Genomic DNA, 139,045 nt, shown 5'->3' on the forward strand with positions numbered 1-139,045 from the left:
CACACAACTTTTAACATCACTTGGTTCAATCATTATCTAACTATGAGGGAAGAGAAGCGGTGATACCTAGTTGAAACACTTTGACAATCGTAGGTATTAGGCGCTGTTCATTTCGCAGATATTTGAAATGATTTTCGGGAGGAAAATCCTTCGCTGGACTCGGAGTCGAAAGCCCTCTGGAAAGTGAGCATTGTTTCTTTCAGTAATCGATATTTCATCGTCAGTAAGGAGAGCGCTTCAATTTTCCAACATTATCTCTCTCGCAGAAGCGGTTAACTCATTAAATTCACTTATGATTGTGTTGCACCCACAGTTTCTGAGAAAACACTTTGAGTGAAATGATCCCTAAAGTATCGATGTATTGACTTGTTTACAAACTTTTCCAAATTGTATCGGTTTCTTGGTCATGATTGCTTCAAAGTACTTGAAATCTATTTTCTGGATCAACAACTAGACAATAGGCTCATACACTGCAATGACGTGTGCGTAAACGTGTTTCTTTTTAGAAGTTCTTCTTCATCATGTCAACGCTTTTTGATTTAGAAGGATTGTAGGAGAATGGGGACGTTGGATCAATTAGCTTCATTAGAGCATACCATGCAATCCTCTTACAATCAAACATACCAAGAAGAATTAGTGTGCCGAATGATAAGATATCCATGGATATTAATAGTCTCTTTATTAATCATGATGGTTATAATGTCTGCAGGTGTCATAGGAAACGTCCTAGTTTGTATCAGTATGTATACCTGTCGTTCATTACGAACAGCCAACAATGCTCTTCTTTTGAATCTAGCTGCAGCTGATCTATTCGCTTGCTTCCTTTTCACACCGTTACTCTTCACCCTGGTCATCCAATCCCTCGTTTCATATAAAGCGGTTATGCCGCGGTTTTTATGCATTTCTCAAGGTTGGTTGCGGTTCGTTTGCAGTTCAGTTCAGCAGATCACATTATCATCTATCAGTGCACAGCGGTATGCTGCTATAGCTCACCCATTAAAGCGGAAAGGAACTAAAGAAAGAGTCTTAGCTGCAGTGGTTATCTCATGGCTGATAAGTGCGTGCATTTCTATTGCAGCTATTCAATTGCAATCCTCACCTATTTATGAATTATGTCCTTGTAGCTTAGGCTTAGGCTCTGGAATACCGACCAACTTAGTCGACATGTACCTACTGGGCCCTCTTGGCATGATGTGCTTTCTTATAGTAATATTCTTTTATGCCATGATATTCCGAACAGTCCGGAAGCACGTAAAAGAGAAGGTCGGCTCGTCCTATGAACCAACCTCCTCGGTCACTACCGCCAATAAGCGAATACTACCATTGAAGTGCTGTCAGATGTGCGGATTTAGAGGAGGCCTGAAGACAAATGTTGTGGCACCTATTATTGATGACCATAACTCAACGGAATTACCTAAACACGATCTCCTCCAGGGAAGTAGTTCTCTAGAAGCTGCAGAGAGGCAACACACTAGTAATATGTCTATTCCAGAGGTAACAAGTGATGCATATTTACAACACATCGTGACTGATACTGAAAATATCCATAGTAACAATTCAATGCCTCAAGAATATCAAGAGTATGTAAACCATAGTCATGGGTCCTTTAACTTATTGGATCAGCAAGGATTGGAAAGATCTGACATTTTCTCTGGACCAGATGGGACTGAAGATATCGGGGAAACATACAGCAACTTTTTACCATCATTAGAGACTAAAGCAGGTGATGACAACTCTGACATGATCCCAGAAATAAACTCGACATACGACGTTTCAAATACCAATGAATTAAATAATGTCAGAGATTATGAACAGGGCATGCTTGATACCGAGGGTGGAGCTAAAGTAGAGATAGATACTGATAAACCATGTGAAATTCAATGCGAAAAGCTTGAGGATGCGCCTGTGTTGACTATGGGACAGCGCGAGACACAACTGGATGAGCTTTCACAGAGTGCAGTAGACAATACTGCTCGAGAGACAAACTCGAATGGCTTGGTCCAATGTGAAGATGTTCAAGACAATGTAGAGACTCATCACGTCCCTCACAGTGATTCTACTGGTAATGTTCCATCAGTTGATGGGGATAAGGTCTTGACCAAAGGAAACACAATATGGCTAGCTAGTGAAATACTACCTGGTACTTCCATTTCCGTCCAAGATGCTTCTACCGTGACAAAGGAATTATCAACAAAGATCTACGGAGATGTGTGTTTGATGAATCCTAAATCGCGCGAAAGGGGCCGACGAAAAATTGAGGCAAAGACCGCTAAACGAGCTTTATTCATTATAGCTGCATTCATCATCTGTTGGTTTCCAATGAGTATTATAACTTACCTTGAAATCAGTATGAATCTTCCCGTCGAGGTGAAGATTTTAGTTTTAACTTTATCCTTCTTGAGTGCTGTTATCAATCCCATCATTTATACATTCATTAACACGGCATACAGGAACGAGTTCAAAAGACTCCTTAAGAAAATATACCAGAGATAATCATCATTGGGAAGGATCGTTTGGATAAAGAATTTTGATCTGGATTTATGCCTCTAATTATTACATCCTTATTAGACTGAGCCCTGAAGCAACAAATCTCTCTGATTTATATACTGATTTATATACACGGCAGGATATTTATCATCAAAGAAGATGAAAATGAATATGTAGTACAGGTATAACGTTTGATTTTATGTATTCTTTTAACTTATGTAATTATTGACATGATGGAATTCAAGTAAATGGCTTTATATAATTTGTATAATGTGAATGCCATTCAATTGTTCTTTTTATTGTGTAAATTGTCACTAACATGACTTAAGTACCATCCAACATACCCATGGTGATGTATGCTGTTTATGAAAACAATGCAAATAACCCTCCTAAATTCTGTAAGCTTGTGTGAGTTGCTGGTTCGATAAATAAACAGAACTCAAGAAAGTGGGTGATTACGGGATGGTGAAATTCAGATTTGGTACAGAGAGAGAGAGATGATCAATGGAAAGGGGGAAGACAAATAGAAAAGAAGATGATCCGACCATCTTTTTTTCAATGTCCTTATTATCTCTTATTTCATCCTCCTCGTGAATCCGATGCCACTATACCCCCATCCATGACACTACGCCTGCACTACGCCACGAACATTACCTCACTAATTTCCATTTCTTTTTTTCCTTGCAGACTTTGTTGTCACAAATGAAGTTAATTTGACAAAGTACATGTCTTTAAAGGTTAATAATTGAGGCTAAGAGGGACACACATCGATCTTAATCTTGACTTAATCTTGACTTAAGCACACTGTAACTATGTCAGTGTCATATACTATCAGCGTTATCCCTGATATTTAAAAGTTAATTCTTCGTCCATTTTGATATTCATTGTGGAGAGACTTGAAAGACATTCACACAATTCAGATCCATTAGCGTCGTTTGATTATTCTTAATTATAGTTTTGTTTTACTGTAAGTTACATGGATGAATATTGTGTTGTAATAGAAAGATTAAAAGAGATATCTCAAACTGGTCAACAATGATCGATGTCTTTATTATCATGTGCTTTTTCTGTTCCAAGTCGATGACAACGATACTAACCCTTTCAATGCCGTCGGCAGTTTGAACAACCCAAAGTTAAGTATCTGTGTTTGAAACTGGAAAATCCTGTTTTTTTACGTTATTAGATAATTGACAAGATTCATCTCATTTAATGTTTGTCTGACGGATAATGTTTTGTATGTGGAAAAGGAAAAGGATTTCCTTTCACAACAATTTGAATATATTTTAATTAAAGTTCCAAAGCATACAACATAAAGTTGACAGTTGTTGTGGTGTTTCTTCTTACGGAGTATTATTTACGTAATGAAGTCATAACACTTGGTGGTAGCTTAAGAGTTCATCAAATTGCTTTTAAGATCAGTGAACATTAACTGCATTTTGGAAGGGATGAACTATTACACTATTAGCTAAATCTCTTAATAATACATAGCGATGGTTAAAACGGGAATGTGCGAATGAAATACGTTCTATAATGTGACAACATAACGCATAGGCATCCCATGTAACTATTTATTATTATTAGTAGTAGTAGTATTATTTATTCAGCAAAAACAAAGAAAATCATTGAATACAAAACAAGAGTACATTCGGAAAAGAGTCACATATGGATGCAGGGAAAATAAAAAGATTAACTAAATAACTGTAACCCGGAGGTCTTCTTTTCCAATCCATGTGACTTTACAGAAATGGTAAAAATAAAATGGTGAGGTATATTATGGAGCACTGTGAAATCAACAATAATAATCATTGACAAGCTAAAATTAAATATATTAAACAAAAACTTTAAAAAACTAGCCCCTCCCCCTTACAAAAAACCTAAAAATGTCGCTTTGAGTATGTATATAGCACCAGGAAAAAAAGAAGAAAAATGTGAATACATGCACTCACATCCGACATTTAACCTGGAGTTCTATACCTGAAGATGGCGCATTCATCATGTTCATTTGAGAGAAACGTGAAAGAGAATATGTCTCGACAATGAGGAGTAAAGATGTGTGTACTCTGCATTATAATGATTGATGTCTGAGAAAGAAGATTGGTTGGAATGACATAAGTATCTTGGACGGGATTACATCAGCGACTCTATGATCTCTACCACACTATCAGTAAGCCAGTGACATGGAAGGAAGGATTGTGAAAAGTAAATACTTATAGTAGGATGAATCTGAAAAAATATGTTACATTGAATTCCTATGTGTCATACGTTTCTTTTAAAATTGGTATTCTTAGCTGTTTGAGGTTTGTAAAATAATTCGAGTGTTCATCAAAATCTTATATGAAAAAGGCATACTAACAAGAAGTGGAATAGTACATAAAAGTATATTTCACAACAACTCGACTTGAATTCTAGCGTCAAATGTATAAACGTCATATGTTAGCATGGTTCACACGTTTGTGCCATAGGTCGTTACTGGACATCTTAATCCTGAAAAATAACCCCATATTTTAGAAAATGTCCTTCGCCAGAAATTCCATGAATAAATAAATATGTTTAAAACGGTATATTAATATACTGGTATTTTAACTTCTTCTTTTAGTTTCTCGATAAAGTGTATAGATCTGCATAAAAAGTTAATTTGAAAAGCAAATAAAAAATTAAATGCCACTTGATTTTCAACCAATTAGCATTAAGCAGTTAAGATTGACTTTTAGTTTTAGGAGTTCCGTTTAAAAGCTGCTTTTTATGGAATACCATGTGCTTTGTACAATTGTTTTGCTGTTGACAAGATGTATAGTTCAATCGCTACTAGGCCTATAGTTTTCGCGAGAGAAAAACACACATTCAAGCTTGGACTAAGTTTTGTGTTATTCATAATGTTATGGATGTGTTATGTGAGATCATACGTAATAATTATCAAACACAAACACCATTTTATCTATTTATTCGTCTTCTTTCATTACGGAATGTAATTTCAAATCTTTCCAAAATCCTTGGATATATCCAAACATCGCTTTTTAGATCTGGTGAAGGGTAAGGAATATAGACGCTCTGTTTCCAATTAGTTCCTCTGGGGAACAGGTGTTATGCTTACAGGGCAGACACATTCAATGGTTTTATTTCGTAGGCCTACATTCGTTTTTCTCTCTTTCTCCCTTCCTATTTTTCTCACCTTCCCCTCTCTTCCTCCCTTTCCTCCTTAGTTAGGGGTGTCTCAGTGCCCCCGGTGCTATGCCACTTGCGATAATGATGAGGAGGAATATAAGAAGATCATTGGCATTGTTGCATGCAAAACAATAAATTACAACCTCTCCCAACAAAGTAATTCCCATGTACACTGTGAAAAGGTTGGGCAATACTTTCCAACACTTTGCCCAACGTTGTGCCAATAGTCAACCCAACCATCTATTGGGTAATATTTTGCCCAGTGGTATTGGTAAACGTAAGTACCCTACTTCACACGTGCGTAATTGTTTTCTATCTTGACCAAAATGTGGGCAAAGATATGACCCTTCAACTGCCCGACTACGATAGCCCACTTGTTGGGAAAATATTGACCGAGCTTTAGGTCAAAATACGAAACAATTATGCACATGTGAAGTAGGGTACTTACGTTTACCAATACCACTGGATGGTTGGGTTGCCTATTAGCACAACGTTGGGCAAAGTGTTGGAAAAAAATATTGCCCAACCTTCACTAGACCTTTTACATTTTATATTCTGTTTCGTGATTCAGTTCAAGAGTTTGTATGAAGAGTTTAAGTGAAAATTCATTAATAATTCACCATTCAGATAGATAACGCAGCCGCCATTACAACCACTCACTGAACAGATTAATCTTTAAAAGCCGCTTGGCAATTAAGAAGAAAAAATATGGTGCGCGTCAGATATTGAGGGTGATAGGGATATGCTGGGAGGAAGAACAACGGACAGCGCATTATCAGATTAGTTTGAGATGTAAATAGTACCTCTGGCTCTATTAGTACAACTTTTTCTTCCCTTGCCATTCGTTGCTCATTTGAATCATTAATTGTCTAATTATACGATGTCATTACCATTAAATTTGTCGTAGACTTATGAGCTCCATGACGTAAAAGCGTGCACTTATTCACTTATAAATGGCCCTGGCTATGGGTTTTTACATTTGTTTGTTTTAGTTTATCTTTTAGTCAAAAGTGTGACTAATTGAAAAATTAATATTGTTTCTGTTATTGGTCACATTTACAACGCGTGTGAAAAATAAGGTCTGTATACTTATCAACATGGCCTGATGTCGTGAGAAAGGCTAAACTTTGCAGAGTTCCACACAGATCTGGTTCCACATAATCTATAATATAATAACCATATAATCTGACATTCCTATGTTCTAATATCTGTGTAGTGTTCTGATGTTCCTGTTTTCATTTATGAAGTTGAAATATTAGAGCTTCTGCAAAGTGTATCTACCAAATGGTTAGGTATCTGAATGAATCCCAACGTGTTTTTTCTACTTTGTAAACGTTAAGACATACGAGGCGCAGAAAATTTCGACATGACTATTCAGGCAAACGTCATCTCATATGGGCAACGATTTGTGTCTACTCGTATTAATAAGTTTCATATTTAGTATATTTTCAAATTTAAAACGCTTTCATCTTTTCAAAGAATTTGAAAAACGATGTTCAGGAGTCACCCCTTGGATCCCCTTCCTGAATAATTTTGGCCTGTACACTTGTTATTACACTTTAGTCAATACGTATGGCTGTATCAGAGACATGCATACCATCATAATGTCAAGAATTATATCTCGTTACGCCGATATCGGGCGTGAATATACCATTAAAGCTAATAACTGAACACTCTAGTTTGACCTTTCTAAGCCTATTTCTAGCTCTACATTAGTATAATTTTGCATATTTATTCCCATTCCTTTGTCTAGTATAGACGTACCCAATAAAGATGAAATGTAGAGATGATTTACTAATGTTACCTGATTATCATTAGGCATACAATTTTCGAAAATATTACAAAGAAACGTTCCTTTTAGCATGGACTTTACGTTTTATTCCAATCTGATTTCACTGTGTATTCATTTCTTATTTATTCGAGTTGTTGGAAATACCCCTGCGGTTACGAATAATAACGGAAGACTTGGGATTATACCGAGCGATGACTGTAAAGAGCATTGGTTATTAGATTTCAATGCAAGGGAGCCTTTACCGCGATAATAATGTATGTAGTATATAGGATAACGAGACACAGAGTAGTCCTCAAGTTGTCTTTCCCCCATAATAGTCTTGTTTTGTATATTCTTTGTAATTTTGTATACTAATCTTCTCTTCCTTTCTTCCAGTTCTTTTATCTATGTCATACTTCCATTTCTGTCTAATTTGCTTCTCCATCATTAATCTTTCCCATTTACATACTTTCATGTTTCCCTTCACTTTTCTCATTCTTCTTCTATGTGAGTTTACCTATCGATATTTCAAATCAAACATTGAATGGTTGATTCCCATAGCCATTAAGATCTCATTTATGACACATGTTATAGCACTGGATATTATTACAGAACCTAGGAATGCACTTTTCTCTATTCTTAGTCATTCTCCCAATCAATATAATTCCGTGTAATTGTAAAGTACTTAAGAGAATGAAAAATGAATTGCATCGAAGTCTGAATTAGCATGATAATTTTATTGTGATTTGTTCATGCTTGATTCTTGACAAAGCAACCAGTACTCAATTATGTAATTAAATGTCGATATGAAGTAGTTGTCATCGCAGTATTCACGTTTTTTGTCATATATATTTGGATGAAATTGCTTTTAGGCTTTGTATGTTCATTTATTGTATGAAATGTTCCTAAAATCCTTGGCCAAAATAGGGCAGGAAATCGTCGGCAGAATAATTCTGCACGATGAAAATGAACCTAACGTGATAGCTAATTTTGTCTTGGTTACGCACACTACATACACACCCACAAACACACGCGCGCAATAATGCACTAAAAAGTACCACATCAAAATAATATGATTGTCTAATTGATGTACTCATGTGTATAGTTTTATTGATCATAGCATCTGGTTTCCATGGTTTTATGAATTTTTGTTTGATCATAATATATAGGGCAACGAACGAATGATGAAGGGGAGGGGCAAACACAATAATATCAACTAGATGTACGTATATTTCATACATAAATCCTAGGAGCAAGAGCGAGTATTTCTGGCGAACCCAGTAAACAAATCTAATCTAAATTCAGATTAAAACTAAGTTTTTGTAAGTAAACTCAAACAAAAACCGAGATCTTTTCCTTTTTAAAATAAATGTTACGAGTGAAAAGTTACAGGATTGTTAATTGCTATGATGTTATAGAGTACCGAGACGAAAAGAGTAATGTCCAGTATGTGCTCAGATGCGCGGATCCAGGATTTCTCAGGGGGGGGGGGGGCAAATTTGAAATAAATTTGAAATTTAGTGTGCTGAAATTAGAAAATCGTGCCGGGCTAATATTTTGCTCAGTGGGGGGGGGGGGGGGGGGGTGTAGTGAGCACAACTTTTTTTTTTAGCCCTCAAAAATGAAAAATCGCACCCCCCCCCCTTGAGCGCCAGTTTTTACACGTTTTTTTTCTTCAGGGGGCCGCCCCCCTGAAGAAAAGGGGGCCCGCCCCCCTGGATCCGCCACTGTATGTGGTAGTAAGCCATGCATGTCAAGTTATATATATGTTAAACCAATAATACTGCTTGGAGGCGTAGCCTGGGTCCAGCCAGTAGGGGTAGGGGGACTGGTATCAATGTTTAATTACCCTTCTTCTCGGATGGCGGAAATGCGAGAGATCATTTCAGGAGATGGTGTTGGAGGGATGTCAATAATCTTTTTTCATTTTGCTTCTCCTTTCCCCTATCCATTCTCTATCTATATATGTTATCTCCCTCTTTCATTTTCGTCAATCAAAGGGTTGAGATACGTGCTCCTGTGCCCCTGTGAATACTTTGCCTACCATTCTTACCGGTCCCGAGACCGACAGCCTTCTATGTCGATCGTAGTCACGTGTGCTTCCTGAATAGTCATCTGAGGGCTCATGAGACTGACAAGATCATGGGCCAGCGGTCTACTGCCATGTTCATCACGTGATCACCGCATCATTGGTATCTCTCATTTTTATTTTCACTCTCCTTCTCACTCACCCTCTCTCCCTCTGTCTCTCTCTCCCTGTCTCTCTCTCTCTCTCTCTCTGTCTCTCTCTCTCTCTCTCTCTCTCTGTCTCTCTGTCTCTCTCTCCCCCCCCCCCTCTCTCTCTCTCTAATAATAATAATAGCAGCTCTCTGTGTGTTTGCAATCATATTGAAAGGTATTAAGAATGGTATCCCAAGCGATTGAGTAGATAACAAGCAAACACGACCACTCAATAGCTGGCGTTTTCTAAGCCGATGATTTATACATTATGCAATGTAAACATTACAACTAGTCCATGTCTCATGCCGAACCGTACCTCATCACCAATACTTAGCAAACAAAACATAATTAAGAGTGATAGATTAAAAGTGAAATTTAGGACGTGATTATCGTTTGATCTAAAGTGGGATACAGGAGGGCCGTAGTTCTATTTAAGACGAGGGTAACAGTGAAAAATAATTATCTTTTTTAACAAGGAAACCAATAAACGAAATGAAGGCACTATCCATCGGTACCTACATTGTTCGTGGCATTTAATAAGTTGAAAAAGAATTAAAAAACGAATTAAAAAAGAAAAGGGCATGCGTGTGCCTAATCTGATAATGCAAGGTACGTATCGGTGGGGAATGAGTTGCATATAAATATGTAGGCATACCGAATTCGACTCCTAAGCAACGCCCCTGGTTGGATATGTATGCATGTACACCCTTCCTTTCTTCTAGCAACGCCCCTGGTTGGATATGTATGCAGGTACACCCTTCCTTTCTTCTAGCAACGCACCTGGTTGGATATGTATGCAGGTACACCCTTCCTTTCTTCTAGCAACGCCCCTGGTTGGATATGTATGCAGGTAAACCCTTCCTTTCTTCTAGCAACGCCCCTGGTTGGATATGTATGCAGGTAAACACTTCCTTTCTTCTAGCAACGCCCCTGGTTGGATATGTATGCAGGTACACCCTTCCTTTCTTCTAGCAACGCCCCCGGTTGAGACTAGTAGACTGTTATGTATTTCATTTCATTTCATTTATTTATTTAAGCACGGATCCTACCTCAACCCGCGGACTGTTCTTCCGTATAGGGCCGTGCATATACATAAAACATACTATATCAAAATAACATATATACAACATAATTCAACATAATAATGATAACATAAATATATACAAAACAAATATAACATACGCTAAAAATATATATAAAATATTTAAAGGGGACGGGGATTACTCATTAAGGGCTCTTGATTCCATATACTTATTTAGATTACGTTTGAAATTTATAATTGATAACTCACGTTTGGTGAGATTGAGTTCCAGCATTTCGCACCGAAATAGCTGAAACTCTTTTTTTCAAAACATGTTTTTTAATTTAAGGAGTAAAAAATTGTTTATTGAATTTCCCATATTATAATTACATTTTTTTAGTTCAAATAAATCTAGCAAGTAATTAGGACAATTATGGTTAGCAATTTTATACATCATGTAAAGGGCATGTTTATCTCTTCTTCTTTTCTAAAAAATCAATCTTTAACTGCTGATAGAGGGAAATTATAGAATATCTGGCATCAACTTTTAATATAATTCGGAGTGCTCTATTCTGGAGGACCTGAAGCTTCTTAACAGATTTTTTCTTTATATTTCGCCAAACCACATCACAATAGTCAAGTTTACTTTGAAATATTGTTTTATAAAACATAAGTGCATATTCTGAGATATATAGTTCCTTATTCTTTTAAATAGGTACAGCTTTTTAATAATATCTTTTCTTAGAAAATTAACATATTCATCCCATTCGAGATTGTGGTCTGTATATATACCTCGGTATTTGCAATGATGTATCTGATTAAGTTTTACATCATTAATATAAATATTAATCGTTCGATTTTTAACTTTGGTTCTAGATCCAATTAACATGACATGTATGGTCTGTCCTATTGTATGGAGCAGAAACATGGACAATAAGCAAGGCCATGGAAAATAGAATAATATCTTTTGAAATGTGGATTTACAGAAGAATGATGAAAATGTCCTGGAAACGCATGAAAACCAACAAAGAGATATTGCACATGGCAGGGCATAAACCAATTGCACTGGTAGGATTAGTTAAGGAGATAAAAGTCAAAATACTTTGGTCATGTTAAAAGGCACCAAATCCTCTTAAAGGATGTATGGGAAGAAAGAGTGAAAGGAACTAGACTGGGAGGGAGAACTGGAGTAGACTAAAACTGCAAGAGTGCACCAGAATGGCAGAAGAGTGAAATGGAGAAATGTTGCAATCAACCTTCGAACCGGGAGAAGATACTTATTAAGTATCTTCTCCCGGTTAAATAGATAGATAAAAGAATTATATTGTAAACCATCTCGTCATTCTACTACAGCTCTCTCTCTCTCTCTCTCTCTCTCTCTCTCTCCCTCTCTCTCTTTCTCTCTCCTTCTCTTTCTTTCTCTCTATTTCTATTCCTCTCCCCCTCTCTCATTCTCCCTCTCCACATCTCTCTTTCTGTTTCCTTCTGTCTCCCTCTCTCGCGATCCAGTACATCATGAATAAATAATGATTATAACAATTGAAATAAAAATCCTTGAGAGTTCATTTGTTCACTCTGACGGATTCGATTTCAATTTTTCATCTTCAGATAATGAATTCAAAATTACAATTTTCAAACAAGCGCAACAAAATACATACAAACATATATATAACTTTATATCTTTATAACATTTCTGCTAACAAATCTGTTGTTGTTGTTGTTGTTGTTGTTGTTGTTGTTGTTTGGTATTATCGGCGTTTCATTATTTTTTAGAATATTTACGCCTTTCACTTTTTGTTAAAAACTATTTGTAAATGTTGTCAACACTTTTGTATGATTTTCGAGAGAAAAAAATCAGAATCCCAGTCGGCAAATTTCGCACAAAGGATGTAATATTATTAGTCTTTGACATTTTTTCTCGGTAAGCCTGAGCAAAGTAATTGAGGAAGTATTATATTTTATTTAAAAAAAAAACTTTCACTAGAATTCTTTTGGAAAGCAAATGGCAAACTGAAAAGATTATCTCTTTGTTTAATAAAATTGAATAGTGAAACAAATTTTTCTTCTTCTTTCATAATCTCTTCTGATATGATAACATATTCTTAGTAATAGCTTTAATTTGAATTTATTGAATAACATCGTCACAAGGTATAATGACATTTTGTTACATGTAACTAACAAAAAAAGTAATCATGGCAGTTCTTATTCTTTTTCTTTTCACCTGTACACAATTTTCACATTTTGTAAGAAATTTTGTAAGAAATGCATTATTGTGGATCAATTTTTTTACTAGTCATTAATAAAGCAGTCTTTTTAAAACCTTTAGATGGAGAAATTTTAAAAAGTTAACAATTTTAACACATCTTTATGGGAAATTGTAATATCTTACGATTTGGGGTAGTTTTTTATATAATTAATAATAATAGTAATAATAACAATAGTTTATTTATTCCAAAAAATTGCATCGCTTCCCGAGGCTGAATTGTACAATTTTTACAAAAGTATTTACATGATAAAAAAATCCACAACATAGAATCATTATAATACAAGTAAACAGTATGCAATTGTAAAGGATTCATGAGTATAATACCAAGGAACACAGTCATGTGAGTCAGTCTAACATTGAATCTGATAATGTTACAGACAGGGTATTTTACCGACATTGCTACCACTGGTGCATTGTATTTCGGTGAAGGCGTGAAGTCCTGTACCCAAGCATTCATTGTGGGACATGGCTGTCAACACATCGGAACATCGTAAGCAGAATATACACGTACATCTAAATCTGAAGTAGTGTCAGTAGAATGCCAGGCCTTTATTTAAATTAATGATTTATAAACACCATAGCAACCACTTTCGAAAAATTCGACCGACAGTTATATGGCAACTTCAATAGCACTGTGCGTCACGTATTGATAATGTTCGAACATGACAATGACGTCTCTTGAGTTGATTTTCGCAAATATATAGATGTGATCATCGTGTTCATAGCACTTACCTATCAATCAAGCTACCTGACCAAATATCGTTTATATATTATACATTCATTTAGTTTACACATCAGCTCACGCGATCAAATGAGTTAGTTCTAATCAACGGTACAAAATTGGCTTTTTCCATTAGCTTTGACAGCTTCAGTATACTAGGATTGGGTTATCTATCCGAGCAACAGGTTTTCTCTTTGAATTAATTGTATCCTTTAGAAACTCCCAGTATTTCTTTCTTTCTTTCTTTCTTTTTATTTTATTCAAATTAACATAATTTCATCTTTGCATTCGATCGGGGGAAAATATATATACGAAATGTACTCATTGAGCGAAATCAGCTGCATTACAAGATACTTAGAGGCATTATGGTAGAGCCAGAAGGGCGTTAACTCCGTGTAAAAACATATGAGTTAACGCCCTTCTGTCTCTCAGCAGACCTTAAAAGTCAACATTTAATTTGTAAGTTTTTAAAATGCAGTAGCTCATGGTTGATGATAATTACCAATGACGATACGTTTATACAATAAAGAACTAAAGAAACGGTATATACTTGATTATCTCTGTATCTCAATTTCAATTCAATAAACATTAAATTCCTTCTCACTCAAAATGAACACATGAAATATATATACTATGTTATGTACATGTAGGAAGGAGGCGAAATTCTTTAAAAACATGAGGCTTGTGGTGGGGTCGCAATAATAATAAAGAGAAAGAGGAGAAGTGAACAAAATTGTATACATATATAAATATATGTGAGTGTGTGCGTGTGTGCGTGTGTGGGTGTGTGTGTGTGCGTGTGCGCACGCGCGTGTGTGTGTATGTCTTAACATAAAGCTCGAATAAAAGACAGGAAAAAATCATCTTATAAAAAAGTATCGGAGCTGTATACAATACTGCTCTACTCAAAGTATGCACGCACTGTTTAACAAATTGCTAATTATGTAAACGTGGGTGTAATCGATGAGAATCTGATGGCGACGTTGTATAATTAAAGCTCTGTGGCTCATAACTTTAAACAGAATGACATGAAGGTGAATGTCGTTTATTTAAAGTGATCTAAACAGACAATGGAAAAAACGAAACGGTGAAATGATTTTGCCAACTATTTGGTCGTGTTTTTTTTGTTGATAACACAATGTTGACCCTTTAAAGGTTTGGCGAATATTTGGTGCAAGATCAGGAATACTTCCTGTGGCTGACAAATCATAGTTATAGGTTTAAAAGTTATAAATAGATAATTTCATATCATTGTTACTTTTTATTCCTAATTGCATCGGGCTCCTTCTCTTGTTAGCTATTTCTAAAGCTTAATTTTCTAAGATAATTGCCCTTTCTCTGATGTGTAAACCCTAAGCTAAAGTAGGAATATGTAAGTAAACGTGTGTATGTGAACCTTTACTTTTCTTACTTGCTGCCTACGATTTATAATTTAGAAAAAAAATAATATGATATTTGATATATTCCATGTCAACCAATTCTAGAATCAGTAAAAAGATCCTTCTTTTGGATGATTGTTGAAGAAAGCGAGCTAGCTAACTCACCCTTGGGGGGTAATAATGATGGAGTCAATTGGCATGCATGGCCGGCCGGCGCGCAATGAAACCATGACAATACTTTTACAAAACAAGGCATACCTATATCACAGAGATGTGGATTGAATAATGAAAATTGAATCGTTTCCAAAAAACAAAGAAGATGAGATCAAACGCAAGAAAAACGGTATGGGATGCCATCGGAAATATGGCAAGCTGAATAATGACTGTTCAAGAATGAAATTAACAATTTATAGGCCTAGAAAGAAGATATAAATATCTTGAAGAGAGCGCATCCTTTTTTCGCGTCCTTCCCAATTCATTCTACAAGAATAACAGCATCGTAGCCATATACAAGTGACTCTATCATGAGCTATTAGACAGGCATAGTTAATACGATCATAAAAGCAAAATCATCGTCGATACGAAAAGACCTGTTTCAAAATATATTCAAATATGGGTTTTACAGTACAATGGCAGGTGACCACCTGTTTAAAGGTCTAGTCTCATATTACGTACTTCTACTTTATGCATACTCTACTTATTACTTTGAAAAATAAAAGTGGTTTGAATGTGCTCAGTCTTTTCTTAATAACACTCTTGTAAAACAAAAGCAAAATACATGAGTTTGAGAAGAAAAAAAATCAAAGTCAAAACATTCCAAAGGGACATAAATTATGTTTACTATGGTAAAGAACAACTTTGCCTCGTCAATTTGCATTTCTATGTTTTCTGTGTGAGTTCCGTTGGATTAAGGTTAGGCAATTGAACATCTCCCATGCAACCTCCAGCTGTTTGTATCGGTTATCTTGATTTTAATTGATATTTAGTCAGAGCAAAGGTATGATAACTATAGTGGCTTTAATCAACAGGAAAGCAGCGGAAATGAGGATGATGCTGGATTGTAGAGCCATGAAGAGTCGTCAGGCACCACAACAACGTAAGCACCAGTGGAACTTTTTCCCTGTCTGATGAATTATGCACATGTAGTTTCCAGAACCAGAAACATTGTCTCGTTTACTATGGCAAGCATTGAGTGAGAAAGAGAGAGAGAGACTACCTCCCTCCCTTATTTCGAGTGATTATGCTTGGCCATCGGTCATTTCCCTGGGTATATCATGAATACGCTGTCAGGGAGAAGAGATTGGAATTTAGAAGAGAAATGTTGAAGATTTTTGTATCTCAATTTATAGAATAACTGTTAACTTTATCTAACATTAAAGGGATTGGGTATCTTTGACACGTTTGATTTTCAAGATATTCATGATTGGAATTCTAAATTTCAAAAACGGTTATTGTAACACTAAAGTCTATTGGAGAAAGTGAGTATGGTAAAACCGGTCAATCAAAATGTTTACTTTTTTAAAGCAATTCATGATCATTTTGAAGCGCAATTTTGTTAGGGCTTCAATATTTTGTTTTCTCTTATCCTCAAGCGAGGTTTTTATTTCCATAATTTCAATACATATTTACATTAACAACCCAATAATTGAGTGAAACATAACATAGGCTAAAAATTAAAGTATATTCAATAATTCTTCCAGCTTAGTATTGTTTTCTTTGCTAACATATTTATATCTTAAAAATAATCTTAACAACGACTTGAATTAAACAAAAAAAAGTATGGGCTTCAACATTACACCATATCACAGACAAGGCTGATAACACATAGGGCCATGCATCTCAGATTTGTAGAACTGGAAATTTAAACCGAAAAATGAACCGTCATAAAGCAATATTCATGGCGTACTTGCATACTCATGGATAATCGCTCACAAGTGTGTCGTTTTGGGAGACAAACTGGAGCGATCCGCAAATTGAATTTTTCTATTTTGGGTCGACTATAGAATTGATAGAATATCTTTATACAGTGATCTAATGAGAATGAATGTCCGTAAACTATAGTGAGATGAATTTCTTCTGATGTGATCTGATGAAGCTCATGAAATTGATATGTACCGAGTAAATGAAATAGAAATATTCAAGGATAAAAAGGAGCAGGGGGAGATAGAGCTTTGATAACTTGAAGGCTCAACAAGAATAAAGACATAATAATGAACACGTGAAATCGTAAATTGGATTGTAAACAGTGTAGAGCTGCATGGGAGAGGAAGGAGGTGATCTTTCTGTAATTGACAGGCCGTTCTAGGAAATACTGAAAAGAAGTGTAACACGATTCCTATTCAGACAGAAATGCTTGTAAGTGCTACTAAAAACCTGTCGGAGGGGATGCCATCTTGGTAATGTAAAAGAAAACTCACCAAGTTTGATCTTTTGAGGTTGTGGACGTAAGCTTTGTAGGGGAGCAGGTGACAAGATGTTGTTTATTCTCTTGAGTCTTGACAGTTATTCTCTTGACAGTAGGCATATAGTGTTCTGAATTGAATCTTGATTATGATAAATGACTTTCGCATATGGAAAAAGGGTTAGGCCTACGTCATGCTCAGTTAGTAAGATGCAGAAACGTATACCAGAACATGTCTTAAAAAGAAGGAAAAAATGATAAGGAAAAAAAAAGAAACATTTTTTTCTAATGTCCAATATTGCCTTATTTTCTTCGTAATGATAAGACCACCTTGGCAATCAACGGATAGTAATAATGATATTGAATAGGGGAAGTAAAAACTTTTACTTTAAAACATTTGGATAATGGTTGAAAAAAGAAGGGGAAACATGGCGCCTCTTAAGAAAAGTGAAAACTTTTTACTTCATCAAGAGTAATACGGCATTGTCAATACAAAAGACAAATTCCATTTGCATATCAATGAATACTTTAATCCATTCCGTGTAATCAGAGGCATTATTGCTATGTTAATGATTTGGCCAACTAAGCTATGAGATGATTGATGGTGTGTTTTATTTCAATGATTTCTCAACCAGGAGACGGAACGCTAAATGCCATTTAACTTAGCCTCCAAGGGCATAATTTCATGGAAATTAGAAGGAAATGTAGTATATCGATGGGACATGTTGATGGAGCAATTGGTAAACAATTTTTAATTGTGGTTAATTATATATTTCATTGGAAGAGAACGGAGATCATAATATATAACCATGGATGGAATTAAACGCGGTTTCAAAGAAGACGAATTGGGAGAAAAAATTTAGCACTGATGAGAAAATAATTTTCCCCTGCATCTGAGAAAATTGGAAAGATAAGAAGATAAATTTCAATACCTTTTCAGTTTAACCCTAAAGGCGAGCTCTCCTCCAAAAAACAATGTTACATTATTTTGTGTGGTGAGCTTTCGTCTCATAGAAATGACTACGTAAATCGTTCCATGAACTAGAGCTCACTACAAAAAGATAAAACACTCCCCAATCTTCTTGAACTTGCTTAATTCGTTTCTTTCTTTTGTTATAAACGGGAACACTAATATGTCCTGTCTTTTTCAACCTATCCTATTTCGTCAGATGACTGTGAATACTGCCTTAATTGGACGGGCCTGGGATCGACTTCGAAAGATTTGTACAGAAATATGGCGACACGCTAATCATCATCATCATCATTAGCCTAAGCACCATGATAATTATTGTTACTGCAAGGTAATTGTTACTGCAAGGTAATTGTTACTGCAAGGTAACCTAGCTATACTCGAAATTATGTAAACATTTGGCATCAGAAGATTTTTGTTGTAATCACATGAATGTATGTCAGAGGCTGGTTGAGTTATGCCTTAAATCTTTCATTGTTTATGACTAAGTTTCATTGATTTCTATGTTTCTGGTCCTCCGTTATTGTAATAATTAATTTGTACCGCGCTCGTCCCCTTATTTTTATCCTGCCACAAACGTATAGAAGACAAAGATCGAAAATAGAGCCTATATGTCATCGGGCAAGCATAAAAGTTTATTTAAGGTTAATAATGATAATAATATATTAATGCTCTCATGAAATGAGAGGGTACCTTAATTCTCTCCCAACATCCTACTGTCAGACTGCAAGATAAAAGTCAAGATCTTAATCTAATTAACAAATTAATCTGGTCTCATGTGGTTCTTTTGGGGATTGGAATAAAAGATAATATACTCCCAACATATTCTCTCAATACCATTAGACAATGATATTTTAATCATTACACTAAAGTTATGAAATATTAACTCCATGTTTTTCTACACATTTTCTACATCATTATTGGTTGCATAAAATGAAAGAGGAGGATCTAAGCTTTACAAAATTGTCATTTATTAATTATATTTGTGATTATGATCGCAGGGCCCTCAAGGAGAACAGTATGAATACTTATGAGGCTACGCTGGGTAAACAAGACATATTATTATTATTGTTATTATTATATTAAGTTATGATAACTGAACCAAAACATCGATAATTCCCGGTTTCGTTTTTTCTGGGTCGCAAATGCGGCGGTACGCTTACGAGGTGAGATCGCGTCGAGAGACTTAACCTGCGTGACGTCATTCTTGTAAAGCTCCAATTATTATAAACAAAGAAGCCAGGAAGAAGGTTGAAATTTGTGAGTTTACAATACATGTAGAATAGATCTATGTTTCTTTGCTGGGATCATTTATTATTTTAATCTTAATGTTACGTGTTATTATAAAATCCAAATCATGTTTAATTTGCTGTATTCTGTTTATTTAGAGGAATAAAGAGCTGGCAAACACTCGCCCGAAGCTAATTTGAATTAACCTCACTACAGTCCCGCATATCAGGATGTGTGTATTGTAGGGCTGTCAGTTTACCCAAACAAAACATCTGCAACTAAAAGTGCGAGCTCAAGCGCTGTTTGAAATAAGCTTGTGCCTCTGCAAAGCTATATTAGTTGGAACCTTAGAATTGGCTACAAGAGGGATTGTGTGATTTAGTGGGGAGTTTACATACATGTATTGTATAGGCTAGGCTATGTACTGGTATTTGTCATCGAGAATGATGTCAATTGACTAAAACCTGGCATGATGACAAAAATAACTAAACCATCATCATACTCTACTACCATCATGATGTGATTTACTTGACATTATTTCCCATTTTGGTCTTTGCTTTGCAGTTAAACCTCAGTTGATGCAACCATGTCTTCTACACCATTTCTGGTCATGATCAAAGCTAAGAATGGACGCAAGAAGTTAGAAGGTCTCACCATGAAATCTACCATCAGTCATCTACTCCAAAAAATATCAGAATTCACTGAGATTCCAAGCAAATCACAGAAACTACTCCATGGGTACCCTCCTAAACCATTAGATCTATCCAATGAAGGTCAAGAACTAGCCTCTCTTCCTTTTAAATCAGGAGATATGGTCATAGTAGAAGAGGATGAGACAAGTAATAAAACTGATATAAGTCAAGGTAGTGGTGAGGCAAAGGCCACGGTGACACGTCGTGTAGTACCATCAGATAACTCTTGCCTGTTTATGAGCATAGCATTGCTCATGGAAGGTGGCAATACTGACAGTTCACGTGCACAAGAACTTCGTAATCTCATCGTCAATGTCGTAAGCAGTAATCCAGAGCTGTACAATGAAGTCTTTCTTGCTAAATCCAACTTAGAGTACTGCCAGTGGATAAAGAATCCGGACTCTTGGGGTGGGGCAATAGAAATTTCAATCCTTAGTGAGTTTTATGAAACTGAAATTGCAGTTGTCGACACTCAAAGTGTGCGTATTGACAAATTTGGTGAGAATAATGGTTACAATCATCGGATTTACTTGATCTATGACAATGTTCACTATGATCCTTTGATCAAGGAGCTTGGTGGAGATGGTATGGAGACAGTGTTTAGAGTGGATGATGAGGAAGTACAATCACAAGTCTTACATCTTGCAACAGAGGCCCAGAAGAGCAGACAGTATACAGATCTCTCTGGTTTCACTCTACGCTGTCTTGTTTGTAATGATGGTCTCCGTGGACAAAGACAAGCTCAACAGCATGCTATGGCTACAGGACATTCTAACTTTGCAGAATATTGACTTCCTATAACTCACATATTTACCTGGTTTGTCAGTTTCACATTTGTATACAGTATGTTGTTTTCATGTTTCCCACCAATGTAAGGTGGTAAATACCTGCCTAAATAAAGCACCATCAGAATCAATTGTAAGGCATTTAGTGAAGACAGGTTTTACATGTATGTATTACAGTTTTACCCTTCTGTGTAGATACATACCGGGTATATATATATATTTAAAGCACACTTGTATGTCATTTGCCTACTTGCCTTTATAAGTATTATTTTATAATTGCAATGTTGTGTGTGAAACATGAATATTTGTATTTCAGGGAACTTTATATTGTCTTGCAAAAGTTTTTGTTTTTGTCTTGTACATTTGCTAAGTTTTTTGCCATGTTTACTTGACAATGTTGCATCAGGATTGTCTTGTTATAATTATTTACTTTAAAGTTGATCATGTGTGGGTATATAGAGGGCAGCACACAGACGTACGCGCAGGAGCGTAATACCCGTTGGCTCGGTGTTGTGTAGTGATCAGCAAGTTGCCTACATGTACTTCATGAACGACTAGATATACCCACGCATGAACATCTTAAATGAAGCACTTTCAGCATTGTAATATAAAGTCAATGAATTATGACAAAGTTGAAATCAATCACAAGGCTTCATAGGACAGGGCCCTCGTAAAAACATTAAATACAGAAATAATTTTTTCAACAAACTCTCCTGTTTTTAAATTTGCAATTTAATATATTTCATTGAGAACATAGATAGAATTTTGTGTCATTATAGTATGTTAACTTGTGATATTGATTGTTATTTGATCATTGCATATGGTGCAGATTACATGTGAATTTCATCAAATAATTTCATTTATTTTGAAACAATTAATATTGCATTATCCAACATATTTTGATCTTAAGGGTTGAATGCTGAATTTTCTGAAGTGCGCAAAATTGTACATACAAAGCACAATTTATGTGTGTTCATATAGAAATGAAGATTGGAGTTTATTATAAATTTATAATTATAATTGAAATATTGCATTAATTTAGGGCATCCCAGGTGTTTCTGGCTGAGCTGACAATGAATGAATTAAACTCCTCTTTTACATTCACTAATGAAATAAAGGCATATTCCAGTTTGTTATATCCTAAATCTCTGAGACAAGATATTAGAGATTGATTTTGATTAAATGTTAAATTGAGCTAAATTAACGTTGAATTGATTGTTTAATGTGGTTTGTCTTTAAAACGTATAGTTGCAGTAAATAAATGAATATAGGAAATACTATGCTTGACTTACCATTATGAGATATGTGAATTTGTTGACTAATATCAATATTAAGGGAGGGATGGAAAAAGAGAATTATATTGAAGGTAATAGAGGGAAAGATAATGATAATAGTAACATTTTTATATACAGTAGGTTTGCGGGTGCACCATGTGTGAGAGAGAGAGAGAGAGGTTTGAGGAGTCCTGAAAAGGACTCTGACTCGGTCATATTTCTTAGGGGATTGTAAGAAAGATAACAAACAGTCCTTTTCAGGACTCCTCAAACCTCTCTCTCTCTCTCTCTCTCACATGGTGCACCCGCAAACCTACTGTATATCTACATCACCATGCAAGCCGACACTTACAAGCAACATCTAACATTTTTATAGTGTTTAATATAACTTTTCTAAGCGCTTTACACTTGTACATGTGATTATTATAACCCCAGTAATTGGATGTAACTGCTTATCCACACATAATAGTACACGTTCCACTCCCTGGGGGCATTCTGGCCAGTCGCCATTTTACAAGCATACACATGCCACGAGAGAAGAAATGAATAACAAAATTATTAATGAAATTGATTTTGAGGGAGAGAAAAAAGATATTTTGAGTGAAAGGGGGAGATTAGTAACAGAAGGAAAGATTTAGAAAGAAATGGATAATGAGAGAAGTAAATGATGAAATAGAGAAAGAAAACATTAATAATGAGTGTAAAGATGAGATTGATAATGACAGAGTGAGTGAAATAAGATGAATCAGACACAGGGGTACAAAGAGAACATGGCAAATAACCACTGATTACATAGGGAAATATAATTCATTAACAACAAAAAATGAGACATTCACCAACTTGTGCAATGCTGAAATGTATTTATTAACCACCATTTCTAGGCTAGATAAATCTTGTGTCTGGGCCAGCAGACTTGTGTATATCATTAATCAACCTGTATGTCATAGAACAAAGAATCATCCCTTGGGAATCACAGCTAGAGAATAATTACCAAATTACTTTTTAATCTGAGATTGGTTTTCTTGAGATCATTACAACAGATGGCAGGAATCAATCATCTATGAAAACAATCCATTATCAGGAGTACGCTTGTATTTCTATATGAATCTGTTATAATAATCGCCAAAATGACACACATAATGACAAAATATAAAGAAATTCAAGAAAAAAATGTTAGGACAATCAAGACAACATTTTTCTGATTATAACAGCTTCAAAGCTCTTGAACTCTTGAAAGAAAACCTTAAGAATATAATTGCATGATAATGACAGGCAAAATGTTGAGTAGGTTGATGAAATACACAACAACAGTTGTATGTAATAAGTGCACTTCCAATAAATACATAACTAATGTGCATCATGTTTGTATAAAATATATAATTCACATGAATTCGTTATTAAAGCCCATTATATGCAAATTGCCATCTCTTACACCATACATCGCAGAGATACACTATCTCCTTATTAAATCACACACATGTTAACGTTGGGAGGTATGCAGATTCAAGAAAAATGACAAAGAGCAAAAAAAGACAATAGCATGGCTTTAAAGTCTTATCATATTATATAAAACTATGATTTAATAATATACATGTATGTACAACCTTAACAGATAAAGAAATGTTAGGAATCTAGGTATTCATTTGAAGAGCTCATACAAATAACATGAATCTTACAATCTTAACTCCATAAATCACACACTCCTTCAATCAAGTAGCCTTAGTCATGATAGTAGGTAATATCTCACGATTCATATTTAGAACTTTCCTCAAATATTACATGCAAGATATAAGAAAATATCATGAAATATATATTCCTAAATCGACTTTGATTACAAAGGTATTCTTAAAAAAACATCAATCAGTTACAGAAAAAGTCAGAAAGACATCTTGCTAATTCAAATACTTTTGATAATGCAATGTATAACAGATTACCAGAATGAAAGATAGTACTGGATATATCAATGAAAGACATATTTATAGCATTCATAAATTTGTACACATGACGTTGTATGAACTATTGATCCTGAATTGGATATTTTGTTCAAATGAGCTCTTTCTAAATCTTACTTGTGAAATCTAAGAGGAAATTCTATATTCTTTTATTTTTCATGGGTCTTGTTGAGGTTTTTCGAACTAAATAGCTCTCTCCTCATAATGTGTTTTTATGTACTTGATAGTCTTCTATGAAGTGACATAGTATTTACCCACAAGATGAACTTCCTTAAATCAGAGGCAACCTACACCCATGTAATAAAACCCTAGAGCTGTATACATGACTAAATATACTTAATAAGCACAGCTCAATAAGACATCAACCCTTTTCAAACTGAAGTGAGATTGAGTCAGTCTATGCACTAGGCTGTAGGGGTAGCTACCTTGAGCATACCCTTCTGAGAGCGATTGCTGAAGTTGTTATTACGGGTGCTCATGTACTTGTGTTCTCCAGCAGGGACTTGAATGAGAGCTCCTTCATACGAGGGTGGGGCATTGTTCAGAAGATTGTTCATCTCGTTCTTCTGCTGGACTGAGTCAGCACCACACACATTCTGGTTCTTACACCTGTATAGGATACATACAATGATCAATAGATAAAGTCAGCACCACATATATTCTTTTTCTGCACCTGTATATGATACATACAATTTTCAATATATATAACATGCAACTAACAGGATATCATGTGCCTTTTAAATTTGATGGCCCTTTCAGATATGATACAGTTAACACTTCAAAAACCTGTACAGCAAAATATTTCTGTATATTTTAACATACATTTCAGATTGCATGCATAGTGAAAATTGTGAAGCACAGCTATTTGTCATAACCCCCCCCCCCCCCCCCACCTCAAAAAAAATCTTTACCAGTAGGCACTTTGCTAAGGTAATTTTAGGAAGTGGTTTACACTGACATTTCTCAACGGGGTTTTGGGGTTCAAGATTTTGAGGAGATAATTCTTACCGATAATAACCAGAGCTAGCCATGTTGATAGCTAGATCTTCAGGAGTGATGTCAGGAGTTTCATCAAAGTAGATCCAATGAACTTTAGCGGCTGCAAACATGTTGTTAGCATCATTGAACGGAGTGGGATAGTTCTCCAAACTGTTGCTCATCTGTACAAAGTTACTGCGATCCGTTCCTGAGAAAGATACAAAATTACATGCATGTAAACCATTACTGAAATTAGAAAGCATTGTAAATGAATCATGCATTCGCTCCTGCACACTCATCAATTTTGAACTTCAATACTGGACACAACACTACAGTGACTTTATTAACTTAAGTCTTCAAATATTGATCATTACCTGATGTCTTGAGGTCATGCAGTTGTACTCTACAAATGCATATATTTGTAGAGATAAACCTTCAAATACACTTTTTAAATTAATTCTTACTATAGGCAACCCTGCTATAGTGACCACCTGTATAGAAAGACCCCCTGTCTATAAAGACCATCATTTTTGTTTCCCTTGAATATGGTTTCTCTTTGAAACTTGTACTAAAAGAAACCTGTACATGAAGACCACCTGTCTATAAAGACCACTTTCTTGTCTCCCTTGTCTGGTCTCTATACACAGGTTTCACTGTTTCTCATAGAAGACAATTCATATAAAATCTTGATTAACTAAATTATGTACTTTCTAAGCTCACCACTGAATCAATAACAAAAAAATCAATAAGTTGCCTTTCATGAACTACACATAATAGATTTTGCAATTAAAGGTTTACTTATAATAAAGTCACTAAAGTGAATTCAATTCAATTCAATTTCGGTTTTATTAATATCAACATATACAATGTACAATGCAGCAGTCCAGGGACCAATAATGCAATGTTTACATAAAATGTGCATAAAAACAGGAATGATCATACAAAATAATGTACATGATGAAAGATCTTCCTGCTTTTCATAATGACATCTATTGAATATCAAAAAATTACAAATTTATTGATATTCTTATGATTAGCTTTCAATATCAACATGTTTATATTGAAAGGTGATCATAATAGAAATGACATGTCCAACCCGAGGAAAAGAAAAGGCTGATTGGTGAAGATGATACCTACCTCCCTGGCCTTCACCAGCATCTCCTGTCTGCCCATCTCCGCCTGGGGCATTGTTGTTATGACGATTAGAACCTAAACAATAAACAACATGCAGAATAGTTAACACAACAGTCCTATCAAATTCATTGCTGCAAAATATGAAAAGTCTGATCATGGCTCCACAAAATATAAGGATATGTTATCAATTTATTTTATGTCTTTTCATACAATCGCTACCTATTTCCACAAAAAAAAGAAATGTGCCTCGATATACTCCTCCATATATGAGCACCTTATGTTACTTTGATGCCTAGAAAATGGAGGATATTCACTTGTCTTTTACTGTTTGCCCCAAAATGTCATATAATTTAACGGTGTCCTAATTAATTGTACATCGATTCCAGTACATTCCTTAGGATGATAGATTGAAGCTAGCTAGGTTGTGTAATAACTTACCAGTCCATTGGATGTGTACCATATCTTCAGGTGTGATCTCCAGTCTATTAGGCATGAAATCATACTCTACTGCAGGGTATGTCTGGACAATATTGCCTCTCTTTCCTCTCACATTCAAGTTGTAGATCTTGGCTGCTTGTACTTCTACAACGAGAACATATGGCAACAATACATTATTTAAGACTATTCACAAAGAATAGAAGGAATGAAAAACTATCTTATACAATATATACCTAGATGTCTATCTGTCATACAGAATGAGATATAACACAAAAGCCAAAGGTTTAAACGAGAGTATCTATACAATTTTCCATTGTGAGTGACTTTTTTTCAATTAATGGTAAATAAATTACAATCGTCCAGTATGATAATTACGTTTTTCATTAAAATGCATTACTCATAACGAGATAAGAAATGGAAAAGCACAATTCACTCTCAAATTTATATCAACTAATTAATATCAAAGAAATTTACCGCAAGTACTCAATATCATTTATTACACATATAAAAAGAAGAAAGATAATTTTTTGATTTGTAGTAATTTCCTACCATACAGCTACACATGTATGTATTATTTCTAAGTATAGAGACAAATAAACTCTGTCATATATATCTGATTTATTAATCAAGGTCCTTCCATGCAGCTCTACCACTAAGCTTGGAAAGTAAAGCCAGACTCTGAGAGACATTACCTGCAGCCTGAGGACGGGGCATGATCTTGATAGCATGTGATCTATCCTGAAAGGTTCTACCTGTCTGTGCTGTGTTGATAGCTAGACGTAGAGCTGTATGGTCAGCTCCAATGTCTACATATGGGTTCTGCTGCACCGGAGACTGGACATTGTTAGCACTGCAGGGATTACAAACAAGGAGAACAAAAATTATGACTTTGGACTGGATAGGAACTTTTTTTACATCAAATATGGCATTATATCTGAATAGTAATCTGATAAATGAACATTCATAATTCATGCATTAATATTGTAAATTTCTATACCGGTATATAATAAACTTATCAATCTCATTTCAGGGACAATTATGAAATCACATATTTCCTTTGATGACTCCTTCATTTCTCCTTACATGACATACATTAAAGGACAAGTCCACTCGAAAAATAACTTACTTACAATAAAAGTAGAAAAATCAGACAAACCGATCAAAAAAGGTTTGAGCTAAATCGGATAACTAATAAGAAAGTTATGAATTTTTGAAAAAGTATGTAAAACTATGGAACAATGAGAATCACAACACAAATTGACAAGATGGTTATCAGTTTGTGACGTCATGTCCTCACAACTTATCAATTGCTTTATATAATTTAATCACATTAATTTCCCTTTTTATCCCACAAAACTTGATTTCCCCATGCCTTTGCCCAGGTTATATGACTTGTATCATATTGCATGCATGACATTTCCCAAAAACTTTTATGAATTTTGAAGAATTGATACTATTTTCTGAATATTGTTTATTCATAATTATTGATTTTTATATAAATAGTTTATCAAAATTCAATTTTTCATGATTTAAGTGGACAAAAATCACTCTTTATTTGTGCATCCACACAAAAACACATGACTAACAATCTAACTTGGATGCTGGTGTGAAGAAATAAGATTCTTAGGGTGAAAATAGGAAATTTATATCATCAATATAAAGAAAATAATTAGTGGATAGTGAGGACCATACGTCACAGACTCATGAGTGAGTTGCCAATTTGTGTAGTGATTTTCAAAGTATTTCATGTCATTAAACATTCATAACTTTCTTATTAGTTATCTGAGTTTGCTCAAAATTTTTTTGATTGGTTTGTCTGATTTTGTTGGTTCTATTGAAAGAAATTTATTTTTAAAGTGGACTTGGGCTTTAAATCCTCTTCAAACTCAGGTCATGATTCAACATTTAATATACAAACAAAAATGCATGACAAGTCAGATTCTGAGAAACAAGTTTTAAATTGTGGTTCCTTCTTTCAATGTTCATCATGATAAGAGTAAAGTTTTATGGTATCTAAGTTTGGAATTCATAAAGATATTTTGAATTTGCAGAAGAAAGACAATTTCTTCTAAGTCAAAACAATATCACAAGAATATGAACATTTAGGCAGGAATCACAAACTGCCCTGAACACATTAAAACTATTTAAATTAAATCATATGACACATGGATATCATGAATTGATTAATTCCAATCAAACTAAAGTGTATCTGAGACTTCTTGTTTTTGTTTTGTCAAAAGAGCATTACTTACGTGTCTTGGTTCTGTGCAGAAGTAGTGTTCCATGGATCATAATCATCAGTAGAAATATTGTATCTATAAAAGATAACAAAGTAGAATGAAAATTATTAATCCAACTCATACTGTCATTATGCGATGAAGAGAAGGATAGATTAAAGCAATTAAAGGCATGACATGTGATACCTGCATACTCTTAATAAGTTGCTCTATGATCAAAATTCCATGCTAATTACATCCTGCATTCATATCTAGTATCAAACATGGGTCAAGTTACCCCCCCCCCCCCCTTGGCAAGAGCCCCCACCCCCCAAGAAAAAAATATAATAATAAGAGTTAAGCTTTGACTAAATTTCTTTGTTTTTACATTTTCCTTTATTCTGTCAGTTTAAAACAAAAATTCTTTGCCATCATTTTTCATTCTTTTGAACTGTCATGTTTGATAGTCCCATGCCTATAACATGAATGTTTGATAGTCCATGCAGACGATTCGTTGTACTGTTCTTGACTCTTAATCCTTTTTCTTCCTACGTCCTCTTCCTTACTTTATTTCTTTTTTTCTTCTTTTTTTCTTCTTTTTGGCTGGCGTTTTTTTTTTTGGGGGGGGCCCGCTCAAACCGCCCCCCCCCCCCTGGCTGTGCGCCTGATTCTTACCTCAGTCTCATAGCACATCTCATTGTATCTTGTGAAGGGAAGAATGGAAGAGTCATGGTATAACGGCTAGCTTCACCGCCCCTAGTGTTTCCATTATGATTAACTCTAGTCCATGGAGCTTGCTGACAATCAGGTGCTTTCAAAGCAACCAAACATTCTTCATCGTTTCCATTCCATGGTCGACCCCAGACATACTCCACTCCATTACCAGTGGCTTGTGTACAAGCTTGCTCAGTAGCAAGTGCTGTCATGAAGAAGGTAGAAAAAACATGCTCAATTATAGATACTGGTAACCATGAGAATGAAAATACAAGCAAAGCAGAATATGATCATTTATCAAAAGCTAATAGGCATACTATAAAATAAATGAAGTCATCAATTCAGAATAATCATGTTATTTGCCTTCACATGATTTATAATATCTTGCATTGGTATAAATAACTTTGGCACATTGCCATTTGCCATTTCTGTACATGACCTGTGTAAGCTATTAATGAATACAGAGTGTTTTGCAGACAAACTATCAGTGAAAGCATACATTAAAGATGACTGACTTACTAGGTGCCTTTTCTAAGTAGTTAGTGAATGCTAGCCACTCTCCATCATTAGCAGTACAATCAGCTTCATTGTTGTAACGTGATGCATGTTTGCGCTGGTTGTTGTTGTTGTCATAGTATTCTACACACTCATAGGCCTGCTTCACATTGAAGCTCTCAGCCTGGTAGTATCTAAGATATCAATGGACAATGAATAGAGTCTGAGTCAGATACTTCACTTCTTGGTTTAAATGGTAAATGAATGTCAGTTCCTACATCAATCAAGGAAAGACGCAACAGGGCTGCTATCACGTATAATATTTCAGGACATTTGAGAAGGTATGTATTGGATACCACGGTTGTCAAAGATGAAGAGGATAATAATTCTATTTTGTATCATATAAATTGATGAGGGAAATACACACTCCATCTACATACAAAATATTAGAGGGGAAAAACACATAACAAACATTTCATTGATCTATTATTTCTCACTTCAGTGTACAATGAATGAATAAGGTAATTCCATCTTGGTCCAGCAAGACTAGAGTAGGGTAGTGAAGGACACCTTATTATTATCCTCCAAATGAATCAGGTAAGCACTTCATCTCCATATCATATAACAGAAAAAACTGAACAGCCAGGACCTTCCATCATCAATGATAACCAATGAATAGATCTTTTATCGACATAAGACAAGGCAAGTGAACTTACTCGCATTGAGCTACATCTCCCACCAAGATGGCAGCATCTCTCCATTGGGTAGGGTGCCAGTAAGGGTAATAATCACGCTCCTCTGGGCACTCATATCCTCTCCTCTGTCCATTGGGGTTCTGACGAGTGAAGATAGCTGAGCTGTATCCTTGATTGTTATTCTTCAGTTTCTGGTCAGCAGTAAACAAACCTGCAACAAATAATCAAGTTCTTAGTAACTTTTTATTTTCACCATCATTAGGCATACCACTATTCCTTTCTTGTTTCTTCCATGCTCTATTTATTATCCTCAGAGTCATAATCATCAACATTGTTATCATCACTACCATATCATCATCAACATCGCCGCTGTTGTTTTAGTAATCATCATACAGTAATTATCATTGTCCCTAACTCTCTCCCCATCATTATCATTCATTACCTATTTCTCTAGGAGCCAGGCACTCAAATATGTATTGATTTCAAACCAGTAATTGACGCTGATAAATGGGTATTAAACAGGTATGTACTGGCACCAATTTTGTACTGGTATATGGACAAATTAATCTAAAAATAGAGTGAGGTATGAGTGGGCCATGTTCACACAGGTATCTATGACATTTTTATCATGAGTCAACTCCTCTTCCCTTTTTTCAACAATGTTATCTGGGATTTAATCACTTTCCTTCCTGACTAATTTCTGATTAACAAAGAACACCTTCCTTCCTCAACCATATCTCACGATTAAAGTAAAAATAACAAATAAAAATTTGCTGACCTATGAAAAGCAATGTTTGAATACAAGTAGTTGATATTTAACTAAATCAGGGGTAATAACATGATGGCAAGATTGACAGACATGAGTAATATACTATTGTTCTCCTTATCATTGTATTAATCTGCTCTGCCAGAGCCAATTTCCTAATTCCTTACCAGCATTTCTCTCTCTGATGTAGCATCCATCATACGCTTCCCATTGCTCCTGTAGGAAGCGGTTGGCTTGAACATTGTTGTTCTTTCTGTTTGCTGCTTGCTGTTGATTCTCATTTTCATTGTTCCTTGGCTGATGGTTCTGAGTATTGGTGTTCTCTCCATTCCTGATTGTATCATCATCTCCTATATTGGGATAATAAGATGTTACAATCATTATATTCTGAATATTCTTTTTGAGTAGGACATTATGACCGATCTATTCTCTCCATTCCTGATCGAATCATCATCTCCTATATTGGGATAATAAGATGTTACAATCATTATATTCTGAATATTCTTTTTGAGTAGGACATTATGACCGATCTATTCTCTCAATATCATTACCTTCTACCATGGGTGATGACTGAATCAGAACTACTCCTTGAGCCTCCTATGAGCTGCCGGTCGAATGGCTTTGATATTATCATTGTATAAGGTACTTGTGTTCTCCCCATTGCTGATAGTATCTTTATCTTCTGCAACATCCATAAACTACCAGTCTGGAAGACTAGGATATATGACAGTACTTCCTAATTATTACTTAAATCCCCCATTTTGTTTCTCTCTTTAACTTTCCATCTCATTTCATTTCACTTTTCATACCATGTCATTATCATAGCTTGTTTCAAATCAAAATGACCATAAATGGGAGGTCAAGATGATGAAAACTGTCACTGAGGGAGTTACTGATTCCAGGACCAATAGACTGAAATAATTATGACTAACCCTGTGCTGTATCTGCATCTGGTTGGCACATGTATTGGATGACGATATTACAGTTCAGTTTATGTGGATCTGTATCCTCTGATCCACCACATCCATGCTGATTGGTCCATTCTAATGTGTAGAAACTCTTCCCTGCATCATTCGCCATTGTCTCATAGTTTGCACTCGCAAAGTATTGCTGCAATGAGTAGGTAGATAATTAGTTGTCTTATGTTTCACTAAATTGAATGCATCAATTGTGTATGTCCTTTGTAAACTACACTAAAAGCAAGGGATAAAGTAGCAGATAATTTAAAAAATACTGGTAATTATTATTAACGAACAATAGTTTCAATTGCAACATCGGTCTAGTTTGCAAAGCTCCTTGAAATTTGAAACAATTTATGCTTTTGTCAATCCATGAAGACAACATAAACAGAGAAAGAGAGGGAGACACACACTTAAGAGAGAGAGAGAGAGAGCGTGAGAGAGAGAGAGAGAGAGCGAGAGAGAGAGAGAGAGAGAGAGAGAGAGAGAGAGAGAGAGAAAGGGAGACGGAAAGAAGGCAATAAAAAAAACCTCACAACCATGTTCATTGAACAATAACATGTAAATATAAACTAGATTTTATGACCTTAACACAAGCATACACACAAGTATGTATGTATGTAATTGCAAATAAAGTGGAGCTACTAAAAATAAAACGCAGTTATTTTGCTAAAAATAAGTACACAGAACTCACAAATTACAATAAAATTGAATAAACATGAAACAAAAACAAAAATAACAAATATTATTTGCCCATAAATATGTGTCTGCCCAAGCATAAACCACAAAACCTTCTCAACCTTAAACAAGGTGAGAGTTTGGTACTATAATTTAGATTTTTATTCTATTCAATAATATTAATAATATCCTGGTGTATAATAGCGCTATACATCTAAAATGTCTCCAAGTGATATATATTTTAATCTGCTCTAGTCAAAACCACATGAATAACTAATCTAATTCCAAGTACTTCAGGATTTCCTGGTGCCTCATACAAGAGCAGATGCAAGTTCAAATGTTCAATAATACATTGATGATTCATTATTGGTCATTTATTCTGAATTCTATTCATCAAAGTAAGTGACCATAAAAGGAAGCTTTAATGATTGATAAAACTATGGGGTAGCAGAGCACTGTAGCCAATATAATTCATATTTTCCTGTCACTAGATATTTTCCATTTCTTTTTAATATGCTTAACCATAGGTGAGGGAGACCTTCTCAGTCTGAACTAGCAAACTGTTAAAGAAAATTTCAGTGAAGTTTTGTCAGACTAAACAGAGTGGAAAATAACATGGAAGCTGAGAGGGATAAGACAAATAACTAGGATGGTCAAAAGATATGAAACCATTCACTGTAGCTATTAATCCTGGTTAGATATCACTATCTAGGTCGATAGCTATAATACCATTTAATTTTATCTGGTGAATAAATCATTTATAAATAAACGAAAGATACAGGCAAGTATGAAATTGATTCAAATCAAACCAGAATGAGATTGCATACAATGTAGAAGATAACATTGTGGGTAAATAATATTTCAGGGAAAAGGTAACAATACATTTGAAAAAAGAAGAAAAAAATATTAGTTAACAGTTAACACTTTCTTTTTTTCCTCCTTCTTCTTTCTGTTTTTCTGTGGTTGAATAGAGCAAGCAAAATGAATATAAGTACTGTGAATCATTGTCAAGATCATCACAGGAAAAACAAATTCATTTGTTAAAGTAGTGAGCAAAGATGATCTTGCAATCTTTGGAGACATTTTGCCTTCTACACTCTTTAGCATCAACTCGTAGAGATGAGAGGTTTATGGTAATCCTAATTACATGAATTGGTATATTATGTTCATTGTGAATACCATGGCATAGTTAAGAAATATATCATCCTGCTTAATGGTACATGTATTATTTAATCACAGCAGTGCCATTATAAATAAAAGTTTGCCAAAAGTTAATAGGATCTTTCAAGAAATTGTTCCAAGATCCTTGGTTGATCAGTTATCTGATCAGTACAAGGAAGTAAGTGAGGAGCTCTGAACCAATCAACACAAAAGATCTTTGTCCTCTTCGCCGGGCGGAGTGAGTCAAACATAATACCGCCATTGTCAACCTTTAAAACCCATTGACCTTTGCTTAATCACGCTCAACAGGAAATCTATAGGAATGGAATTGGGATTAAAGACCTTTCCTTTTTGTCTCCTTGTCTCTCTTCCTGCTTCTCAGCCCTAGATATCAAGGTTTGTTCTGTGTCCTGGTAACAGGGACTTGATGAGTCTCATCAAAGCTAAACTAATTAAGAAATCAAACCTTCTGTCAAATACACATGTATTACAGCACCCCCACCTCAATATTAACAATGTGCTTATACTTCCTGGTTCATGATGTAACAACTTCCTGAAGTTTCATCACATAGGTGTATCGGGCATTGACAAAAGTTATATAAATTGTTTAGTGGTATATATAAAACAAACTGTCACAAAAATGAAAAGTAAACATCATCCATTTCCTCCTTTCTCCATTATATAAAACAGAATGTGAATGCAAGACTTACCATTCTATACTGGTTTTGTTCTTGTGTATTTCCATTTGCATTTGTTTCACCAACATTGTATCCTCCTCTGTTGTTATTCTGAAGAAGAAAAAACCATCAGAATTAGTTTAACTACTTTTTTGTTTCATGAGAATCAAAATGAAAATCATTGAATGATTTATGAAATTATAATCCTTCATACAGAAATACAAAATGATATATACTATATGTATGATATAGATATTTCATCTACCTAGGATCGAGACAAAGGAAATGTCTATGTCGTTACCGGTAATCAAGAACAACAGCAACAAAATAAAAGATAACTGAGCTACAAACAAAGAAATGTCACATTTAAATGTTTAGTTTTTTTAAATTCCATCTGAATCCATAATCACTACTATCTTTCATCAATTCAGATTGTGGACACATAGTTGGCCTGTATCAATGGGGAATGATTTATTCAGCTAATGCTATCAATGAAAATTCTGAGTCTGACTAACAGACTAACGGTACTAATAATTCCATGACTCTATTCCCAGAGACAGACTTGATTTCTTTCTTGTAGTGTTTTACGATACACTAACCTATATAAATGGATTAAATAGATCAAGGGCATATCATCTGTTTGGAGCCAGAAATAATGCCCTTCTGGCTCGAAACAGATGATACATTCATATTAATGACTGACCTGTGAATCAAATGCTCTGTTAGCATTCTGTCTGTTGGCTGTATTTTCATTGAGTCTGTTATTAGAACCTCTAGGGTTATGAAGGTATACGTCTCCTTGTACCCTTAATACAAGGGCAAGCACAATGAGATAAGCTCCCCTTGGTATCATCATGATTGATCCTGTAAGATAAAAAAACAAAACAAGCATGTACAATGAATTTTAATGATGCATTGTTAAATCACAAATCCAAGATTCTATGGTAAAGTGAAATCATCAACAGTTCTGTCATAAAGCTCTTAAATCACAAGCTTTTTTTTTTTGGGGGGGGGGGGGGGTTGCTGTTGCTCCCCCTGGAAACACATGTGCAGCCACAGGCAAAATTTCACAGGACAAACAAGCATTTGGGTATGTACATGTACATGTTTATTTATGGGGTTTTAATGTACCTTTCATAGTTTGACACAAGGTAAGAAATAACACTTTCCCTCCATGCCCAAATACAATGTGATGGTTGCCAAAGTATTGTTACTTTCAAACTTCTTGGGGGATGAAAACCCCCACCCAAGTCGTTCCTTATCTCCTACACCTATATGCATCCATTATAATCTATGACACTTGGGATTCCTAGGTAAGGGGTGACAGTCGATTGCTCAATCACCATTACAAAGGGGTATATATGTATCATTCTGTTATATAAGGGATTTGGGCCTCATTAACATAAACAGAGACCAACACACTTGATTCATAATCATTGGTAGGCCTATGGGTGAGGTGGGGGGGGGGGGGGGGGGGGGGACATAATCTGTTACTTTCCTATATTTCCTGTCTCATTGATCTAGACAAGGTGAAATATGTTGATATAATGAATGATAGCCCGCATATCATCTTGATACCATAAAACAAGATGCTGGTAGGGGATTCTCTTTCTAAGAAAATTGCCAGAATCATAAATTCTGAAAAGCCTTGACACCTGAAAGCTTGCCCGACATAGCAACAGATAATGTATACAGACAGGATTCCAAGTATCGTAGTTCATTCATTGATAACAGGTTAATAACTCGTCACTAGGTCCACAGGAAAGATACATCCATCAATTTGAATATGTTGGTAAACCAGTCTATTAGGACAGGTGATCTTTAAAAACTGGCTTAAAGGGAAAATTAATGAAAAATTGAGACAGGAAGATATTTTTACTTTCTTTTGTTTTTATGATTAAAAACAAATTAGGTGAAGTCAAAGTATTTTTAATAAACTTTGTACCTGTGCATACACATGATAAACAAGATGAAAGATTTATTATTAGCTTTTGCATTTTGTTTGTTATCCACACTTATTGGTCACTTTTCTCTCCCCCCCCCCCCTCTCTCTCTCTCTCTCTCCCTCTCTCTCTCTCTCTCTCTCTCTCTCTCTCTCTCTCTCTCTCTCTCTCCAATAGCAGATATCTTGTACAATATAACTCTGAAACTAAATATTACCCATGCAGTCTCATTCCCGCAATGCTAAGATTCTGTGTGCACCTATGAATTGACAATCTTTACACATTTCAGAACAGGTTCTACTGTGAATGAGTGTGAAATACAATGATCAGCATCAGCATCAGCATCAGTATACGGAAGTGTGAGGTGATCCTGTTGAAACTTCCGGTCGTTTCATTGAGTGGTGCTTCGTTCAAAAATGAACCTGAACTATTTTTGCTTGCATGGCGGGTGGACGCACATATAAAATGTTATGGAAGCATTTGGTGCTGAGAGGACCAGTGCTTGTCCAATCTAATTTTGAAAGAAGTGAGTGAAGATGCGGAGATGACAGATGTAGGAAGACTATTCCAGGATTCTACTACTCTCTGACTGAAGCCGTTTCTCCTTAGGACTGCGTTGCTCCTTTGCTTATACAGCTTCTGGTGGTGTCCCCTTGTAGCTTCATGAGGTGCAGATGTGAAGAACAGATTCTTAATTTAAGTTACCGGTATAGATTATCACATCATCTTTTAATGCAAAGAACTCACCATTTGTATTACCCCCCTCCCCCTTCCCAAAAAAAAAAAATATATATATATATATAGGGTGTATACCGGTATATAATTTTAAACAAATCAATAAGTTAAATAATATTAAAAACCTTTAAGAATAATTTCACAAACTACATCTGTTGATGAATTACAGATCATATCAATGTAGACTATGCCCTTTTTAATGTATCTTTGTAATAATTGTAATTTTCTATTTTTATGATATTTTGCAAAGCATGTACTTGTATCATGTGTTTTCAATTTGATATTAATTCAACCATTCATGTAGTGATTTCTACAAAATGCATCATTTTATTTCTTGATTTAAGCATTTTGGTGAATATGAAATTAATGGTAATGCGATGGTGTATTAATAATATGCCATCCCCGCCTCTTTTTGTAAATACTTCCCTGCATTCGTCCACTTTTTACAGTCTGAACCAGTAAACTGCACACATTAAATTTTTAAAAATACGTGAGATGGTAAAAACCCTGAATCTCAAATAATATACTGCTAAACACTGCTGGTGGAGTAAAGTGAGTTGGACATATTATATAATATATAATTATTATCCTAACATATCATATAATATACAAATATTAGGGGTCTATATCAAACATAGCAAGACTAAGGCAGAGTAAGTCAAGACTCAGGTCACCCTACTGCTATTATCATAGCTTTGTCTATCAATTGTTGAAACCTATAACTCTTATTTTGTTATTTTATTATTTTTTTTCTCTTCGCTTGCCTCGAAGTTGTAATAGTCTATAACTTACAGAGCCGTAGTGGCTCAGGCTGAATCACTACACTAGTGTCCTGACTAAATCTAAACGTAAAATTCAATACAAGTCTAAAATAAAGTAGACCTACCTCTTCAAACTCTCAATAGATTAACATGATTAACAATGAACATTATGGTTATAAAACATTTCAAAAGCTGCAAATATTCATTTCAGAAAGCCCATATAAACCTTATTATAACTTCGGAGCACTCAATTCAACAGCTGCCAATCCAGATCCAGTGCAGTACACATACATGCATGTTGGTACGTGGGGCTAAGCTAATTATTAATTGGGTAAGAAATTCCACGACCGCAAGACACTTGCGATCATTAAAAGCCATAAAGTAACATATCAAATGTATCAAATATATCAAAGCAAGTTCGAAAATAAGTGTTTTACATACCTTATACTTCAACAGGTTGGTTCTTGGTTGACAGCTTGATGATTACTAGTATTTGTGTTTTGACAAGTATATAGGTCTATTTGGGATATATCACGACTGGAGTTGAAAAGTAGTTCCAGTAACAAAGTAGGCGGGGCTTAGAACACTTTTGAAGAATGGAATGGGGCTCTCTATCTAGAATAGTGTGCAACGAATCTTTGTTCACAAAAGTGGCCCACATCATGGATGACGTAATGTCACAGACTTTTCCTTATTTGGTTAGACAATGTTAATGCGTCATGCGAGGATTATAGGCTTAGGTAGGTGCATTGATTAATTTCTCTTCTTTGTGTGTTTCATAGGAGAAAAGTTTCTCTTTTTTAGGCCTCGGCCTTCCACTTTTTTTTCTTCATCTTTTACAACATCCGGCTTCCCTTTCCTTTTTTTGTTGAAAGGATGATGCGTAGATGTATATGATACTAACAAAACAAAAAAAATTAAGAGAAGAGGGGGGAGGGGGGAGATGACAAATCATAATGTTCAAATATAATTCCATAAGGCCCGTTGCAAATGCTATGAGGGGGGGGGGTGTTCAAAATTACAGCTAAAAAGTACAACTTTTACCGACACAGGAGCTGATTGTAGGGTGAGCAATGAGCAAGGATGGACTTTGACAGAGGGGCGGGCAGGAGGGTACAAGTAGAAAGAACTTAAAAATGAAGTTGAGTTCTGGTCATGCGATTGCATTGTGAAAGAAACGGTGTGGAATCGACCAGGTTGATCATCTAGCATATAAGAATTTGTGTGTATTGCAAGGTTCTGGAATCATCAAAATTATAAGAAATTTGGCCAAGTCTTGGTAAAGTTACAAACACTCTACACAGAAAGATGTATATGGGACTACACGTACACGTGGCGTAAAAATCCTACCCCCGAGTTTTACGATGTTACATGACATATTTAGAATATGAAGGCATTTGAAGAGCCATGTTTTTAAGGGAAAATGTGTTATCTGATGTTCTTCCACACTTGCATAATAAGAATGATAACGCTCGCAAATTATTGTTCACCTTTTCCCAGAACTCAACCTCCTCTTTAACTACATCTGTATAATAATGCTTTACCATTGCATCCAATACTATAAAGATATATTGGTTCGAAATATCGTATCAATTCAGACTTCAGTCTAGTAAAAGAAGAAGAAAGAAGAAGGAGAAAGAATTACATAATACTGTTAATACTTAGTAATGACTATTAAACATTGTTTATTTAGCGCATAAAACACATAGGCACAATATTGCATGTCTCTTTGCGCTTTGCAGAACAGAATGCAGAAGAAATGGTGCAGCACTGGGTTCATTACAAAAAAAAGACATTTTACAAAGTGCGAAATAGTGATATGTTTCAAATTACTTCTGATTTGTTTTGTATGTAAGTATAGGAGGCAGGTAAGTGAGAAAGAAAGAAACAAAGAAACAAGGAAGTTTAATATGTTCATAGCAGGGCTCTGTCGAGAATCAGGCACTCTGTGGTACTAAATGGGACTAACATAATAAATGAATAAATATGTGAATGATTGCTGAAATGGATGTTAACATCACAAAGAATTGACTTGCCTGAATGACAAAGGTCCTCTTTATTAGACTAACATGCAAGTATAAAATTTATGATGTGACAAAGTATAATTGGATTTGGCGAGTGTCTCTTGTCATGTACCTTGCACAAAGCTTCCAACATAGCATGTCACTTTTACATTTATAATTTTGTTATTTAGTACGTAGACTTATCGTATATATATATATATATATATATATATATATATATATATATATATTATATATAAACTTCGACGTTCTTTTAATACATGTATCTGTAAGTATAAATAATTTAAATTAACCATATAAATTAAAACTTGTAATTTTGATCCCATCCTCTCTCTCTCTCGCTCACTATCTGTCTCTCTCTTTCACTCTCTGTCTGTCTGTCTGTCTCCTCTGTCCTCTCTCTCTCTATTTCACTCTATCTTCTGCTCTGCCTGTCTCTCTCTTTCCCCCTTTATATCTTGTCATTGAAGATTTTTAGTATAAGAATTTTTTTACAAATATTTTCTGTGCTGTCCGATTCGTATTCATTTATTTTCAGATTAAAGCAAGGGCTGATGTAGACCCTATATTGTAAAGAAACATTTATAACATTAATATAAAATACATTCTGATGAGATAATACTAGTAATATTGGGTTCAAAACATCAGTGGGAAGCTATTATGCTATAGTTGTCCCAAGTTTTCAATTTATGGAAAGAAATTATGTAAATCATGCGCAAATCATTCCTTTGCGTTATTTTTCAAACTGAACATATTCGGAAATTCTGAGTAGAATATCGTTTGAATACGGAATTCTTATAGAACTACAGATCAAAAATATATTGAATAAAAACAATGGCAGAATACACCCCTGATCTCTCATGATAATGATAATAATAACAATAAAAAGAAGAAGAATACACGGTATACACCCATGATCGCTCATGATAATAATAATAACAATAATAATAATAATGATAATAATAACAATAATAATAATAGCAATATTTACAATAATAATAATAATACTGATAACAACGATAATGACCATGATAATCACAATGATAACAATAATGCTAATGATAATAATAATAATACTATCACTAATAATAAAATGATTATGATGATGATTAATTTGATGATTAAGATAGTAATGATAACCACTTTTACGTTGAAATCGTGAATCGCATGTTAGTTTTGAAGTATCTTGAAGTATACTCTGATAGAAATAGAATGAACCATTTAAAAGGACACATATTCTCCATCGTACGTAATGTAGATCTGTTATATATATAACCATGGATTTTACAAGTAAAATCCATGGTATATAACAAATAATTATACTTTCACTATGAATACATTGGAACGCGGAAATACCCAAAACCTCCAGAGCGTGGAACTTCCTTCTAGTCATAAAGCATCTCTTACTACATTATGTGATTCGGTTTTATAATTGTCAACGCCCCTTTAATACACAATATTGGGAAAGTATGAAACTATTGATTCGTTTAATGACCCTTTAATTATCATTATCGCTCGATTTTTACATGTTTAATTTGACTGGTATTCTAAAACAAGTCATCTTGCCGTTAAACAGGTTTTAGTTTGCTCTACAATAGAGAACTTTTTATTTTGGCGCGGAGGAAGATCAACTTTGTTGACGCAAAATCATTGTTTACATATTTGAGTGACAGGCGGGGCTTCAAGCGATTCGGTGTATTTGAGGGAATAGAATTGCATGACTTTGGGTATAACAACTGGTAGAATTTGGCAGACGTAGAAGTGAGCGGGCTCATTTACCGTCATTTGGAGGCAGAGCTCATGTTTTCCTATTAAAATATCAGTGTCAAAAAACAAAATGAAGATATTTGCAGCAGTGTTAGCGGTTATCGCAGTGGTAAATGCAGATATTTATATGCACAACCCAAGGTAAGTTGCTTAACATATTTAGTTTAGACTTGTGGCTTTACGTCTGTACTATCCGTGAGTAATTAGCGAGTGCGCATGTACTGTACCAAGTCATGTACATATTATATAAGGGACGTATACGGTAACATTACAAATATGATAATTCTGGTATGGGAGATGTGCATTACGGTCGACATTATGCACAATCAAAGTAGACATACGATGTAGAGTAACATAATAAAATGATGGCATTTTGCAATGATAGCTTGCCTCTATAATTATATGGTATAGTCCATGTAATTAGTTGTATATAAAGTTCTATACTTATATGTGTGTGTCAGTGTGTGCAATATACAGAATCCCAATATACCATTTCACAGAAGATATATGTGTGAGTTTTTTTTATAACCTCCAGTTGTTTTATATTTTTTATATAAGTGAATAATATATGTACAATTGACTTATAAATTAATTTAATGTACTTTAAGTTTACTTTCAATTGTTGCTTGTCGTACCAGTACTGTAATGGGTTTTTTTTTTTAAATTACGTTTATGTTTAAGCAATTAAACATTGAAAACATTTATTTATTTCATTCAATTGTATGTTTGAATTACACATTGGAGGAATGAAACAAAATTAGTAAAAAAAATATTAAAAAAGCCTCAAAGGTATAATTATGATATAGGAGGAAGCAGCTCATATTACAATGAGGCTTTAAAAAAAAATTTATTGCCCTTTGCGACCGACCCAATAATCTTAAAATCTATCGTCAGGTTTTTTTTTAAAACCGTTTTTTAGAAGAAGAAAAAAGTTTAATGAATCAAAAAATTAATGTAAAAAAAACATGTAAAAAAACAATAAAAACTGACAAATATCAGCCCAAAGAGGGAAAAAAAGGGGGGGGGGGAAATCAACCAACCGCCCCGGGCCAAAGGGCAATACAAAATATTTTTCTTTTGGGCCTAATTGAGTCTGATAGTTTATCTTTTATCAGCTCCTGGCCTGCATCAACTTTTGTTTTGCTGAGTAAAAAAGTCAAAAGCAAATTGGTGTCAATTTGATGTGTGGTGTAGTAATAAGTGCATTATAGCATATAAATGTATTAACATATATAATTCTATATATTTCTTTGTGTTGAGGCCGAGCATGTATCTTTCCATCTATTAATTATTGCCAACCTTGTATGTAGCTGTCATTTCATAGAGACAATTGTGTCTCCAGGGTAATGATTTTGAAGCTCCATATAAGTGTGGCACCATGTGCTGTTTGGCAAGTGCCCTTGCCCCCCCCCCCCCCTTTTATAGTGACTGATCCAAGATTTTTTGAATGAAAGAAAACTGAGGCAGCAGGGCCATTGTGCAAGGTGCTACTTAAAGGTTGACAGTGTGTCCAAATCTTCACCTTGTGATCTGTAGAAAGAAAGAGATGTCTGGAGGAAAATATTGAAGAATATCAGAACAATTTTTTTTCAAGATTTCATTCTATAGTTAAAGGGAATGATAAGGGGAAGGTAACTTGGTTGGCACGTGTATGTTGGGAGACATAATGATACATTCCCAAACTAATTGGTAGCTAAATGAAAACATGAGGTACCAGTAATGAATGTTCACCTACCTGCACAATGAATAAAGGACCACTGTTGTATACAGGATTGCATACTAATTGATCTTATATTGCACTGGCTGGCAACTAAATAATAGGTCAATTGTCTATCAACCAACAATATTCTGGCCAAACTTATACCATGCTTTTACAGAGAGGGTTGTTATTGTCTGCTTATTCAGCTGAATAAGTTTATGGGGGTCTCCAGTAACATTTATTGTAATAGTGATCTTACTGTATCATGTTGTATTAACTACTCAATGGTTCCACTACCCACCAACCAACCAAACTGCCCTGACACAAAGTCAGAAGAGGCCCAAGGTTCAGTTATTAAATTTCTTTAATTTGATTTTAAGTAATTCATTGGGTGATTTCGTTCAGCCAATGGGCAAATTATAAACCCCTTATAGGTACTGTATGATAATGATACAAACTTACAAATGGGCAAGATAATGCAGCTTATAACTTAAACAGTAAAATAATAATTGATAATTATAATATTTGATAATTTTACGTACTGAGGGGCAGGATTAACTAATAAATAATATTGATATTATTCTAATACTGAATGGTATGGGATCAATTCACGACAGGTTACATGCATGTGATTAACATTTAGCACTTCAAGGGTGGTTGAACTCAACCTATTATTATGCAAATGAATTTACCAGGAAATAGAATAACACAGGCTGAAGTGTCATCCTGTTTACCAATCCCTCTATACAGAATATAGAGGACCCAAATGTACTATCATTTCAGGTTGACTTTCTCTGGGAAATTAAAGTTGTGATTTGTTGTGAGTGATCATGTACAGTATGTTTATATTTCTATCAAATTGATTTGATACTTTCATTTTTGTTTGTTTCTACTGTAACTTTTTCATTCTGAAACAAAATGATATACCAATGAAATTACAGGGAAATACTTGAGTGGGCAAATATATAACAGAGATATGTGATCCCTGACGCATATCATAATTGGATTTGTGATGCAACTTTTGATAACATATGACATGAGATAAGAGTGACAAAGTACTTACTTGGAATTTCTGATTTATTTTATTTTAGGGGAAGCAACAACAGACTTGATGAAAATGGAAGAGAGAGAAATAATGGAAACAGGTGAGATGTTATTCTTGATCAAGTTGAAATATAATGAAGGTTACTCTATATATGAAATATTCTGTACAAATGTCCATTTGTCATTAGATGAACCGTGGAACTATTCCTGTATGTCTTTGCTTTCATTGTGTGAGATAATGAGACATTATATGACAGTCATTAAATTGTTGCACATATGCCAAAAAGGGCTATGTAGTCAGAATACACATGCTATATATACAGGTAATAATTTGTTATGGTATTATGATGGTACAATATTTCACAAAATTAATAAAAAAACAAAAATAGTTTTCATACAGTAGTAGATGTAATTCAGCTTTAGATGACATTTCAGTTTGTCATGACTAAGGAATACAAAAGCTTAGTTTTTGAAGTGTTTGAACGTGACTTTTTTTTCTAATTGTTAAATGGATGTAATGTTTTAAAGCAAATTTTTAGGAGAACACATTTTGACAGTTTATGCTTTTTACTTGTATTTTCACAGAATGTTTGACTCCCAGAACAACAATCGAGGAGGTTACAATGTGGGTAGTTTGTACTACACTGCTGGTTCAGTACTACCAATAGAATGGTGAGATGAGCCCTTAGCATCCTATCAAATGAAATAGTCTCACAACATTTCCTAATGTAGCAGTGTTAACCCTGTTTAATAATACTTAATTTTAGATGAACGAAATATACATCATTTTCCCCATTTTGGAATATACTGGTATAGATAAATATCTGCAGAGATACATAATCTTTTTATCCCCTGCATGGTGCATTCTTAACATATTAATTCTTTTTAAATGCCATGATGAAAGACACGAGTGATGTAGATTTATTAATGTTCCAAAATAACTGCAATGATCAAGCTACAGTAATGCCATTATTCCACTAGAAATTATTCCTCTCTACGACCTTAACCTTAGTAATAATAGTAAGTTAATCAGATAGATTGATGCCCAGGGATCGAGAGAGGCCATTTAATTGACCTGTCATTAATCACTTCCTGTCTCTACGTCTGGTGAGGCTGATCATATTCCTTAGCAACAGTTGTAATGTTTCACTATGAGGCACAGAATGACATCAGATGGTTTAGTCAAAAAATGGGTTTGGCGATCAAATCAAGTGATGAGTAATTAGCTAGGGTGTACATGGATATAGCTTCCACTAAACACTAAAAATGCCTGTACAAATAATGGCTTCTACTTAACATGTACATGCTACATAGAGTCATATATTCTTGGAATGTAATATGCTACATAAATATCAAATACAGTCAAACCTGTCTAAAGCAACCACCCAAGGGAAACACAAAAAGTGGTCTTTATAGACAGGTGGTCTTTGTAGACAGGTTCCTTTAGTACATGTTTCAAGGGAAACAAAACATGTGGTCTTTATAGACAGGTGGTCACTAAAGCAGGTTTGACCGTAGTAGTAGTAGTAGTAGTACAGTGTGTAGTAGTAATAGTAGTAGTAATAGGAGTAGTAATAGGAGTAGTAATAGTAGTAGTAATAGTAGTAGTAGTAGTAGTAGTAGTAGTAGTAGTAGTACAGCTTTCTTTTAATTAACATCCTTTGTGTTATGCACAGCCAGGCAGTAGGCCTACCGATAGGCCTATCTTCCAGACTTGCAACACATTATAGTTTCATTGGCAGCCACTTTGTGTTTTACAAGTGGACTTACATGTATTTCATTCACTAGTTTCATGTAATGCTACAATATACCTGTAACAATTGTGCTTCATATAAGTCTAATTAATGTATTGATTTTTGTTTATTAGGACTAACCAGCACAGCTGTGGAGATCCAAATGCCAATTGTGAGCTTGTTATGCAATACATGTGTGGAGAATGGGTCAGAGATGGAACTACTACCACGTGAGTTTGCTCTTCATGCTGCCAATCTTAGAGATTGAAAGAAATTTCAAATACAGAGCTCTACATACCGGTATTGCCAATTTGAAGGGGAAAAAATCAATTTCTTCTATGAAATGATGAACCATAATGGTGTTATATTAAGTTGTTGATACCTATCCCTAGTCTCCTTCCACAATTCTGATTTTAAATCCACTTTCAATGTTTATATACCCAGTAATAGCAACATTTTTTTTTTTTTGGGGGGGGGGGGTGGGTGATCATTTCTCATTAAACATGTAAGTGTAAGTCACCAAAAAAATTGGAAGTAAAAGAATAAGGCCTAAAAAAAAAATTGATGACTTGGCGTAACGGGTCACTGAAAATTAGGGTAGGTAGGGCGATTTTTTTTTTGTTTTTTTTTGTTTTTTTTGTTTTTTTGTTGTTGTTGCTTATATTTGCATACATGAAATTAGCCATTCATACACATACATACATACAGTGACGTAGATAGGTCCTCAGACCTTGGGGATGATCTGATGAGAGGGGTAGACCACAATATGTTCAAATAACTCCACGCACACACACACATATATATGGACACACACATATATGGACACACACACTGTGTGAGCAAAGTGAGCAAGAAATTGTTGAAATCTTGATCACCTTGGGACCTGGGGGATGCATACATACACCTGGCCCCCCCCCCTGCATACATACATGTACATGTACATACACCCTCATGCACATAAAATGCAAACATATGAACGCATTAATAGGTTTCCAACAGACCCCAGCCTGAGATATCTCAGACACTGTCTTCAACAGGATAAACAGGTGAATATTTAGGTTTAGAAGGGCTGTTCACAAATATTAGTATTTTCACAATGTATTGACTAGCATTTTTATAACTTGTCTAGAGGTTAACATGTTAACATTAATACATGTATCCAAAATCTTGAAGAAGGAGGGTTTAAAAAAAAGAGTAGCCAATTACAACTTGTGAAAATATTTACAATTGTGAATGGCTCTGTAATAACAAACAGTTAAAAAATGTCTCCAGTATTTAAGAATCCTTTATCAAAAAAAAAAAAAAAAAACGTAGGGTCGGCGATAAAAATAGGGTCGGGCGGGTTACGCCAAGTCATCAATTTTTTTTTTTAGGCCTAAGGTAACCACCACATCCACACTTTTACAAGCTGTTGTTTGTCTTTAGTAGTTGTGTTATTGAAACTGTGTGTTCAAAATTTCAATGAAGTCCAATGGATTTTCTGCTTGTTCTTGTATACTTGGTTTTATGCTAAAGTGATTGGTATTTGTTTTTGTTTTTTGTTGTTGTATAGAACCATCCCTGAGAACCCTAACCAGTGTTATAATTATGACTGTAACACAGACATCCGATATGGTATGAATGAGAACTTTGATAACTACCTCAATTGTAAGATTCGCCAACGTGAGGCCAACCTCTTTACAGCTGACCAGGTAAGTACCATTATTCCCTTTGTAGCTCTCTTCTTTGTATCCAACCAACCAGAAATAACAATCTGTGCTTTGTTGTATAAAGAGAAAAGCAACAATTGGCACCCGAAATGTGTTGCTTTCCAATTATATTTCACTATTATTCAATGATTAAATGTGTCCTGTATATCTGGCATGGATCAATGTTCTACTCATATACAGTTTAAGCACAGTATGACATGTACTTTGAGAGAAGCTATCATAGGTATTTAACTGTTTATTTTACGGAAGATGCATCTGTTTACAATGTGATTTTATGACAATTACTATTAAATTATTATCTTTATTACATATATGTTAGACATTGAGCACTATATAATCTTTTTGAGGGATAAGTGTTACATTAACAAAATGTATGTTATATGTTTGATAAAGTTTGATGGTGAAGGTTGAAAACTTGTACATTTACTTCCCTGTAAAGAAAGGATGCGTGAACTACATGTGCCCCCTGTGTTCTTTCTCTAGCTCACTTCAGTAGCATCCCACTAAAAGCATACTTTTGTGTTTCACAATATATAGAACCTTAACGGGGAGACTGCAAGGTATACCAGACAGAATCCACAAGGAACTAGGAGGGGGTATGAGTGTCCAGAAGAGAGGGATCATTACCCTTACTGGGGTCCTACCCCATGGATGGTAAGTGGTAGAAATAGCACTGGAGGGGTGTAAGTATTACCTACCTGGGGTGCTAGCCCTAGGGGTGCTAGTCCTAGGGGTGTTTCACAAAGACTAAGGTCGACTTTAAGTTGGACTTAACTATGGCAGGCCATTCATGCCACTGATTGCTCTCATAATATGAACGATCAAAAAATGTAATTTCTGTAGAATTGTGAACATGATTTGTACGTCCCTTGAGAGACCAATGCCAGTAAATGGTGAGAGCAAACAGTGGGATGAACGGCCTGCCATAGTTAAGTTCAACTCAAAGTTGATCATCTTAGTCTTTGTGAAAAACTCCCCAGGGATGGTAATTGGTAGAAGTGTATCAGTTATGCAGGTGTGGGGTATACATTGCCCCCACCCCCCCCCCCAAAAAAAAAAAAAAAAAAAAAAAAAAAAATCATGACAACTCTTTAAAGTAAAGATTTTTCCCAATTGTGAACTTGCTTAGATTCCTTTTCTCTTGTGCATTTCCTTCAAATATTTTTTGTTGGTCTTATAAAACTTCAATTTCACAAACTTCAATTACCCACAATCTTTACAGACTCAATTATAGCCACAATTATTGAATGCTACCTGTTAAGACTGACACCCCCCCCCCCCCCCCCCACCCGTCAGTTTAGCATAATATTATTTGTATATCTCAGGAACTGTAATTCAGACATTGTTTTTTAAGTTTATTGAATTAGATAAGAAGAGATCATTACTTTTACTGCTATCTTCTAGTGCTGACTTTTCATACTGTTGTTTTGTTTAAGATCAATAAATGATCTATTATCAGATTTTATTTGATAACATGTTTTTTGTATTCTCCCTTTGATGCATGAAGGACATTGCTGTTTTCACGAATGATGCAGAGCGATGCGAGTACTACCAAACTGAAAGTCAAAATGTGAAATCACGATGGGCTTGTGACCTTCCCTTCTCCTATTTACAAGAAAACAGGAATGCTAATCGTAACCGGCCAGTCATTCCTATCACTAAGGAGGCATGTGAGGTAAGATAGGGAGCAGGTAGACTCAAGGATACTCAAAGCAATCTCAATATATAAGCTCATACAATACACCTTTTCTTAGTAAATGACAGCCTGGTATGACTACAGCTATTTTTAAAAACAAAAGCCATGAAGTTAAGCATGTTATACCAGAATATCATTTCCCCTATTTAAAGAAAATAATTTATATTGGCATTTCTTTGTATTTATATTTGTCTTTCTCCATTATTAATTCCTCCCAGACTAAGGCAGTGAACAGGCCAGTTTCTTATTTAAACTAACTTATTGTAATAGCAGTAGATAGAAAGAAATGTAAATGAATCCAAACAATACTGTGCATTTGTAGCTTATCATGCAGTCACTCCGTCATTGTAACATAAAATGTAGATATTAGCTTACGGTGTACAATTAAATTCCTTCGCTCATGAACATCCAGTGTATACTTCCATTGTAGTGGTAATATCATTTTGTTTACTCATTCATTTTGTGCAGGCTGTAGAGATAGAGAATGCTGCTGGGGGTAATGCAACCTTTGGAGTCTGGAAGGAATATGCTTCATTTAACATGTCAGCTCCAGCATGCAGAGAAAACCATTGGAGTAGAGATAATCACCTTGGTAACGGAGTCAACGGACAGCCTAACACCTACAACTGGACTATCCCTGAAACTCTTAGTGAGAGTTGTGTTTTACGTATAAGGTAATTAATCCTTTATTATCATTACATAATACGGGTTACTCCAGTATATGATACATGCTATACCGGGTACTAGAATGTTGCTCTTTTATTTACACAGAGTATGCTGGTATGTTGTTCATTTTATACCAGTTTGTGGCAGTACCCTTTCGTCTTCATTTTTCACACTGAACTGAATATGTTTTTTTGTATTACCAAACTTATATAACTTTCTATGATATCATTGTAAAACTCATGTTGTTACACATCAAACTGATAAAGAAGGGTCTTTGTTGTATACCCAGGTATAACATTTCTACTGGTGAGTTTGATGGCTGGGATGGTTCCACTACAGCTGAACTAAATGCAGAGGGAAACCAAGAGAGCACACTTGATGTATATACAAGGTAGGTTGTAGACAATATTTAGTGGCTTTAGGGGTAAGTCATATTTCAATGAAATTACTTGTTGGCATTAATTCATAATCATTTATAGATTAAAGGATTATACATAAATGTTTCATTTGAAAAATGTAAACTTTAAATACATGTGTAAGATATAGTTAGCTTTTTCTGCCAGAAATATGTTTGAGCCAAGAGGATTCAGATCAAGATCAAGACAATATGCAATGTTTTATCTAACAATACAATCTTGTAACATGAATAAGAAACTATATTGTTGTCTTAGAACTCTTCAGTGGGACAGCTGTGCTGTCATAATAGCACAGCTGAGCAGGGTGATCCTTTGGAAATAATTCTGTCATTATATTATGTTTGTTATATTCTGTAAATAAATAATCAATCACTAAAACAACTACTCTGCAATGATTTTGTTGTAGATATGGTTTAACAGCAGAAGAAGCTGAGGATAGAGGCTATGTCTTTGAGAACAATCCTAACGTTGAGATGTTCACTGATGCTGCTAATGGAGATAACTTCAATCTACAACTTGCTATTAACACAGCTCAACTTGGTAGGACGTTTCAAGACAGGTAAGAACAAGATACATAGAAAAGGTTTTGTGTGCAGAATGAGATGCTTTGATAGCTTTATGAAATATGAAACTTTTACTGTTGTCATAAAGCTCATATTACATACTAGGCAGCATGTATTGTGTTTGTCATCCATCATTCCTGTGAGTTTTTATTGAAGGTACCAGTAATAATTGTATGGCATGTCACAAAATCAGCCCACAGTGTTAGACAGTAACATACCCATGTAGTAATAAAAGACAAAATGAAAAAATATTGAAATTATAATGACAGACTAAACTCTCTCTCTCTCTCACTCCCCCCCCCCCCTCCCCCGAAAAAAGAGAAATTTCATTAGTTATGATGACTGATTTTTTTTCTTCTTTCTTTCAAGGTGCATTATGTAAATATGCTGTAAAAAAGGCAAGACTGAAGGAGCTGTTTTTCAACCAGTTTAATGTACACTTACCATATACAATTCAATGATTCATTTTTATTTGAAAAGTTGTAAACCCCTCTTGAATCACAACCATGCCATTTTTTTTCTCCATTCAGGTCTCATACCTTTGCCATTCGTGCTAAGCCTGCAGAGGTCGCTGCTAACACTGTGTACAATCTCAACGTAAGAGGCAAACGAGGCAACATTGTTCAAGTCTTTCCCGGAGTGGAATATGATTTTGTTCCAAATAATTTGGAAATGATGCCTGGAGATTTCGTTCATCCACAGTAAGTAGCTAAAAGGGATTGTTTTCAGAATCACGAAAAAGTCAATTTAAATCCTGTTTAGCTTAATAGTACGACATACGTTCTCAAACTATTTTCTTGAAGAAAAGTGTGGAACTTCATTAATGACAATCATTTATATTTTCCAAGCTTTAATGCAAACTGTATGAATAAAAACAATGTTTCTCTCATAATGACACAGTAGTAATTAGGCATAATCTTCAGATATGATATTTCTCCTGCATCCTGGCTTCATGTATTTTCATTGCAGAGACCATATAATCTTAGAATTCTTCTTTTTCCTCCAATCTTCACTTTATGAATGATTTAATCCATCCTGTTTGACAATCTTTGATTTATTGTTTAGATGGACTGGATCCAATTCAAATACCATATAATCTCAGAATACTTCTTTCTCCTCCAATCTTTACTTTATGAATGTTTTAATCCATCCTGTTTGATGATCTATGGTTTGTTGTTTAGATGGACTGGATCCAATTCAAAGACCATATAATCTCAGAATTCTTCTTTCTCCTCCAATCTTTACTTTATGAATGATTTAATCCATCCTGTTGACAATCTTTGATTTGTTGTTTAGATGGACTGGATCCAATTCAAAGACCATATAATCTCAGAATTCTTCTTTCTCTTCCAATCTTTACTTTATGAATGATTTAATCCATCCCGTTGACAATCTTTGATTTGTTGTTTAGATGGACTGGATCCAATTCAAATCCAAACAATAATGATGGTCAAGGCCGTCAAGGGACTGACCGTAGCAACATTGCTTTGCTCAAAGAACAGAACTATGAGGAAGGTACAGGAGCCTACTATGAACCGTTTGGTGTGAGTGGGCAGTATGGTAACAGCTATCCTAAACATCTAGCAGATACATCATTTGTGGGATTAGCTGCTCAGACTCTCATAAACATGGCTGTTCTGCAACCAGGTAAGTCATCTGAAGATTTTTAATTTTAAGAAAGGTTAAATTGTAGAAATAGAACCTATAGTTTGGAAACTAGTCCTTCCTTTTTCTGATGTAACATTTTAAGGCCTAGTCTGTAGTTCAGTAAATCTATCAGTAGGTTATTTCAATTTAATGCAATTTGAAATCTCTTTTGATGTTGCTGTATTTATAGGTTTCAAGTCCTAACATAATTTGATGTATGTGTAACCGTGCAATCTCATAGTGGTTGACCCTTGACCCATATCAATTTGACCTTGCAGGTCAATTTCGAGGTGAGATGTCTGAGTTGGATGATGCTGGTACTTATTTTGATGCCAAGCCTCTCAAAGTCACAGAGACTGGGACGCACCACTACATGTGTACAAGGAATAATAACTTCTCCAACCGTAGCCAGAAGGGACGTATGAAGGTTGGTGTGGAGCAGACAGCTTATAGTGCTATTGGCTATACAGGAGGCAATGTGACTACTTCTCATAGGTGAGTTAGTCATGAAGCTATGTTGATTTGATTTGATTTGATTTGATTTGATTTATTTTCCACTCAAATATCCACAAATTAAATGACATATACAAACCATACAGTAATACAATATATAATAGAACAAATGAATTATACAAGTAACAAAATACTGACAAGTATGCTCGTAATCAAATAAGATTACAGAGTACATTTAAGTTTGAGAATACGACAAAATATTTTATATTGCTTGATTTAACTGAGAGGGGAAAAAAGGCAATCTCAGAATAGCTAGGCTTGTTGAGCGAGATTCCCAGTATAAATAAAATAATGGACCATCAACAACGTGCATCAAATTCTGCACATGTCCGCTCCCAGAGAGACCATGTTATCATTGAGCTACCAGTCATTCTTCATGCTATGTTCCATATCATCAAACTGAACGGTTTTCAATCAAAGTGGCATTGTTTGTATCATCATAACCTTTCTTTTTTGTAATGTGTAGTGAGCTGAACTTTGGTCGAGGTTCCCTGGATCATTTAGAAGACATCAAGGTTGTTGAATGGGATCCCCAGCAGGGTAAGTGGGAGATAGAGCGAGTTGATGGTTCACCAGATGATATCCCAGGAGATAAGATAGAGAGTAACTTTGTGACCATCTACCCCACCGGTCAAATCACCACCGCTGATGAGACCTTCACTCTTCGCCTCTTCCTCAACGGATCTACTTCAGATGTCGTTGAGCTCTTCCGTAGCGACCCAGAATCCTTTACAACTTGGGAGAAGGTTGAATTCAGCAGACAAGGCAATGCTCTAGCTGTAGAGACACAGAGTGGTGGGACTTATGTAGCTACAGGATCAAGTAATGCTGGCCAGATTGCTGGTATTGTCATAGGATGTATTGCAGCAGCAGTCTTGATCATTGGTGCTGTGGTCTACTTTAGAATGCACCCTGAGAAGCTTACTAATCTTACCAAGTCAGGTCCTGTTTAACATAAGAGCTATTATGACAGTCAAGGTGCATGCCTCATGCCTCAATGTTTGAAGACCAATGTTATATATCTGTTCAAATTGGTTCGCAGATTCTATTGCAAGTTATTTGCATTTGTGACACAACTTCTCAAAACCATTAATATGTTGCGAATTCAAAAAGATGGCTGGATTTTTCTGAATAAGTGTCATAGATTACTCCGAGTAATCCATGGTGTTACAGTGGGCTCCTTGGGAGTAACTACTTCATATATTACTGGAGAGTTGGAATGTCTATTTTCAGAAAATATACACATAATCAAAAAGTATAAGTTGTGCGAATTATTGGTGGTTATTATTGGAGTAAGTCACTTCAAGTAAATAGTTTAATAGACAAGCCTAGTCCTGACATCTAACAATAGAATGACACAAAAACTCTTTAAATGTTGCACACAAGCTGTTTATATTCTACTCATCTGTGTTTCTAGATAAACTTAATTTGTTCATCTTTCCATAAGTATTTCAACATGTACATGAGAACATTGTAAATATAAGATATATCTATAATTTTTACATAGAAATTCATAATTTCTTATGTCTAGTTGTCATCATGTCCTTATTACGTGTATTATAAAAAGCACTTTTTTCAATGTATATTGGTGTACTTAATATCTTTCATTGTAGTACAGAGTTCATACAGATGGGTTTCAGTCCTTTTGGAGAATATTGATTGGTGTTAGAGGAAGATTGGTCTCTAGTAGAAGGAATATGTTTTATACAATGTTTATAATTCTTTCATGAGACAATGTTTTCTTAGTCACTCAAACTGCGAATACTTTGCTTTCTTGTGATGTTTTGAGTTTTTCTTGATAAAGTGTGGTCCAGAAATCATTTGTGCTTGCAGGATTAAAAGTTGTATCTTTACCAAATATTCCAATGTCTTTCAAGTTAGTTACACCCTCCGACTCACTGGTACTTCTTGAAGAATGAGAGCTTTTTTAAAGAGAAAATATATTGAAGAAATATTTTATTTGTATGGTTATCTGATTCTGATTTCAATGTGCCTAATAATTATCTTACGATTGAACGAGTTTTGCAAGGTGTTGATTTCATTGCTTTTATCTAGATACCTTGCCTGCAAGTCTATTTCGTGTGTGATACTTATATTTATATCAACAAAAGTACTATTGTGATCTGATGAACATGGCATTAATTTCATAACTTACTTGTAGATAAGTGAGCAGAAGTAATCATGTTCTCGCTGTTGTATCGGTAATAGTTTGGTTTACAAATCTATCAAAATGATATGAAGGAATCGGACGAAGGGGATTTATTTTAAAAATACTAATGGGTAAAAAGAACCAACAAGTGAGCAATACTGCTGTCAAATATTTACAATGTGAGACTTGTGTGTTGATAAAGGTGAATACTTCATAGGATTAAAAAAAAGTAAACATCAGTTTGTGGTGCTGTTCCGTAAAGATCAGTCAAAAGGAAAATGAGTTGATCCTGCAATGGACAGTTTCCTGTATTTCCATTCCTTCTGCGCTCATGATGTTCTCACAGGCTTTAGATATGTCTGTTGGCATCTACTTTGAACAAGGCATAGTTTTTTTTTCTACATGATTCTCATCCGCTGGTCGGATAATGGGAGGAAAATGAATAAATGGTGTTATCATGTAATTGAAAAGAGAAAGAAAAATATGTTCTTAAAGATGAACTGAGAAGAAACAAAGCTCCAGTTTGGTGGTTGAAATCTAAGACAAATTCAGACTGATGATTTAACATTACTTGGCTACATTCACATGGTATATAATAGCTAACACTATGATAAATTGTAACTTCATTACATGTAACATTTCTCACCGACTGTTTATGTAGGTGGATTTTTTGCAATAAAGCCATTTATATTTTTGCACTTGACATGGGAGAATAGAAAAGGTGTAGACTTGTATTACTTGAACATTAAAATTCCAAGCTAGTTGTGCATGAAGAAAAATGAATAGTAAAATGATGGAGAGAGAGAGAGAGAGAGAGAGGTGGGGCGGACAGGGTAGTGAAAGAGAGAGAGAGAGAGAGAGAATGGGGGGGGGGGGACTAGTAGACTGATAGAAGGAGAGAATAGAGGGTGAATATAGAGAGAATGAGGAAGAGAGAGAGAAGGGGGGGGTTGGAAAAAAGAAAGGAGAAAGAAAAATACAAGAGAAAGAGAGGAATGGGGTCGGACGGGGTAGTGAAAGAGAACGGGGTATGAGACAGACCGACGGGATGTGAGAGATAGAGAGAGAAAGATAGAGACAGACAGATAAGGAAGGCGAGATGGCGGCGGACGGGGTAGTAAGAGATTGATAAATAGAAAAGAGAGCGAGAGAGACAGAGAGTGAAAGAGAGAGAGAGAGAAAGGAGAGAGAGATGCATGGGCAGACGGGGGTAGTGAAAGAGAGAATGATAGAGAAAGAAGGGGAGAGAGAAATGGGGCGGACAAGGGTAGTGAGAGATTTATAGAGAGAGAGAGTTCAACAACTGAAGTGATATTGGATATGGAGGGGATAAGAATAACAGGAGAAATACATAGTAAAGACGACATCGAAGATTAAGGAATTCCACGTTTTTTTCTTCATTTGTTGCAATCGTTTTTATTATCATCTTCATTGATATAATAATAGAATGTTGTCATTTGGCATGAATAACATTAACAATATAGATGAACACGTGCCTCACGGAAAAAAAAAGAGAAACTGACATTATGGGATCATCTCGAAAGATACGTTCTCGGAGCTCCCTCTGCAAAATGTATGCTCTTTCAATATTTATTTATTAGTCTCTTCACATTAATTTCCTCCCATCTACTTTGGAAGTCTTCCTCTCTCGTTTCTCTTGCTTCTATTCCTTCTCCCTATATCTCTTATTCTACTCTCCTCCCTACTCTCTCTCCTCACTTATCTCTCATCCCTCTCTCTCTCTCCCTTTCAGTCTCTCCCCCTCTCTCTTTCTCTCTCCCCCCCCCCTCTCTCTCTCTCTCTCTCTCTCTCTCTTTCTCTCTCTCTCTCTCTCTCTTTCTTTTCTCCCTCTCGATCCTCTTATTATCCCTATCTCTCTCGCTCTATCATTCTGTTATTCGTTGTTCGTCGTTTTTCATAAGCATAATCTCTCCACGCTCTTTGCCTGAGTGGACTATACTAGCAAATTTTCATGTAACAATATTTCTGTAGGCCTATAGTTTTCGGCGTTTAACGTACATGATGTCAAATTTTGAAACTCACATATCCCTGATTGGTCTTTTCTTATTTTCAGTTAGGTCGTTGCAGATCGATCTTTTCAATACCCAACTCAATGATCAATAATGTGGTAATAGAAACAATACTAGAAAGAAATCGATTTAAAAAGAGAGATAAGACGACAGTGAAGTGACAAGGAAAGGATTGTCATGGTAACGGCATTGTTGACATCGCACCCTTATTCAATGTATTCCCGGGGTAAGATTGTATTCAACGTGTGATCGGGTCAATGCCGATCGAAGACAGTCAAAGTTGGCTTGAAAGAATTCACCCTTTAACCACGATGTCATCTAGTCTTATTCCAAATACTCTGTTGTGTGTTTTCGTTGAAATGTAAATAAGTAGGGTCTTTATACTAGTCATGACATATCAGAGACACTGCAGTACTAAACCTGTGCAATTTCGCAGTGAATGTAGCTTCGATGATCTCCGGTAATGGTCTCGAAACAGTGCATTTTGTACAGAAGGAGCCGTTAATTCACTTTGTTTAACATATTCACGTGAAAGTGCTTCGTTGTTAAGAGTACAACCAATATGTAGAAGGTGTGTACAGTAAGCATACAAGCTGCAGTACGATCTCTCGTATTACCCATTCATTCATGGCAGAGAGTTGGCCAACAAGTGTGTAGTACGGTAAATAAAGACCTGCTACAACAAACTACACACATCTAGTATTGACAATGACAGGTCTAAGTATATGGTGTCAAGATTGCGAGCTCTTATTATCACGAGAAGACTAATTTGCACCTCATTACAACTGGACTATTTAATCCAACCAGTGTGTGAAAAGACTCTGAGTTAACAACTATATTCTGAGAACGATAAACCGTGAGAGTCTCATACACGGTAAGTATACTACAAACTTTATACAGTGAAATAGGCGTTTACTTATATTATATTACTCTGTATATTTTAATTTCAAGCATATCATAAAGACCATGCAAATGATATAATGTTACATTTAGACTGCATGGTTGGGAATTCTGTGAAATATATTGGCCCAATTCGACTTTATTCTCACACAGAGTAAAGATATTGATAATGTTTCAAGGGGTATTGATCACAGGAGGGGGATAATTTTGGATTTATCTGTATATTATTATGAAGCCAGAATATCCTTTTAAATGTGGCTGCGGTCCCCTCCCACCCAAGATTCGATGTGGCCTAATTGTTTTCTTTACTAATAATGTTCATTAATTACACATCAAAATACTGATTTGAATTAATCCAATGTTGATGATAACCTACATCTCATTAAATAAGAAGTTTGTTATTATGATGTTTCCAGATGTATAATATTGAATCTCTTATATTTTGAGACGAACGGTGTAAGCTTTCGGGTTGCTATTTTGTTTCTAACTCAACACAGTTTCATTCATTTACCATGCGAATTATTATTACCGAAATGAATACAGATACAATTCAAAAACGATATGTGTCGTTAATAGGAGTGTGAAAGGCTATCATGGGATTTTTAGAATGTACTTTTATGAACTCCTCTAGTTTATCTAGTCTATTCATGTTGAAATAAAAATGGTAAATTTCGATTGCAATATGTTTGTATTTCGATGAATACCGAGTGACGTTTTCAGCAGAAATAAAAACAATTATCTTATTGCGTCATACCGGGTCTTAAACCTCATCAATAATCTATGTGTATAGTTGGTGCATATAGGCTTTAATATGATAATTGGAGGTTACTAGCAAAGCAAAGAAAACCTGTTTTCATGCAAACTACATTGCATTATTGATTGAACATATATATCTGAGTACTGATTGAGAACAAAGGTATATAGATTATGTGGGATGTATAACCTTGTAGTTGTTTGTAAGCATTATTGGTTAAACATCATTCATGGCCTGGATGCCTTGTTTCAGCTATTCACATTCAGGTTCATTCAACCTCTCTCACATAACGGCTTTCTTACTCTCTAGAGCCCTTTAGTATGTGCACAGAATGTTTGTAGAATATATAGGGTATATTGGCACACACTGTATATATATATATTTGATTTGATTTGATTTGATTTGATATGGTTTATTGATTAAAAAACATTCAAATAGCAGCTAGAGGCTGAAACAAATTGAATTTACAAAATATACATTCAAAAGCATAACATATACATGTAAATGGCGATTCATAATAAATAATCAAGGATATGATCAAAGAAAAGAAGAGAAACAAGAGAAGAGATTGAAACGGATGACTAAAGGATAATTGAAGGAGAACGATCGCGTAGCAGAAGACAATAAGACAAATGTAACAGAAGATTAGAAAGGACTGGTAAGATAATAACAGAGAGAGGGGAGAGAGAGAGAGAGGGCATAGAGAAATGAGAAAGAGAAGCTGGCGAGGAGACTACACAATAAAAGGGACAATTAAAGAGTAGGACAGATAAATAGGCTGAAATGGAGAACTTGATATATAATCGGATAAAGTGTAATAAACTATAATACAAATATAATACCGTACAATGTAAATGCAGCATAATTTTTGAGACCAACTTAAACCGACTACAAAATTAAACAATGAATCCTAAAGCACAAACCGCAATGTCATTGATATATTCATTATAGATATTTAAATATAAAAAGCTTTACATAATTAGGCAAAACATGGGTAATACACATGTATTTGCTTCAAGATCCATATTAAGATACATAATTATTATTGAAAATAATATATATATTATTAACCTTACGCATATGGATATAATAAATGTCGGGCTTTTGAAGATATTATAATATTGTTGTATTACTTCACTTCAACAATCTATCCTTTTGCATATTTTCTTTAATTCACGTTTTCAAATGCACAGAATAAAGCTTTTTATTAATGAGTGCAGGATCTATGTCAATGCTTCGACACATCGACTTCCAATACACATGTTTTCCTCTTTCTTCCCAACCCGTGCATTTGACCTAGCAATTAATATTTTCAATGATGTTGAGTGTGATTTGTCTCCTAGGCCTACATCCTTTCATCAAGAGGCTTGCGCTTTGTGCCAAAAAGAAGCTTACAAATTCATTACAATGGAGAAATTATAAATGACGTACCCAGTAGCTTAGCCTCAACATAGAGTTGTCTTGGTAACATCATGATTCTTTTTAGATATGACAATCATGGCACTCTGTTATGACAAAGCCCGACTAATTGTTTCATACACCATAACATGAAATACTATATAGCCTTTTGTTTTTTTAGTCTGTCTATTTCCATGATAAGAGTATATGCACATAACGTTAGAAAATGAGTAAGTGCAATGTGGGGGGAACTGAATAGAATATTTCTCTCTCTAAAATAAAAAACATTCGAAAATAAGTTTTGATTTGTTGACTCTACCATTTATGATCAGACTGTCTTATGATCATTATTTGAAGCCGATACAACAAGACTTCCAACATTGAAAAAAATCCTCTGATATAATATTAAACTATTATCAACCTTACCTTCTCTTGTCATCATTTAATTATATTCATTCCCCCAAAAGTTATATGGCTGCATATTTCACTCATAGAATGGTCTTCCATTATTGCCAATTAATTTGTTGAAAGGCCTAATTCATGCGTGCAAGATATGATTACAATGTAGGTCGACCCAGTAAATCCTCTCTCTTCGACTATAATCTCTCATGGATTGTTTACCTGTATCCCTGGTAACCGTGGCTCTGCTAATACTTGTAGTATTCTTTGGCTTGAAATTATTTATACATATCTCGCTATCTTCCCTCCTTTTATCCTTCCCTCACACACTTACACTCTTTCTGTCTATCTGTCTCTGTCTCTGTCTCTCTCTTTCTATCTCTCTCTCTCTCTCTCCCTCCCTCTCTCTATTTATATTTCTCACTTTTAAAAACAAAGACCTTTTGACGTATGGAGGCGCGAGTACTGATACATTGTCCAACAATTTTCGATATCGTGCAATATATTTATAATCATGTGTCATGTTTATTGTATCAAATTTCAATACATAATTGTTCTATATACTTGATGGGATTATGATATATTGTTATTCAGTGCTCAAAGTTCGAGGTACAATTGTATTTTTTATCTTGGTTATCACTAAGATGTTTCCGATAAACCCATCATTTCGTGTGAAACATATTTAGTTCGTAAGAATTTTTGTCACCACCCAAAGATACACGTAAGCTTTAATTCGATTTTTCATTAAATTTTAATACCGGGTACATTATTTTGAAAGAGTGATAGAATGGTTGTTTATCTGTTATTACCGAACATTATACTGTAGTTTAGCGTTGATTGAAGGATATCGAATTATGCTTATTCATTCACACAGGCATTTCATTTTGTATTTTCACAAACCATGATATCACATTATCATTATTCTAACTGTGGGTAGGGGTGACAGAACGGCTATTGATGCCATCAGTACATAAAAGCTAGTCAGCATTTAATGTCTTTATATTTACATCTTTTTCACCGTCATCTGTTTTCAAACAAGATACATGTAGCCGACTATAGAATAGTTTGTTTCATCATCATTTTTTTTTTTTTTTTTTTTTTTTTTTTTTGGGGGGGGGGGGGGGTCAAATTTCAGAGCAGAAATCATGGTTCATCATTCCATTATGATTCCTACATGACAAAATACATACCAGACCGTCCACATGGTCCACCCGATTGATTGAATTCAGTTATGACGCAACAAACTGTCTGTCTTTACTTTAAAACCAGGCAGATGGAAGTATAACTGGATGCTGCAGAAACAACCTTTTATTAACGCCCTTCTTAAATTGAATTGAAGCTGGTCATTAGTTGTTTGATCAGAGAACACGGGTTAAATGAATGGAAGATGCTAGAGCAAATAGAGTACTCTCAGTCTCCTTAGTGACAACACGTATTTTGCGGCTGAAAATACCTCGATATCCAAATGCTTTTTTTATAAAATATTATCATGGCGATGCCACGTCGTACATGAGGAATCTTGTAGATTGATGGGCAAGAATATAACAATTCTCTCAGTCTCAGGAAAGTTATTTCTTGGGGTGAGGTTTACTTTAAATGTTCTTCCCCCTAACACACAAATATAAATGAATTGACATTTCTGTTCTTTAACAAATATCATCCATCGATTTTCTTTTACAGAATTGCAACAAAAATAGACATCGTCATCCGGTCGCATCCGTCACCCTCCTCCTCCTCCTCTCTCTCTCTCTCTCTCTCTCTCTGATTTGAGAATAGAAGATGGCTTCTAACCAGAACCCTGATGAGGTGTTACCATACCTAGCTCGTGTTAACTCACAGCTGTCTAATGAACTTCGTGGATTACGAGAAGGAACATGTCAGAAGCTATATAAACAGACAAGAAGCTTTATTGATGCATTGCTAAGATCACCAACTGGACAGAATACAACCTATGGTCCGAGCATCACTACCATTTTACAGGTACACTTCGTTATTTGAATCTTAAATATTTAACCGTTTGATTATTCATGACACACCTCCTAAAACACAAGTTACGCTAGTTTTTTTATAATGGTATTTCAGCGAATATAAAATGTTAAAGCCGCTCTCTATAGTGACTTAAATTTTTCCACCTTTATTTCCTATCTCAACTGTTTTCTTTTGAACTTTATAAATGCACAATAATTGTTTTAATTCAAACATTGGCACTCTTTTCAGGTCCGTGATTGTTACGAACATTCTAAGAAGTTAGACGGTGATCGACCAACCCATTTCACCAACGTACTCCATCTTTTCCTCACATCGGTAGAAACCCTTCAAAGATTATGCAATGAAATGCATAGCTGTATCGGAGAGAGCGTCAGGGCTCTCACACTCCATGAAAAACAGCGAGCCAAAGCCGAAAAGATCCGAAGTGACATCGAGTTCTGTCGAGAGCATCTGCAAGAGGATACAGACTTCAGCGATCTTGCTACACATAAAACGATTGAGAAGTTTCGAGGATTGAACACGGGTGAAGTGTCGAATTGGGGCGCTGTTCTCAATCTCATCCCCGTCATTGTGTCCATTTTTCAAGATGTTTCTGATGCGGTAAGAAAAGAAAAAATGAAAATAAGAAAATACCTAACAGTTAGATTATCGTTTGCCAAGCTGACCACTCATTTTTTGTTCTTCCAAATGATTTTCCTAACATCAACTAAATTCCGTGAATTCATTGAATAATAAACATTTTTTAAAAACTATATACTTAATTGATTATTTATTTATATATGTGTTTTTTTTTGGGGGGGGGAGGGGTGTAGGGCTGAGTTGAAGCCTAATCGGTTATAACTAAATACTAGTTTCCAGTAATATTCCTTAACCACTAGAGTGATCTTTAGAGAAAATGCTTCTTAAAATATGATGATTTTAACGTTTCTATAAAGTAAGCGAAAAACTAACAGTAGTTAGGCCCTCCATATGATGAAAGTTAGCAGACGAACCTTCCGATGTGAGCCCTCTACGGCTATTCCCTTTTCATGTACGAGCTCCAGTCAGCTGGTCGTTGCTATAACAACCCGTACCGCTACCCGCGACACAATGCATGACAGACGATCGTGCCTCTACACAATAGCATTATCGCGCGTGTAATGATCGAATGGTATAACGTATCAATAAGCACAGGTGCACAATCTAGTTTAGTATAGATAGGTGTGTTGTGCTGTGTTGCGAGAAGACAGGTGTTTCCTTCAGAGCCATTTTTGGAGTCTGACAGGTAATAAATAATATACATATATCTTTGCTTGCTGCTTACCTCTATAAGTGAAATTTCCTTGTTTGATAATAATCCTCTTCCAAATGTTACCGTTTCTTTGAAGGTTTACTAAAGTGAGGCATTTTTCTTTAATGCGATCATTATGGTATATGATTCGGGGTCTTTGCCATTCGTAGTATAGGTCTGAATGAAATATTTGAGTCGTATTGCAAGCTGTGGTCACATATAGAAGTATGCAGTTCTCTTGATACATATTTATAAATATATCAAATCAAATATCAGTAGACATTCATACAAAACTGGTGCAAGACTCGAGACCAAAGGTCGGCATACATTTTTTTCTCATTAAAAGATTGTTGATTGGCCATCAGCATGTGCATGTAATATATAAAACAAAACTATTATACGTCGATACTCATTTTATCCAATCTTCTTGCCCTTACGGTGTTTTATCAGCTAATATATAATTCATAATAATATAAAATTCAAACAATGAAAATTAGCAGATGTGTGAAAAAAGGGAATGTGCAATCATGAATTCCTCTTGTATTGAATTGATTTAGAAGAATAACTAATTCAAAAATAAGTGGGACATAATCATACGAAATTCTTCAAAGTACGAACTTCTATTTTCCAGATCTTGAAAGTAGGGAAGTTAATACGTTGTTGTAATAGCGGTTAGCTAATGTGCTGTATTGTTTTCGTGGCCTAAATAGCAAGATCAAATTTGCAGCGTTTTTTTTTCTTCTTCTAACTGCAAGAAAATGTGCCATTTCAAATAACTTAGGTATTGTACAGGGAATGTCATTTAAATCGTTGCAATGTATTTATTCACACATGATACTACTCTATATTTCATATCCAATTAAAAACAACCACTAAATAGTTCATATCATATCAGATTTTTCAAGTACATTTTTGGTTTGAATATTAACCATCCATCCATCCATCCATTCATACTTTGTTAAGTACTTCTACTTTTTCCTCTTCTTCTTTTTTTTTTTTGGGGGGGGGGGGGGTCCTTCGGGCCCTGAGTCTGCACGGTCCTGTTCTTGATTTCATCCAGTTCAGTTGAAGAAACGTCTTTGAAGTAGTATTGCAGAAAGTCATTTTCACAATCATGTTTGTCGGTTGATGCATTGTTTCATCAAGCTCTAATAGAGATGGCATTGTAAAACTAGACTTCGTCCAATTTGTATGATGACGATTCTTTTTTGTCATATTGTTCAATCGTTTTTGCAATAATTTGTATACAATTTTATTATTACGATTATACTTCTTTTGCGTCTTCTTTTTCATATTTTCTTTTTCATATTTTCTTACAGGAGAGCAAGACATTGAGTGATTTTTGTATCTCTATTGCTTATATAATTTCTTCTATTTTTTCCCAATCGATATGACAGACGGCGGAGTGGAGTTCAATCACCCTCGCTGAAAGAAACACTATCTTTACCCCACCAAAGAAAGCCTCCAGCTCCAGACCAGGTTCTAGATCCGGTTCAAGGCAAAGTGGACGAAACTCAGCACAAAGCATGAAGGGAAATCAACAAACCAATGAGGCTCAAGGCCAGACTAAGAAACCAAGAAAAACTTATGGTAAAAGACATTTTCTTTAGAAATACTATTTTTATTTTTTCTCTCTCGCCATTTCGTTTAACTTGTTGAAAATTTGTGAATCATCTTGGCCACCGTTCAATAATTGTTAAAGTAGTTCATGGTCAGAATAATATTGAACAGTGACAATGAAAAAAGATATATACTTTATTAATGTGGAATTTGTGGAGACCATAACACATCCTTAATGTATTATCTTCTCTATCTGCCATTTCAGCTGATCGGGTAGATGAGCGCAACAAGGGAAGGATATCTTTGTTAGAACGCCCTCCATGGAAGCCTTCGTCCAACCCTCCTCACAATCTCTATCCTCAGCTCCACATCCATCTTGGTGACCCCACTCAGCACGTCTAAAGATCGCATCACCATCCCCTTAGCTCCACACCAATCCTGGAGACCCCACTCAGCATAATATTTGCAGCTTAAACATTATTCATCGACATGCTCATGCTCACATTTTTAAAGCTCACGTACTGATTGATAACTGCGAATTCCATCAATGTATTCTCAAAATACGAAGACAGCATTTCTACTTTGTCGATGGTTAAACACACATCTATTGTTCTCAATTTATTTCCCAATAATTTTAGATAAGTGAATTATATCCCAGGATTTCCAAATAACTTGACATAATTGCGTGTACAATGTTTGATGTTCTGGGTAAGATTGAGTTTAATAGCTAAGAAATATATAAAGTTGTTCTTTACAAAAATGCACGAAGATTTCTGGGTTTATGTTCGGTAGCACCATCCTCCCCGTGTGTAGTGTAATTAACGCAGTCCATTAAAGGCCCACTGCACTACTTGTAGCTACTTGCGCCCTCTATATAACAAACAATGCCTAATCGGTGACCATTGGTCCCCCATGATCCTCTTTTTCTTATGTTAACTGAGAGCTGGGTTGATTAGATAACCACCTGTCCAGTGACCTTGCAGGGCGATCTAATCCCTCCTGTAAACTATGGCAGATAAGCTTTAAGTGCATGGATTTCATCTGCTAAATCCGGGCTTTGCAAATATGTTTTGTTGAAACGCAAAATTAATTCTTGAGCAAACTGAATTAAATGCTTCGACCTGGCGAACATTTTATGATATTGATTTATAACCTATAAAACACTAGCAACATTTCTTCGTATCTGTACAAGTATATACATACTGTTCACTTCGAACGAGCAAAGGTATAACACAAACTTACACACACGCACGTACTTGAACAGTTCACATAACGCTCATAGCAATGCTAAAATGTAATTATTAATGAAAATACATTCTAGGCTTTGTACAATGTATACGAAACGTATTTTTTTTTTAATGCTGTTACTTCTAGTTGTTTTAATAGTATACGTATAGCTTGCCACACACTAGCCGAAAATGTTTATATTTATTATGCTATTGATGATTATTAAGATTCATGAGATTATTCCCTTTTTTCAGTTAATAATCTCCCTCAATCTCATTAGTTTCCATTCCTATTTCATTTGCATTCAGTGAAATTCAAACGATTTTTTATCGTTATATTGGGTCTTTCAAAAAAGTCGCCTGTACTTTGATATTTTTCTCTAAGTAGTATGAAAGGTCGACTTTGGTTCGTGGAACAAAACGATATATAGTAGGAAAATTACTTTTTGGATATCAACATTATTCGAATTTTTAAAGCTGTATTTGACTTTGACCATGCTGAAGGAATGCTATTCTTTCATTTAAAATGATATATTATGAATATTATGAACTATATGTATATTTATACCTATCTGTATTCTTTCTAACGGTGGAATTGAAGCAAATCTTTCTATTTCTATCATTATAATAGCTGTATTTTATTTGTAAAGTTTTATGAGAAATAAAATGAAACGTTTGAGTAATTGATAGTATCAAACAAAATCATTTCTGTTTCGTATTTGTTTAACCTCTATTGTTTTTATTTATACTACATTATTCTATAGGTCCAGATTTCTTAACTGTAATTCTTAGTTCCTTATTTTGCTATGAACGAACTTAAAAGGGGCTTTTGCAATGAACGTGAACAAATTTTTAAAAAATATGAGAGTATAGGCCTATACAAATTAAAAGTAATGTATATATATAGTAACTACACTATCAGTGTAGTGATTGTCCTCATGATATACAATAGGAAAGACTTTAATAGCGTTTTGAGTAACATCTTATCCTTACAATGATTATGATTAAAAGAAGTATCCATGGTAACGACACCGTGATCGGGGAAAGTAACCCAATACCTAAGCAGATATCCCATAAACGGCTTCCCTCGTGGATAGTTCTAGATGGACAATCACATTATCATAAACACCGAACATCAACTATAAGCAATCAGACGATTACATCTTCGATTTCTGGGTGAGGAGAATTTGTTCCTCTTGGGTATTTTTGTTAGTTTATCTGGGAATACGTTTATGATCGATAACCTCAATATCTATTCGAGTATATCTGAAATCACGCAATTATGTGAAATGTAAACACTTTCTACATATTATAGTTTTATAAAAGGCTTATAGCTTCCTTTTGCCTCTTTTTAAAGATTATTTGTTTCATTTTAAACTCTCTCTCTCTCTCTCTCTCTCTCTCTCTTGCTTTTCTCTCTCCCCCTCTCTCTCTCTCTCTCTTTCTTTCTATTTCTCCCGTACAACTACCTCAGTCTTAAAACAGCTTTCGCAACTCTTGGACTGGGTTTAAGGGGATACTTGTCGGGGTGTTGTCAGAGGGATAGTTAATAACAACACTAATATTCCGTTCTTGTTCAGCGCATATCACGTCACGCCTGTATATAATACGCTCCCAAAGGACTTTGGATATCAGTATTTGTCCTAGAGTTTAGATGACTGACGTAATAAACCTGGACAGGTGGGAGGGGTATAGAACCCTCACTATTCAGACAAATAGAAAACAACATCACATCCTTTACTGTTTTCTGAGTATTTTATTACACATTGTTAGAAATACACTAATTCTTGCTCATACCAATTGAAGCGAAAATAAATAAATAGATATATAAACTTACGATCTTGATAACAATTTTGCATTCATCTTGATATCAGATAAATAGTGTTGTGCTATTCAACTTGAAAAAAATGCCCTTCACAAGTCATTCTAACGTTCAGAGCTCCAGGGGCGGATCCAGCCTGGGCCAGGGGAGGGGGGCCCAATTCGTGAGAAAATATTTAGCGGCGAAATAGACGGCGGATAATTCGCTCAGTCCGGGGGGTGAGCACTAATTTTTTTTTTTTTTTTGGGGGGGGGGCCTCGAAAATTTAAAGATTGCACCCCCCTCCTGGATCCGCCACTGCAGAGCTCTTTCCATTAATCGTGTTTGAAGAAAAGGATTTCGAGATTAAAGAAACAATGCGACAGGAAGATAATAGTTGACACTGACGTAAATTTGTTAGCATGACGTGGGAAAACATGCAAATTTAAAAAATACAACATTACAAAGCATTAATTGCAGTATCTTAGAAAAAAACCTTTCTAATATAAATTTCCTTTGCATGTTCAAACATCTTTGAGAATATAATTTGCTGTTTTTACATTGATAAATTATAAAAACTCCCCTGGGTTTGAAAACGAATGAAAATAAAATATAACTTAAACAGTGTCAATATAATTTTGATAAGAATTGAAACCGAAAAACCAAATATTAAACAAAAAGTGAAAAGTGTTGTAGGCAGAATGAAATATTGTCAGATGAAAAAAATTGTGTCAAAAATGAAAACTGATGAAAATCAAACAAAGAATAACTGCAAAGGGTGAGGAAATAAGAGAAGATAAATTAAAGTGGTAAGTGAAAGCATTGATTGAAATAGCCATAGCGTGTACTTGACTATAATTATTTTAAAAAAAAGATCTTTTAGAGAGTGGGGATCTGCTATTTGTGATCCATGAGCATTTAGAATGCTGCCATCTTGTGGGCACACTACATCACAACACCACAACTAAATAAACAAAGTAACGAGGCTAACCATTATCTATCATATACATGTAGATTTGTGTATATGAAACGCATGATTGAATACAATTGAAGATAGAAAGACAGACAAAGCAGACATAATCAAGTGAAGATTTAGGAGCAGAAAGAAGAGAATGAAAGGTAGTAGAGAAGAGAGGCAGAACACAGAGGAACAAAATAAAGGAGAAATACGGTAAGAGTGAAGAGAAAAGAGAGAGAGAGGGAGGGAGAAAGAGAGAGAGAGAAAGAGAGAGAGACAGAGAGAAGAAGAGAGAGAGAGAGAGAGAGAGAGAGAGTGACAGAGGGAGAGAGAGAGAGAGAGAGAGTGACAGAGGGAGAGAGAGAGAGATAAGGAGGGTTGAAAAATGAGAGGAGATAGAAAAGACATTTATGCACTTTCTATAAAAATGGTTGAATAGTGTGAAAAATCAATGTTGTCATAGTTACAAAGAGATATTACGTTTTTTGCTCAACATTTTATCATTATTAAATATTCATAAGAGATTTATGAAGCCAGGATGTCCACAAAATATTAATTTCTTATAGAAGATCAAATTTAATATCAGCAAACCAATAAACAGACGCGGGTCTTCAAGGTAAGTCTTACCGTGATGAAAATGCTCTATGGGATTGTGAGTAAATATGCTTTCACAAAGGGCAAAATTATTTTCATTTTTTTTCTGTCGTCGGGAATTAAAGCAGAGAAAGAAATAGAGACATCCAGTGCACAGAACTTCAGGAGCTAGATCAATAACCAAATCAATTTCAGATGGAACAATGAATATTTTTAGCTCCTGAAAAAAAAAAATCATTTTGTTGATGATGAAATGAAGTCAATATGAGAGAAAAACTGGATGTCATAATACCCAGAATCGACAGATGGAATTTGAAAATATCTTGTGAAATTACAACTATGCATGGTTCCTTATAATTATATTCAATATTTTATTTTCTATTGAACCAACATACATACGTTAGTGTAACCATGGTTACCACCTTGATACACGCAAAGTGATACCTCCACTATGAATATCATGTCATACCATGATTCTAAAGAAGACAAAACTTCAAGTCTATAAATGTTTTATTTCCAGATATATTTGGAGAAAGATAATTATTAGGTTTACGGCAATTTGGAAATGTTGTGGCATTGATCAATTTTTTACAAGACTTTGATGTTATAGAAGAAAACTCTTCCTCAATAAATAATGTATATCTCATTATCATATTTGGACGGAATAATGTGACTTGTGCTTTTCAACATGTAATACACTAAATATCTGACAACTCACGCGCAACATATTATTAATAGATTGACACAATACTGACCATATGAAAAACCTTTAAACTCCTCGCAGTAAATTCAACATATCATTACTTCCATCTGTTGATTTGTTAGGCATTTACATGATTTAAAAAATAAGCATCAGTAATTTACAGTGAGTTATAAACGTTCTTTACGAAACAAATGTACTTAGAAATATATCCCCTCTAATGACTAGTCATGGAGCTAATGAAAAGTAAAATGTATATTCGCGCTAGATGAAATGCATCCAATATTCCAGAGAGGCTACCACCTCTGATCCCTGGGTATTCCAAGGAGGTCTCGTATATTCTAACCTCTACTTCTTGGTAAAAACAACATAGTCACGACTCATGGTTTCTGATATACATGAAATGGGCTATGGAGGCAATCATGAAAAACCCTAGCCGCCTCTTATTGGAGATGATGGGGAGAGAGAGGGAGGGAGAGAGAGAGAGAGAGAGAGAGAGAGAGAGAGAAAGAAAGAGAGATAGAGAGAGAGAGAGAGAGAGAGAAAGAGAGGAGGAGGAGACGATATAGGGGAACGATGGGAGAGGGAGAGGGAGAGAGAAGGGGAGAGAGGGGAGGTTTCATAACCTGTTGTAGCATCATAATGACATCAATTACCCCTGCTCACAGGTAACAATTTGACTTAACTTGATAATGTTTTTAGATTTATTGACTTTAAATACATCTCTAGAGAGGTAAAGGTGATTTAAAATTTCAAGAAATTCATGGATTTTTGTTCTACTCAAGCAAACCATGAACTCCACCTGTAATACAAAAAGATAGGGAGGCTATCATCTTACTTAGTGACATGGCTCCCTTCAATTGTATTTTCAAAAATATATATGACAAAGCAAGCCGAGCAAATTTTGCTCCTTAACTATAAATGGAATGTTTATAATTACGATTAGAATTCACGAAACTTAACATGTATGTACAAAAATAACAAGACTGTACTTATAAACATAATCCTTGAAATATATCTAAGCCGATCCTTTCTTCTATATCTTTAACATGATTACAGCCACTTCGGCATATGTCAAAATACATGTTTTGCATGTCGTTCAGCAACCATCATCGTAACTGTTCCGGGAACTGTTCCTTGTCATAGGTGTGACGATGACAAAGTTATGACTGGTGACAAAGTTTAGCTGACCTTCATGCCATTCAATCATGAGCTTTAAACACCATTACTAACACCACGACTAAGATCAGAATCATCAGCAAAGGGATCTTCTGTAACAATATGCGCTGTACATAAACGAGGTACCTTCATCGTTACTAATGATTCATCACCATTATAATAACCTTTTGCTTTGTGTTCAAATACTATCCAAAATACATTTGTATTTCGAGATTCAAAATATGACATTTCCAGCATTTGTAGAAAAGTAAGTAAAACCATACAAAGAGGACTGACTCCAAATCCGATGAATGATTGTTCATTTTGGTTGAAGCCTCCCAAAGGTCTCCTGCTACGCCAGACATTTGCTCGCATCTCCAACTCCGTTCCTCTCCATCTTCTTAGCCTTGCAGTAGAGCTGCACGACATACAAGGCTGTACTTATAGCCACAGCTGATAGAGATAGTCCCACAATCAGTTGAATAGCTAGAGCAGAAGCATAGGTGGTGCAAATCATCTGAAATGGTTTGACAGTTTGCATCTCTTGATATTGGAATGACTTGGGTGTAGCACACATCATCTCATCCGCATCTTCATACCAAGGGAAGAGTTCTCCTGTTTCCATGGCATCTATCATGGTTTCACATAGGTAACGAACCTTACAATCACAATGCCAAGGGTTCCCAGATAGTGTGATTGTACTCAGGGTGGGCATGTAGGAAAATACGTGCTTGGAGAGTGTAGTAAGGCTGTTATTATGCAAATAGATAAGACTAATCGATGTGCCTTCAAATGCATTCGTCTGGATTGTATGTATCTTGTTACCACTAAATGCAAGGAAACTCAAAGCAGTTAAGTTAATATACTCTGCCCCTACTCTCCGGAGGGCATTATCGCGAAGGTCTACGGTAGTAAGTCCACCGTTATACCAAAAGGCTTGAGATGATATTTCAGATACTTGATTATAACGAAGAAAAATCTGTCGCAAGCTGTACGCTCCCGCAAATGTGTTTTCTGTCAACGTGTGGAATCTGTTTGAACCTATGTACAGAGATTTTAGATTTGTGTTGTAGAATATCCCGGCTTCTATTTCCTCCAGACTGTTTGATGACAAATCCAACGTTGATAACTGTGTCACATTTTCAAAAGCATAATATTCCATTTTCGATATTTCGTTTGAAATAAGCAAAAGTTCTTCCAAAGAAATCATTCCCCAGAAACAATAATCTGGTATGACTTTGATGTAATTATGGCTTAAATCGAGAAGCTGCAGACCAGACATTTCTCTTAGAGCATCACAAGGTAGGTCAGACATCATGTTTCCTGCTAAATTAAGCTGTTGAAGATTGGGATACCGTACAGATTCATCGGTTGGTAACAGATTTGTTGCTTGAGATTGGTCGATGATGGCGCCACTCATCTCAAGAATCCACAGCGATCGAAGACTGTTCATCCAGATTGGTGATAACTGCTGGATATGGTTCTTGGACAAAGACAGATCCTCAAGGTGTGTTAGAGCCTGGAAGGTATGATCATCAATCGACACGATTGTATTGTAACTCAGGTTTAATCTTCTTAATTCTGACAATGGTTGGAATAAACCCGGAGGCAGAATAGATATATTATTAAGGCTCAAGTCTAAGACTCTCAGCTTAGTCAGGTTCTCAAAATCGGAGGGATTCAAATCTGTGATAATGTTGCTGCTTAGAATCAACTCTTTTAAAATTCTTAAAGATGACACGGCGTGTGGCATTGCTATCAGACTATTCCCACTCAAGTTGAGACGTCTTAGTTTCGGCGCCATCACTAAAGCAGTGTCTTGTAATTCACGGATACTGCTTCGCACCATCTCCAGTTTGCGGAGGTTTGTTAGGTTTGACCGAGAAAGAGCACTTACCGATGAAATGTTTTGATCAGAGATGTGCAGTGATCTTACATCACTCGGAATGTTAGTTGGATTTGTAGACCAACGGAGCCCATGAACATAGGCACACCGTACTGTTTGCAGTCTAGAATCACACTCACATTGGAATGGGCAGGGCCAAGCAATGACTGCATTAGTCGTTCCCATGGAAACCAAGACAGCCATCAATGCTCCAGTAAAGGTTGGTAGCGATAGAGACTTCATCCTGTAAAGAGAAGAAATAGTTTTGTTTTGAAGATTATAACCTGATAAGATTTCAAACATAATATGAATTTAGAGAAAGAGAAGGGGAGAGAGAGAAACAGAAGACTTGCAAGAAGTTCTGACCACAAATATCCAGATCTTTGAAAGCTGTTTCAACTTGTATTGAGGGATATACGTTGTTTTGTTTTTCATCGTGAAGTGGCTACTTGGTTCGTCTAGAAAATACTTGATTTTCGAAGGAAAAAAAATGTAATCTTGCGCTTTATATCTATTACATCCATATTTAACGGAAAGAGTCACATCTGAAAGTGTCGTGTACATTTACATGCCAGAGTGTAGTCTTGACCCGTTATGTTCAGCCGATGGATTCATTCAACAAGAGGTGTCATCCGCTCGCGCCATTTGAGGCTATATAAATGGTCAAGTCAGGTCAAATGGCAGGCATGGAGTACAAACAGAACTCTTTGATGCAACAGTTCAATGGCTTTATACGGCGAAGTTTTGAATTGGACCATAATAGCCATTCGGCGTTGCCGCATTGCCGAGGTCAGGCCATATGCATGTGCTTCTCTGCAGGGTCTTAAATCATTCAAATTAAAAAAAATATGCATCGTGCTTTAGTGCTTTATTGTTTAGACTTTCATAAAAGATTACAACCCAAATAAACATTATCCATTTTGTATAACTCATTAAGAAAAGTAACCTTAAACATTGGATGCGAATGAAGTCAAGATTGTAATCATCATAACGAAGAGAATATCATAAATATTGCTTGTAATTAGCATTTCCTTGAGTTTGAGCTGATATTAACACCTTTTATTTTCAAATGCCTAATATTCAATCTAGATAAGTGAGCAATTGTTTTTGAAATGAGATGACACACAAATAATGGCTTTTAAACCACATTCATTACTTCAGTCCAAACATGGTACAAGAATATTTTGACAATGCTTTTTGAAAAGCCTTCTGCTCAGTCATCCGTGGAAGTACAATAATGAATGTGGTTTCATTACACAGGTTATTAGTTTCCCTTTACCATAATATAATTATGATCCAAGGTCACATAGGTTATAACTTTTCAATACTTAATACACTTTTTTCAATATACACACTGTGTAAATAGTTTTGATTTACATTTGGTATTATGTTTAATTACGATATAATCTTCATGTTCTATCAAGTAGCAAATGCATTAATCTCACAAGAGCAAATTAAGTATTCAACCAAAATTAAACGAAACGCAACACGTACACAACATTGCTTTAATTTGCACTGTGTGTCGATGTTTGTAATGGCGTTTTAAACGGTGCATTAAATACAACACCCCAACAATAACAGATTGCTTGGCAACCTCGTCATGCGTACACTACAAAATGAGAAGATGATTTTAAAACGGGGCCACCTCTAAAACCTATTCATCTCTAGGGATCGATGAATAGATTAAGAACGGTAGTATTATGTTCTGTTCATTGCATGTCTCTGCATCCATTACCATGACAACTAAAATCCGCACTGCATAATCATTATTTAACCGAGGAAAATGTATTCGGCTGTGAAAAGGAAAAATCGCCAAGAAATGGTGTATTATGATTGCCCAATAGATAAAAACATTAGGAAAATATCGTAACTGATTTTAAGTGGCTTTAATTTCTCCTTGATGTTGTTAAAAATATGTAATTTCCATTGAGGGCCATTCCATTGAGGGCCCCATGGAGACAAAACAATTGTGATTTAGAGAGGATTGGGAAGATGCACCCTTTCATTTTTTTTTAGATTACGGCAAAAGAAAATGAATTTGAATATTCTTCTTATGTTGTTTGCTTGTCCAACAATCAATCATAAATTACATCTTATTTCTAGCATCGATTTGTTGTGCCTTCAAGGCATGCTGTTTATCTTGGACAACCAAGTGCCTATGCGATGTGTTCTTTTCCAAAGAGGCGAGACCTTGGATAGGTTTTCATTTCGACTTGATCAAATTACCCTCCAGCTAAACCAAGTTTTCTGGACAGGAAAAAGAAGAGGAATCCATTACCAACTAACTTCACAATTCTCACGGAATAATTTGCGATCGAAGCTTTTTCTTTACGGAAATTCAGTGCCAAGCAGTTTCTATTTTTTCTTCATGCGAAGACACTTACGGGCATTTACCTTTGATGGGAGATGTCAAGGAACAGAGAGAATAGGAAAGTGAGAAAGAGAGAGAGAGAGAGAGAGAGAGAGAGAGAGAGAGAGGAGAGATGTCAAGAGAGAGAGGGAGAGAGAGAGAGAGAGAGGGAGAGAGAGAGAGAGAGAGAGAGAGAGAGAGGGGGCTGTATATTTTGAACTTGTTGATTTCCAGAATACATTTTGAGTGGTAGTATGGCGTGTTTTGGCGATGGACCGAGATTCTTGTTTGCGATTATTTTAAATAGTGGACATACTATTTCAATCGAAAATTTAGAAAATCCTATTGACGAAGACTAAAGCCTTCCTTTCAGAAAAGAAAGAAAAATTAGGATTTAGTTCACAACAGAGAATATCTCCTACAGATCTTACATACTTAAGCATGCTCAGTTTTTGTGTGTCCCTATATTTGAAAATTAACGTGATAATGCGGTATGTTCATATGTTTTCTTCTTTTTAAGAATGCAATTCTTTGTTTTAAAATAGAAAACATCACAAATATATATTAATGATAAATAACATGCATTTCAGGCTTCTTTATTAAAGCAGGCCATATACTTAAAGAGTTCACTCAGTATATATATAAGGAACACGTGAATAATCCAATCAATGTATATTCATGAATTTGTTTCATGTAATCACCTGATAGTTCCAATATGTTCGACTAATGGTGAACCACGTGACTGCGATGGAATTCAAAGTTCACTTATACAGAGTCCTCTACCAGAGATTTGTACAGCCCATCGAAGATCAGCTCCGGCCAATCTGGAATATAACATACATGAAGAGGCTTTAAATAGAGAGTCGGCCGTTCATGAAGTATCTAATCAATCTGCTTTCTTAATAAGGGAGGTGTAATTTCGGTTTATGTATCTACATTTCTTCTTTCATGTTATTTCTATTCCGTAAAACACCACTTTATTTTTTTTCACTTACATCGAAAAACAGTTATACAATTCGACGATTTTACGCTATTTCATAGATAATAATTATGATTTATTGTCGCAATACACACATTCTTATGCTTTCAATCAATTGTTCAGTGGGATAATAACAAATTCTTTAAAAGAAAAATCTAAATTAAAGGAACAAAAATAGTTTTTACAGTTATTTTCTTCGCCCTGTCAAACATAACTCGAGACTAAGGATGATAATTATCTTCATGCTTGGCTGCCATGGCCTAATATACACCATTACTCATTTACGCATCATTCACAAACATTTAATGGTATACTGTCTGATGACGCACATGACTAGATTATCCTCATTATCCTAACCTACAATCAAGACAGTATAGTAACAGGGCAGAAAGATATTTAACAACATTTTCCCAGGAAACCAACTATCAAAAGTCTTTGCTTAATCTTCACTGCATTATTATTGTATAATATCGATCGTTATTGGCAAAACCGAATCAAATGAAAAAGGAAAGTAGAAACTTGGATTAAAAAGAATGGAGATAAAATACAATTGAAAACACAAAGATGTAAAGAGAAACGCAAAAATAAAATATGAAATATATAAAGTGAAATACTATATCGTTACCAAAGTTTCAGCTGTTTCATAATATTGTTCCAATTGTATTTTAGTAAGCACTTATCATCGCCTCTCTTATTGCAAGCATGTTTCAAATCTTAATAAAATGAACAAAATATAGGCTATACGCATTAAACACTTAGCTCTATAATTATACACACTATAACAAGTGTTTTTCACAAACTCTTTGACTAGTTTCACTTCAACCGTTGCTGCTCATGGCAGTAGCACAATGCACTGCAAATATTGTTATACTTCTCTTTATTGCACCTGAGTAACTCCAACCGGTAATACTTGGAATTAAATGTACTGATTTCCGGTCCATGTCAGACGACACAAAAGTTATCATCAGTAACAAATGGAGGGGCAATTAATATTTACATGTACCTCCTGCATGCAGACCTAGTAATACGTTGATGGTGAATGATTACTACACCAATGAGATCTTTATCTGTCTGATCATGTCATGGGTTTTATTTTGTTTCTAAGATAATGCTGCATTCGTATCTTCGGATCGAGGGAGAGCGGTGAGGTGTATGCGTGCCATGGTCAGACCATGATTAGATATCCTTTGCACGTCATGCAATCTCTTATGCCAATCCTTACGAGATTGAATCAAACCGAATAATGATACCTTCACCAAAGACGGATCATCACAAAGGCTCTTTACTCATTTCCTTTTATGTATCACATTGCTTGTTTCAAGTAACGTTATGTCTTCCGGAATATATTATTACGTAGTGATAAATTAATGATAACTGTATCTTTTGTATACCATTGTGCCCTTATTGAAGAGTTAAGAGCAGACCTTCATCATTAACTAATAAGACATGATTATGTAGGACACTAACATTCAGACGAATGGCAACGCATTAGAGAGAGAGAGAGAGAGAGAGAGAGAGTGATGAAACGTAAAAATGATTCGCACAGGACGAAAATTTATACAATCGGGTATGATAGTAGAAGTATTATTACCGCCAAAATGTGAATTGTAATTCGATGTCTCAAAACATTCTCCCAAATATGTGCCTTTTAATCATGACGCATTCGGGCATCAAGGGAAATTAAGTCAGACAGCTATAGCTTGATTACATGTTTCAGATTGCTAGGAAGTTTTATCCTGTATTTATAACTCTTGTCTTTGAAGGGCGATTAAAAGCTATAACTAGTATCAGATGACGTTATTGATTCAGAAACATGAGCTCATGATGAATTAAAAAACTACAAAATTGAGCCAAGGAATGATCTTGAGCAAACACGTTTTGAGGCCGATCTTTAGAGATGGTTTATTAACTAGGCATGTGCCCCATTAAAGAGTGATATAGTAGTGACACGTGAACAAGTATTGTATATATCTCTTCGGCTCTGATGGTATCAAGAAAGGGTGACCTAAATATTTATATTCAATCGACAGCAAGATAACAACAATCGTATTTCAGATCTTACTAATATCAAACGTGAATAAGATCTTTAACAACTTTCATTTTCAAAACAGAAAGTGACTATACGTTACATACGAAATAAATGCAAAAAATCATGATTCTATCACCATTCGCATTCGTATAAAGGGATGTAAAAAAAAAAAAAACTTATATATTTCAAGATATCAAGTTCCTTGATATATTTATTTTGTGAATGTTTAAAATAAGTACACGGAACTAAGATTATGAATTAGGTAGAAAGAAAAGCTGCCTCAACGAATCAGTAGAAATATTCATATTTTCATCCTCAATCATTCAATGGCTGCAAAGGATTCCTTAAGAAAAATGTCGAAGAATAATTATGTATTCTGTTAAAGTGTTTTGTCTGCATTCTATATAAAACCTTCTTGACATGTGATACCACAAGAAAAGACCTCAATATGGTGATGAATTTATAAAGTCTGAGTTGCTGTCATTTTAATGGGATACTCGATGATGATGTTATACTGTGGACCATTATGAAGCCCTTCTAACTATTCCGTCTCAACCTCCATGCATTCCTCGTCATCAACTCAAAGCCAACCATGTTTATAACAGTTCTCAACATTGGTCGTAAGGGAGGAAGATAAGAACAAAGAGGGCAGAAAATTAATGATGGTAGAAATATGTTGAAGGCGAGAGAGTGAAGAAAATATCAATTTTTCAGTTGAGTGTAGTAATATGATTGTGTCAGTCCAATTTTCTATTTTAGATTCTGGACATTATGCTGATTTGGGTTCTAGTCCGGCGGAGTGAGTCGGAGCGGTGTTCTCTTTCTAATCTATTTCATCGAGTTAGTCTATTATGATGACGTGAGAGGCATAGGGGAATGTCCTACTTCGCATGAGTTCATATCGACTGCCTCAGGGGATTCAACTAAAAAAAAACATAGCTATGTTACATAATTAATATTGATTCTCCTCATGAAGGATTATGCATGATAAACCATGGATATCAAAGTAGTAGACAATTCTTCAAGAATGGTTCAGAGGTGTCAATATTTAGTGATGGATTGTTTTCTATTTCTGCATTTTCCAACATACTCATTTCACTCAGTACAATATAAATTTTAAAAAATATGTTTGGCCTTAATACATTTATTTAAAAAAAAATCATCATCCTTTTAGTTTGCTGATGACGAGTGACGTCATTTTGCAATTCCATCTGTTCTTGTCTAAAAGTGCTTTATATAGGCTTTGAATTACTGCTTACCATATACATAATATTAGATTATGATACATGGACAATGTACATTGTATATACATTAAAACACTAGGAAAGACACGATGATTTATTCTTCTCATATTAATATGTTGTGTTTGTATTCATGATTTTTCAAGATTGTAGATGGGAGACCTTATTCGTCGCTAAGTCCAAATGTTTTGCATAAAACCGACCCGCATATTACACATGCAAAGATATAAAAACCACTCGTCTTTCCTAAAAGGTATAACGTGTGAATTAAGGATTGTTATCTTATTCTCTAATACGGCAATATACTATAGAAGTGCACCAAAGAGTCTTAAATGCCGCTGGGTTTATCAAACTGCAATATTTAGATGTTAAGCTCTTCAGAAATTGCTGACTTAGAAATAATTTATTATATTTCAACGCGGAGAGTAAATTATATGGCTGAAATCATACTCATTTTTGCTATTTTCATTTATCCCCAAAAGGTATTTACCACGCGTTGTTTAAAAACACGAGTATTTACCAGCCTATAACCTGTTTATTTTTATAAGCATTTTTTATTTCATTATTCCAAACTGTTAAGATTGTCAAATAACTGAAACAACAAGCCAGTAAGTGGGCGTTCTAGAGTGATTAGGTTTCGGTTCGAAATGTTCTTAATTCAATTCAGATGTTATAAGTGAGATAAGCCTCAGGCAATTTTGACGGATTTCTGACTGCTTTTCATATTTTTTATAAAAAAAAGAATACTGGCTTCAGTTCGATGAATTTGCTGACACGAGACGGGTTCATGATATTTGCGGTCGATCTCTCTCGGGCTTTTTGACTATGGTGTAAGCGTCATATATGACAGCAGGATAAGAGCAAATGCTTCGTTCTGAATATTCCCGCTAATCTGTATGAAGTATTCTAAACACCTTGAAATATGTCAATGATAAATCAGCTTTCATTATGCCTCAAGCTTTCATTCAGTGATATGTATTATGATAGATGAAGATGAGAAAAATCATGATTACAATAGAGGAGGGGGTTTATACAGGCAAAAAATGAAATAATCTAAATTATCACGAAGAGAATTTACAATAAGTTTTCTCTGATATACCCAACCAAAATAATGATGTACTTATTATTCAGACTGAACAACAGCATAATATTTACAACAAAAAACAACAACCAATGAGAGACATAAGTTACTTACTGCAGGTTCAGAACAGTACAAGATGGAGAGGTGTAAATATATATAAAGTAAACCATTTAGACACAAAGAGGGAATGTATTAGAAGAACCAATCAAAGGACATGAAAAAGAGGTAATAATTTAATTCTGAAAATGTTTACTGTTTATTTTTATCATGTAAATTGTAAAAGGTAGATTTAGAGATAAATTCGAACAACTACGTCTACTACAACAACTCAATAAACTCCAACTTAATAAGGTTGGTGTGCATTATACTACTTTGTCAATGGAAATATTCATGATCATAAAGAAATTAAGGCAATCATGAAGTAGTGAGCTTCAAAAATAATTGAGTACTAGCTAATAAAAGTAAATCATAGGCATCTTAATCTTAAATTGTTATTTTCTGGTCTGCTGAATGCAACTCAAAAGGTTTGTTGAGAGGCATCATTATTTATTACCGCATTACATTATAATAATGTAACTACGATTATAATATATCAGAGCTGTTGATTTGAGTGTATCTGACTGAGTGCGCTTGGGTGAGCATGAGAAATTATTTGTGCATGTTTATCAAGCCGACTGCAAACGTCAATGCTTCACAGCAATTGAAGATCTGTAAATCTGGTCAAAACATCTATTTTAAGAACCACTTTAAAGATTATAGATACAACGTCATATTAGCAGTTTACAGGTTTCTACTCCCAAAATGCAATTTACAGCGTTTATTTAACTTAAAGTAAGATGAAGTGCCGTAGATACAAGGGCTGGGGGAAGAGGGGGGGGGGGGGGTGAGTAAATAAAAAGAGAGAGGGAGGCAAGGGTGATTATAGGGCCTGGTAGGCCCCCTCCCCCCATGATACAATTGCCCCTCTCAATGGCTGGGCTCACATTTTGCCTCTGAATATTATCTCTCATCCTATTTGTGTATAGAGTTGAATAATAAGCATATGAGAGGGGCATTAGCCCCGTGGCCGCGGAACTACTAAAATTGTATCTGTTTTTTTTTATTTTTCGCAAGACCATCAAACTTTGGGGGCCAATAATATTGTGTATAATAATGGTGGTAGTTTTCATCGTGATCTTATTGCTAAGCAACTGTTGAGAGAGGACAATGTCATCTTTACAAGAACTGAATTACGTCAACTCCCGCCTTCCCTCTCCGAAAGTCTTTTTTCCCTGTTATTGTTAAAGAAAATTTATAAAGAGCAAGGCTGAACAATTCTTTCCCCTCATTTACTTAAAAAATGAAAATCGAAGTAGCGGGAGTTGGCTATGCCGCGTGGACAAAGAATGCCCTTTTCAAGGTCTATTTAAATTAAAGAGAGGTGGGAATGGTAAAGCATGTATAACAATTCGGTATTGATAAGGTACAAGGTCTGTGTATTTCATCGATTTTGATTCTGTGCAGGCAAAAGGCTGGAAAAATAGCCAAGATACGACATTGACTGTACGCTCCAAAGCGAAATGTTAATTGAGAGGAAAATTGGGAGGGTAAGGGGTATTCCAAAACAAATTATGGGTGGAGGGAATAATATAGGTACAGAAAATAGCTTGTGTGCAAACAATTTAAAGCGTGAAGAAACGTTTCGATATGAACATGAATTCAGTAATTGGTGAAGAAAAGAATCCTGATGAATGTCTTTTATAGATGAGTATTTGTTTTGTATTATACAGAGAATGTGAGAGGTTTACAAAACTTTGACCACTTTGTTTCAATGTTGTCAAATACCATCAGTACGTGTCGTACAGACACAAATATTGTAACCCCTTTATGAGCCTATCAAGATTTTTTTTTCTAATTAGCTTCATTCTTTTGAATAATTTGTTTTCTTCACATTTTGGCAAAATTGACTATACAGTCTATCAGGTTATATCGCATAAAACTACGGTTCTAAATGTTGTATACAAATTATTATTCTGACCATTACAGTCATGTACAAGTACACGTTCCCACAAAACCTATTACAGTACATGTATATCCTTCTACGAGAGTTAACTGTCAAGAAACAAAAATAAGAATAATACTATAAACATGAAAAACACGATCACAAACATTTGCCCAAATTATATTTTCCATCCCTCCATTGCCCCAGAGAGATGTGGTACGATTGATTTATGTAAAATGCCATGTTTTAGTTTTATGAAAACTTAATTCAATGTTGTCAGCCAAATTTTGCAGAACAACCCTTAAGGATTTCTGACTACTCTGACTACTCTAAAGAAAAGAAGGACAAACAATGACTAGTTTAATTGTCTTGTAAAGAAAGAATGTTATTTTATGGAAAAGTTATTTAAGAAAAAAGATATGAAGTGGAGAGGTAAATGTGATCATTCTAACCTGTCTATATGGAGTACTCAGATCAGCAGACTCTGTATTTCAAATAAATGAGCCTGGATACACTCCCTTATTATTTCGATAAAATAAACCGTACACGATTACTGATTACTGACTTTTCCCAGCACTATGGGTAAAGGGCTACTATTTCTAAGGACCGCTATTCATAAGGACCACTATTCATAAGAACCGCTATTCTTAAGGGCTACTATTCCTAAGGACCGCTATTCATAATTTGAGAAAAGGATGATTATTCATAAGGGTCATTATTCATATGGACTGCTATTCATAATCGAAGAAGAGGGTCGCTATTAATACAAAATCGGGTGTCGTTATTCAATACGAGGAGAGGGTCGCTATTCATAATACGAGAAAATGAATCCGTATTCTTGTGTGATGTTAGTGCAGGCTGATATTATGAATAGCGACCCTCATTTCGTATTATGAATAGCGATTCTTACGTATAACGGTCCTTATGCCTTTATGAATAGTGGCCACCTTTTCGTTTTATGAATAGCGGTCCTCCACGTATAGAAACTTCGACTAGCGGTTCTTATAACTAGCGGAATTACCCCGTCTATCTCTCCTCTGTCGATCTGTTGTTTCGCTGTCTTTCTGTCTCTATTTCACTCTCACACACACACACACACACACACACACTCTCTCTCTCTCTCTCTCTCCCTCTCTCTCTCCCTCTCTCTCTCTCTCTCTCTCTCCCTCCATCTTTCACTTACTTTGTGCCCATCATGGTCATCATCAGCTCGCCTGTTTTTGTAGAAGGTGGGAAGCTTTACAAGATAACGAGATGATTATAAACTGACATTAAAGAATGTGATGTTGTGACGTCATCACATTAATAGGATACACCTGCATGAAGGCGTGATGGTGGATGTGTTTTCGTGATAGAAGTAGAGCGAGAAAGCCTCCGGGATAACAGACATGACACATCCCTCATTTACAAAGATGTCCTAAAGGGCAATTGAAATAGGAATGCCGCTAACCAGTCCACTACACGGATACATCCATACATATTTCTCTCTATGTTTTCAGCTATACTAATGAATGGTTGAAAGCATGAAGCTTCGTATTGATGCATACATTATTTAAATGAATTAGGTTTCATACGAAGTCTCACACGCCATGTTTAGGATGCATTGTTCTCCACTGCATAAGTAATCTGCAGTGTTCCAAATGATAACAATACATTGTTCTTACCTTTGATTTGAATTATTCCGACAACATGACCAGGCTAATAAGCGAACTTTGACCTTTCAACTTAGGGATCCGACCGACTCACATGTCTGTTAAACAGAAGTAAAAAGGAGAGAGTAACATTAGTTATTAAACGATTTAATTGAAAAGAATGTGCGACAAAACAGGACAACAAGTTAACTCTCATCTGAACATTTATTTGAAGTATACATGAACATATCCTTTTCGCTCTTATCTGCAGCGAATACTTGAGGATCATGAGGGTAAGGGTGGCATGAATGTATAGATATACACATCGTGGTGCATCAAGATACAATTTCAATTGATGTCTTGGGGCAAAAATCTGTCAGGGTGTTCCGTGAACTCATATCAACGGTAGAGAAAATATTGAACATAGATATTGACCGAGAGAGGTAGGTGAGACACATTCACATAATGAATTATAGGACAACGCCAACCACTACTAACTCTTATACTGTAGGCCTACAGAGACATTTGATAAAGAGTGTACAGACTAACATTAGATAGTGGCGGATTAAGGGGGAGGCACAAAACACCACCCCCCCCCGAACGCCCCTCCTGAATCCCAAATTGGCATTCCTCGACGATTGCCTCTTTATTGTGTAATTTTTCGGAATGTGCACCCTTTTCTTCTTTTTCTTCTTTTATTTTTTAACTTTTGATGCGTTATTTTTATGCAAAATTCTCTATCCTCCTGGGAAATAAATGGACATTTCTAAACCCCAAGACACGATTTGTTTATTAATTTCGTTATTATAAAACACCTTTTTCAATCGTTTCTTTATTGTTCTCACTAACTCAGTTCTCTAAACATACTTCGAAGGTCCCTATGCTCCGCCGCTCTTTTTTCAAAATGTTTCTTTGTCGAAATCGCCGCAGTTTTGATTAATGACAAATTATTATGCGCTGGGTCAATACAGCTGTGCTCTATAGAAAACACACTCATAATTGTTGATCGATAATACACATGCCGGGCCTACTATGTCACAATTGCCATACACTCATAAAAAAGATTGAAAATTCGAGAAAAGAATACAGCCACGTTTAGCCATATGTTGAAGAAACACGTTCACCGCATTTGTTCACTTGACATCAAATTTAGGATGGCTAGGTAAGTTTAGAGACGTTGTGTTCAACGGGGTTTTTAAAAAGAAGTTTTTTTTATTGCTCTTTGAAAGCACTCGGTAGAATTAAACAAAGTCATCAGAAAATATTAAACAAAGTTGTTTTAGAAGTCAAATTCTTTCATCTGGTCAAAAATTGGTGATTACTTAGACCTCACATTACACGTTGAAAACATCAAAACACCATCTCAAGTAGATATGAAAACATTGAAGAATAGCAAATAGGTATTAAATCGCTTCTCAAGTTAAGTGAAGAACAAAATATCCTCAGAAATGATCATCTTCACAATAAATCACCACAAACATACTCTGGGTAAAATGTAAACAATCAATTATTCAGAAACAATCCACAGATGTGTCGCCTTGAACTGTGCACAGGGTTGTATACATAATCATTCCAATGTTTACGCAATTTCGGGAGAGTAACTTGCCAAAGTTGAGTGCAGGATAGAGGCGTCACAACCGCACACACGCCGAGCAGACGATGAAGGTGCAACGCCAGAATGCAGAGATGTAAACTGATGGCGCAATGCATGCCATGTCGTAGTGTTCATGTTTGTGTGTGTGTACGTTTGTTCACTTGGGCGAGTGGTTTATGATTGTAACGTCACGACTATGTTGTCCAATAGGAGGCTTGTGATAGGAGGATGGTTTAGATAGAATCGAGTGGGGGAAGGTAGAGGGATGAGAAAGGATGGCGGTCCAGTAGTCTGAAAATCAAGACTGAAAGTTGTACCTCTGAAAAAAAAACTAAGATGAACCAAGAAGGTTATTCATTAAGAAGCACTGTCAACAAGAGCTCATTGTATGCACATCTATTGGTATGCTATGCCATGCTTGTTAACAAAGTAACAATATCAGGAAGAATGCCTTGAAATCAAATAGAATTAAAGGTCTGTCAACATGGAACGGTTGCTGTCAATGGTCAATTAGTTCAGAAAGCTTTTGCCAAATTGAATTCTATTGACTGTGTAACTTGGACTTGCAGTGGCAACATGAACTTTGAAACTATACCTCGTGGTTTTGTGACCTATAGCGGTGTTATTCTAGATCAGAAAGCCAATGTAATTACATATCGTCGACAGAGAAGTACTTGGAAAGATAGACAGTGGTCAGACCGTGCAATGGGGACATCCGGGGACATTCAATGATTGTGACACATATAAAGATTGGTCAAACAAACAAGACACTGACGGAGTGAAATAAAGGATGTAATCAGCCCAGGGATTGAACGTACTCTTAGTATAGGAAGTATGAATGAAACCCGAGAAGACACGGTCTGACCAGATGACCATGAATATTATGAGGATGTATATCATCACATGGGACATACACACGTCAGGGAATCCACATGCAAGGGATAGACAGACATTGAGGATGGGTAGAGTAAGGATAAAGAGGGAATGATGTAAGTGAATAGAAACCTAATATTCAGCCAGGTGCGGGTTGTTTGGGAAGGAGATCCAATGTGAATAGCTCGAGGGATTATATCAATTCTACACACGTTCCACACCACCAGGCCTCTTCTGCATATACAAGTATCTATGACCTTGGAAGAATGCCTAGTCTGCACACGACATAAGAGTATTCAAAATACACACTAAGATCATCCCGATTGTAAACAAATATTATCATTCTAGACTAAAGAAGGAAAGGAAGGAAGTACACAGTAAAAACGCTGCTTAAAAAAGTGATGTTCACTTACAGTTGTACACTATCTTAAACAACAGTTGAACAAATTGTAAACAACGTTGCTCGAAACGAAAGAAATTTTGTTAAACATTCGCTGTTTAAAATTTAATGACTGCTATATTTACTACACGAGAGCTTTTAGACAGTGTTGTTTACATATGACGTCAATGTGTCACGTGGCAGTAAAGTGCGCGTTGGCTAAAAGCTTTGTTTCACATCATGGCCGACCAAGCTGTAGAGGTGTCGTGGATGAGTGGAAACGTCGCCGGACTGTCGATCACAAGGTCCACGGTTCGAGTCCCGCCGCGGCACTAATGTCCTTTGGCAGCCTAGCATAGCCGGGTAATGTTGGAGCGCCTTGAGGACCTTGCAAGGTCGGTACGTGCGCTATATAAGAATCCAATAATATTATTAATATTTAACAACAGCTCCTTTTTAAACAACTTTCTTTAAACAACCCAGTTGGTGTAAACAACCCCCACTGAACAACAGCTCCGTTTTAAACAACCGTCTTTAAACAACACCGGTTGTTTAAATTGTGATTTTAAACAAGTTGTTCAAAATGTTGATCAACTAAGTGTTTAAACTTTAAACAACTCGAGTTGCTTAACATTTTAAACAACTCTTAGATCAGGTCACCCGTTAATCCAAAGTTGTTTAAACTTTTAAACAACATGTTCACTAAAATTTTAACTGTGTAAAGCTTAAAATACGACCATGCTTGACAGACCTTTCTCTATTTTAGTTGGCAGAACATTTTAGTGATAAATGCACTAGCCCTTGAACTTTCTTCTTATAATTCTTAACACCTAGTACATTTTGAAGAGCAACAATACTTATCTTTGACTCCGGGTCCCTTTATTTTCCTTAATTGATATAATTGTTTCGCAATTTGTAATTCTATACAGGTGTTGTGAATGAGTAAGCTATATTTTGGATTCCATGACATTTGCTCCGGCGACAATTGCTCCGCTGTAAATTTCATACACTAATCGAATGGCTAACTTCAACCCTGGATTCAACACTATACCCTACCCTAAACCTAACCCTAAACCTAACATAAAACCCTATTGAAACCCTAACCCTAACCCTACATCTTAGACGAAATAAAGCCCGGAGCAATTGTCGCAGGAGCAAATGTCGTGTCACCATATTTTGTGATATGAACACAATGTATGAATCCTCCATTTTAACGCCTTTCGACATCATGTACTATATGTCTTGACCAATATTGCTTGTTATCTTTCGTTTTATGATCTTTTTCTTCTTCCAATTAAATTCACTTTCGTTTCATGAATTGCAAATGGTTATGTCTGCATTATTATGTGGTGACGTATATGCATGTAGGATATTAATACACGGGGTTATCCTTTGGTAAGGTGAAGCAGCCTCATAATTCAAGCGAGGGTGGGGGAGGGGGGGGGGGGCTGATAAGAATGAATATCTTCGCTGCTGTGTATCTACTATATTCATGCCGTTTTGCGTTTCCCCTTTCTTTCTATTACATGATTTTATCCCTTTTCGACGCACCTGTGTACATTGTAACTCAATACAGTCGTCTCAGCTTGCTTTTGCATATTGACTAATGATATTATCGTTCAGTATTTCGTTTGGACGGCTGCCTTAGTAAACGGTCGTTGAACCTTATTCAGTCTCTCTACTGCATAGTCGTTATAATGCTATTTACACATCAGAATACGTATACAGTGAAAGCAAATGGATGTGACCATATTAAGATAGCTGTTTATAAAGCAGAAAATGTTCTTTCTTGTACGATAATTGTATAAGCAATAAATCGCTCTTATGTATACTGTTGATACATTTCTTCTTACTAATCGCTATACTATCACTTTTCTCTACACTTGCCCGTATTTTAGAGCAAAAGTTTCTCATATTTACGTTTCGCGTTATTTATATTCTTCCATAATCCGAAAAGAGCGCAAACATCGATGATGTAATCATGATAAGGTATTCTATTATGAGCATGAAGAAAGTAAGTCAGGATTATTTAATAATCTTAATCAATTTAACGAATTGTTGAGACAAAGCAGTGGTTTGTACCCCAGAATGTGATGTCTGTCAAGTGCGAGTTACAATAATATTGCTACGTTTGTTCGTGTAAGTTCAATACACATACATTGCTATCACACGAGGCAGATACCTCGTTTCGATATATCCCTATATTCTACAGAATATGAAATACATACCACTGACAAATTCCTGCAATTGTCAACAAAGAGCATTCATTATAAAATATTTCCCATTATAGCCATGTGAATTCAGGTATAAGGAAGCAACTTACTGAATCAGTTAGACCAAGACGATTAAAATACAACACAAGATGAAAGAAGAAAAATAAAACTTTCTGACAAACAAGGTCAAAAAGTCTCCCTTACTTTACTTAAGAAGTTTAGAAGATATTCTTTCAACCAACTAATCTTGGCTCATAATCTGTCTTATCTTTCAACAAAACGTCTTATCTCCCATACATCATGGATCGGAAGACACGCCTCTTCCTCCAGAGGAAAGATATTATTCTTCATTTTCCGATTTGGAGACAAGTGAAGCATGAGAGAAGGAAGGCATCACCTGTGCATGCCTGGAGCCATGCTGTATTGTCAACCACTGAATCGAGATGGGTTCAACAGTCACCCAGATGGTGATGAGTTCGGTTACAATTCTACCCCAGAAGGAAAGTGCAAAAACCTGCCACAAAATGGATCGAACATAGTCGAACAATCTTGTTTTTCGCATCTCTATAATTGACGCGTACTTTCTACCCAACGATCCCCTCGCAGTGCCGGTCCATCATCTATGACACATTATGAGTAGGAACATACGTGGGATAGAGATAATACTGCAAAGGATGCTTTATAATGTTAACGTGGGGGTGAAAAATGGCCATCGGGAAATTTGTTGATATAATAGGTATAAAGCGAAAAAACTTACATCATCAATATACATGTAATTACTTCTGCTCGCGTTATCACGATTATGTTACACGATAGCTTCGGAGTAGGTCGATACGTTCCTTGGAAAGCAAGTAGCAGCGGAGGAGGTGTGGAGCGATAGATCTCAATAAAGTTTTAGTAGTCGATATTGAAAAGATTTCATCACGATATCCCCGTGATGAAGAATCAGAGCATGAATCTCTAATCTTGATTTCTTTCAAGTTAAATCCAACAGCTGCATTTACAGCGCCCCCACATTATTACCTGGCCCTCGGGAAGAAGAGTACGTACGAGGTTAATACTGCTTGGGTCAATAAGATGATTCTTAGAAAAGGTTCACCATGTTGGTTTGCTTTCAAATCAGAATCATTGATGTAACCAAGAAACTTCCAAGCAAAGTTCCAACTTTCGAAGGAAAGTGGTTTGATATATTTTATCAGGACCATAATATTGATGTAAAATGAATTAAAGATAACCCCATTCTACTTCCTTTTATCGATATTTCTCAAAAACTTAGTGATAAACACATTTAAAAGATATTTTCATAAAATATCCATCAGAATGAATTTTATCGATTTTGTCAGTAAAATGGTAAACACGGGAAAATCAAATAGAATCTGTTGGAAATCAATTTTCCCTGGGGCCTAAGCTAAATCTGATATAGCATACCATTTTCTAAAATGTCAGACGCTGACTTCTTTCTTCCTTCAATATGTAAAATGAGTAGACGCTGTCATTTCAAGGAATCCATACATATGAGAAATAATGTTCTCATGTAATTGAAGAACGTTGTTTACAGGGTTGCTTGATGTATTCGAATGCATCATGCTTTGCGCTCCTATTTATCTTCGTCTGAGTGTAAAAGAAAAAGACAGTTGTTGATTTGGAGATCGAATAACTCATGATGAAAGTACACATCTCACACAAAAGGTGAATAAATAAAAAATGGTATAGGGAAAGAGAGACAGAGGCAGAGAGAGAGAGAGAGAGAGATAGAGGTAGAAGTTTGCCTACATTTAATATTCCTCGAAATGACATTTCTTTTTTCTGTTTTTCTTTCATACAACATGTTTGTGAATGTCAGTCCATTATTATAAATGAATTATACATTCTAACTTTAATAGTTACATTATAAATTCATTACGTGAGAAGAAGAAAAAAGTTTACTAGTATTTCAGACATGAATAATACAAACCCAAATCCTATCAACAGACTTTCTGATAGGCCTAGTTTTAATGCATATGTAGCATGTATATTTGAAATTCCATAGTTAATTTATTAGTGTATGTGATTGAATTCAATTGGGGGTATGACGTAGAGTATAATTCGTTTCTCACAGTTCGCAAACCTTTTATAACACACTCTGTCTTGAACTGAAAGATGTACAAATAGCCCTCAGGTGAGGGGATAATTATAATTGTTTTTCTCCACTTGCCTGTCAGTACATCAGGCTTGTGTTTAGATATGTCCTAGATAGATAGATGTCGTTCAGACGTTCTAATACGTAATCTTCGAGCATGCATTGAACTTTCCCAGCTACTACGAAGTACTATAAGGTTAACAATATTGGATTAACAGGATAAAATATTAATAATAATAAAACGAAATAATTTTTGTTTAAAGGTTTGAAATCTACAGCATGTCACTAGTATCTGGATGCCACTGAATTACTGTTGTTTTTAATTATTCAAGATTAAAAAATACATATTTGTTGACCATCGTATCCTTCTGTTATGTTTTGTACTGTAACGGTACTATTATATATACTCAGAGCGATATTGGCAAACAGTTGGATGATGACAACACATTAACGGATAAAGTAAAAAGTGATATGGTAATGTTTAATTTTTTTTTTTTTTTTTAAATTTGGTGCCATCAATATTGGGTAGAAGTAATGACTCCTAGTTACGCAAATATATATAACTGCGAACAAATCTAATTATATTTCATTTTGTGTACTTAGATATAAATAAGAGTCTGAATTTATATCGAAGAGTCAAAAGTAGACATAACTCATAAAATTGTCAAGACTGGTTCGAGTGAAATATTTACAGAAGTAATGAAGATTGACAATGGAAAAAATTATGACTTTTTTCTGGAGCATTACATCAAGCCAATAATAAATATTGGGTTGTCATAAATGGTGGATAAAGGTGATCTGGATTAAAATCAAAATTGTTTTAAATCGAGAATATTAGATCTGTTTTCATATGAGTACCATTTTGAGGACCATTTTCTTCAATGTTTCTCATGGAGCCACCTTTCCATGGCTCGCTGTCCAGTGCATACACGGTATTGGTGAACATCGCTTGAGAAAAAGACAGAGACTCACCGGGGAAAAGCTAAAAAGACCGATATTTTGTATATAATATTCTATCCATCCGGCATGGCTATAGATATGATTTCCGTATCTGATCAACGTAAATATCCTTTGTCGTACCGTATATGACTAATTTAATGAGATATTATCTCAAGCTTGGCTTCAGGTGTTATGTTTAATGGTTACTGTTGCTGTTGTTATGATCCTCATGTATTTAATTCAATGTGAACCTGGTTAGATACATGCCTGATGAACGTTTTCTTACTGATTTATTTTACTTTATATATTATAGTCATTTAAAGTTGGGAAAACTCTACAAAACTGGGTAGAATTATCTATCATAAATGTTGTGGCGCAATGAGACCCGTCGCCACCACTACGATGTAACTTGGAATGATTATATTACCTCATACAATGATACTAATAGTGAGTTTTTCTTATAGCACCAATGCCTGTCGTACTTGACAATCCTGACGTTCCTTAATATCTTGATGAGTAAGCATATTAGGATCCTCAATCCCTCCATTACCAATACAATATAACTATTTTGTAAAGAGTGGAGACATTTCATATAATCAGGTTCTTGGGTATCTTTATTTTAGTTAGTCCATTTTATTCATATGACAGAATAGTTTTAATCAAACATGACTGTGATCCATATACCTGACAGCAGTTGCTTATATTTGATGAACGTCATGACATTGTGGAAAATTTGATCTTTACTTTCTAAAGAATAGTTTGATAGTGAAAGCCTGGTTCGTGTTTCACTCTTGGCTTCATCTCAATTGGCTATACTCTCTTACACGTGGAGCCAGTGTTGGAGTATAATATACCTTATCTGCCCGTCCGTTTATTACATGCAGAAGATGTAAAATCTTATCATGTTTGTGTAAAAATAAATTGTTGCTAAATTGTCCTTCTTTGCATGAGACGGACAAATTTTTATTGATGTTTGCAATTCTTTGGAAGTTCGTATTATTGTCTTTTACATCTTCTATTTCTATTTATTTCTCTCCTTATATTCTTATTTCTTTAGAGGTATGTATGTTCACATCCTTTTTATTTCTCCATGCCTTTCTTCATGTTATGGTTCTAATCCTTTAGAGGTCTACATATTCTATTTATTTCTTCATCGTCGGTCTTCCCTTCCTTATTAGATTACTATTTATCACGTGGTAAGGCACGAGATGTAATTTTGCGTGGTCGTAATGTAAGAAAACCTTGATATTATAAGTTACTAGTAGATGAATAATGAAACAGCGCGGAAGTGATATCAAATGTCCTGAATTAACTTGTTCATAATGTATAGAATTTAGACGAATGTTTCCATCATAATGCTCCACGGTGTGACAATGTATTCTACCGCCGTTAACAATACACCCGGGACTTGAATCTTCGAATAGAAAACTGAGAGGGATCAAAGAATCTTGTGCTTTACTGGCATGTTGAAAATGCTTGACTATTGCTATTAAAAAGAAATCCACAATATGCCAGATATTGAAGGCAAATAAATTCAGAGCAAAAACAAAACGAGATTACAGAAGCAATTACAGAAATTACAGAAGGTCCACGCAACATACATTGTGCAAATTCATTAGTTAAATTGGGAACAAAATACACGCCGTTAGCACGCCTCTGTTTGCCTTCGGTTTAATTTCATATTAGTTTAGTATCCATACATTACAAACAGATTGAATGATTTAATATAACTATATCGATTATAAAACAATGAATTATACATTATTGGAAATAGCACTGCGTGACGAGGCATTCATTAACGACATTAACGCTCGCTCTGAAAGTTTCAGTTGAATGGTTATACGAGAGCGAGAAAATAAATTGCGAATACACATCAGGGAGTACTATACTTGGAAATATTTTCAGTCTTGCTCTGACGAAAAAGGCATTCTGAATTGAGTATTTTCCGAGGTTTCATGGTCCAGAATAGTCCAATAATAAGATATGAAACTACAAGATATTGTTTTGTAGGTATCAATTCAAGCAGAATAACTTGATAATCCATTGAAAGACACCGCGATACAGCATTACTCTAGAAAACAACATTCTAAGGTTAAGAAGGATTTATGGCTCAATGAAGTAGATAGAATACGACCAGGTCGCCATGAAATAACCCGTCTGAAATTAACAAGACATGGTTAGTTATTATAGCTTTTCCAGATTACTTCGATGGCAAACATGTAATGATATGTTATTACAGAGATTATGATTATATAAGTTGATAAGTAGATCATAAAAGTGCATCGGACGTGGATTGATCTAGTATGAGGTAGTATTATAAGTCTTGCCTGTTTGCATTAACCTCGTCAAATTGGATAGATGTGAAATTGAAGATGGGATAGTCATCGAAATAAAAGAGGTGGGGATAGAAAGTTAGAGGGAGTAAAATATAATATAAGTGATGCATTAGGTATTTTAGTATTTATCTGGCTTTTAGCGTGATCATTTTGGTTTCCCATTGCTCTTACCACTTTCTCTTCATATTGTTCTCCATCCCCTCCCCCCTCCCACCCACCGCAACCTCTCCTCCCCCCCCCCTCTCTCTCTCTCTCTCTCTCTCCCCCCTCTCTCTCTCTCTTCCTATATCCCTACCTTTCTTCTCCCCAATATCTATATCTTTCCTCACCTCAGCTCTCTCTCTCTCTCTCTCTCTATCCACTCATTCCCTCCCTCTTACCTATCTTCCATCTTTCCTCCCAGCCTCTCCTCCCACCTTCCCTCCTCTCTCCTTCTTCCCACCTATCTTTCATCTTTCCTCCCAGCCTCTCCTCCCTCCTCCCACCTTCCTCCTCTCTCCTTCTTCCCAACCATCTTTCATCTCTCCTCCCAGCCTCTCCTCCCACCTTCTCACCTCTCTCCTTCTTCCCACCTATCTGCCATCTTTCCTCCAAGCCTCTCCTCCCTCCTTCTTCCCACCTATCTTCCATCTTTCCTCCAAGCCTCTCCTCCTACCTTCCCACCCCTCTCCTTCTTCCCACCTATCTGCCATCTTTCCTCCCAGCCTCTCCTCCCTCCTCCCACCTTTCCTCCTCTCTCCTTCTTCCCAACCATCTTTCATCTCTCCTCCCAGCCTCTCCTCCCACCTTCTCACCTCTCTCCTTCTTCCCACCTATCTGCCATCTTTCCTCCAAGCCTCTCCTCCCTCCTTCTTCCCACCTATCTTCCATCTTTCCTCCAAGCCTCTCCTCCCACCTTCCCTCCTCTCTCCTTCTTCCCACCTATCTTTCATCTTTCCTCCCAGCCTCTCCTCCCTCCTCCCACCTTTCCTCCTCTCTCCTTCTTCCCAACCATCTTTCATCTCTCCTCCCAGCCTCTCCTCCCACCTTCTCACCTCTCTCCTTCTTCCCACCTATCTGCCATCTTTCCTCCAAGCCTCTCCTCCCACCTTCCCTCCTCTCTCCTTCTTCCCACCTATCTTCCATCTTTCCTCCAAGCCTCTCCTCCTACCTTCCCTCCTCCCTCCTTCTTCCCACCTATCTTTCGTCTCTCCTCCCAGCCTCTCCTCCCACCTTCCCTCCTCTCTCCTTCTTCCCACCTATCTTTCATCTTTCCTCCCAGCCTCTCCTCCCTCCTTCTTCCCACCTATCTTTCGTCTCTCCTCCCAGCCTCTCCTCCCACCTTCCCTCCTCTCTCCTTCTTCCCACCTATCTTTCATCTCTCCTCCCAGCCTCTCCTCCCACCTTCCCACCCCTCTCCTTCTTCCCACCTATCTTTCGTCTCTCCTCCCAGCCTCTCCTCCCACCTTTCCTCCTCCCTCCTTCTTCCCACCTATCTGCCATCTTTCCTCCCAGCCTCTCCTCCCTCCTCCCACCTTTCCTCCTCTCTCCTTCTTCCCAACCATCTTTCATCTCTCCTCCCAGCCTCTCCTCCCACCTTCTCACCTCTCTCCTTCTTCCCACCTATCTGCCATCTTTCCTCCAAGCCTCTCCTCCCTCCTTCTTCCCACCTATCTTCCATCTTTCCTCCAAGCCTCTCCTCCCACCTTCCCTCCTCTCTCCTTCTTCCCACCTATCTTTCATCTCTCCTCCCAGCCTCTCCTCCCACCTTCCCTCCTCTCTCCTTCTTCCCAACCATCTTTCATCTCTCCTCCCAGCCTCTCCTCTCTCCTTCTTCCCAACCATCTTTCATCTTTCCTCCCACTCGCATCTCCAGGGAGATGGACAGTAAGTAGCCAAGTTCAAGTACGTCAACAAACAGCTACTTGGTGAGACGGAGAGCAAATATCTGCCGAATACTCGCTGTGTTTCAGGGCAAACCCACAAAGAGCTTGACATACATTCAAGGCACCCTCATACTAATCAAATCAAAGAAAAAAGATGAGAGAAGTGGTGCATCTTGACTAAAAAAGCCCAGTGTCAACCTGAATGAAATAAAACGAGACATATTCATTCATTCCGTTGAATTGTTTTCCCAGCCTTCTTCTTCGCAGAACGTTTCCTTAAAGGAAATTCATACCTGACTTATCTCAAGATTAATTTGAGGTTTTACATTCTAAGATGTTCAGAAAGACTTATAGTTTAACCTTTCTGACTAATTTCAAATTTACTGAACCTCAAGAGATACTAAAACTACAGTATTTTGTCACTTATCGATGTATTTGTCAATAATCACGTAGAATTGTCTATCCCATGCTCATAAAGGGATCTTCCTGCCGTATTGTTCGTGCCATTGTGTGACCCTCTTTGTAGTCTCTCCAGGGGCGGATCTAGCTTTTTGCCAAGTGGGGGGGGGGGGGGGGGGGGGGGTTGACCCAGTGGTGGATCCAGGATTTTCCAAAAATCGCGCCGTTTTACTGTTTTACCTTTTTTCTTTTTTTCCCCCTTCCCTTTTCCCCTTCCCCTCCCTTTTTTTTAAAAACTTGGCCGTCCAAAGGGGTTAAACCGCCGAACCCACCCCCTAGATCCGCCGCTGCTCTCATCAATCGTTATTTATCTTCTATTCGCTTTTAGAAGCAATACAATCATGTCGCTTTCACTTGAAAAATATGAGGAGAAATCTGTTGAAACATCGGTCCCAATCAAGACGTATTCCCAAACGACACGTACTCACAATCAAACATCTTTCCAATTATCTCGATAACTGATAATGTCTTATCCAGGCTAGGACATTTTCATTATTCGTTTGTAATTAAAATCTTGTAGGTAATCACATTAGTTGTATGAAGAGACGGAGCTGTAAAGAGGCCTTTGTTATATTACAGGCATAAGTTACATGTATCATATAGAGATTTTGATTGTACCGATTGTGTATATTAATTGGTTCACTCAAGAAAATGATATTATATGCATGGCATGTGCAGATGCATGTTTGACATAATTGTGGAACGGCATATAGTGATTGAGTGAACCATGATTGTAAGTGTGTGTTGTTATGTATTATGTGCCTATACTATTACAGAACTCATGATTATCATCACGCTATGCTGCAAGTGTTATTTTGGTTGCTGGTAGACAGTATAGGGCACTGAGTCAATTTTGCCAATTGCCATTTGAAAAAGGGTTCAACAAACTGTGACTAAATCTATTGCCTTGCCAAGAGGACAAGAAGTATGTAGAAACCACCACTATCACCTCAACGAAGGAACATTCTACAAATATTTATATTCATTGAAGTAATTGAAGTAATATAAGTCAATGTACATAATAATCATACTCACATTTCAACCTTGATTCAACGAATTGTTCATGCGTGAAAGAAACATTTAAAAATGCATATTTCTCTATTTGTCTACAACGTATTGAAAAGGACAAGCTTTATCAGATATTCGAACAGATGTCAGTACTGGATATGACCTTTTTCTTGAGAGATATAGTATGATGAGATACAAATAAGGGCTCTCTCTCTCTGGGCAGATTATCATCTTTCCATTACCCATGACAGTCTAGTAGATCCTGGTTTGGTCACTCATCACAAACACACTCTCAAGGCATGACAGTCTAGTAGATCCTGGTTTGGTCACTCATCACAAACACGCTCTCAAGGCATGACAGTCTAGTAGATCCTGGTTTGGTCACTCATCACAAACACACTCTCAAGGCATGACAGTCTAGTAGATCCTGGTTTGGTCACTCATCACAAACACACTCTCAAGGCATGACAGTCTAGTAGATCCTGGTTTGGTCACTCATCACAAACACACTCTCAAGGCATGACAGTCTAGTAGATCCTGGTTTGGTCACTCATCACAATCAGAATCTCAAGGCATGACAGTCTAGTAGATCCTGGTTTGGTCCTCACTCATCACACTCTCAAGGCATGACAGTCTAGTAGATCCTGGTTTGGTCACTCATCACAAACACACTCTCAAGGCATGACAGTCTAGTAGATCCTGGTTTGGTCCTCACTCATCACAAACACACTCTCAAGGCATGACAGTCTAGTAGATCCTGGTTTGGTCCTCACTCATCACAAACACACTCTCAAGGCATGACAGTCTAGTAGATCCTGGTTTGGTCACTCATCACAAACACACTCTCAAGGCATGACAGTCTAGTAGATCCTGGTTTGGTCACTCATCACAAACACACTCTCAAGGCATGACAGTCTAGTAGATCCTGGTTTGGTCCTCACTCATCACAAACACACTCTCAAGGCATGACAGTCTAGTAGATCCTGGTTTGGACACTCATCACAAACACACTCTCAAGGCATGACAGTCTAGTAGATCCTGGTTTGGTCACTCATCACAAACACACTCTCAAGGCATGACAGTCTAGTAGATCCTGGTTTGGTCACTCATCACAAACACACTCTCAAGGCATGACAGTCTAGTAGATCCTGGTTTGGTCACTCATCACAAACACACTCTCAAGGCATGACAGTCTAGTAGATCCTGGTTTGGTCACTCATCACAAACACACTCTCAAGGCATGACAGTCTAGTAGATCCTGGTTTGGTCACTCATCACAAACACACTCTCAAGGCATGACAGTCTAGTAGATCCTGGTTTGGTCACTCATCACAAACACACTCTCAAGGCATGACAGTCTAGTAGATCCTGGTTTGGTCACTCATCACAAACACACTCTCAAGGCATGACAGTCTAGTAGATCCTGGTTTGGTCACTCATCACAAACACACTCTCAAGGCAGATTTACAGAAATGTCATGAATATTCCCAGGGACCCTCTCTCTTTTGAGGAATTACTGAGAGCATTTATAAGTCGTGTAATTACACGGAGTCGGCTCGAATAGATGAAAGCATGTATTCGTAATGGAAGTGCGAAGGTGTTTGATACGCACCATTTACAATGTCCATGTCGTCTACCCTCCCCCTCCCCCAGGTGTTACTTTTATTAGAGCTACAGATTCTTTTATAAGGATTAATATGCTACTATTTTATGTTATAAATAAGGATTATTTGTCTTATTTTAGAATATAAATGAGCTTTCAAATTTAGTCCATACATAATTATTTTTCTTAAGAAATATTTTAAACAATATCATTGCTTGCATTGTGACATTCGCGGTGCTATAATAATGAACGGTGTATATAGTAACCTGTTTTTAATGATCTTGAAATACTTTTCGTATTCTTTCAACAACAAAATGTGGAAATATAATTTAGAAATGCTCGCTGTGAAAATAAGGTATGAGCTCCGTTAGGAACGCCATACTTCTCTGTTCTCAAATAAATCTTCGGTAAATGCATTGACATAGGCGATATGAATTTTTATTGGGTATCGCACTCTCCTGACATTTAGACTGTGCTTAAAGCACCACCGTAAACTACTTTTTTTTCTCTCTCTCATATTCAGTTTTAAAGTTTAGCATTTGTTATTCAGTTGCGTCAAGAAAATACAGGAAGAATGCAACAAAATAGACGGAAAACGCCATCTTTTATCATCACAATAAGGATATTAATCACACCCCGCTTGCCACTTTGTCGCTTTCCACTGTCAATTTCAATTCGTAAGAAGAGAGAAATCTCCTGGGGCACTTATTTAAACGCCATCCATACATCGAGATCTAGTCGGAATTGAGAAAAGTGCAGTCGTGTTTTGATGAACCGACTTGAAGAGAGGATGAAGGTGGACCGAGTGAACCTACTCCAGATCAAGTAAGAGGGATGACATGGGGTCTTAAGTGCCCTCCCAATGATAGATATCATAGTGGTATGTCGCCCCCTACACCACCCTGTCTCATGAACAGAAAAACCTCCTCCAATCTTTAAGCCCCAACCAAACTTCACCATGTCGTTTTATGGACTCAGCTGTACTTTTGAATGACAGTCAGAATCCCATGTTGAGAGTAAATTGTTACAGGATAAATCGGAATTGAGGGAAGTCAGACCTTTCGTTCAATGCACTCCAATTCATTATACTATACACAGAAAACAAAGGGTGGCACATTGATCATTGCATGTCAGACAAGATTGTGGAAAACATTTTTGTAGACTTCCCGCATAAAGTTTAAACTAAAAAATATGAGATTTTTATTAGATCTAACCCTATAAATTTATTGAAAACAAACACAATCTCCTAATTCTTTTGAAGGACGCTTAATTAATATGTTCATGATTACAATGAGTATGCAAGCAAATCGATACCGCTTATGACATGTATGATCCATTGATTTTAATTCTTAAAGTGACACGATCACAACACATTATCCAAATCTCAGGCTTAGGCCTGAAGATTAAATGTTTCTAATTTATATGAGAAATAGTATAATTCTTTGTGAGATGAGTAACGTCGAACCGACGAATATCCCGTAAACAACGAAGAGGCATTGATAGAAAGTCGATATTGTCAGTAGATAACAACATCAACATCATTGTACAATGTAACTACAGCTTTGAACACAATGATGTACATGGTGCAAGTTATGAAGAGAAGGAGAAGGGGGAGAAGGAGGAGGAGAAAGAGGAGGATGTTGATAATGATGATGACGATAATGATGATGATGGTAGAAGTAGTAGAAGTAATAGTGTTAAAGGTACTATGTCCCTTTTGCAGCCAACCTCAAATGCTGTAGAACTTTGCAGGAATTATAAAAACATGTCATCTATGTCCTATCTGTGAAATTTAAACGTTAGCAGTGTCCTCATATTCAAATTATGCAAGGAAAACCGTTTACTTGCTAGACTTCACTGTCAGACACTATTGAGTGACTGACTGGCTGCAAATGGGACATAGTCCCTTTAAGTGTGATTGCGCGCCAAAATATTTACTTTGAAATGTACCCTGTTTTCACATTTATAGTTGAACTTGAAACGAAAAAAACTACATCCAAATGTCACATCATGAAGTGGTTACAACGTTAATAGCACAAACATCTAGTATATTCATAAGAAAACAGATCAGACGTTACTTTCCCATAAAGCATGTCTTAGGCGTGCGGACAACTCCACGGTACTCATAATGCCATCGGCTTCCTCTCTCCCTTTCCTTTCTCTCTTTCTCTCTCTCTCTCTCTCCCTCTCCCTCTCCCTCTCCCTCCTTCCCTCCCTTTCATTCTCTCTTCCAGTACATAATGTTCCTTCATGGACTTATTGTACTGATCTACACGATTAAATTAAGTAATTATAGAATCATGTGCCTTTTTCATTTATGTCCATTTTCGAAATTCTCCAGATTTTATAAGGCGCCCGTGAGTAATTTAATAAAAAAATCTACACACTTAACAAGCAGGAAATTCTTAGAAAACCTGATTTTTCTTCTTCACTGAGTTTGATTATCGGGAAGTTATTCAACATTAGTGGCAGTATTCTACTATGGTTTAAACTTGATGGGAAGTGTCAGCTCAGCATTTTCTTAAAGTAAGGTAGACCTAGGCCTACTTTTCAGTTCCTCTCAATAGAAGACAAGTCTTAACTTAGCGTCTGTCTGTAGTGTGTACGAGACTGCATTGCTAAACTGCACTAGACTATATGGTTTGTATGGTAGTGAACACAATGAATAAAACAAAACAAAACAAATACAAATTAAAGACCTCAACATGAAAAAGCGGGTTTCAAAACTTTTTGAATATGTGATGGTATATATCACACGATGAAACTACATAATTATTCATCATATCCAGTCCAGGAATTTATAAAGCGCCAACATCTAGTTGCCTAATCAAAGGCGCTGAAATATTTGGAGATCATAAAACAAACAAAATTAATTAAACAAAAACAAGTAAATAGTAAAATATTTTGTAACTTTTCTTGACGAAAAAGCAGCGCATGATAACCCTGCAACAATGTTTCTGGCTTCTTTGCAGAGACATTTATCAAAGGAAAGGGTAGACTCGCAAATCAAATTTTAGACAAACAGAAAACATTCGACATTTTTAAAAATAATCATTTTAAAGTTTCCAATGGGATGAAACATTGGAAGAGATTTTGGATCGTAGATGCGATGAAAATATAGAAAAACCCATGGGAACTTTTTAAAATTGAATAATTGTGTTTTGCAGAGAGGAATAATCTCGTCTCCTTATCATTTAAAGCATCAGCAAACTATTCCGCAAACTACGTGTGAGTCGGTAAAAAGAAGATTGAAGTGAAATGGAAATATGAACAAAAGAAGTATCACTGCATGAAGATATAATGATTACTTCACGTTTGCACGATCCCTGTCATAATTATCTTAAGTGACGGACGACGGATGGCAAATGCATCAACACAGTTTTCTTTTGATTGCTCAAACCTTTCGAATGATGGAAATGTAGTTTTTTCTTCATTGGGATTTATAGTAGAATAATGATATGACATCAAAGAATTAAGGAAATTTTTTTCGAATATTACCGTCATTTTATACCTTTTATTATATTTCAAATGCGGTCGACACGCTCTGTTTATTACCGTTTTGTGGTGTAACAGATTTCTGAACAGTCCAGAATGGTAATGTATGCGATTGCAGGATTATTTAAAACAAAAAATATGAGGTAGGGATAAATCAGCCTTAAAGTACAGGTGAACATATGACAGAGTGACTCTCTGAAGGGTCATGGTGATATCTTGGTTCGGTGTGAGAGCAGCATAGCAGCAAGAAAGTCTGCACCATTATTTGGAGATCGAATCTAAATTTGTTATTTCTAGCCTCAGGGTGTTTGTAGATTAATTTTCTCAAGCTTTATTTTTCCTATCTTTTGCAAGCTTTCTCTTGGCATTATTGTGGCTTGGTTGGCATATAGGGACTGCCTCTGGTGCCAGTCTGAGCTTGGTCTAAGGCGGGTGTTGCTCCTCGACATGACATTAATGATAGGCACGAAAAATCTCATTTCATCGACTCCTGCATGGCTCGTGATCAAATACAGAGGGCTCGAGGCGTTCATGTGCATGCCGGGTATGAAGAAAGCAGGCTATGTCTACCAACCATAGATAGATTTATAATCAATTTAGAGGCTTCACTTTTGGAAAAGCGAGATCAAATCTTTACAATTGCATGTCGATATCCCTCACAGTAAGAGTTCTTTCGAAGATAATGGAACCTTTATAATTTCATCGAAACAATCTGATAGCTATACTTGGAAAAATGTATTAAATAAAATGTTACTTCAATGGAAAGTACTATCAGACATTTTTTTAGTCCCAAAGTCTTGAAGTTTTATTTATTATCGTATACAGTATTAAATACTTAACAATAGAATTTTTATGAAAATACTTTTTAGTGAATCAAGTGAATCTTAAGTTTTGAATAAAATCAAAACATTTGTTTGAATACGGATCATAAGATGTAAAGAACGGCTGCTATAATATCCGTCGCGATTCAAGTTTCCCTTTGGCCATTATTTGAAGAGAATCATTCTAGACATAAATAGCTCACTTCGATCCATATGTCGACCCTAATCACATGATAGTCATGTTGATTGTCAAGTCTACTAATGGTTTCCCATCATCGTGAAATCGCTCTGCGCCTTTGGTACTTAGTAATGTCAAGGTTTTTCATAGGTTAGTTCAGTTTTGATTATCCATCTTAAGTATATCTAGTCTGTGTCTTGGTGGGTGAGAATGAAAGACAACATATATTTTCCTGTACAGTGAATGAGTAATGCTTTCTTTTAGTATGGTCTATCGTTGAAAATAAATTTCTCCGAGACAGAGAGACGACGTGAGAGACAGACAGACAGGGGGTATAATGGAGACGAAAAGAGAGAAAAAGAAGAAGAGAAGGAAGAAGTTATGAAGAAGAGAGGCAGACAGACAGAGAGACAAAGAGACAGAGACAGAGAGAGGCAGACGGAGAGAGGGAGAGAGAGACAGAGAGAGAGAGAGAGAGGCAGAGAGACAGAGACAGAGACAGAGACATAGAGAGAGAGAGAGAGAGAGAGAGACGGAGACTGAAGAAAGAATGCTAGAGGGAGAGGTATACGATAATCACTGTTTGACGTCTTTAAAGTAAGCCTGGCCCAAATCGATGGAATAAGATATGACTACTAGAGGCAAGAATTTAAATTTTCTGTTATAGCTTCAAATTACCACGAGGCATGTTGATGAGAATTGAACAACAAGTCACTACGTCGATCTAATTCTATCAAATATGACGAGAGGGGACAGAAGAAAAAGACTCGCTACCCACGCATTTTCTTGAAGAAAACCCAAACACGTAACAACACACCTACATGACAAGGTCAGAAATTAAAAAACCTTGAAAGGTTTGATGTGATTTGATGTGATTGTAAGGCTTAAAGCCGACATGTCTCCTCAAAGCTCAACGGATATGCAACCCTCGAGATGCCTCTCTGGAATAAACCAACCTTGTTTATCAGAACTGATGAGAGCAAAGGGAAACAGGGAAGAATGGAGAGAACTACTAATGGCGCCAAAACTTCTTCAAATGCTTCCTAACAGACTTTTTTGAAGAGCATGAATTTCCGAGACCTTTCCTTGCATACGATAATCATGTCTCCATCTGAACCCCCTATTCCGTTATCTGTCCTCCTTTCCTCTCCATCTCTACCAATCACCAAGGAAATAGGCTCGAGGAGAAAGGAGTGCATCTGAACTCTGCGTAGTGTCCGCATCGTGGTCAGTCTTTCTACGCTCATTCAATCTAAACATGTCCATCTACTCACAAAGGTCATTCATCAACCAATCTCAAATCAATTCAACTGAAAATAAATCATTCTTCTTATTTTGCAGGTGGCAGGCGAGTGCTAATTTTTTCCCTTTGTGTCTATCTGAATATACTTGTGTGCACGAAACTAAGCCAAGAAAAAGTATACTGTAACCCCGATATTGTGTTCTGTCATATTTCACTTATGTTTTAGATAATTTTTATATTCAGTTCACTGTCGATGCGAGTGCAAAAATATAATCCATAAAAAAAGAGATTCTTACAAGAATTTATAATCTTTAAAAAAAATCGACATAATAATCCGTGTCATCCATCTTCATGAGATATGAACTGACTACTACAGTACACATCCAATGTATAACATTACTGACTGATATAACACACATTTACTCTTCTGCAGTCAATATGGGATTGCATAGTAGCTATCATTCACTCATATACATTACATTAGATATGGAACAATTAAAATATACATTTACTCTTTCTCATTAGGTTTGGAGTTCAGACTAACACAATATTGCATTTACTCATTGTACACAAATCTCAACACATATACTAAAACAAATTTGTCTTATTTGGTGATTACAGTGGATTTTGTTTGTAAGTGTTTGGCAACCAGACAATAAAGATAAAAAATGTGTATGCTTGTAACGTATAAAGCAATAATCATCACTTTCTAGTAACTTCAAATATTCTCTCAAACATCCTATGGTCAATGCAAAATTCAAGCACTCTCGTTCCTGTTTATTGTAAATTGTTGAATATGCTTTTAGGAGGTTTAAATAAGTTAATCTACTTGAATCTTTATATTTTCCCTGAAAGATTCATTTAGAAGTAATGCACAGCTACAAATGGTTTGTGTATTGAGTGGTGTTATCTTACTCCTGAATATATTTCTGAAAATACAGCTGACAAAATCTTGAGACGATCAAAGGAGCTCTCTATACGATTCGTATTTCCATTTAGACCTGAATATTTCATGCTTTCTATAATCTGGCTTAAGCTACTAATGCATCGCTGTTCCTTCCTAAAATGACTAATGCAACTCAGACGGAACTTCGACAGGGGAATTAAACCCTAAGATTAGTTTTGCTCTTACAGTTAAACACAAATCTAAAGTAGCCATGGGTTTCATTTGATGGGAGAAAAAGAACGCGTTATCAGCTTCGGAAATGGATTTAAATCCATTGAAAATGACAAATTCAAACTCCTAGAAATCATTAAGAATACAAGCAATTAAAAATATGTTTTTTAAATTTTAGAACAAGAGTTCCTAAAGTAATAGTTTACGAAATGTTGTCAGGGAGAAATAAGCTGCAAATGTTTATGATTTAATAAAAAATTAATATTTCTATCAGCTGATCTAGCAAGTCATAACCTGGTATCAGAATTTATTTAGGTAAACATAGTATTAGCATATTTAATATGTGAGTAAATTCATGCTAAACAAAAAAAAAAGATTAAAAACCCCTCTACTATCATTCAGTTGTAAATTCTTTAAAGAATACAGTATTATACACTGACTTGATGTCGACGAGCTTACCTTGCTCCCTGTATGAGACATCCGCGGTCAAAGGTCATGAGATGAAGAAAGGAATGATGCACCGTCTGTTCGAAGTGATCGATTCGAACGTCTAACAAAAGGTAGAGACCTGATGGAAAGGAATGGAAGACGTGAGAAAATGAGAAATGTGAAGGGGGTAGAAAGTGAATCATATACCAAGAAGAAAAGAAAAACATAAAACGTAGGAATTAATTAAAGACATACAATGAAACATGAGATAAAGAGCAGCGAGAGAGAGAGAGAGAGAGAGAGAGGAAGAGAGAGAGGAAGATAGAGAGAGAGATAGAAAGAGAGAGATAGAGAGAGGGAGAGAGAGGAATATTGAGAGAGAGAGGGAGGGAGAGAGAGAGAGAGAGAGAGAGGGGGAGAGGAAGCGGATAATAATCAGATATGGAATCGAAATTCAATTTAAGTAGTTTGTGATCCTATTTAAAGATAACTGAAGATGGGAAACAATCTCAAATAGATTTTAAAATTAGAAACTGAATAACGGTTGACAAACAACTACCATGGCAGGCGAATTCGTAGTTATGTCTCTAGAACCTGAATAGTATTCAGCTACAACATAAATGCCGGTCAAAGACATAATCTCTAACATGTCTAATCTAGAGAATTCCCGTAGACCTAACACCATCAAATTCTGGAGTCGTGTACACAAACAGTGACAAAGATCATCAATTATACATTTAATATTTTTAAAAGGTGGCTTCTAATCATGTTTACATTATGGATCGATGGTGAGGCTGTAATTGCTGTCACTTCATGAAGTATTGAATATCCGGTCAATCTACCTGCCGACTCCGTCTTGCGAGATACAGCAAAAGTAATTCTTTAAAAAGTGATAACTTTGTTGGGCTAAATACAGGATTTGATGACGAATATTAATGTGCTATGTGGTCGTGAAACCAAGATCTAGCAATATCTTCTCATTTCCATTACTTTAGATGAACATGTGTTGGGACAATAGAACCAGTCGAGCTAATGCAGACAAGTCACGATTCTCAAACCGATTGAAATACATCGAAATGGCGGACTATAAAGAAATTAAGAAAAGTGATACGGATGGCATTCTTCTTTTCCATTGGAACTGGGTCAGGTGTGTCTGATAACTGTTCTTTACTTACGTCTTAAATGTAATTCTACCCATACACCCACCATTCTAGATACCACGACTGGGATTTGAACAAAATGGCAACACTAAGCATTTCACACCCAGATTTATATATTCATATTCCCATCATTTAAGACACTTTGCACACTATTGTGCGTAATGGTAACCAGGAGATAAAGGAATATTTATTCATTCTCTCAACTTCAGCATTTCATACTACATGTGTCTTTGCAACTGAAAATAAAGAATGAACAAAATGATTTTATATCTTTGAGAATATTGAGCTTCATCCTCTCTTTGAATTTGAGCTTGTGCATGTTTTTACAACCCAGTAAACAGTTCAAAGTTTCTATTCCAGATGTCTTCATTTCATTTAACCTCTTTCAACACAGGATTGAATTCGGTTTGAAATAAAAACAGTTCAGTCCTAATCAAATAGAAAGATAGAGATATACACACCCACTGGTGTGGTCGTAATAATTTGATCGTTCTTTCCGGTGTTTCTTTAGGGGTTCTTTTTAATCGCTTGTGAGAGGCACAGGTATACATTTACCATAATTTGGAATTGATGAAAAATCAAGATTCTCTCGTTGCTCTAGGGATATATATTGATATTTTAAAATATTTTTCAGAGGAAAAAAACATCCATTTTGTACCAATCTTCTATTGGTAAAAAAGAACCAAAATAGAATTAATGTATTATTATTATTATTATTGACACACAGTTATTTTTACATAAATACATCAGCCTATACACCCGGAAGCAGGACACTGTGTACTGATTGTAACAACAAAGACACACACACACGCATACACACACACACACATTAAGAAATATGTTTGTGTAAATGGTAATGTTTCTTTGTTTTCAAAGATTTAAGTAATTTCATTACTCTTTCTCTGGGTCTCTCTCTCTCTCTCTCCCTCTCTCTCTCTCTCTCTCTCTCTCTCCCTCCCCCCCTCTCTCTCTCTCTCTCTCTCTCTCTTCCTCTCTCTCTATCTCTCTCTCTCTCTCTTTCTCTCTCTCCCTCTTTCTGTTCTCCCAATATATTGTTTCTCCATTAATACTCGCATTGAATGTGATGGACTGGCCTTCTCTGGTGTCAGGTATCATTGACAATGCAATGATACGAAGCTGATGAATGTCATTCAATACATCCGTTTATTGGCGAGATGACTTCTTAAAAACTCATCTCACTATCCTAGACCTCAGTCTTGTCTATCCTATCCTGCAGGTCTGAAATTGAGCGCTACAATTAAGAAATAGTTTACACCAATTGACCCGTATTCCAAGTACAATTTAAACCCGACTCAGGCCCACCTATTCACCTGTTATATTGTTTCCTCAATAGACAGAATGCAGATTGCATACATGATTTGTTGCTATGTTGGTTATTGCTTTCCCCGTCTCTGTCTCTCTCTCGCTCTCTCTCTTTTATTCACTATAGCTTCCTAGCTTCTTCTCTAGTTTCCATGCCATCCCCCCTCAGTGTCCTCTCTATTAACCACATGTGTACCTTCAGGAATGCCATGCATGAACTCAGCAAATCTTCTCAAATACATTTTAGAAAGGTTTTCTTGTTTGGGATGATTTTCGAGAGTAGGTAAGCAAACATGAGCTCATTCATTCACCTCTCCCAGCATGCATGTTTGATCAATGTGATGTATTGCAGGCTCTGAGTTGATTGCTTTCACGTAGAAGTGAATGAACATCACTTTCTTATCTTTTTCTTGGGGGTAGACGAGATTTGTTTATTTGCTGTAAAGTATTCGACGCTTAAAAATCAAAAGCCGAATTTCTTTTTCATGGCCACGCTGGTGTTCTAATGCCACCATGTATACACTTTTCTTAGTCTTTTAAAGTCAAACATGATATATGTGCTGTTTCATCATTGAGTGAGGCAGCTAGGGTAGGACGGAAAAGCTTTTAAGCTGGATTTCCATTGAGGCTTATTTATGAATACCCTCTTCTGTTGAATCCAAGGTTGGGGAAAGTCAAATACTTGATTAGATATCGCTCTCTGTCTTCATAACCCATAGTGTATTGTATGATACCCTAAATGAAAAGAGAGCAGTTTCTGTCTAACTCTGGTAGTCAAGCGAAATGAATATAAATTGCTGATGAATATCTAAAAGGATAGGCAGATCACCACTAAACGATTTTTTATAAATATTGGAATAAATGATTTATGCAAGATTCTGGTATTCCCCTCATAACGGAGTTGATTTTATTTAGGGCGAAACCAATAAATACATGAAAAGGGCCGAAAACGCCATTTTGATTGCTTTAAGCTTTGTTTTCATTATGCATGGACGTTTATGAAAAAAGTTCATCATCAAATATAAATGGTAAAACAAATTATATTTCAAAGAGCGATGTTAAAGGATCATCATATAATGTATTCATTACATATGGGAAGATAGCAATAGATCTTTTGCAGGGTAGCATGCATTGTGATGATAAAAAGATTACCATAATAGTAGTGTTCAATTAGCTATTAGATACGACAATCACAATCTAATGATGTTGAATTAAGATACTTTGTATTAAAGGAACCATGATGTATGGTATTGCCGTAACATAGTGTAATTGTGTTCTTTTCATTACTTGAACAGTTAAGGAAGATAGTACTGGTGTGTTCTTGGTTACGTGTGTGGGTTTAAAGGAGCGACAATATGGGTTTCCTGTCATCTAACAATGTTTAATCATGATAAATTTCTCCCAGCTCAAAGCAAAAATAAAACATAAGACTGGTAATGGAATACTTATATAATAATACCTTTATCAGACATTTCAGCTGTTTAATCTGTGTCAAGAAAACACGTTTTGGGAGGAGTGCATGAGGCTACTCATCAGGGAGGAAAATAGCCTCAATCTTGGAGGAAAACAACACCTATATAGCGCATGAAGAGTAGGATTGATGAGAGCATCGATGAAGCACAGCTGTTCTGACATCCTCTCTCGCTTGGAAGGAGTCCCTGGGTTACCATAGAATCTACATCATACTCTTATCATCCTGTCAATCACATCTCAATAGTCTTCGTCATGTCATAGTACTTTTATGTCTCCTCACATCCCCTCCCCCTTCCCCTTCGCCGCCCCTCTGTCTCTACCCCCTCCCCTTTCTCTCTCTCTCTCTCTTTCTCTCTCTCTCTCTCTCTCTCTCTTGCGCTCTCTCTCTCTCTCTCTCTCTCTCTCTAATCCTCTCATTCGTTTAATTTACACGTCATGTTTCTGCCTCTCACTGCTCCACTTCAATTGATACCAGTTTATCTTGTCTTGTTTGCATATTTTACTAAACCTTCATAGGGGAAAATTATGATCATAAAAATATCATAAAATATAAGACAAGAAAACAGAAGTTTATATTAAACACACCCGAACGAATCTACTGCAAAAACAAATTAAGGGAGTGAAAGCGAAACCAGTATACGCTCAAAAGACTTCCATTTTTTAATATTGATAACGTCAATCACATCAGGTTTGGAGGGAAAAATATCAATAAAGCATGTCGTCATAATGGATTTCATATCTGCGAATATGATTGTTATGAGCACATTGGCGTCATTTCTATTAGCAGTTTAATTCGAGTTGTAATCCTGACAGAGTCACTATACATCAAAACCTCTATCCTGCGCGTGACTGCTCTAACATCCACAGAATGCATGGGATATGCTTTTTAACCATCCAGAGACATTTTCACTGTCGATTTGGCGACGGCGAATATTGCATAATTAGTGAATATTGCAGATTATTTTATGTGACGAGATCCTCGCTTCTCACAAAAATCATTTGGGTTTTATTAAATGTTACCAAATGAGCAATAAGGATGGATAATGATCCAAGTCAAATATAGATAAGTGATATAAGTTCATTAGAAAACATTTCTTTGAAATATACATAAAAGGGTAGACAGTCCTTTCTAAATTATAATAATCAAATCATTTGGATTTATCATCTCTAAGCGCTTTACAAATATATTATTACAAAATATAGTTGATGATAATTATGCTTTAAAATGTTGCCTAAATCCTTGTTTACGCATTGAACTATGGGGTCTACTTGCAGCAGATTTCTTTCTTCAATTATTGAAGAAAGAAATCTGCTGCAAGTACTAGATTGGTTCACACATTCAGATAGACTGCAATATCAAAGAATCATATTCATCATAACCATCAAAGTGGTAAAATAAAGGTTATTTTAAGATCTCAAGTAAGAGAATTTCTTGACATTTCTACTGATGCGATGAGTGGGTTCATGAAGCAGATGTGTCTATTGCTCTTGATTATTGGAACGACGTGTAGGAGACACTGTCTACCAACGTGTCAACGAGTAACAGCTCAAGGCGACATTTCAAGAAGCAAAATAACAAAGACAAATAGGACGGACGGTTAGAGCCTTTAGCACATGCTTACTTTACCTCTTTTCTTTTTTTCTTTTTTCCCCCTTCTTCTTATTTTTCTTCTACTTACCTACTCCTCCTTCCTCCTCCTGCACTTCTTATCATTCTTATGTTTCTTTTTTCTTTCCATCCTATAGCTCTCTTCCCCTGTCTCTGATCACATATAACATATTGGCACGGTGTCACAACAAGGAAGACAGAATTAGTTTGTCTCTTTGTTCGCAGTAAAATGAAACGTATAAACTGATTAGCACGACATTTGGCCGTACCTCAATGATGTAATTATGTCATGATTGAGTTGACACGGCTTTCCTCTTTTCTGTAGCTAACATGATCACATGATACTTCACTTTGTAAGTAAGAAATCCAAGCAATTCATCAACCGTCACTTCATATCCTTTCTACTGCGTTAACTGATCAAGTACAAAGAAAGAACCTCTGGAGAAGTATTTCACATTAATCAACGAGACTTAAACTAATGATCTACAGATCTACAAGTATTGATTTCTAAGAAAGACAAATTAGCTTTAATTGCCTTTCAGACCGAGTCCTAATGATTAGTTCTTGATTGCCAAACGTAAATATGAACACGTATTTCAAGGCTGCCAAAGAGTCAATTTGAATTAGACATAGATGCCGTTTAGTATATCGGCCTGTATCCATTGTATATCTACTTGGTTCTAATCCTATATCAAACGCCATACTGCCAATCTTAAATGGTAATCAACTCACATTCACCAATCGCTAAACGTTTGTCTCCCCACCCCTTCTCTTTTGCTTGTTATATCTTTAAACCTCTCCTTGGACCCTTGTCCACGTTCTTATACTTCACAGTCTACGAGTTTTTCTGTCTCCGTCAATCTACCCCTTTTTCCCCTCCTTCTTTCTCTCCTTCACTCTCTTTCTATCAATCTCTCTCTATTGATTGTCGAGACTGACATACACATTGCCTCTGGTCAAACAGAACCCATCCATGGTCTGCCTCCATCTCCTCAGTTAGTCTCTTCTCAAAACTGTCGTCTCTTTTGAGAATATCAGGTGTTCTTGAAAGTAGGACAATTCTATCCATCAAAGCAAAAGAGAATATAGGTAAGAAGTTATCAAGACCATTGACAAGTACAGTGTATACTGAAGAGGTTTATCTGATTGGTGGCAGTGCGGTGTACTGTGAAATTATGTGAGAAATTACGTGTAAATGGCCCTAAATTTGACTGATTGTGTTTAAAGTTTTTTAATGAACACATTCTTACGCTAGCATTTTTGAATATCTTTTATACTTTGAAATATTTTAAGCACGATTTTTATGTCAATTAAATATACTGCTCAGTGTTATTAAAATCGAGAATGAGATGTTTTTTTTTTTAAAAGCCATTGGAAACCGTAAGCGAATGGAGCACTGTGGAGACAGATAGAAAAACCATTGCTGTCTGTTTTACAATGACTGTTAGGCATAGGTCCATCAAGGGCTCCCTTTGTTAAATAATACTCAATGCAATGCAAAGAACTATTTATAGATGAGGAGAGAAGAGTTGACAGAGATGAGTAGAGATGGAATGCAAGGGACATCCAATCTCTTCATCACCATCCTTGATCTAAATGACCTCACCACTATCCTTTAACAGCTTAAACAACCTCATATTTCTTCCCCTGTTCTCTCTTTTCCTTTCCTTTCTTCTTTTATTTAATTTTCTCCTTTTCCTCATCATTTTCTTCTTCTATATTGACAATTTTCTCTAATTTCCCTTTTCCTTCGTGATATTTTGTTTCTTCTTGTACCTCTCCATCCCCTCTTCTCAATGTACCCATCTTTATCCTCCTCCTTCTCCTTTTGTTCTTGTTCTTGTTCTTGTTCTTGTTCTTGTTCTTCCTCTTCGTCGTACTCTTCTTCAGCATACAGTCATAATCGCCATCAGTTTCTGCGTCTGCTTCTCTCGTTCGTTAGTCAATTCTTCTTATTTATCGAGCGCATTAAAACATCTGCATTTTCATTCCTGTCAATCCTTACATACTGCAGAGGCAGTAGAATCAATTATTTACATCTTTGCTATATACAGATGTAATTATCAATAACAGTTCTATACTATTCGTAGAATTCATCTTTAAAGACGCCCACGGCAAGGCATCGAAAAACGGGTGCATCTCTATTTATAATTTCTGACGGAAGGAAATTGATTTATGGGGGTCAAGGAAAAATACAACATCGTCACTGATAGAATCCCTGTATATATATTTTTTGAAGGTTGGTGTAGCCATGGAACTGTGAAACCCCTACACTTATGTTAATTATTTCAAGACTATTTCCCGAAGGTGCGAAGAAGAATTTTAGGTGTAAAATGCAATTACGAGGTACGATATAGTCGGTCATTATAACGGTTCGCAAGGAACGAGGCGTGAAATGAAATAACACCCACTCTATAACCAAACCAATTCTTATCAAAACTTTTTATGTATGATTTTGTCGCCTTCTTCAGAGGATCTCTAACACGCTGAGTTGGAACACACATACCAAGGAAGTTGTTTCCAAAGCACAGAGGGTCCAGAACGTCATTAGGCGGAATCTGTGGTGTTGTGATAAGAACACCAAATCCACTGCATACCAGATGCTGGTCCGTCCACTACTCGAGTATGCAGCAGCAGCTTGGGATCCATCTATAGACCAGGGGCGGGGATTTCTATTCATGACCGGGGGGACGAAATGCGATATTCACTTGTACATTTTGAAGGATATTATGCGAGGGAGCGTAGCGAACAAGCAAGAAGATCTAAACGCTGCACTATTGGGCCCTCCAGAGCCTAAAAGTGTGTTGCAGTCTTTAATCAGTACTTGCTATACATTTATTTTTTAACTTGTTTCAACATTTCCGGGGGGGGGGGGACATTCCCCTCTAAAAAATGTGAGGGGGAGACGTGCCCCCCCCCCCCATTGTCCCCCCTCCGGGATCGCCGCCCCTGACAAACACTGACTGGAAAGAGTTCAGCGACAAGCAGCAAGATTCTGTACTAATAACTACCGGAGGGAAGAGGGCACTGTTACCAAGGCCCTGAAATATCTTGGGTGGGAATACCTTCAGACACGACGGAGGAATCAAAGACTTTCCATGTTATATAAGATGAAAAATGGCTTAGTTAATAATTATCCATTTGGATGAATTTATTCAATGTAACCCAACAGCTTCTAGAGGGAATGACCAGGCGTTTCTCCAGAGCAGGCATAGGGTCAGGGTATTCCAGGGCTCCTTCCTCGTAAATACTCTTAGGGACTGGAACAACCTTCCTTCGTCAACTGTAGAAACATTTAAGTTAAACTTAAACAAAATGTTGTTGTTGTTGTGTTTTGAGTTATTGGCGATTAGTCAGTGATTTGACTATTGTCGCCAAAATACTTTACGGCACGTGTTATATCTCTCAATTTTGGATTTTAAAAAAAATATATATTTATTTCGTTTTATATTTATCTATCTTTTAAGATAGTATCGTAAAATAATATCGTAAGCAAAACATTCATGGGCTTTGTTAGTGTTTCTTAACAGTACGTGCAGATTATTTGTTATATCACATACACACCATACATAAGATAGCACCTACACAAGCTTCTATATTCAGTAATCTTATCATACCTTTTATCATTGTTGTTACTTTTTCTTATTTTATTTTCTTAATACATTATGTTATTATATTTTTATTGTACTGAGTGTAATTTAACATATTTATAATATTGTATTATGTTTTACTGTTCTTATTTTATTTTCTTATTACATTATGTTATTATATTTTTAATGTACTGAGTGTAATTTAGCATATTATAATATTGTATAATGTTTTACTATTCTTATTTTATTTTCTTATTACATTATGTTATTATATTTTTAATGTACTGAGTGTAATTTAACATATTTATAATATTGTATTATGTTTTACTGTTCTTATTTTATTTTCTTATTACATTATGTTATTATATTTTTAATGTACTGAGTGTAATTTAGCATATTTATAATATTGTATTATATTTTACTGTTCATCAAGGGAGGTATTACTTCCTGATAGGGAACCGTTTCGTTCTGAGGAAGAACCGTACAATAGCTTTTTGTATATTAGACTCACTCTTTTTTAAGTATTCCATAATTTTTTCCGGTTGGGATTCGTTAATTTCTGTTAAAAACATAGCCCTTTCTATAATATAGTTAGGGCAATGTACTAAAAAATGTTTTACAGTCTCTATTTCACTGGGGCATCTATTACAGAAACCAGTAGCATGAATTCCTAATCTGAGGAGATCCTGGTTAAGTCCAAGGACTCCAAAGCGGAGTCGGTGAATAATTGTTGAATGTTGTCTCTCTAATGAACATATATATGGTTTATTAACATCTTTTTGATATGTTTTCAAATACGAGTTGGTTTTGTTCCACCTTTCTTGCCAAAGGAGTTTGGAACTTGTAGTAATTAAGCTTTTCATTTCTGACATATTTAGATTATTATTGACTTCTATTTTCTTTACTAATGCGGCCTTTGCGTGGAAATCCGCCATCTCGTTCCCTTTTATTCCACAATGTCCAGGTATCCACTCTACATATATATCAACTCCTTTATTCTTTAAGTGAGTAGTCATGGTGAGAATTTCCAGAATAAAAGATTCGTCCTTCTGTTGTTGTAATGCAATAAGTGCACTCAGTGAATCACTAAAAATAACAACCCCCACATAAATGTCTAATTCATCTACCCATCTGAGAGCAAGAATGATGGCAGCCAATTCAGCCCTGTACGAAGAGGTGAAATTTGCTAACCTTTTGCTCCGATGTACAGAATAGTAAGGGACGTAAAAAACAGCTGCAGAGGTCCCTCTTTCAGGTACTTTTGATCCATCGGTGTATATATGTAATTGAGTCGCCCATTTAGTATGTATGATTTCCAGGCTGCTTTGTTTTTGTTGTGTAGGATGATCTGTTTTCTTTATTCGAGTACTTAATTCCGTTGACACTGCCGGAGGGTAGAATAACCATGGTGGAAATGGAGAGTAGGTTATCGTTTCTATACGTTTTCCCAGCTTGCTTTGTATTCTATATCCAAAAGGTTTGTTTACGTTTTTCCCCTTCAAGTATTCAAAATGCCAACATGGTTCAATGTTTTTTAACAACGGATGATTCGCCCATCTTTCGATGTTTTGTCTATATTTACTTGAAAGCATTTGTCTTCTTATATCCAAAGGCATTTCCCCCATTTCCACCTGTAGTGATTCTAAGGAGGTTAAGGGCAGCCCACCTGCGCATATCCTCAGTGCTTGGTATTGGACAGAGTCAATGGCTTTTTTGGTGGTAGCAGCTGCACTGTCATACGCCTCACATCCGTAATCAAAAAGAGACCTTATAAGTGCTCTGTACACCATAATAAGTGATTTCGAGGAACTTCCCCAGTTTGTTCCAGTTAGACATCTTAAGATATTTAATTTTCTTTTACTTCTCGTGATTACATTTTCGATATGTGGTTGCCAAGTTAACCTTTTATCAAATATAACCCCTAAAAAGCGATGAGATTTTTCGTACATTAACACATTTCCATTCAGTTCTATATCAGGCGGTAGAACGGCATTCCAGCTTTTCGTAAAAAGTACGGGCACTGTTTTGACAGGTGAGAGTCGAAACCCCCACTCTTCAAACCAACGATTTAAAAGATTCAAATATTTCTGTATTTTTTCAGTAATATGTACAATGTTCCTGCCTGATATCCATATTGCGCAGTCATCTGCATACATAGATATTCTTACATCTTGGTCTGTCGGTATATCACCCATCATTATATTATATAAAAGAGGACTTAAAACACTCCCTTGTGGTAACCCGTTATGCGTTTTATAAGTTTTAGATTCTGTATTTCCAATTCGTACTTGAAAAGTTCGTGCTGTTAGATAATTTTCTATATATCTCAGCATGTTCCCTTCTATTCCATTTTTTGCTAATTTAAAAACCAGACCCTTTATCCAAACTGTATCGAAAGCCTTTTCGACATCCAAGAAAACCGCTATTACATGTTCATTACAATTTATACTCTTTTGGATGTCGTTTTCTAATTGTACAATATTGTCTGTCACACTACGACCTTTCCTAAATCCACTTAAAAAATTGGGTAATAATTCATGCTTTTCAACATACCATTGTAATCTTTCTTTTATCATTCGTTCAATTATTTTGGCAAAACATGATGTTAAAGAGATTGGTCTATATGACGATGTATTTCTGGGATCTTTTCCATGTTTGAGAATGGGGATTATTATAGAATGCTTTAGTTGAATTGGAATTTCCCGGTTTTCCATATTAAGTTAATGATGTTCAGCATGATTTCCTTGTTTGCTTTTGGCAGATTTTCATAAACAACGTAAGGTATATTATCTTTTCCTGGGGCAGTCTTTTTTCGCGATTGCACTGCCTTTTCAAATTCTGTTATAAAAAAGGGTTCATTAATAACATGATCTACATTTAAAATATGAATGTCATTATTTGGTGCCTTCGGTAATTCCTTATTAGTATCCCTGTCTTTTATTCCTATTTTTTGAAAGTAATTTCCAAAGGCATTTGCTTTCTCCTGATCGGAGACAATATCTTTACTATTTACAATCAATGTTGACATATTTTTTGTTTTTTTTATTAGTACACCGTTCAGCCGTTTTATACAAGCCCAGATCTTAGATTCTGGCATATACTGATCAAGCTTCGTGCAAAATGCTCGCCAGTAATTTCGTTCTGCTTGGCGGAGCACACGCTGTGCTTCTGCTTTCTTTTTTAAGTACTCATCTACCTTTTCAAAAGTTATTTTCCGTGACATCTTATTACACATTCTATTTCTCTCTTTGATTTTCTCTGTACATTCTTTGGTCCACCAAGGCACCGGATTTTTAGAGACATTTCTCCTTTTCGGTACAGTTTCTTTTATACACAGTTTTAAATATTTCATGAAATTATCATATATTTCCTGTATATCATTATTTATAAGTATGAGATCATTTGTAATCATCTCTTCAGTATGATAAGTATGGTGGCTCCTAAGGGACACACAAACGCAAAATTTGACGTATACCTATGCAACAAATTTTTCGATTTTTACGTCAAAGACGAGAAAATCAAGAAATTTGACGTATACCTATGCACAAATTTTTCGTTTTTTACGTCCAAGACGTGAAAAAAAATTGACGTATACCTATGCTTTGTATTTTTTTTCTCGTTTTTCTGTTCCTCAACTTGAAAACTTCGAAGACATTATGCCTAGGTCACATTTGCTCTACGGATAGGGTACGGCGGCCGTACGCCCCTGAAATCGAGATATACTTGCGGCGGCCGCAGAGTATCTGCGTTGGCCTCAGTGTCACCCTAGGCCCGCTTAGGGCGTATCCCTATCTTTACAGGCCGTACGGATCGCTGTGGGATTCTTTTCTAGGTTCGCCGTAGCAATTAGACACGCCGTAGCCATGCCGAAAAGCGGTTCCACGTCGACTATACGTCGGACGTACGGTGGCCTTGCGTTTGCAATGCGGCTGCCCTAGGGTCTTATGAATTACACTTGACTTTTGCAGAACCCCAAAAAATTGCGGCGTCCGCAGGAATTCCACGGGCTACCTAGGGTACCCTTAAGGCGACCGTGCGTCATCACTCAAAAGGCCGTACGGCAGGCGTAGGTTTTCTGTCTCCATAAAATTCAAAATACGCCATGCAGCTACCCTAATATAAATATTATGTGACCTTGAGAATGCTGCGGCGGTCCTATAATTGCTATTGACCATATATATTTTAGACCGCACGGCCGCCGCGGCAAATGTGACCTAGGCATTAGTCTATAAACGTGAATACTTCATAACAAATCTATTGAAATTACTTGCCACCTGTATAAATTGGTACAACATGTACATTAAACCGTTTCATAAAATTATAGACACGCATAAGCATCATCAAGAAAGACAAGATGGAAATGTTGGTGTGTGTTTTTCCTTTTCAGTGATTTTAATATACATATTAAGTAATCTTTTAAAAACTATTTGTGAAACGTCAACTTAAAATTTACCTTTATTTATAGTTATAATATAACACAAATAATACAACTAAATGGGCTTCTGATAACTTAGGGGAAAAATTTACATTTAATGGCGGCGGAAATGTGATCTCCAATGCATTATTTCCTTTAGATAACGGGGGGGGGGGGGGTCCTCCCCATGCTGACGAAAGGGGCAGGAGTGGGGAACGGTAATATAATTATGTGGGCAGTCCCACATGCTGTAGACCCAATACAAGTTGTATTGATTTTCCCTTGTGTCTAGAGACGGAAATGGGGGGGGGGGGGCACATTGGCTTTACAGTTTGAGATTTCGTGGAATGTTGGATTATGCGCGTATTCTCGATTCTTTCACAAGAATTGATATCAATATCAGGTCTTTGATGTATAATCCACATTTCTCATTTATTTTATCTGATGAGCTACGCTCGAGCATTTATCGTGATATTCATGTAAACTCAATCCTGCTTTAATAAATGGCTATTCCATTTATCCTAGATAGTTTCCCCTTGTCTTTGTCGGTAAGATTGTGATATATCAGAAGATCAACTGACCTAATTTGTCAGAAACGCTAAAATGACATCCAACAGAGAGATATTTTCTCATTATTCTTTCCACTTCTGCTATTCTATTACATCGATTTACTTCCAATGTTCTGTATGCCATGCACTCCTCCTGCTCGTGCAGCATCGTATTGACTAAATTGTCCTACATCAAGCCAGACTCCGCATCGTGTACCTACCTTTGACCAACAATTTGAATGGGATGTACCAGTAATATAATGTTCAAGGTCAGTACATATCAAACATACCGATAGTTTGAAAGTTGACATATTTTCTGGTGAAAATTAAAGTGTTTGACTTGCGGTTATATGGTGAGAGAAACTGTCGAGTTACTGAAACAGAAATGAGTGGATATGTGTCCTTGTATAACAATCGAAGTTTAAACAAACAAAAACTTACCCTCATTAACTATATCACATATTGCTATGGCAACTAATTTTTTTTCCCTTCAAAAGCTTATCAGAGTACGTCACAGAAAAGCCTGTTTTCAAGAGAGAAACCTGCTGAATATCGAAATCATCTGTGAATTAGATGTCTTCATTCGGTTCAATATTTCCGACGTCCGGAGAAGCCTTGAACAGTGTTGCTTCGGTTTGTGTAAGGGGCTACCTCATGGTTTAGAAGAAATGTGGCTGGAGAAGGGTTAAAGTAGATCACATTCATGGTCAAGTGGTTATATTGATGGGAAGGAAACCTGATGAAGGATGTCATGTGAAGTAAACCAGCCATGTGATCTAGTCTGACAGATGTACATAGGTCAGAGGAGATAGTGAGATATACAATCAATAATGACATAAGTGGAAAGAGGGGTGTCTGACAGTGAAAGTGAGAGGAATACAAGGGGAAGGACACACGGGAAAGAAAGTAAAATACAGAATAAAAACACCAACTCAGCATTATTAGCTTTCTGTGTTTCCTATCTATTTCTATCCACCTTTCTCTTCCAACTTTCTCGCCTGTAAAAAATCATTCCAGACACTTACAAGCAAAAATAATCACTTGGAAAGATAGTTTTCATAGATACATATTGTTATCGCATTTTCTTATTGCTTCTTTGTGTGATTAGACTTTGCTGAGATAAAGAAAACATGAGAAAATAGACCCAACATAAGCATGGTAGGACAAACCTATTGAGCAGCAGGCATAGTCATAGAGACTTCATTTGAAGATCTGTGTTTGCTATTGCAAGTCAATAGAAAGTCAATGTTCAGTCAACAATAATTGACCTTTTGCGAAAAGAAGCAATAAACGTATTTTCTTGTAGCATTCTCTCGAAGCTTATTCAGACGTTAATAACAGGTTGCTCGTGCACAAGGAATATCTTCAGCTTTATCAATTTCATTTCTTCATATTGTACAGGTGTGTGTTCTATTTCTTAAAGTAAGTGTACTTTCCTTCTACTGCGCTGCCATATGTATTTTTGCAATCTTTAATATTTAATGCTAACCTAATATTCAGAAAAGCTCTTTTCAAAATGTATCTATTTTTCATGGTGCTTTTTTATTTGGTGACTACCCCCCCCCCCCCCTCGCGGAATAATACATATGATATACTCAATGCTCCATCACCAAAAGATCTTCCGAAACCGTCCCCCCCCCCCCACCTCCCAAAAACATCCTGTCTACGCCTTTGCTACAGTTTCAACGTTACATGTAGACGTCGATGTTGGATGATCATTATTCCAATGAAAATGTTACATATGGCACATTAGTCATCTTGAACTTGCCTAGGCGTTAACAAAGAAAGAATCTTCCATATTATGTAGCTCTTCTATAAACCGACAATCCATCACTAACCGGTACCTCAAATGAATGTGAATGTTTTGGGGTATTATTTATTCAGGCTTGTCTACGCGGTACAGCTCGATATGCGTGTTAAGCAGGGCGGACAGGTAATCCAACTGAAACATGTGGGAGGTGTGTGTTATTACGATCGACTCGTCAAGGTACGATCAATAGCAATAACTACATTTAATAGGTTGTAAATGTTTTCGCTAATTACCGACGACTCACTCGGCCAATCAAGATATAATCAAGTATGATTCAAAGTAATATTATCGATAAACTGTCTCATGATTGATAATAATTATTATGGTGGTCGCATTTCAGTTGTCTTTTTCTAATAGTATAACAGACTTTGATACAATTCAGAAATAACAATAATGATATGCCTCCTTGTTATCTCCTCTCTCCCTTTTCTCTCTCTCTCTCTCTTTCTCTTTCTCTGTCTCTCTTTTTTTTTTCTCTCTCTCTCTCACCCTCTCTCGCTCCCTCTAGCTCACCTTCTCCCAGTCCCCCTTCCCGTCCCCCTCTCTCTTGTATGGTATGAAACGGTAATTATTTTCAAAATCTCAATATAAAAACAATACAAACATAATAGAATAGTGCATATTAAATAAAGAATAGTGAATGTGTGGATACCCCACTCAGCTTTGCTATGACCTAACCGCTCTTCATTGGGGTCCGCCTCCTCCCTTCCTTTCAGGTTTGATTGTAGGCCTTGACTGTAGGCCAACATATTGGATTCAAATGTATATTTATTTGGTTTTTCGTCCTTATTCAGGATGATATACTTGCAAATATTAATGAATCCTTTACTGTTAGAATCTTTTAAATTATTACTACTCCTCTTGGCTACCCTACCCAACTCGCCGTAAAAGTCATCCTCCTTTCCCCAAATCTTTTTTTCTTCCTGTCTTCTCATGTTAAACCCCTATATTGACGAACGTCACAACGATAAAATCAATGGAATGAGAAAGAAGATACAGGAAAGCAAACAAGAAGCAAAGCATCATCTTGCTTTCCATCCATGTCTTTAAGGTTGGTCTACGATGATGTTGACTTGAGTAGATAGGATGAATAAGAATCGTGGATGTTGAACGAGTCAACAGCACGAACAAGTGATCTATGATACCAGCCATCACGCAAACCTAGGGAAATTAAATCTAGGTAAAAACCAAAATAACCTACCTGATCTAGTACACCCTTTCTGCATTCTGCATGGTGCTAGTAAATGAATGCGTGAAGCTGTCTAGACGTCATTCGAATGTATTAGTGCATTGTGCATCTTTACGTAAATAGGAGTATTCTCGTTTGATAAGATTGTGAAATTATCGACACACTGACAGAATAATATGATCAACACAATGATACTGATACTAACTGAATATGACAAACTCTGACAGACAGTTACATAATACTAACATGGCAAAAGTATGTTGGTCCAAATAATAGCAACATAACGGTGTCTAGATGTATATGACAGGTGAGGATTAAGAAATTTCAGAAAGGGGGGGGGGGTAAAAATCAATTTATCCCATGAACAGGATCTAGAAGAATCCCGACAATTTTCCCGGAAACTATTTTCTTATGGGAATACCGCCGGCTCTCTCGGGACTATGTCACCCCATGGGAATACCGCCGGCCCTCTCGGGACTCTGTCACCCCATGGGAATACCGCCGGCCCTTTCGGGACTCTGTCACCCCACGGGAATACCGCCGGCCCTCTCGGGACTTTGTCACCCCATGGGAATACCGCCGGCTCTCTCGGGACTCTGTCACCCCATGGGAATACCGCCGGCCCTCTCGGGACTCTGTCACCTCATGGGAATACCGCCGGCCCTCCGGGACTTTGTCACCCCATGGGAATACCGCCGGCCCTCTCGGGACTCTGTCACCCCATGGGAATACCGCCGGCCCTCTCGGGACTTTGTCACCCCATGGGAATACCGCCGGCCCTCTCGGGACTCTGTCACCCCATGGGAATACCGCCGGCCCTCACGGGACTCTGTCACCTCATGGGAATACCGCCGGCCCTCCGGGACTTTGTCACCCCATGGGAATACCGCCGGCCCTCTCGGGACTCTGTCACCCCATGGGAATACCGCCGGCCCTCTCGGGACTCTGTCATGCACCCCATGGGAATACCGCCGGCCCTCTAGGGACTCTCTCATTGGGAGGTGGAAGGGGTGTCGGGGAAGTATTTTCCAAGTATACAACTTGAATGTCATATTTGAACTTTACTTTCTTTGTTCGGTGTTATCCTATACCTGATGTATGATAATAGAGTAACTGCCCACGTCACCCTATATGCTTGAATGATAATGACCCGCATATTTATAGGCCTCCTCTATAATGAACAGGGGTAAATTTAGTCGCCTTGAATAACAACGTCATCAAAGACATCTTAACTAACATTTATTACACATTTTAAGAAATGCTATTTTGAAACTTCAGACTAAATTTAAAAGATGCCTATAAATTATCATGGATAAGTTTTGCTAAAATAAACTGTGATATTAACTTTTTTTTAAAGAATCTCCTGTAGTATTGTATTGTCCAGGTATAATCCTAAATTAATGTTGGAAAACATTTTGAAAACTTCAAATAAAATATTATTAGGTTGTTTGAAGTTCTGTCAATTATGTTGACAAATACATGTATAAGGTTGTACTGCTGTAAGACCTTATACATGGCAGCAATTCAAGTACAACCTTGATACAAATTTTGATCATATCTGAATTAGAAAAGAATAAAATCATTGTCCATAATCTCTATCTTTACGTTGAAAAGGTGACAGTCGCTTGCGGATTACAAAAAAAGGAGTTCGTTATTACGATAAAATTAAATAAACAGCAAAACAGAATTAAACGGTATACATCTAATTTACTAGTTATTATGATTATTTGAAGAAATCGAGACTTCTTCAGCATAAGATCCCGTCGAGATGTTTCATATCTCATCTGTCTTTCATTTCTCATCATTCTGTCTTTTTCGTCGATATGATCGAAGAAAACAGCAGCATCAGAAGAGATTCTGATGAAAAATGACCCCCAAATCCATCAATTTCGGAGAAGAAAAGATTTGTTCTCGGCGCCGCGCTCAATATCATCCTGTCCGCCTCAAAAGAGAAAAAAATAATCATTCCATCGGATAAATGAGAAGAAGAAAAAAAAATCGACTTTAATTCAAAACAGATGACAAAGTCGTTAAACTTCAACTTTATATCAAGCTTATACTGACACAAGACCCCTTTCATTTAAACTCAGCTCTATCAGCTCCAATAATGCACCAATGAGGCCCCAACTGAGATGAACTCTTTCGAGAACAAATAAGTGTAACAAATTTGCAGATCATTCTTGTCAAAGATATTAAATTCTCGATTTGTCATTATTATCTCGTCTGAATAATTAGAATGATTATATCCCTTTTCCAGTGTTTGATGATAAATTCTGATTCTCCATTAATTTTCAAAATGCTAATGCAGGGCAAGGGGATGGGGGAGGGGGGGGGGTGAATACGTTCTTGAGCTTAGATTGGTTTGACAAAGCATAACAAGAATATCAACTTTGCCAACGACCGTGACGTCATACCCGGACTGGCTTGACGTCTTTATAACATTGAGTTAGAGGTAGATGGCATTTTAGACAGAAGGAAACAAGGGGAAATTGTTATTCTATTTCAATTATGTATTTGTTGTTATGATACGGTGCAATTCCATCCAACAAAAAATTGGCTCACAATGCAATTTATCATGGCGGATAATACTGGCAGCACGCCCAGGCTTATATTTGTCAATGTGCATGGTCTATATTGAATATCTTTCAAGATTTTAGTATCATATACCTTTGGGAGCAGTTTGTAATCGAAAGAAAAAATTATATGAATTGTAGTATGAAAGTTGACTAATATATAACAGCGTCCTATTCGACAAGATGGTGCATAATAATAATAATATATTATTTTGAAGAATTGATTGAATGTGTACTTCGCTGAATGATTATAAAGCAAGTGTATCAACAGGTTCAAGAGACCCCGGCCTCTCTCCATATCCTGGCACCCTGCAGTGGCCTAGAGCCTGAGTGGTTTGAAGATGATATTAAGAGACCGCGGGCTGATTGAAAAACACAATATAAACAAGAATATGAAAGGAGACGGCAAATAACGGAAGAGAGAAGACGTGATCATGATGAAGTTCGATTGACCAGTAATGCTATTTTCAGTCTATATTAAGCTATTTAATGAGCTAAGGATGACTTCCGTTCACAAGCATTGTACCAGAGCTTTAAACCCGATGTTTACTCCGACAATGTTCCAATGTTAACTATAAATCAGAGCACAACAATATAATCTCTCAAATCAAACTAGACAATTCACTTCTAGCAGACGGAATAGACCTGTCATAGATAGTCCAAACGAATGTCATTATCCAGGCATACATGTACAAACCATGTTGTAACATCTGATGTCGACCTGATTTACGATGTCTCCGGCGACAACAACTATACAGTATATAGGCGACACATCGCCACCAGACATCACATCAAAAATAGACTTTATTTACGAAATGGAGCTTCTCTCTATTGCTACCGCTATCATCAATACAACATGCCAATGTTCGTCGCACATACATGTCTTATGTAATTGCATGTATTCGCCAATTCAGAAATACAAAGAAATAAGGATAAGAAGTTACACATCGCAGCAAATCTGTATTTGTTTGGCAATTCGTCAGCGCGAAAACTAGGGAGAGTTTAAGGGTTGTTGATATACTTGTTATGTATATATTGGAAACTGAAACAAGGATAATGTCTAAATGGAAGAAATCATTCAGGTATTTTCTATCAACATCGGCATTGTGAACGGTGACATTAAATTGTTCAGAGTGATGCTGTACAATAAGGAGTTACGTAGGACTGGTAGATGAGGAACGAGATCTTGAGTCTTTCAGGTCTTTCTGAGTATAGAACGGCACCGGAATACGAGGATTTCTAAAGATGAATGCGGTTTTGATCTCATAGAAAATTGATGAGCTGGATTGAGATGAACGGGAAGACGAGATAAAGAAAACAGGTGTTTTGCTAGGTCAGTTATATTGTCCCCCTCTTTCTTGCTCTCGTTTGTACATCTAGATTTTTTTTTTTTTATGGTTTGAGTTTTATTTCTTCGACGACATTTTCTTCCTGTCTGTTTCACCTTTCATAATACCTAACCTATTTCCCCCTGTATGTATTTTAGTGTAATTTACTCGATTGGTGTCAAGTAATATTTAACTACATGAATCATGATCATCAACATCATCATTAATTCTTACTTTCATTAACACAGAAAGTTTGCAAATGTTCTTTATGCATTACATAAAATAAAATAACATAACATACGTCATGAGGTATAACAAGAAAGGAATCACGAAGGTTATCCACAACAATGCAGACAACTTGCATGAACGATAAAAAGAAGGTCGAAGCCCAGTTTCAGGTTTCACCTATATGTCTCTCTATCTTGGATGACCATTGTAAGAACTTGACCACAAGGTTTACACAACAAGGTCAAGAAATTCGCAACACTTATAGGTGCTGAATAGATTAGCACTCAACACTTCTTTCAAATTAAGTTATCTGCTCTGAAATTTAATTAAGTTTGAAAGGACAATAAAAGCAGCTTGGCTTGCGGCGTTTCGCTACCGAGCGAGGCAGGTAGACTGGCATATGGCTGTCGATAATAGGTCAGGGTGTTAGCAAAGGTTTCGTCGATTCTCATCTAGGCGAACGAAGACCTCGGTTAAGTTTGACAGTGAAAGTTTGACCTATATTGGATAAGAGATGTAAGGTTTGGGGAATGTCAAGAAGTGTTTTATCAAAGTAACATTCGACACATGCATGTTTCTTGAACAAGACTTATATTGACACGAATCACTGCGAATTTACTGTTTGATTTGGATTTTGGATACTATTTTCATTTTAGCCAGCGATTCTTTCACTAAATATATGAAGTGAATTATTGATGAGATGCCACTGGGTACAAATTAAAACAAGTATGGAAATCGATTACATGAATGTGTAGTACTCTAGAATTAATTGATAAAGTAAACTCATCATGTTCTCTCATTTTTATGGGTTTTTGGCGTATTTTCGGCATATACCGCATATTCCGACACCTGTGATTCATGGTACATGCAGCGATGCTCCTGTGCATTAGTAAAAGCATATCTCTTGGCGAGAAGTGACCTGTGACCTTAACAGTCAGGGTCAGTATCACTCGACCGAACATGATGACCAGATAAGCCCTTAGGGATGCACTTTAGAACATGAACCACCCTTCTTCATGACGACATCACTCTACTCTACCAAAAAGCTTCTCCTATATCATGTTCGTGATATTGATGTTAGCTGTCGGCAAACCCCCTTCTCTATGTCTCTCTTATGTCCTGCCATTTGATGTAATATAAGAAGGACTGCTAGACGCCTGGTAATCAATGAATCGGAGGTCGAATTCTTATCTTGACCCGTCTTTTCGTGCTCCTTGTCGAGATGCTGAAGGTACGGTACACATGAGAGGTTATATCGAATCGGTACCATATGTACCATATTGTATGTATACTCCAGCATACATGTCAGGATATCAAATGTTATCGGTCAAGATGTCCTCAGAATGCAAAGGGTTTCCATCCATTAAACCGTCAAGTATTCACTGTTTTTCTCGTCTACACGGGCAATTTGCAGAACGCATAGAAAACAAGTGACTATATAAGAGCTCAATAACGTCACAATTGATACAGACTAACTTCAAATAAATAATATCCGTCTATCGTAGACATGTTTGAATAAAAACATTTTTACTTTTATTGTAGCATTTTTAAGAGCACTCAAACCTTTCCATGACTTCAAATTATGTAAAGCATTTGCTTTCTTCAAATCTTGACCTGGTGAAGCAATTCTTTCCCGTGTGTCCTATCTGAATAACATAGACCTAGTAACAATTAAATATGAATTTTCATCAATACTCTTTTGTAATTGATTGATTGTAATCGAATCAGTTTAATAAAACACAACATGATATGCAGCTTAAAGCTGATATTGTCTGTTTTTACAAAGTAATCAGATAATTACATTATAATGCAAACATCAATATAAAAAAGCACTATAACAAAATGATGATGATGATAACATCCCGCAGCAATATTAAATAACATTTTAAAAAATATATCAAAGAATTGGATAAGTAGTTATTAAAATAATTTAGGCAATGTCGTTGAATAAAAATACTTCATTTGAGTATTACATATGCTTTTAACACAAGAGAAATATAGCAAACAGTTTAATGTGTCTTTTCAATCTACGTGATTTGGACTGAGAGAAAAACCAATAGAAAGGTCTAAAAATTATATCTCGAGCAAAGTTCGCGAAGAGCACTGGGCGACAGTATCAAACTGTGAATTTGATAAGCGTCTCGCGTAGGGGTATAATCTTCTTTTAAGGTTTGGAATAAGACTTGATGGAAGATCGAACTATCTAGGGGATTGCTGAGGGTGAGAGACAGACGAATATCTCGAGAATTGCTTACAAAACTGGAGCCCTCAGCACACAGGGGTTAACAAATTGAAGTTGTATTAGATTTCAAGCTCGACAAAATATATCTGCGTTAGGCTAATCAGATTGAGCAATCCATCTATCTAGATATAACGGAGAAACCTTTTCACTGATTCTGAAAATAGGTTAAATCGCCAAGAAAAGATTGACGAGTGTTTACCATGGACAAGTATGTAAAGCAATGACAAATATACCGGTAAAGGATACATCATTCCTATATATTATACAGCATCCTATCATTCCAGTCTCTTATAAGCCTCTCATATTTGTTCACGTCATGTCTCGTCTAGGTTTTGTTTGACTAACACCTGCCTAGCTATTGAAACATATCAAAGCCAGGAAGGCAATGTAAGCTCTAAGTCCGTTGCTTTTGAATTCACGGAGTAAATCTCAAATCATCTTTTCTTCTCTCTCTTCTTTTACTCCCTCTCCCTATTTCCCACTATCTGCATGTCTGTCTCTCTGTATGTCTCTATACCTCTGTCTCTGTCTGTCTGTCTGTTTCTGTTTCTCTCTCCTTCCCCCCTCTCTCTCTCTCCCCCCCCCCCTCTCTCTCTCTCTCTCTCTCTCTCTTGTCCTTGAGGAAAAAATGTGCAGGATAGGACTGTATTATGTTTGGGATTCACATAACATATTTTCTCTACTCATAATTTATATTCTCTTCAATATTCAATAAAGTAACGATAACAACATGTATACTAACGTGTGCACATTAATGAACTTACAAACATTGATATCTTAGGTAGATGTGAGGTTACTGAGTATTGTAAAGTACACTCTACAATCAAATATTACACCAAACGGTTTCAATAGTCTATACTCCATCGCAATATTATATAAGATGATTGTGGTTCTTGTGTTTGTAAATCCGTCAGTCCATGACTTGTTATCATATTAACTTAAGACTTGATAAAAGAAAAGCATGTTTTACCCTGCAATTATTATTGCCCCAGCGATTACTCGGTATATAGCCTATTATACCTGGGTGGAGAGTGGCAAATGTGGATAAAGGTCTTGACCGGGCAGGCTGACCGGGCAGGCTGACCGGGCTGGGATTCGAACCCTCAACCCTTGGATTGAGAGTCAAGTGAATGAACCACTTAAGCACGACTTCTCTACCCCCCCCCCTCTACCCCCTTCTCTCTCTCTCTCTCTCTCTCTCCCTTTTCTTTGTCACACACACACACACACAAACACACTCTCTCTCTCTCTCTCCCACCCTTCCTCTCTCTTAATTATCATGTACTCATGATGATGATGATGATAAATATAAAAATAATTTTAATATTAATAATAATAATAATGATAATTATAGTAATGACTCATAACGCGCACATACAAAAGTAATGAATATGCGTGTTACATAAACAAAAATATTTCGACAGATATTCTACAGGTAGTAAAAGTCAAATAAGATAAGCAGTTACGTATTCATTTGTGTATCTTGTATAATCTTGTATTAAGCTCGAGAGGCATTGACCCTGCCTCAACCCTAAGGCTAATACGGTAATCACAATACTTAGCAAAATGGCGGGAATTTGAGTTTCTCTATTAAGAACAAACTTGTCCTTCTAGAATTAGAATCCCCCACGGCCAGTCAGTTTGTCTACTTACTTGCTTCTCATCAAAAAGAAGTGTTATCAATACCTCAAACGCATTCTCTTTCTGCCATGCAAGCCGGAATATTGATGTAATATCCAATATCATTTATTTAAGATCTACAATTCGCTTTTAACGTAATTTTACATGTGTAATTATTCAATGTGTGTCCGAGTAAGTGTTGGCTGTATACGTATGCATCAATTTTGCTTTCTTTAGAAGTTTTCATGGCTTTGTCTGTATTGAAAACAATCGATTCATCATATCGCGAAATACATACATCAAATTGACAATTTGAGTAACCTGGTTTTGAAATGGGTTGGGGGATTTCATAATATTAGTTGAAACTGGGTCATACTTCTCAGCAAATATCCTAAACCCATATCAAAATAGAGTACATGGAAAATAGAGACAAATAGACACATATTGACTTTGCATCGTTTGATGTTTACGGTATATGAAGCTTTTTAGGATAGACCCGAATTCTAAGTAAGAAAGGTTGAATGTTTCAATTATCTTGAGGGAGGACTTGCGTAAAACCGATCGATATTTCGTTTCGTCAGGGGGGGGGGGGGGGGGGGGGGGGGGGATAAGGTCAGCTTCTTTGGGTCATCCATTACCACAATTTGTTTTTTAGTGTAATTTTTTTTAGAGCAAATTTGCGGCGGGCGCGATTTTTCAAATATTCGGGATCCTTCCCCCCCCCAAAAAAAATGTGCTGATACAGTAATTTTTTAGTGTGCACCCCCCCCCCCCCCCCCCCCACTGAGCAAATTTGCGGCCGGCGCGATTTTTCAAATATTCGGGACCCTCCCCCCCCCCCCAAAAAAAAAAATAAATAAATAAAATGTGCTGATACAGTAATATGCCATTTTATAATTTGAGCAAAACAAGATTTGAATATTGCGGATAATTGTTTGCTATTGATGGAGAAACTTGTATTTCTTTTTCAATATGTATGTGTCAAAAAAAAAAAACGCGTCAGTTTTTCCAGTGTTGTTTTAAAACGTATACACTGATTGACAAAAAAACTACGCACAACTGAGGACTTGTGCGTGTTGACTGCATGAGCTCTGTGTTATAAGACACAGAATAGGCCTGTTTACACTTTCCAAACACCATTTTGAAGAAAAATAGTCTATAATTGCTATTTACTGAGATTTTTTTTTTTTTTTTTTTTTAAGTCGGTGTTTCCACATACCAATTGGGGGGGGGGAGAGAAGTGCCCATGCGCGACTTGAATAAAATAATGCAGCTTATTTGAAGCGTATTACATTTTACGTCATCATTAAAATAAAAAAATGCCGTGATTTTGCCTCATCGTATCTGAACTAGGTTTAAGAAGACGTATACAATCTACTTCACCCACCATTATTATAACGTTAGTTGGTAATATATTAGGACTGAATGCAAACTATGATGAACAGGATTTGTATTGGCGACGTCTGCTTTCCTCTACGATTGATATATTATGTTTATAAATATGTCAAGATCTGACCTGAGAACATGTCACGTGACATGTTAAGGTTTATGTGTCACAATGAATCTTCTCTCCTCGAATAATTGAACAATCTTAGATTCAGCAATCCTTATATTTATACATTGTCTACTTCATGTAGTCGATAGACCTGTATAATACCGGATCAACAATATCAACGCACAAACAGTGTGCTCTTAACCCATTCCCTGCAGGAACCGAGTGGTCCCTGTATTACGCTGCTTCTCTACCGTCACAATACGATTAAATCCCCTTAAATATAAGACATACTGCCATTTTTTCAATGTGTGGTCGGCCCCTTTGTCGGCTCTGAACGTAAGACGACACACTTTGCTCAGTGCGTGCAGTTTACATAATTCGATGCAACAAGCACATGTACGGATGAAAAGTTTCCTATCTTATATAGATAATACATATTACTTGAGATATAGATTTCAATTCTCATCAGAAAAAAGGTGAAATTTAAGCCGTACTTCTATTAGAACCGGTGTATGATACATTTGTCCCTATAAATCTTTTCCATATGTCCTCATTTTGTCACGCAGGTTTCAAGGGTTCTTAGTAAACACCTATAATCGTGAACGTGATGAATTCCACTTCAAATGCAATATGAATCTGATGCATTTGCCCATACTTTATAACACGATCTTAGAGACAATCAGTAATCTATCGCAAGCTTGGATTACCCATAGGCGTAAATCTGTGTTTGTGTCTTCTCCTCTATCTCATCTATCAACTCTTTTCCTTCACATCCATTCCAAGCGCGTCATATAGTCTATCTATCTTCAGACTACGATTTGATAAATAAATGTAGTTTAATGAAATTGATTTCTACCCAATGATAAAACAAGTTATTCACAATAATCACAATCATGGTTGAGTTAAACTTCAAAAGTTATAAGGATCGAGCCCATGTTCTACGGAACATAACATATTTTTAAATCATAATATAATTTTACCTACACCCCCCCTTCTCACCCGACCCACCGAAATGAAACTGGCATATCTTAAGTATGAGTATAAAAGTAAAAATTGTGTCTCTTGCTATTAATACCCGACCCCCCCCCCCTCCATTACGATAAAAGGAGAGGATGAAAATGATAAACCTGCCTTTACATAATTATCTTTGTGATTAAAATGAATCAATGCAAGGTAATCATGGCTTTCGCATGAACATTATACAAAATATATGAAAATAATACAACTGAACAACAAAGTAAATCGTTCGTTCCCTGTGTACTAATAAAGTTATGGGTGCAAATTCAAATATATTTACTTATAATCAGGCGTAATATAATGGGACTGTGGTATTTAGACTACACAGTCCTATCCTATCCCTCCTCGCTTGAGTATTAGCCCATGTATCAGCTGCATTTCGATGTGTCATGGATTAATTGGTACAGGGAAACCTTACCCTTCTTTCTGACCTGTTTTAATAAATCTCTTTGATCAGTATCAACACAAGAGCATATCACTGGCACTGCTACATATCCCAAAACACAAGAAGGTCGTAAGTACAATATAATGGGTCCGTCAAAAGGATGTTAACGTCAATTGTTATTGCATGTGAAATTCGGTGCAGTATTTGTATCAATTCTGCAGGGACTAACGGAATGCAAAGATGAATCTTGATTTTAACAATTTACATTCACAAACTGATTATGATCGGTGGCGGATCATGGGCTCTCATGCACAATCCTAAGCAAAGTAAATCCATTAAATAGTATTTTTTCTTGGGATGGGGAGGGGAGGGGGTGTGGCAACACATTTGAACAGAGTCACGTCGCAGTGCAGTTTGCTTTCGTATCCGAATGCAGCAGTCTACTCCGTACACAAACTAAAAAAATATAGTCATATCATACATCAATCAACATTACATCTTTTGTCATTCGTAGCATCATTACTTCGGTACACATAAAAGAATCATGAAGAACTTATTTTTGCATTAAGATGTCCATATACCTGATTAGGTAAGATTTCACTTTATAGAACGTTTAAGATATAATGTGTCTCTTATTCATTTGTACACGCCTTCATTGATGACGCTTTTTGTTATGTTACAGAACAGTTTCAAGGGAAAACACATATAGTATTATCTTTCCGCGAGACTTTGGGGCACATTTCCCTGGCCCCGAGCCGACGAATACAACTTCGAGATATATATAAATCCACTTTCTTTGTCTCTTCTTATAATCAAAGACTGCGGATAGCCGTGCTGCATTTCTTTAACCTGTAAGAATCACAACAGCATGACATCTCTAGATCATCTTCTTGTTATTCTGATCTTAAGGGTAGCCGCAAGGCATGATGGGATTCCCTACCGGAAGTAACCCGATCGCAGTTCACCCTGTAGTGGTATTTTAGCTACTTCCTCATGCTATCAGCTAGGATAGGCACTAGAGGTACGATAAACGGATTGGGTTTTAAGAGAGCAGTACTTGGAGTGAGAGTGTACAACCAGGAATGAAATTGTTGATCGCATTGTAGCAAAAATATAAATAACAAAGAATAACCATTGAATTACGCGCAACTATGGGTCTGAGAGGGATGTCACAACTCCCCCCCCCCCCCCCCCACCAATTGAAAATATCATGCCAGCGCATAAGACGAGGAATATCAAGGTTTAAATTTTGAATTCATAAATAGATCCCGTTCTACGATATTAATGTGTTACTGTGTTACCTCATTTATTATAATCATCATGCAGTGATGAATGTGATATTTAGCAAGATGATGTAGGTTGTAATTTGTCAGCCAGAAACTTCTTATCGTTTGTTCGAAGACCCGTACGTCTCCTCAATATTTATTTATCAATTTTCTGTTCTTTTCTCGTATTCTTTTTCCTAATGCATATGATTTGATATGAATAAAACAATGTGAAACTAATAATGTTTGACAAAATGATACGTAGCAGCTTAATGTGGATGACCATTCCCAACATGACATGTAATGCCACATAGGCCTAACCCGGGTTAATATAATGACTGCAATAATATATCAAAAAATATATTCTCAAAAATATCCTCAAAAAATATCATGTGATATTGTATTGAAATATAGCACTTTAACATTCTCATTATATAGCTATTTTCACGCGATTTTTGTCATTATAATAATGACTGTAATAATGTCATTATTTCACATGATGTATGGAGAACAGCTGTAAAGTGAAATGGAGGCGACCATTGTCGCTTCGCGACATTGCAGTTATTGCAGTTACTACTATCATGTCACATTATTTATTTTTCTCTGTGAATAATGCATGTAAACGAAACGAATTTACTCTGGACCAATAACAATTTGAATTGTAATTAGCTTGACACGCGAGGTTGGGTTGATGGGGCCCTGTAAATCGCATAATGTGAGAATGCATGTCAGGAATCATTCGTCCCTCAGTGATAATTTACACACTTGAAACGAACAGTAATATATGGATAATGATTTATTTCTCCGTGTTTTGTATCTTAATGGCCCGAAGGCAATCCATGACATTTGAAATTGTATATTGTATCCCCACAATACACGCTATA

The 139,045-nt window shown here is 36.1% G+C and overlaps 6 protein-coding genes across 7 annotated transcripts; 4 read left to right on the forward strand and 2 right to left on the reverse strand.

Moving 5' to 3' along the window:
- Nucleotides 1-435: 435 nt before the first annotated feature.
- LOC105440462 lies at nt 436-3,766 on the forward strand. Its single transcript, XM_011670647.2, has one exon. It carries the CDS (start codon nt 559-561, stop codon nt 2,491-2,493), a length of 1,935 nt encoding a protein of 644 aa, XP_011668949.2. The 5' UTR covers nt 436-558; the 3' UTR covers nt 2,494-3,766.
- A 15,803-nt stretch (nt 3,767-19,569) lies between these two features.
- LOC580188 (ubiquitin thioesterase OTU1) lies at nt 19,570-22,309 on the forward strand. The gene is made up of 2 exons (XM_780261.5): nt 19,570-19,658; nt 20,193-22,309. Exon 2 carries the CDS (start codon nt 20,215-20,217, stop codon nt 21,109-21,111), a length of 897 nt encoding a protein of 298 aa, XP_785354.1. The 5' UTR covers nt 19,570-19,658; nt 20,193-20,214; the 3' UTR covers nt 21,112-22,309.
- A 910-nt stretch (nt 22,310-23,219) lies between these two features.
- LOC580128 (protein DD3-3) lies at nt 23,220-39,259 on the reverse strand. The gene is made up of 14 exons (XM_780200.5): nt 39,123-39,259; nt 35,946-36,106; nt 35,276-35,353; nt 32,700-32,877; nt 31,935-32,117; nt 31,023-31,212; nt 30,331-30,500; nt 29,773-30,016; nt 29,134-29,196; nt 27,574-27,731; nt 26,882-27,025; nt 26,447-26,518; nt 25,340-25,517; nt 23,220-24,940 (listed from the first exon to the last, which is right to left on the reverse strand). Exons 2-14 carry the CDS (start codon nt 36,096-36,098, stop codon nt 24,736-24,738), a joined length of 2,016 nt encoding a protein of 671 aa, XP_785293.2. The 5' UTR covers nt 36,099-36,106; nt 39,123-39,259; the 3' UTR covers nt 23,220-24,735.
- Nucleotides 39,260-42,399: 3,140 nt separating this feature from the next.
- On the forward strand, nt 42,400-57,020 carry LOC577037 (protein DD3-3). Its single transcript, XM_796784.5, has 14 exons — nt 42,400-42,613; nt 45,263-45,316; nt 45,801-45,887; nt 47,083-47,178; nt 48,501-48,639; nt 49,195-49,311; nt 50,165-50,332; nt 50,822-51,027; nt 51,309-51,410; nt 51,842-51,994; nt 52,529-52,699; nt 53,410-53,645; nt 53,924-54,140; nt 54,625-57,020. Exons 1-14 carry the CDS (start codon nt 42,543-42,545, stop codon nt 55,109-55,111), a joined length of 2,304 nt encoding a protein of 767 aa, XP_801877.1. The 5' UTR covers nt 42,400-42,542; the 3' UTR covers nt 55,112-57,020.
- A 1,934-nt stretch (nt 57,021-58,954) lies between these two features.
- Nucleotides 58,955-68,535, forward strand: LOC580068. 2 transcript variants are annotated; one of them, XM_794977.5, is made up of 5 exons: nt 58,955-59,211; nt 63,469-63,768; nt 64,006-64,377; nt 66,445-66,637; nt 66,873-68,535. In XM_794977.5, the coding sequence occupies exons 2-5, from the start codon at nt 63,568-63,570 to the stop codon at nt 67,007-67,009; spliced, it is 903 nt and encodes a 300-aa protein (XP_800070.1). In that variant the 5' UTR covers nt 58,955-59,211; nt 63,469-63,567; the 3' UTR covers nt 67,010-68,535. The 2 variants fall into 2 exon arrangements, 1 of the variants encoding a protein (XP_800070.1); XR_971651.2 differs by lacking the exons at nt 58,955-59,211; nt 63,469-63,768; nt 64,006-64,377 and adding an exon at nt 64,897-65,041.
- A 3,906-nt stretch (nt 68,536-72,441) lies between these two features.
- On the reverse strand, nt 72,442-86,337 carry LOC100888512 (toll-like receptor Tollo). Its single transcript, XM_030972263.1, has 3 exons — nt 86,255-86,337; nt 77,981-78,103; nt 72,442-75,173 (listed from the first exon to the last, which is right to left on the reverse strand). The coding sequence occupies exon 3, from the start codon at nt 75,170-75,172 to the stop codon at nt 73,397-73,399; it is 1,776 nt and encodes a 591-aa protein (XP_030828123.1). The 5' UTR covers nt 75,173; nt 77,981-78,103; nt 86,255-86,337; the 3' UTR covers nt 72,442-73,396.
- Between the last annotated feature and the right edge of the window lie 52,708 nt (nt 86,338-139,045).

This window comes from Strongylocentrotus purpuratus, unplaced genomic scaffold (assembly GCF_000002235.5).
Source record: "Strongylocentrotus purpuratus isolate Spur 01 unplaced genomic scaffold, Spur_5.0 spur5_scaffold_6, whole genome shotgun sequence".
NCBI classification, from domain to species: Eukaryota; Metazoa; Echinodermata; class Echinoidea; order Camarodonta; family Strongylocentrotidae; genus Strongylocentrotus; species Strongylocentrotus purpuratus.

Excerpts from the sequence above, each read along its gene's own strand:
- LOC105440462 (XM_011670647.2), top strand. The coding sequence starts at position 559 with ATGGGGACGTTGGATCAATTAGCTTCATTAGAGCATACCATGCAATCC.
- LOC580188 (XM_780261.5), top strand. The coding sequence starts at position 20,215 with ATGTCTTCTACACCATTTCTGGTCATGATCAAAGCTAAGAATGGACGC.
- LOC580128 (XM_780200.5), bottom strand. The coding sequence starts at position 36,098 with ATGATGATACCAAGGGGAGCTTATCTCATTGTGCTTGCCCTTGTATTA. Across the intron at positions 35,354-35,945 it reads ACAGAGCATTTGATTCACAG|AATAACAACAGAGGAGGATA; the intron begins GTCAGTCATTAA and ends TTTCTTCTTCAG. Across the intron at positions 32,878-35,275 it reads AACAAAACCAGTATAGAATG|CAATACTTTGCGAGTGCAAA; the intron begins GTAAGTCTTGCA and ends TACTCATTGCAG.
- LOC577037 (XM_796784.5), top strand. The coding sequence starts at position 42,543 with ATGAAGATATTTGCAGCAGTGTTAGCGGTTATCGCAGTGGTAAATGCA. Across the intron at positions 48,640-49,194 it reads ACCTCTTTACAGCTGACCAG|AACCTTAACGGGGAGACTGC; the intron begins GTAAGTACCATT and ends CACAATATATAG. Across the intron at positions 51,995-52,528 it reads GGTAGGACGTTTCAAGACAG|GTCTCATACCTTTGCCATTC; the intron begins GTAAGAACAAGA and ends TTCTCCATTCAG.
- LOC580068 (XM_794977.5), top strand. The coding sequence starts at position 63,568 with ATGGCTTCTAACCAGAACCCTGATGAGGTGTTACCATACCTAGCTCGT. Across the intron at positions 64,378-66,444 it reads TTCAAGATGTTTCTGATGCG|ACGGCGGAGTGGAGTTCAAT; the intron begins GTAAGAAAAGAA and ends TCGATATGACAG. Across the intron at positions 66,638-66,872 it reads GAAACCAAGAAAAACTTATG|CTGATCGGGTAGATGAGCGC; the intron begins GTAAAAGACATT and ends CTGCCATTTCAG.
- LOC100888512 (XM_030972263.1), bottom strand. The coding sequence starts at position 75,172 with ATGAAGTCTCTATCGCTACCAACCTTTACTGGAGCATTGATGGCTGTC.